The 143,266-nt window shown below is 43.9% G+C and overlaps 3 protein-coding genes, 1 long non-coding RNA gene and 2 pseudogenes across 12 annotated transcripts; 4 read left to right on the top strand and 2 right to left on the bottom strand.

Moving 5' to 3' along the window:
• Positions 1 to 26,993: 26,993 nt before the first annotated feature.
• On the top strand, positions 26,994 to 28,720 carry LOC307180797 (small ribosomal subunit protein eS4-like; annotated as a pseudogene). Its single transcript has one exon. The product of its transcript is annotated as a small ribosomal subunit protein eS4-like (transcript).
• A 3,542-nt stretch (positions 28,721 to 32,262) lies between these two features.
• Positions 32,263 to 35,238, top strand: LOC307180873 (ubiquilin-1-like; annotated as a pseudogene). Its single transcript has one exon. The product of its transcript is annotated as a ubiquilin-1-like (transcript).
• Positions 35,239 to 40,819: 5,581 nt separating this feature from the next.
• Positions 40,820 to 70,041, bottom strand: GNL3L (G protein nucleolar 3 like). Of its 3 annotated transcripts, XM_079911593.1 has the most exons (17): positions 69,822 to 70,041; positions 69,323 to 69,341; positions 67,023 to 67,091; positions 60,535 to 60,575; positions 59,597 to 59,704; positions 58,746 to 58,862; positions 57,923 to 58,006; positions 57,257 to 57,392; positions 56,231 to 56,334; positions 54,353 to 54,497; positions 52,234 to 52,321; positions 51,574 to 51,748; positions 51,345 to 51,487; positions 50,900 to 51,036; positions 49,020 to 49,147; positions 45,930 to 46,149; positions 40,820 to 44,315 (listed from the first exon to the last, which is right to left on the bottom strand). In XM_079911593.1, the coding sequence occupies exons 3-17, from the start codon at positions 67,039 to 67,041 to the stop codon at positions 44,233 to 44,235; spliced, it is 1,728 nt and encodes a 575-aa protein (XP_079767719.1). In that variant the 5' UTR covers positions 67,042 to 67,091; positions 69,323 to 69,341; positions 69,822 to 70,041; the 3' UTR covers positions 40,820 to 44,232. The 3 variants fall into 3 exon arrangements, with proteins under 3 accessions (XP_079767719.1, XP_079767718.1, XP_079767720.1); XM_079911592.1 differs by lacking the exon at positions 69,822 to 70,041 and having other exon boundaries at positions 69,323 to 69,419; XM_079911594.1 differs by lacking the exons at positions 40,820 to 44,315; positions 45,930 to 46,149; positions 49,020 to 49,147; positions 69,822 to 70,041 and adding an exon at positions 49,162 to 49,370 and having other exon boundaries at positions 69,323 to 69,419.
• A 20-nt stretch (positions 70,042 to 70,061) lies between these two features.
• On the top strand, positions 70,062 to 96,856 carry LOC307180937. Of its 3 annotated transcripts, none has more exons than XR_013825805.1 (8): positions 70,062 to 70,665; positions 79,196 to 79,327; positions 79,839 to 79,919; positions 84,651 to 84,718; positions 90,346 to 90,425; positions 91,233 to 92,381; positions 95,021 to 95,135; positions 96,616 to 96,856. It is a non-coding gene; the product is annotated as an uncharacterized lncRNA (long non-coding RNA). The 3 variants fall into 3 exon arrangements; XR_013825806.1 differs by lacking the exon at positions 96,616 to 96,856 and adding an exon at positions 95,630 to 96,435; XR_013825807.1 differs by lacking the exons at positions 95,021 to 95,135; positions 96,616 to 96,856 and having other exon boundaries at positions 91,233 to 93,504.
• Positions 96,857 to 101,561: 4,705 nt separating this feature from the next.
• FGD1 (FYVE, RhoGEF and PH domain containing 1) lies at positions 101,562 to 136,944 on the top strand. The gene is made up of 18 exons (XM_079910784.1): positions 101,562 to 102,143; positions 118,197 to 118,370; positions 118,675 to 118,852; positions 118,978 to 119,416; positions 120,702 to 120,791; positions 121,478 to 121,626; positions 123,000 to 123,156; positions 123,262 to 123,400; positions 128,640 to 128,698; positions 128,844 to 128,990; positions 129,383 to 129,475; positions 129,638 to 129,717; positions 133,350 to 133,380; positions 133,893 to 133,994; positions 134,375 to 134,500; positions 134,677 to 134,838; positions 135,876 to 136,019; positions 136,556 to 136,944. Exons 1-18 carry the CDS (start codon positions 101,837 to 101,839, stop codon positions 136,859 to 136,861), a joined length of 2,883 nt encoding a protein of 960 aa, XP_079766910.1. The 5' UTR covers positions 101,562 to 101,836; the 3' UTR covers positions 136,862 to 136,944.
• A 490-nt stretch (positions 136,945 to 137,434) lies between these two features.
• TSR2 (TSR2 ribosome maturation factor) lies at positions 137,435 to 142,717 on the bottom strand. 3 transcript variants are annotated; one of them, XM_079910781.1, is made up of 5 exons: positions 142,327 to 142,717; positions 142,073 to 142,163; positions 139,426 to 139,517; positions 138,771 to 138,869; positions 137,435 to 138,453 (listed from the first exon to the last, which is right to left on the bottom strand). In XM_079910781.1, the coding sequence occupies exons 1-5, from the start codon at positions 142,423 to 142,425 to the stop codon at positions 138,328 to 138,330; spliced, it is 507 nt and encodes a 168-aa protein (XP_079766907.1). In that variant the 5' UTR covers positions 142,426 to 142,717; the 3' UTR covers positions 137,435 to 138,327. The 3 variants fall into 3 exon arrangements, with proteins under 3 accessions (XP_079766907.1, XP_079766906.1, XP_079766908.1); XM_079910780.1 differs by having other exon boundaries at positions 137,462 to 138,453; positions 138,696 to 138,869; XM_079910782.1 differs by lacking the exon at positions 142,073 to 142,163 and having other exon boundaries at positions 137,469 to 138,453; positions 138,696 to 138,869; positions 142,327 to 142,711.
• Between the last annotated feature and the right edge of the window lie 549 nt (positions 142,718 to 143,266).

The raw sequence follows: 143,266 nt of genomic DNA, 5'->3' as shown, positions 1-143,266 counted from the left end.
CTGATGGAACATTCTATAACCATTACCGATGGATGATGGCTGTGGAGATTCTATAGCAACAGGGGAAAATTATTATGCTGTAACTAAGGACACAGGGTTATGTGTACACTCCGACTGCAACAACGTAAAAGCTGCGTAGGCTCAGGGTCTGCTGGTGAACATTTAAAATGTCTCATCTACAGGGGGAAAAAATGTCCTAAACTTAAGTAAACCATGAACATCTCTGAGGTTTTTCCTCTCTTTTTCCCCCTTTTCATTCAATCAGTCAACCATCTTAATTACGTGCCTTTTTTGTTACCGGGCCTCCCATTAGGTGCTGGAGATTCAACGAATCACCCATGATTCTTTTTCTCAGGGACATTAGGGCAGAAGAAGAAAGAGAAACAAAAATAAACCGTTTCAAAATATATAGGCCAGTCTATGCGGAACCATTTGTGGATGTGTGCAGGCACGGTCACCCCCTGGCGGCCACCCGACTGTCTTCGGTGGCTCTAACCTCCTCCTGGGCAGTGGCTTCCACCCTCGGGAGTCCAGCCCCAGCCTAGCTGCCTCCAAGACTCCTTCCTCTCCCCCGTTCTGGGGATCTCGACCTCTTAGTAGGTGCTTCAGCCTGAAGTTGGCCCGGACTGATCCCACCCTGCTACTCTCACCCGAGCTCCTCCCTCGCCCAAAGCCTCTCTCCGCTGGGATCTACAATATGATGTCATTCTCACTGGTTCGCATGCGCTCCCACCACTGGCCAATTGGTGCGCCGCTGCCGCAGGTGGGGCCGAGCTTCAGGTTCCTGAGTTCTCTCTTTTCTTTATTCCAATACTTTAAAAAGTGGCAACACCCTACTCGTAAGAAATGCAGGCAAACTCTTGGTTCTAAGAGCCGGATCCAAGAAAAGCTGCGAACCCTAAACTTCACTACTCCCTACTCTGCCTTTGTCGCACCCACTCCAGAGATAGATATCGCCCCTTTCTGACTCCTTCCACCTCCTTTCTCCAAGCGTGGGAATTGAAGCCCAGACCTGTGTGCGGCTCACACTTCTGAGATACTCTAACTGCGCCTGCGTCTGTTCGTAGCCGGCGGGGCTAGCGGGAGGCTGATGCAAGAAAGTCAGGGCGGGGCGCGTCAGATGAGATGGGAGCGGGATTGGAGAGGCCTGTTCCAGCCTTCCAAGTGGAAGTTGCCGTGGGGGCGGGGGGTGAGGGGGTGTTGGAGGGCTATTTGACAGTGTCTGTTAAAACTTTTAAGTGCGGGACTTTCATGGTGGTGTGGTGGTTAAGACTGCAGGAGGCCCGGGTTCCGTCCCTGGTCTGGGAACTAGATCCCACATGCATGCTGCAATTAAGAGTTCACACTAAGGAGCCGTTGAGCGGCAACTAAGGAGCCCCCTGCCGCAACTAAGACCAGACGCAACCAGATAAATATTTTTTTAAAAAAACTTTTAAATTCATGTATCCTATTGGCTCAGCAATCCCATTTCCATGTATACACCCAAGAGTCCTAGAGCAGTGCAACAGAATCACCTAGTGGGCCTGCTAAAACGCAGGTTGTCAAGGTTCACCCACTATCAGAGTTTCTGATTCAGTAGGTGTGGAATGGGGCCTGAGAATTTGCATTTCTAACAAGTTGTGAGTAATGCTGATGCTAACTGATTCAGTGACCACACTTCAAGAACCTTTGCTCTAAAGGGAAAAATACTTTGCAAGGACCCATGCGTGAACAAGTATAAGCCTTACTCATTTGTTTGCAATAATGAAAATTGAAAGCGTCACTAGGGGGGTGATTTTATCTGTTAAAAATGGGCTATATCTTTATAAACTGACAGGGAAAGATACTGATGATGGTGGTGGTGGTGGTGGTGATGGTGATGATTATAGTTAACATTCATTGAGTGCTTACACTGTCCTAGGCACTATACTAAGGACTTTTATAGTCATTTAATTTTACAGCAATGCTCAATGATATGGACCATGTCTAACTCACCCTATATGTCCAGTCCAGAACAGGTTCTGGGACCAAGGATCTTGTCTGTAAATTTTTGTGGCTTCATATAGTCAGACTTACCCCCTGTCTGGTGGAGGAGACAAAAATACAAGTAAAGGAAGGCTGTAGGAGCCCAGAGGAATGGATCAGGCAGAGTTTCAGGAAGAGGTAGAACCTGAAATGTGGGTAAGTGTTTGCCAAAAGGGAGGAAAAGGCTGTCTCAGACAAAATGAGTGTGTGGCAAAACATCCCATTCCCAAACCATAGGACTTCAAAGGCCAAACAACATTTCAAAACATTATGAGGTGACAACAAATGCTGGTGAGGATGTAGAGCAACATGAACTCATGCACTGCTGGTAGGAATGCAAATTGGTACAGCCACTTTGGAAGACAGTTTGGTGGTTCATGCCAAACTAAATATACTCTTACTATATGATCCAGTGAACACATTCCTTGGTATTTACCCAACGGATTTGAAAACTCATGTCCACTGACAAAGATTCTTTGCTTGACCAAACTTTAGTCAGGCTTCCCTGAACCTTCTCCCCAGTAAGGCCCATCCATGTACTTACTTCCTTGTAGAATTCAGTTCTAGCTAGAATCCTACTAGGTCAGTTTAGTGAGAATTCCCCACCCTTGATATCTGATCAAACTGCTCATCCACACTATCCCCCAGGTGATACCTGATCACCTAGCCTATCGTCAGCAAGAATCCTGTTAGGTCAGTTCAGCCAGAATTCTCCCAGACTTCATGGCTCCTGTTACTAATTTTCCATCCACCAATGCTCCCCCTCAACTTGCTCCTTAGCTATAAATCCCCAGTTTTTCTGGTTGTATTCAGAATTGAGCCCAGTTCTATACTGGAGTCTCTCTTCTGCTGTTGCAATAATTTATTGAATAAAATCTATCTTCACCACTGTAACTTCTGTCCAACTTTGGTTCTCTTTAACAGTTTTTGGTGCCGCAACTCAGATCTGGATCAGAACCACCATCAGACCCTCAACTCGGACAACCAAGCTTCCCATCTCCCACCAAAAATTTTGTCTCCAGTCTGCTTGCTCATTTGGGTGTCCACTGGTGAGTCTGACTCCAACCAAAACCCGGTGCTCCAGATAAATGTCCACTGAAACACGGTGAGGATAGACTTTGATTCTTAAGATTCTGAGTATATTCTAGAAGCCAGGTTAGAGTCCCAGACAAGCAGAGGCTAGTTAGAGTCCTAGGTTTCTCTGTTTGTAACAAGCTGGGTTAGAATCCCAGGCAAGCATCTGTTTCTAAGTTGCTGGGTTTCTCTTTCTGACCCACATTCTGGATAATTTCTTTGGATTTATCTTCTAGTTCACTAATTTACTGTTCATCAAGGTTTAATTTGCTGTCTGATCTATCCACTGACTTTCTGTTTTCAATTGTTATATTTTTTCATATATAGTAGTCCTATTTGGTTCTTTTTCAAATCTACTTGGTCATTTGTTATTATCTTCCATTCTCTGTACATATTTTCAATCTCCTGTTTTATTTCTTTAAAACTATTATAGTTTTATAATATTCTGTGTTTGAAAAATTTAATATCTTTATATGTCCTATGTTTTGTATGTAACCAATATCCTCAGACAAAGGGCTGCCACCCTGCTCTTCTCCCTTCCTCAATCAGGCCCCAATCCCTACTGGGCCATGAACTCATCGTTTTTTTCTTTGCTGGGGCCCCAATGCCTGCTGAGCTGCCAACCCATTCTTCAGCCTTCTGTGCTTGTGCCCTGACCTCCAATAGGCCACTGTTTATCTCTCATAAATATTTCTTGAAAGAATGAATAAATAAAGTGAATTAATGAATAAACAATATTCTCCTTGCTGCCTCTGCCACCCAAGTGCCAACTCCATTTCATTCTAGCTCTGCCAACAGCTCCTCTCCATCTTTGCAGCCTAGTTTAGGTCCCATCACTTCCAACCTAGGTTACTGTCCACCCCCAACCTTTATACTTCCTAACCATTCTGTCTACAAAATCAAGTCCAAATGTTAGGTCTGATCATACCCCACTCCTCTGCTATAGAATATTCAGCAGCTCACCAAGGCCCACTAGAGAAAGATGGAGCCTTCAATCATTGCATTAAACCCTTCTGAAACTGGCACTCCTGTCATCCTCCTCTACTTTTCCTATGCTCGGTTTACAGTGGTTAACACATCAAAAATAGAAGTCATCAGAAGAAAACTCCCAAAATCTCTAACCACCTTTGCCCACCTACTCCCATCTGTGCCAACACAGTCTCCCTGTAACTGTGGATAGCAGGTCACTGCTCCTATCTAAGACCAATTCTTCCACTTGGGCACCTGATCCCACTGCATCTTGCTTCATCAGAGAGAGAATTACTGCAATTCTCCCATCTCTTCTTAAATCCAGCAATATATAAAAATAGCAAAGCTCTGCAACCAAGTTAGGTTTGTGTTGGGAATACAGAGCTGGGTCAATATTTGAAAATCCATCAATGTAATCCTCCAAATTAACAGGCTTATGAGGAAAACCCACATAATCATATCGATTGATGCAGAAAATCAACTGAAAAAATTCAACACCATTCATGATTAAAAAAAAAACTCAGCAAATAGGAGTAGAGGGGGATCTCCTCAACTTGATAAAGAGCAACTATGAAAAACCTACAGCCTACATCATACTTAACAGTGAAAGACTAGATGTTTTCCCCTAAGATTAGGAACAAGATAAGGATGTTCAATCTCACTACACTTTTTCAACATCTAACTGGAAGTCCTAACTAGTGCAATAAGGCAAGAAAAGTAAACAAAAGGCATGTGTATTGGAAATAAAGAAATAACACTATACCTATCCACAGATGATATGATGGCTTATGTGAAAAAATATCACATGGAATCTACAAAAAAAAAGCTATTAAGACTGCTATGTGAGGGATACAGCAACATCAGCAAGATACAGGGCTAGGAGGTCCCAATGTTCATCACCCCCATAAACAACAAATAAATAACTACAAATCAACAAAAATAGGGATTGCATTGAATCTGTAGATCACTTTGGGTAGTATGGATATTTTAACAATTTTAATTCTTCCAACCCATGAACATGAGATATCTTTCCATTTATTTGTGTCCTTTCCAATTTCTTTCATCAATGTCTTATAGTTTTCAGTGCAAAGATCTTTCACTTCCTTGATTAAATTTATTCACAAGTATTTTATTCTTTCTCATCGTACTGTGAATGGGATTGTTTCTTTAATTTCTCTTTCTAATAGTTCATTATTGGTGTATAGAAATGAAACTTATTTTTGTAAATTGATTTTGTATCCTGCAACTTTATTGAAATTGTTTATTAATACAATAGTTTTCTAATGGAGTCTTTAAGGTTTTCTATATATAATATCATGTCATCTACAAATAGAGACAATTTTACTTCTTCCCACTCCAAAACTATGCCTTTTATTTATTTTTCTTACCTAATTGTTCTGGCTAGGGCTTCCAGTACTTTGTTGAATAAAAGGTGTAAGAATGGTAATTCTTGTCTTACTCCTGATCTGATAAAAAGTGTTCAGCTCTTCACCATTCTTTCTGGTATTAGTTGTGGGCTTGTCCTATATGGCCTTTATTATGTTGAGGTATAGTCCCTCTATAACCAGTTTGTTGAGAGTTTCTATACTAAAAGGATGTTGAATTTTGTCAAATGATTTTTCTGCATCTATTGAGAAGATCATATGACTTTTATCCTTTATTGTGTTAATGTGGTGTATCACATTTACTGATTTGTGAATGTTGAACCATCACAGCATCCCTGAAATAAATTGTGCTTGATCGTGTTGTATAATCCCTTTAATGTATTATTGAATTTGGTTGGCTAATATTTTGTTGAGGATTTTTGCATCCATGTTCATCAGGGATATTGATCTATAGCTTTTTTTCTTGTAGTGCCCTTGTCTGGATTTGATATCAAGGTAATGTTGGCTTTGTAAAATGAACTGGGAAGTGTTCTCTCATTTTCTATATTTTGGAGGAGTTTGGGAAGATTTGGTCTTAATTCTTCTTTAAATGTTTGGTAGAATTCACCCAAGAAACCATCTACTGTTGGCCTTTTCTTGTTAAGAGATTTTTTACTGTTTATTCAATTTTCTTCCTAGTAATTGCACTGTTCAGATTTTCTATTTCTTCCTGATTCAGTCATGGTAGGTTTTATGTTTCTAGTAATGTATCCATTTCTTCTAGGTTGTCTAATTTGTTAGCATATAATTGTTCATAGTAATCTCTCATGAGCCTTTGTATTTCTGTGATATCAACTGTAATTTCTCCTCTCTCATTTCTGATTTTATTTATTTGAGTCCTCTCTCGTTTTTCCTTGGTAAGTCTAACTAATGATTTTTCAGTTGTTTATCTTTTTTAGAAAAAGTAGCACTTAGTTTTATTGATCTTTTCTATTTTCTTTTTAGTCTCTGTTTCATTCTTCTCTGATCTTTGTTATTCCCTTCTTTCTGCTAACTTGGGGCTTATTTTGTTCTTCTACTTCTAATACATTGGGTGTAAAGTTAAGTGTTTATTTGAGATTTTTCTTATTTCTTTTTTTTTTTTTTTTTTTTTTTTTGCGGTACGCGGGCCTCTCACTGTTATGGCCTCTCCCGTTGCGGAGCGCAGGCTCCGACGCGCAGGCTCAGCGACCGTGGCTCACGGGCCCAGCCGCTCCGCAGCATGTGGGATCCTCCCGGACCGGGGCACGAACCCGTGTCCCCTGCATTGGTAGGCGGACTCCCAACCACTGTGCCACCAGGGAAGCCAAGATTTTTCTTATTTCTTAATGAAGGCTTTTTTCACTAGAAACTTCCCTCTTAGAACTGCTTTTGCTACATCCCATAAGTTTCAGTATGTTTTGTTTTCATTTTCATCTATCTCAAGGTATTATTTTTATTTCTCTTTTGATTTCTTCTTTAACATGTTGGATTTTCCAAAGCATGTTATTTAATCTCCACTTATTTGTGATTTTTTTCCATTTTCTTGTAAATGATTTCTAGTTTCAGATCATTGTGATCAGAAATGATACTTGATATGATTTCAATCTTCTTAAATTTATTAAGACTTGATTTGTCACCCAACATATGATCTATCCTGGATAATGTTCCGTGTGAGCTTGAGAAGAATGTGTACTCTGCTGTTCTTGCATGAAATGTTCTATATATATATGTTTGTTCCATCTGTCCTAACATGTAGATTAAATCCAATGTTTTCTTATTGACTTTCTGTCTGGATAGTCTATTGCCAAAAGCAGGGTATTGATGTCCCCTGCTTTTATTGTATTGATGTATATTTCTCTCTTCAGATCCGCTAATATTTGCTTTATATATTTAGGTGCTCCTATGCTTGGTGTATAAATATTTAAAATTGTTATACCTTCTAGATGAACTGACCCTTTTATTATTATATAATGACATTCTTTCTCTTTTTACAATCTTTGTAAAGTCTATTTTGTCTGATATAAATGTAGCTTCTCCTGCTTTCCTTTAGTTTTCATCTGATGGAATACTGTTTTCCATCTCTTCACTTTCACTTTATGTGTGTCCTTAAAGCTGTGGGGAGTCTCTTGTAGGCAACATAAACTTCATATACTTGGAACTTTCTAAAATTCTTAAATTCTTATTGATATTTCTTTCAAGATAGTCTTTTTTTTTTTTTTTTTTGGCCTCACTCTTCAGCTTCTGGGATCTTAGTTCCCTGACCAGGGATTGAACCTGGGCCCTCGGAAGTGAAAGCACAGAGTCCTAAAAACTGGACCACCAGGGAATTCCCCAGTTGGAACTTCTTTTTAAGCCATTAAGCCATTTTATGCCTTTTGACTGGAGAATTTATTCTATTTATATTTAAAGTGGTTATTCATATTATGGACTTACTGTTTCCATTTCATTCATTATTTTCAGGTTATTTTTTAATTCCTCTGTGCCTTTATTCCTTTCTTGTTCTCTTCATTTGTTATTTGATGTACTGTACTGGTATGCTTAGATTCCTTTCTATATACTGTAGGCATTTGCTTTATAGTTACCTTGAGGCTTACATAAAACATTACACTTATAACAGTCTACTTTAATCTGATAACTAACTTTTAACACGTACCAAACTCCTCCACCCCCAAATTGTATATTTTTGATGTCAAAATTCCACCTTTTTACACTGTGTATCCATTAAAAAATTATGTTACAGTTATTTTTAACACTTTGGTCTTTTAACCTTCATACTAGAGTTATATGTGATTGACCTAACAGCATTACATTAGAATATTTTTAATTTAATTATATATTTAACTTTACCAGTGAGCATTTTAGTTTCATATGTTTTCCTGTTACTAATTAGCATCTTTTTGTTTCAGCTTGAAGAACTCCTTTAATATCTCTTTTAAGGCAGATCTGGTGATGATTAAACCCTTCAGCTTTTATGTGTCTGGAAAACTTTTAATCTCTCTTTCAGTTCTGAAGGACAACTTTGTTGAGTAGAGTATTTTTGGCTGGCAGGATTTTTTTTTCTTTCAACACTTTGAATATATCATCTCACTCTCTTCTGGCCTGCAAAGGATTCTTCTGAAAAATTGGCTGATAGTCTTATGTTGGTTCCCTTCTAGGTAACAAGTTCTTCTTCTCTCGCTGCTTTTAAGATCCTCTACTTGTTTTTAACATTTGACAATTAATATGTGGATTATTATCCACATATTATATTATTATATTATCTTTTTTTTGATGATAGAGAAATGGTTTATTCTTTTTTTTTTTACAATGGTGTGTTAGTTTCTGCTTTATAACAAAGTGAATCAGTTATACATATATATATGTGTTCCCATATCTCTTCCCTCTTGCATCTCCCTCCCTCCCACCCTCCCTATCCCACCCCTCTAGGTGGTCACAAAGCACCGAGCTGATCTCCCTGTGCTATGTGGCTGCTTCCCACTAGCTATCTATTTTATATTTGGTAGTGTATATATGTCCATGCCACTCTCTCACTTTATCACAGCTTACCCTTCCCCCTCCCCATATCCTCAAGTCCATTCTTTAGTAGGTCTGTGTCTTTATTCCCATCTTACCCCTAGGTTCTTCATGACCTTTTTTTTTTTCTCTTAGATTCCATATATATGTGTTAGCATGCGGTATTTGTTTTTCTCTTTCTGACTTACTTCACTCTGTGTGACAGACTCTAGGTCAATCCACCTCACTACGAATAACTCAATTTCGTTTCTTTTTATGGCTGAGTAATATTCCATTGTATATATGTGCCACATCTTCTTTATCCATTCATCTGATGATGGACACTTAGGTTGCTTCCATCTCCTGGCTATTGTAAATAGAGCTGCAATGAACATTTTGGTACTGACTCTTTTTGAATTATGGTTTTCTCAGGGTATATGCCCAGTAGTGGGATTGCTGGGTCATATGGTAGTTCTATTTTTAGTGTTTTAAGGAACCTCCATACTGTTCTCCATAGTGGCTGTATCAATTTACATTCCCACCAACAGTGAAAGAGGGTTCCCTTTTCTGCACACCCTCTCCAGCATTTATTGTTTGTAGATTTTTTGATGATGGCCATTCTGACCAATGTGAGGTGACACCTCATTGTAGTTCTTTTTTTTAACACCTTTATTGGAGTATAATTGCTTTACAATGGTGTGTTAGTTTCTTCTCTATAACAAAGTTAATCAGCTAAACATACATACATCCCCATATCTCCTCCCTCTTGTGTCTAAGACCTGGCACTCCCAAAATACATAAATAAATAAATATCTTTTAAAAATAAAAGCAAAACTAACAAAAACAGAAAACAAAAATCAAAACAGGGACTTCCCTGGTGGCAGAGTGGTTAAGTTCTGCCTGCTGGAGCAGGGCACATGGGTTCGAGCCCTGATCCGGGAGGATCCCACATGCTGCAGAGCAGCTAGGTCCATGTGCCACAACTACTGAGCCTGTGCTCTAGAGCCTGCAAACCACAACTACTGGGCCCACGTGCCTAGAGCCCATGCTCCACAATGAGGGAAGCCACCATAGTGAGAAACCCTCACATTGCAATGAAAAGTAGCCCCTGCTCACTGCAACTAGAGAAAGCCCTTGCACAGCAACAAAGACCTAACACAGCCAAAATAAATAAATAAATAAATAGATAGATAAATAAATTTTTAAAAAATCAAAACAAAAACAGAAAGCAAACTAAGAAAAAAAGCAAAGAATACATAAAACAAACACAAAAAAACAGTGGAAAAAAGATAAAAACAAAACAAAAGAAAACAAAGAGAAAAACAAAAAAATGAAAGAACAAAATCGTAAAATAAAAATAGAAAAATAAAAAATATCTTACACAAATTTTTAAAAAAGAAAAGAAAAAAAATTTAAAAAGTAAAAGAATAACAGGAGAGCAAAACAAAAAAAAATTTCCTGGGGTCTCAGCTGTCAGTGTTCTTGCCCCCACAGTGAGGCACTGCCAACCCCCACCTCCCCAGGAGGCCCTCCAATACCTCTAGGTAGGTCTCTGGACCCACTGTGGGCACTGTGGGGGCAGTTCAGCCTCTGACCTGCCCCAACTCCTGCATGTACTTGCCCCCAAAGTCCATGGCTGCTAAAGCTAGACTGGTCTCAGTTGTGGGAGCACTCATTGTCTATTCAGATATTCCACAGATGCAGGGTTTACCAAGCTGATCATGGGGATTTAACCCACAGCTTGTGCAGCTGTACAGAGAGATTTCTGTTCCTCTCCCTTGTGCAGCTGTACAGCCCCTGGGGCTCAGCTTTGGTTTTGGTCCCACTTTTACGTGTGGGCCACCCTCAGGCATCTGTTCCAGGTGAGACGGGGTAAAAGGAACAGCTGACTGGGGCACACTTGCTTGCTCAGGGCAGGGATGGATCAGGTGGTCACAACTGGGGCACTCACACTCACTCTGATGGGATCCCCCTCTAGTGCATGCAGCTGCAGAGACCAGCAGGAAGTTGCAACAGTCTGAGGCACTCTGGTGGGCAGTTCCCGCAGAAGCAGGGGCTGGCGTGTGGGGAGAGAATCCACGATGACAGCCCAGCCCCTTGCGCACCACTCAACAATGGCACCTCGTTTCCAAGGCAGACCACGCTTCCTCCAGGAGGATTCCCAACCACAGAACCCCTCACTCCTGTCCCCTCAGGTTGTCTCCGCGCACCTGAGCTCCTCATTCCCATCCCTTCAGGCCATCTCCATGCAGCCAACAGGAGCCTTCTCCCCAGGTCCACTCTCCTAACCCCACACTTTAGCACTCAGCCCCCGCCAGCACTGGCAGATTCCCGTCTCAGGTTGGGGCACCCAGGGCTGGTTCCCTGGAGGCTTTGGTTGGGGCAGCGCTCAGGACCCCGGACCCTGCGTGGGCAGAGGAGGCCTAGGCTTGAGGTGCAGGCCAACCTTCTCAGACGGGTGCCCCTCCACTGCATGCAGAGTCAGGGGCTGGAGGGTAGGGAACAGCATTGCAATGGTGGCCCCGCCCCTTGTGCACCACTCAACAGTGGTGCCTTGTTTCTATGGTGGCCTGGGCTTCTTCCACAAACATTCCTGGTTGTGGATCTCCTTACTCCCATTCCTTCAGGCTGTCTCTTCACAGCCAACAGCTGTCCCCTCCCTGGGTCCACTCTCCGAACCCCACTTTCCAGTACCCAGCCCCCCTCCACACCAAGAGACACACAACTCAAGGTGGGGTGCACAGGGCTGCAGCAAGGACCATGTGCATAGATCTTACTCTGTCCTGCTTTCCACAGACCTGTTGCTGTGTTATCCTCTGATCTCGCAATCCCCCAAAGGTCTCTCTCTGTCCCAGCTGATTTCTCCACCATGAGGGGGCTTCTCTGAGTGCAGGAAGCTCCTCACCTTCATCTCCCTGTCAGTGGTGCTGGTCCCTTCCTGTTTCCTCTTTTCTTTTTTCTCTTTCTTTCATCTTACCCAGTTGCTGGGGGGGTTTTCTTGTCCTTTTAGGTGTCCAAGGTCTTCCACTAGTATTCAGCAGGTGGTCTGTGAGAACTGTTCCATTTGTAGATGTATTCTTGAGGTACTTGTGAGGAGAGGCGAATTCCATGTCCTCCTATTTCACCATCTTGACTCCTAGAGTCAGCAATGATTTTTTAAATATGACACCCAAAGTATAAGCAACAAGAGCAAAATGAAGCAAGTGGGTTACATCAAACTAAAAACCTTCTTCACACCAAAAAAAAAAAAATGTAAAGGCAACCTATGGAATGGGAAAGAATGTTTGCAAATTATATATCTGATAAGGGGTTAATATCCAAAAATATATAAAGAATGCATACAACTCAATAGCAACAAAAACCAACAACCCAATTTAAAAACAGGCAGAGGAAATGAATAGACATTTTTCCAAAAAAGATATACATATGACCAAAAGGTACATGAAAGGGTGCTCAACATCACTAATCATCAGTGAAATGCAAATCAAAACCACAATGAGAGGGACTTCCCTGGTGGCACAGTGGTTAAGAATCCGCCTGCCAATGCAGGGGACACGGGTTTGAACCCTGGTCCGGGAAGATCCCACATGCTGCAGAGCTACTAAGCCTGTGCGCCACAACTACTGAGCCTATGCTCTAGAGCCCATGGGCCACAACTACTGAGCCCACATGCCACAACTACTGAAGCCCATGCACCTATAGCCTGTGCTCCACAACAAGAAAAATCACTGCAATGAGAAGCCCATGCACCACAATGAAGAGTAACCCCTGTTCACCACAACTAGAGAAAGCCCACACACAGCAACAAAAACCCAATGCAGCCAAAAATAAATAAATTTACTTTTAAAAACACAATGAAATATCACCTCATACCTATTAGAACTGCTATTGTTAAAAAGACAAATGATAACAAGTGTTGGCAAAAATGTGTAGAAAACCAAACCTTTGTGCACTATTGATGGAAATGTAAATTGGTATAATCACTACATATAATAGAATGAAGTTTCCTCAAAAAATTAAAAATAGAACTCTCATATGATCCAGCAATCCCACTTTTAGGTCTATGTCCAAAGAAATGACATCACCATCTCAAGAAGATATCTGCATCCCAACGTTCATTGCAGAATTATTCACAATAACCAAGAGACTGAAACAACCTAAGTGTCCACTGATGTATGAATGGATTTTTAAAATGTGAATTTATATACATATGTGTGTATGTATACATATATAACACTCACAAATAATGGAATATTATTCAGCCATGAAAAAGAAGGAAGTCTTACCATTTGCAACAATATGGATGGACCTTGGGGGCATTTATGCTAAGTGAAATAAGTTAGACAGAAAAACACAAATACTTATGATCTCACTTATATGTAGAATCTAAAAAAGCCAATGTCATAGAAACATAGTAGAATAATGGTTGCCAAGGAATGGAGAGTGGGGGAAATGGAGACATGTTGGACAAAGGATACAAACTTCCAGTTAAGATGATTGAGTTTTGGGGATCTAATGTAGAGCAAGGTGAATATAGTTAATAATACTGTATTGAATACTTGAAAGTTGTGAAGAGAGTAAATATGAAATGTTCTCACCACAACAAAAGGCAATTATGTAACATAATGGAGGTGTTAACTAACCTTATTTGGTAACCATTTTGCAATATATACATGTATCAAATCATCATGTTGTACACCTTAAACTTAGACAATGTTACATGTCAAATATATCTCAAGATAGCTCAGGAAAAAATCAATTGTATTTCTGTGCGCTACCAAAATTCAACTGGAAAATGGAATTTTAAAAATTACCACTTATAGTAGCTCCACAAAAATGAAATATGTAAAAACCTAAAAACATGTACAGGATATGCAGGCTGAAAACTAAAAAATACTGATGAAAAGTCAAAGAACACCTAAATTAACTGAGAACCATACCATGTTCATGGATTAAAAGACTTGTGGAGGTGCAGGAAATTTTTCAGCTCTCTCCAAATTGACCTAAGGATTAAACATAATTCCAATCAAAACTCCAGTAGATTAGTTGTAGATACAGACAAACTGATTTTAAACTTTATATGGAAAGGCAAAAGAACTAGAAGAAAAGAATATTAAAAAGAAGAAATTTGGAATAATCACACTAATTCAAGACTTACTATGAAGCTATAGTAATTAAGACAATATGAAATTTGCATTGATAAAGACATAAATCAACATAAGAGTCCAGAAATAGACCCACGTGAATATAGTCATTTGATTTTTTTTTTACAAAGATACAAAGGCATCTTGATGCTGGGAGAATAGTAATTCTTTTAATGGTTTTGAGAAAATTGGGTATCCATATTTTTTAAATGAACCTCAACTTAAACTCCACACCTTATATAAATATTAAGTCAAAATGGATCATAGATCCAAATGTAAAATTACAAAACATTCAGAAGAATACAAAGGAGAAAATCTTAATGGCATTGGTATAGGCAAATAGTAGACATGACACTAGAGATACAATCCATTAAGATATAATTGATAAATTAGAATTCATTAAAATTTAAAATATTTGCTCTGATATAGTCACTGTTAAAAGAAGGAAAACGTAAACCACTGACTGGGAAATAATATTTGCAAATTACATATCCAATGACGACTTGTAGCCAGAACTCACAAAACTCAATGCTAAGAAAATAAGTGACACAATTCATATGTGGGCAAAAGACATGAGCAGACACTTCACAAAAGAGGATTATAGGATGACAGATAAGCAGATAAAAAGATGTTCACCATCATTAGCCATTAGAGAACTAAAAGCTAAAACTATGAGTACCACTACACACCTTTTACGATATCTAAAGTAAACAATTATAACAACACCAAGTGCTGGTGAGGATGGAGCAGAACTATAGTTAGCAGAACGATAACTCTCATACCTGCATAGTGGGTGGGCAAAATGGTAGAGCCACTCTGAAACACAGGTTGTCAGTTTCTTACAAATATAATTCGTATCACAAAAAAAAGGATGAAAGGAAACTTTTAGAGGTGATGGGTAAGTTTATTACCTGATCGTGGTGATCATGGGTGTATGAATATGTCCAAACTCATCAAATTGTATACATTAAATGTGTGCCCTTTTAATATCAATTATAGCTCAATAAAGCTGTAAAAAGTTAAACATAAATGTACCATAAGGACCAGCAATCCTAAACCAAGTATTTGCTCCACAAAAATAACAATTCTGTACCTGCAAAAATCTGCACACAAATGTTTGTAAAAGCTCCATTCATAATCCCCATATATTGGGAACAACCCAAATAGCCTTCAATGAGGGAATGTATAAACAAACTGTGGTATATCCATACAATGGAGTACCACTCCAGAATTAAAAGGAATAAAGCATTGTTACATGGAACAAAATTAACTAATCTCAAAGCTGAGTGAAAATAATAGCTGTTCTCAAAAGTCCTATATTCTATTCTGTGATTCCATTTATATACTGACAGAAAACAGACCAGTGGTTGTCAGGATTTAGGAATAGGGGGGAAACATGAAAACAAAGGGATAACACAGGCAGTTTAAGGGGTAATAGAACTGTTCTGTATTCTGATTGTGTTTGTTTTTAACCAATCTATACATTTGAAAATTAATAAAGGAAACCTCAACTAAAATTAAAGTTGGGAATGACTCTCATGCATGCATTATCACTGGCCATCCTTTGCATGCACTGACCTTGATTTGCATGCCCAACAGGAAGAAGCATAAGTTGCACTCCCAAACAGAAAGTACAACTACTTTAGTATCCTGAAGGAAGAATTTTCCTTGCTCAGCAACAGCCCAACCAATAAGGAATGGGTGCAGCTCAGCCAATGAGAAACCATCACCACCATGAACTCCTACTTTTCTCCAATGAACTTTTATTTAGAGCTGTCCCTCTCAACTACGCCTGCTTCCCTATAAAAGCAGCCTCTTTTCCTTTGTTCTCTGGACATGTCTGTGGTTTGACATAGATTGCATGTCTTAAAGTGCAATTAATTGCTGTTTCCCAAATAAAACCCATTTTGCTGGTAAAATAACTTCTGTTTTATTAGTTTTCAGTTAATACATGTTAAAATTCATATGACAGACAAATCTGAAATCCATGAGGTAGTATGCAAAAAATATATTTTAAGGTAAGTCTTTAAATATTGTACTTTATTATTTTACAGCAGTTTTAGGTTCACAGCAAAATTGAGAGGAAGGTACAAAGATTTCACATTCACCTCCTGTCCCCACACATGCATAGCTTCCCCCACTTTCAACATCACTCACCCGAATTGTACAGTTGTTATAATTGATTAATCTACATTGACACATTATAATCACCCAAAGTCCATAGTTTACCTTTGGGTTCACTCTTGGTGTCATACAATCTATGAGTTTGGGCAAATGTATAATGCCATGTATCTATTATTATAATATCATACAAAGTATTTTTACTTTCCTAAAAATTCTCTTTGTTCCACCTCTTCATTCCTCCCGCCACCCCAACCCCTGGCATACACTGATCTTTTTACTGTCTTCACAGTAAAAATGGAGACAAATGTTGTCTTTTCCAGAATGTCATAAAATTGGAATCATACAGTATGTAGCCTTTTCAGATTGGCTTCTTTCACTTAGCAATATGCATTTGTTTCCTCCATGTCCTTTTATGATTTGTTAGCTCATTTCTTTTTATCATTGAATAATTTCCCACTGTCTGAATGTACCACAGTTTATTTATCCATTCACTTACCAAAGGACATCTTGGTTGCTTCCAAGTTTGGATAATTATGAATAAAGCTGCTATAAACATCCATGTCCAGGTTTTTGTGTGGACAAAATTTTCAACTCCTTTTGGGTAAAACCAAGGAATGTGATTGCTGGATTATATGGTAAGAGTATGTTTAGTTTTGTAAGAAACTGCCAATCTGTGTTCCAGATTTGGTCATCCTAATAGGTGGGAAGTGGTATCTCACTGTTGTTTTAATTTGCATTTTCCTGATGACATAGAATGTAAAGCATCATTTCACATGTTTATTCACTATCTGTGTATCTTCTTTGGTAAAGTATCTGTTAAGGTTTGGGGCCCATTTTTAATCAGGTTGTATGTTTTCTTATAGGCGAGTTTTAAGAATTATTGGTATATTTAGGATAACAGTCCTTTATCAGTGGTGTTTTTGTAAATATTTTCTCTGTCTGTGGCTTGCCTCCTATTTTTCTTGGCATCTTTCGCAGAACAGAAGATTTTAATTTTAATAAAGTCTTGTTTATTATTTCTTTCATAGATCATTCCTTTAGTGTTTTATCGAAAAAGTCATCACCATACCAAGGTCATCTAGGTTTTCTACTATGTTATGTTCTAAGAGTTTTATAGGTTTACATTATACAATTCGGTCTATGATCCATGTTGAGTTGATTTTTTTTGAACTGTGTAAGGTCTGTGTCTAGATTCATTTTTATGCATGTGGATATCCAGTTTTTCCAGCACCATTTATTGAAGAGACTCTCTTTGCTCTATTTTATTGCATTTGCTCCTTTGTCAAAGATCAGTTGACTATATTTATGCAGGTCTATTTACAGACTCTCTATTCTGTTCCATTTATCTATTTGTCAGTTCTTTCCCTAATATCTCACTCTTGATGACTGTAGCTTTATTGTAGTTCTTGGAGTCAGATGATGTCAATCCTATAATTTTGTTCTCTCCTTCAATATGTGTTGGCTATCCTGGGTCTTTTAACTCTCCATATAAACTTTTTTTTTCCTTTGGCCAGTGGCTTGCAGGATCTTAGTTCCCCAACCAATATTTGAACCCCAAGTCCTAACCACTGGGCCACCAGGGAATTCCCTATAAACTTTTGAATCAGTTTGTCAATATCCATAAAAAAACGTGCTGGGGGCTTCCCTGGTGGCACAGTGGTTGAGAGTCCGCCTGCCGATGCAGGGGATGCGGGTTCATGCCCCAGTCCGGGAGGATCCCACATGCCGCAGAGTGGCTGGGCCCATGAGCCATGGCTGCTGGGACTGCACGTCCAGAGCCTGTGTTCCGCAATGGGAGAGGCCACAGCAGTGAGAGGCCCGCGTACTGGGGAAAAAAAAAAAAGTGCTGGGATTTTGATTGGGATTGCATTGAATCTATAGATCAATTTCAGAAGCACTGACATCTTGACAATATTAAATATTCCTACCCATGAACATGGACTCTCTCATCATTTATTTAGTTCTCTTTTGATTTCATTAATCAGCATTTTATAATTTTTCTCATATAGATCTTGTACATGTTTTGTTAGATTTATATCTAAATATTTAATTTTGGGGAAGCTAATGTAAATGATATTACATTTCTAATTTCAAATTCAACTTATTTGTTGCTGATATGTAGAAAAGAAATTGATTTTTGTACATTAAAATCTTATTCTGCAACCTTACTATAATCCATTATTAGTTCCAAGAGTTTTTTGTTGATTCTTTCAATTATCTACAAAGACTATCATGTTATCTGAAAACACAATTTTATTTCTTCCTTCCCAATCTGTATACATTTTGTTTCCTTTTCTTGTCTTATTGCATTAGCAAAGACTTTCAGAAATGGAATGGTGAGAGAGGAAATCTTTTCCCTGTACCTGATCATAGTGGGAAAGCTTCAAGTTTCTCACCATTAAGTAGGATGTTAGTGATAGATTTTTTCATAGATAGTCCTTATCAAGTTGATAAAGTTCCCCTCTGTTCCTAATTTACTGAGAGTTTATCAGGAATGAGTGCTGGATTTTGTCAAATGTGTTTTCTGCATCTATTGATATGAACATGTGATTTTCTTTTTTAGTTTGTTGATGTGATGGATTTCATTTATCAATTTTCAAATGTTGAACCAGCCTTGCATACCTGGAATAATTTACACATGGTTGCAGTGTATAATTCTTTTTATACCTTGCCGGATTTGATTTGCTAGTATTTTATTGAGAATTTTTGCATCTGTTAAGCCAATATTAAAAATAAAAGTTAAGATAATAGGGTTCAAAATGGCAGCATAAAAAGAGCCTGAACTTACCTCCTCCCAAGGATACAATAAATATACAGCTATATAAGGATCATTCCACCTGAAAAGAATGTGAGAATTGACTTGAGATGTGGGGGCGAGCAGTCACAGCACTATCCCACCACCTTGCTGAAACTAGGGAATGTCTGTTGTTGCAGCACACACACACACACACACACACACACACACACACACACACACACACACACACCGTCCCCTGGCTGGGGAAGGCGAGTATGACAAGTTGCAGTATTATTCCTCTCCCAGCCTAAAGCCAGCTCAACACTTCCCTGCCACCAGGCTGGGTCTTGCAAATATGAGCAGTTGCAGCATTCTCCTACACCTGGCCTAAAGCTGACACGCACTCAGACAAGGCACTCTACTGCTGTGTTGCTGAAGCCTGCAACTGTATGCAGTCATTTTCCCACTGCCTTTATGAAAAAAGGGAACAAGCCCTGCACCATACACTCTCCAGCTTCCTAGCCAAAGTTGTTGGGCATGTACAATTCACAAAAGGGACAGCACTTGATTGCCTGGCCCTGTTGACCAAGAGGGCTGGCATTCCAGAGCTCCATGGGACTGTAACAATCAGAAAGACAGTTCTCAGCAGGCCACCAACACCAGGGTACTGCACAGACAGCAGACTGAAACACAATCTCAGTCTTCCTGTGAAAAAGGCCTATTTACTTAGCCTGGAACTTCACCCTGAAGTAGAGGCTTCAGGTTTCCCACACATCTAGAGGTTAAGGAGGTGCTCCCAGGGTACATAAGCAGGGAGACACCATCCTTGCCCACCCTCTTGGCCTCACTAATGCTCAACAAGGCTCCCCAGAGTGCAACTTATATACTAGTCAGGAGCCCCAATGTTTGTAGCTGTTACCCAGAGGACACCTCCAGGTCTCCTCATCTGGAAGCCAGCAGAGAATACAATTATGGCTCCACTGGAATGTATATATCTGTGTACTTTAAAAGTACTGCCTGAGGCTCTGGCTTCCAATCAGACTGACACTGGGGTTAAATGAGATTCCTCCCCTTGGAACACTGAGAGGTCTCAGTGCATCCTCAACATCAGGGGCATATCAAGAATAAATCAGGTGGTATAGACAACTGCAAAGATTTGTGAGACAACCAAGAGCTAGGACGAGGTTGAATGAGAAGGATCATCACCTACACAAGGTCACTCCTTCAAGAATGAGAGAGGTAGCAATATTGCCTAATACATGGAAATAAACATAGAGATCAAAGCAAAGTGAGGAAACAGAAAAATATGTTAAAAATGAAAGAACGAGACAAAACCCTCAGAAATAGATCTTAATGATATGGGAATAAGTAATATAATTTATAAAGAATAAAAATGGGCTTCCCTGGTGGCACAGTGGTTGAGAATATGCCTGCCAATGCAGGGGACATGGGTTTGAACGCTGGTCCAGGAAGATCCCACATACTGTGGAGTAACTAAGACCGTGAGCCACAACTACTGAGCCTGCATTCTAGAGCCCATGCACCACAACTACTGAAGCCTGCGTGCCTAGAACCTATGTTCTGCAACAAGAGAAGCCACCACAATGAGAAACCCATGCACCACAAAGAAGAGTAACCCCTGCTCATGGCAACTAGAGAAAGCCTGTGCACAGCAATGAAGACCCAATGCAGCCAAAAATAAATAAATAATAATAATAATAAAGAAGTGGTGGCCCCTTAAAAAAAAGAATTCAGGGCTTCCCTGGTGGCGCAGTGGTTGGGTGTCCACCTGCTGATGCAGGGGACATGGGTTCATGCCCCGGTCTGGGGGGGTCCCGCATGCCGAGGAGCGGCTGGGCCTGCGGGCCATGGCTGCTGGGCCTGCGCATCCGGGACCTGTGCTCTGTGGCGGGAGGGGCCATGGCAGTGAGAAGCCCACGTACCGCAAAAAAAAAAAAAAAATCAAAGTGATGGTCATAAAGATTCTCATTGAACTTGGAGAAGAATGGATGAACACAGTGAGAACTTCAAAAAAATTTATAAAATATAAAAAAGAACCAATCAGAGGTGAAAAACACATAACTGAAATGAAAAATACACTAGAGGGAATCAATGGAAGGTTAGATAATACAGAAGAACAGACCAATGATCTGGAAGACAGGGTAGTGGAAATCATCCAATCAGAACAGCAAAAAGAAAACAGAATTCTGTGGAATGAGGATAGTTTAAGGGAACTCTGGGCAACCTCAGGCATACTAACATTTGCATTATAGGGACCTCCAGAAGGAAAAGAAAGAAAGGGGCAGAAAACTTCTTTGTAGAAATAATGGCTGAAAACTTCCCTAACCTGGGGAAAGAAACAGACATCCAAGTATGGAGAGTCCTAAACAAGATGAACCCAAAGAGATCCACACCAAGACACATTACAATTAAAATGCCAAAAGTTAAAAATAAAGAGAATTTTTAAAGCAACAAGTGTAAAACAACTAGTTACATATAAGTGAACCCCCTTAAGATTATCAGTGAATTTTTCAGGAGAAACTTTGCAGGCCAGGAAGAAGTGGCATGATACATTCAAAGTGCTGAAAGGACAAAACTTACACCAAGACTATTCTATTCAGCAAGGTTATCATTCAGAATTGAAGGAGAAATAGTTTGCCAGACAGGCAAAAACTAAACGAATTCATCACCACTAAACCAGCCTTACAAGAAATGATAAAGGGACTTCTTTAAGCAGAATGGAAGAGTCCATAAATAGAAATAAGAAAATATGCAAAAGAGAAAATCTTGGTAAAAACAAATATATAACAAAGCCACTTATAAAGCTAGCATGAAAGGTAAAAAACAAAAGTAGTAATATCAACTAAAAGTACAATAAGTAGTTGAGGGATACACAAAATAAAAAGATTTAAAATAGGCTGTCAAAAATATTAAAAGGGGGAGTAAGTTAAAATATAGTGCTTTTAGAATGCATTTGAATTTAAGCAACTATCAACTTGAAATAATCTGCTTTATATACAGATTGTTAGATATGAACCTCATGGTAACCAAAAACAAAAAACTTATAATAGATACACAAAAAATAAAGAGAAAGGAATCCAAATATAACAGTAAAGAAAATCATCAAACCACAAGGGAAGAGAACAAGAGAAATAGAAAAGAACAGAGAAGAACTGCAAAAAAAACAACCAGAAAACAATGAACAAAATGGCAAAAAGTATATACCTCTCAAAAATTAACTTAAATGTAAATGGACTAAATTATCCAACCAAAAGACATGAAGTGGCTAAATGGATTAAAAAACAAGACCCATATATATGCTGCCTACAAGACACTTACTTCAGATGAAAGGACACACACAGATTGAAAGTTAAAGAATGTAAAAAGATCTTCCATGTAAATGGAAACCAAAAGAAAGCTGGAGTAGCTATACTTATATCAGAGAAAATAGACTTTAAGACAAAGACTGCAATAATATACAAATTAGGTCATTAGATAATGATAAAGGAGTCAATCCAACAGGAGGATACACAGGCATACCTCATTTTATTGCCCTTTGTTTATTGTGCTTTACAGACATTGCATTTTTTACAAATCAAAGTTTCGTGACAACCCTGCATTGTCTGATGATGGTCAGCATTTTTTAGTACTTTTTCAAAGATATAATGCTGTTGCACACAGTAGACTACAGTGTAGTGTAAACATGACATTTATATGCACTGGAAAACCAAAAAATTCATGTGACTCACTTTATTGCAATATTCACTTTATTGAAGTGATCTGGAACCAAGCTCACAGTATTTCCAAGGTATGCCTATAATAATTTTAGATATTTATGCACCCAACATAGGAGCACCTATATACAAAGAAATATTAATAGACCTAAAGGGAGAATAAAAAGCAATACATAATTGTAGAGGGCTTTAATACCCCACTTTTATCAATGGATATATCATCCAGACAGAAAATCAACAAGGAAACATTGACCTTAAATGACAAGATGAATTTAACAAAATATACACAACATTCCATCCAAAAGAAACAGAATACACATTCTTCTCAAGAACACATGGAACATTCTCCAGGATACATCATATGTTAGTGCACAAAACCAGTCTTAATAAATTTAAGGGACTTCCCTGGTGGCATAGTGGTTAAGAATCCACCTGCCAATGCAGGGGCACGGGTTTGATCCCTGGTCCAGGAAGATCCCACATGCTGTGGAGAACCTAAGCCCATGTGCCACAACTGCTGAGCCTGCGCATCACAACTACTGAAGCCTGCATGCTCTAGAGCCCGCATGCCACAACTACTGAGCCCACGTGCCTAGAGCCCATGCTCTGCAACGAGAAGCCACTGCAATAAGAAGCCTGCGCACCAAAACAAAGAATAGCCCCCTCTCGCCACAACTAGAGAAAGCCCATACGCAGCAATGAAGACCCCACGTAGCCCAAAAAAATAGATAAATAAAATAACTTAAAAAAATAAATTTAAGAAAATTGAAATCATATCAAGCATCTTTTTGGACTATAGAAATCAATTAGAAGAAGAAAAGTGGAAAATTCACAAATAAGTGGAGATTAAACATGTTACTGAAAAACCAATGAATAAAAGAAAAATTCAATAGAGAAATAAAAAATGCCTTGAGTCAATGAAAATGGAAATACAACATACCAAAACATATGGGCTACAGCAAAAGGAGTTGCAAGAGGGAAATTCATAGAGATAAATGCCTACATCATAAAATAATAAAAAGCTCAAATAAACAACTTAACTTTATACCTCAAGGAACTAGAAAAAAGAAGAACAAATGAAGCCCAAAGTCAGTAGAAGGAAGGAAATAATAAAGATCAGAGTGGAAATAAATGAAATAGAGACTAAAAGGACAATCAAAAAAATCAATAAAATTAAGAGCTCATTCCTTGAAAAGATAAATAAAATTGACAAAATGTTAGCTGCATTCACCAAGAAAAAAAGAGCAAGTCTCAAATAAAATCAGAAATTATAGAGATGTTACAATTGATACCACAGAAATACAAAGGATAATAAGAGACTACTATGAAGAATTATATACCAACAAATTGGACAACCTATAGGAAACTGATAAATTCCTAGAAACATACAACCTACCAAGACTGATTTAGGAAGAAACAGAAAATATAAATAGACCAACCACTCCCAAAACATTAAAAGCCCTGGATTAGATGGCTTCGATGGTGAATTCTACCAAACATTTAAATAATAAATACCAATACTTCTCAAACTCTTCTAAAATATAGGAAATGGAGGGGGCAACACATCTAAATGCATTTTTTGAGACCAACATTACCTTAATCTCAAAATTAGACAAGGACACCAAGAAAAGAAAATTACAGTCCAACATTCCTGAGAGACATAGAATCAAAAATCCTCAACAAAGTATTTGCAAACAAAATTCAGCAACACAATAAAAGAATTGTAACCATAATCAAGTGGAATTTTTCCAGAGATCAGTAATGGTTCAACATCCACAAATCAAACAGTATGCCATACCACAGTAACAAAATGAGTGACAAAAATCATATGATCATCTCAAAAGACAGAAAAGACATTTGACAAATTTCAACATACATTTATGATAAAAACTCTCTCTCAACAAGGTGAGTATAGAGGGAATATATCACAACATAATAAAGGTCATAGAAGACAAGTCCATGGCTAACTTCATGCTCAGTGGTGAAAAACTGAAAGCATTTCCTCTAAGGTCAGAAACAAGACAAAGATGCCCACTCTCTTCACTTTTATTCAACATAATATTGGAAGTCCTAACCACAGCAGTCAGACAAGGAAAAGAAATAAATGGAATCAATACTGAAAATGAATAAGTAGAATTGTCACTGTTTGCAGATGAAATGATACTACATAGGGAAAATCCTAAAGACACCACCTAAAAGGGGTGGGATGAACTGGGAAACTGGGATTGACACATATACACTAATATGTATAAAATAGATAACTAATAAGAACCTGCTGTATAGCACAGGGAACTCTACTCAGTGCTCTGTGGTGACCTAAATGAGAAAGAAATCCCCAAGGAGATATATGTATACATATAGCTGATTCACTTCACTGTACAGCAGAAACTAACACAACATTGTAAAGCAACTATACCCCAATTAAAAAAAAAACACCTAAAAGTTATTAGAAATAATAAATGAATTCAGTAACGTTGCAGGATACACAATTAATACATAGAAGTCAGTTGCCTTTCTATACAATAATAATGAATTATCAGAAAGAGAAATTAATAAAACAAGCCTATTTACAACTGAATCAAAAAGAATTAAATACCTAGGAATAAACCTAACCAAGAAAGTAAAAGACTCATACTTGGAAAACGAATAGGTATTGATGAAAGAAATTGAAGATGACACAAACGGATGGAAAGATATACCATGTTCATGGATTGGAAGAATTAATATTGTTAGGCAGAACACTCTATGACATAAATCACAGCAAGATCCTTTTTGACCCACCTCCTAGAGAAATGGAAATAAAACCAAAAATAAACAAATGGGACCTAATGAAACTTCAAAGCTTTTGCACAGCAAAGGAAACCATAAACAAGACCAAAAGACAACCCTCAGAATGGGAGAAAAGATTTGCAAATGAAGCAACTGAAAAAGGATTAAGCTCCAAAATTTACAAGCAGCTCATGCAGCTCAAGCAGCTCAGTATCAAAAAAAAAACAAACAACCCAATCCAAAAATGGGCAGAAGACCTAAATAGACATTTCTCTAAAGAAGATATACAGATTTCCAACAAACACATGAAAGAATGCTCAACATCATTAATCATTAGAGAAATGCAAATCAAAACTAAAATGAGATATCATCTCACACCAGTCAGAATGGCCATCATCAAAAAATCTAGAAACAATAAATGCTGGAGAGGGTGTGGAGAAAAGGGAACACTCTTGCACTGTTGGTGGGAATGTAAATTGATACAGCCACTATGGAGAACAGTATGGAGGTTCCTTAAAACACTAAAAATAGAATTACTATACAACCCAGCAATCCCACTACTAGGCATATACCCTGAGAAAACCATAATACAAAAAGAGTCATGTACCAAAATGTTCATTGCAGCTCTATTTACAATAGCTAGGACATGGAAGCAACCTAAATGTCCATCAACAGATGAATGGATAAAGAAGACGTGGCACATATATACAATGGAATATTACTCAGCCATAAAAAGAAACGAAATTGAGTTATTTGTAGTGAGGTGGATGGACCTAGAGTCTGTCACACAGAGTGAAGTAAGTCAGAAAGAGAAAGACAAATACCATATGCTAACACATATATATTGAATCCAAAAAAAACAAAGGTCATGAAGAACCTAGGGGCAAGATGGGAATAAAGATGCAGACCTACTAGAGAGTGGACTTGAGGATATGGGGAGGGGGTAGGGTAAGCTGGGACAAAGTGAGAGAGTGGCATGGACATATATACACTACCAAACGTAAAATAGATAGCTAGTGGGAAGCAACCACATAGCACAGGGAGATCAGCTTGGTGCTTTGTGACCACCTAGAGGGGTGGTATAGGGAGGGTGGGAGGGAGGGAGATGCAAGAGGGAAGAGATATGGGGATATATGTATATGTATAACTGATTCACTTTGTTATAAAGCAGAAACGAACACACCATTGTAAAGCAATTATACTCCAATAAAGATGTTAAAAAAATAAAATAAAGATAATACACCTAATTTTCAGAGGTGAAGAAAGGATTAAATAAGATAATTCATTAAACATTTTTAGTTTTGTGACTATAAAATAAATAATCCATTAAAAAAACTTTCTGTTATAAATAAATAAAGTGGCAGAGCCCGGAGGTTGGCGGGGGGGGGGGGGGGGGAAGAATTAATATTGTTAAAATGACCATACTACCCAAGATGATCTACAGATTTGATGCAATCCTTATCAAAGTACCAATGAAATATTTCACTGAACTGGAACAAAGGATCCTACAATTTGTATGGCATCACACACAAACTAAAACCCAAGTAGCCAAAACAGTCTGAGAAAGAAGAAAATGCTGGAGGTATCATGCTCCCTGATTTCAAACTATACGAAAAAGCTACACTAATCAACAGTATGGTACTGGCACAGAAACAGACACATATATCAATGGAACAGAATAGGGAGCCCAGAAATAAACCCACATTTATATGGTTAATTAGTCTATGACAAAGGAGGCACAAATATGCAATATGAGAAAGACAGCTTCTTCAATAAATGATATAGTTGGAAAAACTATACAGCCATATGCCAAAAAAAAAAAAATCAAACTGGAGTACTTTTTCATACCATGTATAAAAGTAAACTCAAAATGGATTAAAGACTTAAATGTAACCCCTGAAACCATAAAATTCATAGAAGAATCACAGGCAATACATTCTCTGACATTAATCTTAGCAACGTGTTTTTGGATAGGTCTCCTCAGGCAAAGGAAACAATATGGGACTACATCAAAATAAAAAGCTTTTGCACGGTGAAGGAAACTATCAACAAAATGAAACGGAAATGAGAGATTTTGCAAATGATATATCCAACAAGAGGTTAATATGCAAAATATGAAAAGAACTCATACAACTCAACATCAAAAAAACAAACAACCCAAGTAAAAAATGGGCATGGGGGCTTCCCTGGTGGCGCAGTGGTTGAGAATCTGCCTGCTAATGCAGGGGACACGGGTTTGAGCCCTGGTCTGGGAGGATCCCACATGCCGTGGAGCAACTAGGACCGTGAGCCAAAACTACTGAGCCTGCGCGTCTGGAGCCTGTGCTCCGCAACAAGAGAGGCCGCGATAGTGAGAGGCCCGCACACCGCGATGAAGAGTGGCCCCCGCTTGCCACAACTAGAGAAAGCCCTCGCACAGAAACTAAGACCCAACACAGCAAAAATAAATAAATTAATTTTTAAAAAATGGGCATAGGGCTCTTTACGTGCCTAGTGCAGCCATGGCTCATGGTCCCAAGAAGCACCTGAAGCGTGTAGCAGCTCCAAAGCATTGAATGCTGGATAAACTGACTGGTGTGTTTGCTCCTCGTCCATCTACCAGTCCCCACAAGCTAAGGGAATGTCGCCCCCAATCACCTTCCTAAGGAACAGACTTAAGTATGCCCTAACAGGAGATGAAATAAAGAAGATCTGCATGCAGCGTTTCATTTGGATTGATGGCAAGGTCCGCACTGATATAACCTACTGCTGGTTTTATGGATGTCATCAGCATTGACAAGACTGGAGAGAATTTTCGTCTGATCTATGGCACCAAGAGTCGCTTTGCTGTTCATTGTATTACACTTGAGGAGGCCAAGTATAAGCTGTGTAAAGTGAGAAAGATCTTTGTGGGGACAACAGGAATCCCTCATCGGGTGACCCATGATGCTCCCACCATCCACTACCCTGATCCCCTCATCAAGATGAATGACACCATTCAAATTGATTTGGAGACTGTCAAGATTACTGATTTCATCAAATTTGACACTGGTTACCTGTGCATGGTGACTGGAGGTGCTAACCTGGGAAGAATTGGTGTAATCACTAACCGGGCGAGACATCCTGGTTCTTTAGGTGTAGTTCGTGTGAAAGATGCCAGTGGCAACAGCTTTGCCACCCGGCTCTCCAACATTTTCGTTATTGGCAAAGGCAACAAACCATGGATCTCTCTTCCTCATAGAAAGGGTATCCGCCTTACCATTGCTGAGGAGAGAAACGAGACTGGCGGCCAAACACAGCAGTGAATAAAATGAACTCTAAGTGACATGATTGGAAAAGTCTTTGTACTTAAAGATAATACCACATAAAAAAATGGGCATAGGACCTAAATTGATATTTTTCCAAAGAAGACATACATATGGCCAACAGACACATGAGAAGATGCTCAACATCACTAATCATCAGAGAAATGCAAATCAAAATCACAATGAGATACCACCTCACACATGTCAAAATGGCTATTACCAAAAAGACAACAAAATACAAGTGTTGGTGAAGATGTGGAGAAAAGTGAACACTCCAGCACTGTTGGTAGAAATACAAATTGGTGCAGCCAGTGTGGAAAACAGTATGGAAGTTCCTTGAAATTTAAAAATAGAACTGTCATATAATTCAGCAATTCCACTTCAGGGTATTTACCCAAAGAAAACAAAAATACTAATTCAAAAAGTTATGTGCACTTCATGTTTATTGCAGCATTATTTACAATAGCCAAGATAGTAAAGCAACCTAGGTGTCCATCAATGGACAAATGGATAAAGAAGATATGGTATCTCAATAATTAAAAAAGATTTTTTAATACATTGAATTGGATTGAGTTGGATGGAAATGAAAATAAATCATATCGGGCTTCCCTGGTGGTGCAGTGGTTGAGAGTCCGCCTGCCGATGCAGGGGACGCGGGTACATGCCCCTGTCCAGGAAGATCCCACATGCCGCGGAGCGGCTGGGCCCGTGAGCCATGGCTGCTGAGCCTGCGCGTCCGGAGCCTGTGCTCCACAATGGAAGACGCCACAACAGTGAGAGGCCCGCGTATCGCAAAAAGAAAATAATAAAATAAATCATATCAAAATTTGAAGAATAAAGCTAACGCAGTGCTAACATGGCTGTTTCCACATTTGTAATCAACCAGTGTAATCCATCACATCAACAGACTAAACAAGAAACATCAAATAATCATATCAATTGATACGGAAAAGTTTTTGATAAAAATTCAACATCCATTCATGATAAAAAAATAATGCTCAGAATAATAGTGATAGACAGAAATTTTCTTAATTTGACATAGAGAATGTAAAAAAGAAACTATAATGTTACACAAAATGGTGAAAGACAATGTTTTCCCCTAAGATATGGAATAAGGCAAGAATTCCACTTTCACCACTTCAACATTATACTGGAAGTTCTCACCAGTACAATGGGCAAGAAAACAAAATAAAAATCATATATACTGAAAATATAGAAATAAAACTGTCTAAATTTGCAGAAGGCAAAGTAATCTACATAGAAAATCCCAAGATATTCACATATACAAAACCTAGTACAAATAAGTGAGTTCAGCAAGGTAACAGTATACAAGAAAAACATACAGAAATCAAACATATTTCTACATGCTAGCAATGAACATGTGGAACCTAAAATTAAAAATACAATCCCTAAATTCCTATTACAATTGTTCAAAAAATTAAATAGATGTTAACCTAACAAAACACACACAATACTTGTATGCTGAAAACTACAAAACACTGAAGAAAGAAATCAAAGACTTAATTATGTGGGGACATACCATGTTTAAGCTTTAGAAAGCCTATTATAGTAAAAATGTCAATTATCTCCAATTAATACACAGGGTGAATGGAATTCCTATCAAAACCCCAATGCCCAGATTTTTTAAATATTGAAAAGAAAATTTAAAATTTTATATGAAAAGCTGGGAAATGAGATGTCCAAAGCTCCAATGTATTCCTGGGAATCAGAGTGCCACATACATATGCAGGTCTGTGTTTATGACTAAGGTTGTGTGTACACTGGGGAAATACCTGAGAAAGCCTTAGGCTCTCACCTCTGCCTGTTAATGAGGCTCTGTACTAGTAGGAAGTTAAGGTTAAGACAGAGTTGTAAACTGCCTGATGAGCTGATAAAAGCATGTCCCCAATAAAGACACAGAGCCCCTCAGAAAAGACAAGGAGTGTTACTATTTCCAGACATTTAAAGAATCTCTGTTGGGGGCTTCCCTGCTGGCACAGTGGTTAAGAATCTGCCTGCCAATGCAGGGGACATGGGTTCAAGCCCTGATCCAGGAAAATCCCACATGCCGCAGAGCAACTAAGTCCATGGGCCACAACTACTGAGCCTGCCCTCTAGAGCCCATGAGCCACAACTACTGAAGCTCGCATGCCTAGAGCCCATGCTCCGCAACAAGAGAAGCCACCACAATGAGAAGCCGAGGCACCGCAATGAAGAGTAGCCCCCACTCGCTGCAACTAGAGAAAGCCCGCGAGCAGCAACAAAGACCTAACTCAGCCAAAAATAAATAAATAAATTTATTTTTTTAAAAAACAGGAATCTCTTTTGGTCATTAGCTAACCACTTTGCTCACCAAGCAGAGACTTCAGTGGTCACAGATGACAAAGAATACAGGCTTTACAAAATTAATTCAGAAAAGACACTAAATTAAAAAAAAACAACAAAGAGCAACAAAACACAGGAAAATGAAAGAATCTGACTTCCAGAGTTGCCACATTTTATATATACATACATACACACACACATATATGTTACTGAGGTAACATTGATTTATAACATTATATAAGTTTCATGTGTACAACATTATATTTCTAATTCTGTATAGCCTACATGCTCACCACCAAAAATTTATTTTCCATCCGGCACCATACAGTTGAACCCCCTTACCCATTTTGCACTACCCCCCCGATACCACCCCCTCTGATAACCACTACTCTGTTTTCTGTATCTATGTATTTGTTTTTGTGTGGTTTGGTTTGTTCATTTATATACACATTGTATTATTGCAAATGTCCAGTTTTCAACAACAACAAAAAAATGAGGCATGCCAAAAACCAAGAAACTATGGTTCATATACAGGAAAAAAGCAATCAGTTGAAACTGTTCCTAGGGAAGCCCAGAGGGTAGACATAAAGATAAATATATTAAATCAACTGTCTTAAATATGTTCAAAGAGCTTAAGGAAGTTATGTGAATAATGTCTAAATACATAAAGAATATCAATAAAGAGATAAAAATTAAACAAAGGAACAAAATTAAAATTCTGGAGCTGTAACGTTAAATACTGAAATACAAAATTCACTAGAGGGATTCAATAGTAGATTTTGGCAGGAACAAAAAAGAATCATCAAAAAAAGATCAATTAGAGTATCCAATCTGAAGAGCAGAAAGAAAAAAGAATGAAGAAAAATGATCCAGACCTAGGAGACCTGTGGGACAGTAATAAACATATCGACATGTGCATAATGGAAGTTTAAGCAAAAGAGGAGGGAAATGGAGAAAAAGAATATTTGAAAAAATAATAGGGGCTTCCCTGGTGGCACAGTGGTTAAGAATCCACCTGCCAATGCAGGACATAGGTTTGAGCCCTGGTCCAGGAAGATCCCACATGCCGTGGAGCAACTAAGCCCATGCGCCACAACTACTGAGCCTACACTCTAGAGCCTGTGAGCCACAACTACTGAGCCCACGTGCTACAACTACTGAAGCCCATGCGCTTAGACCCTGTGCTCCACAACAAGAGAAGCCACTGCAATGAGAAGCCCACGCACCGCAATGAAGAGTAGCCTCCACTCGCCGCAACTAGAGAAAGCCCACACAGAAACGAAGATCCAACACAGCCAAAAATAAATTAAATAAATAAGTTTTTTTAAAAATAGCTAAAACTTCACAAATTTAATCAAATACATGAATCCATACATCCAAGAACCTCAAGGAACTCCAATGAGTTAAACTCAGAGATCCACACCAAGACATTATAATCACATCACTAAAAGATAAAGACAAGAAGAAAATCTTGAAAGCAATAGGAGATAAATGACTCATCATATATAAGGGGTTCTCAATAAAAATTAACAGCCGATTTCTTATCAGATACAAAGGTGATTACATGTTTAAAGTGCTGAGGGCCTGCACTGGAACCCACATCGAGCTCTGTGCCCCCTAGCCTGCCAGGGCGTCCCTGCGCCCAGTTGTCACTGAGGCAGTGTGCCCCACATTCTTTGCTGCCCCGGCCGACCAGCTCAGGTGTTGCCTGGCTCCCCTTGGCTCGCCCACTCCCTCCTGCACACCTGAGGCACTGCTGTCCCATGGCCAAGAATGGTGAAAGTCTCAGCCCCCCAAGCTCCCAGGACAGTGCCACCACTGCCAAAGGTGCCGGCCCCCCTGCCACCGCTGCCTCCACAGAACCCAACATCACAAAAGTCACCCTGAAGACCCTGAAGAAGGAGTACTTCACAGTGTCCAAGAATAGCTCCACCCCCACAGTTCAAGGAAGAAATCTCTAAATGTTTCAAATCACATACCAACCAACTTGTGTTGATATTTGCTGGAAACGTTTTAAAAGATCAAGATACTTTAAGTCAGCATGGAATTCACAATGGACTTATTGTTCACCTCGTCATCAAAACACAAAACAGACCTCAGGATCATTCAGCTCAGCAAAAACACACCAGTGGAAGCAGTGCTACCACATCATCGGCTCCTAATAGTAACTCCACATTTGGTTCTGCTGCTAGCAACCTTTTTGGTTTAGGTGGCCTTAGAGGACTTGCAGGTCTGAGTAGCTTGGGTTTGAATAGTACCAACTTCTTTGAACTACAAAGCCAGGTGCAGCAGCAACTTGTGTCCAGTCCTGAAATAATGGTCCAGATCATGGAGAATCCCTCTGTCCAGAGCATGCTTTCAAATCCTGACCTGATGAGGCAGTTAATTATGGCCAATCCACAAATGCAGCAGTTGATACAGAGAAATCCAGAAAGTAATTATATGTTGAATAATCCAGATATTATGAGACAAACATTGGAACTTGCCAAGAATCCAGCAATGATGCAGGAAATAATGAGAAACCAGGACCGAGCCTTAACCAACCTAGGAAGCATCCCAGAGGATACTACAATGCTTTATGGTGCATGTACCCAGATATTCAGGAACTAATGCTGAGTGCTGCACAAGAACAGTTTGGTGGTAATCCATTTGCTTCCTTAGTGAGCAATATATCCTCAGGTGAAGGTAGTTAACCTTCCCGTACAGAATATAGAGATCGATTACCCAAAACGTGGGCTCCACAGGCTTCTCAGAATTCATCAGCTTCTGAGGGAGGCACTCAGAAGTGCCTGGGAGGCACTAGTGGTAGTGCTGTCAGTGGCACTGCTGGGCAGAGTTCTGTGCCAAATTTGGGGCCTGGAGTAAGAGCTAGTATGTTCAACACACCAGGAATGCAGAGCTTGTTGCAACAAATAACTGAAAACTCACAACTTATGCAAAATATGTTGTCTGCCCCCTACATGAGAAGCATGATGCAGTCACTAAGCCAGAACCCTGACCTTGCTGCACAGATGCAGACTGCTGATAAGTTATTGGCAATGTCAAACCCTAGAGCAATGCAGGCCTTGTTACAGATTCAGCAGGGTTTATGTCTCTAACAATAGGAAACATCAATGAAATTAAAAGCTGGTTCTTTGAAAAGATAAACAAAATTGATAAACCTTTAGCCAGACTCATCAAGAAAAAAAAAGAGAGAGGGCTCAAATCAAAATTAGAAATGAAAAAGGAGAAATTACAACAGACACCACAGAAATACAAAGGATCATAAGAGACTACTATAAGCAACTATATGCCAATGAAATGGACAACCTAGAAGAAATGGACAAATTCTTAGAAAGGTACAATCTCCCAAGACTGAACCAGGAAGAAGTAGAAAATATGAACAGACCAATCACAAGTACTGAAATTGAAACTGATTTTAAAACTCCCAACAAACAAAAGTCCAGGACCAGATGGCTTCACAGGCAAATTCTATCAAATATTTTGAGAAGAGTTAACACCTATCTTCTGGAACTATTCCAAAAAAACTGCAGAGGAATACTCCCAAGCTCATTCTATGAGGTCGCCATCACCCTGATACCAAAACCAGACAAAGATACCACAGAAAAAGAAAATTACAGGCCAATATCACTAACGAACATTGACATAAAAATCCTCATCAAAATACTAGCAAACCGAATTCAACGATACATTAAAAGGATCAGACAACATGATCAAGTGGGATTTATCCCAGGGATGCAAGGATTTTTCAATATATGCAAATCAATCAGTGTGATACACCATATTAAAAAACCGAATACTAAAAACCATATATGATCATCTCAATAGATACAGAAAAAGATTTTGACAATATTCAACACCCATTTATGATAAAAACTCTGCAGAAAGTGGGCATAGAGAGAACACACCTCAACATAATAAAGGCCATATATGACAAAACTACAGCTAACATCATTCTCAATAGTGAAAAGCTGAAACCATTTCCACTAAGATGAGGAACAAGACAAGGATGTCCACTCTCACCACTTTTATTCAACGTAGTTTTGGAAGTTCTAGTGATGGCAATCAGAGAAGAAAAAGAAATAAAAGGAATTCAAATTGGAAAAGAAGAAGTAAAACTGTCACTGCTTGCAGATGACATGATACTATACATAGAAAATCCTAAAGATGCTATCAGAAAACTACAAGAGCTCATCAATGAATTTGGTAAAGTTGCAGGATACAAAATTAATACACAGAAATCTCTTGCATTTCTATACAATAACAGCAAAAGATCAGAAACAGAACTTAAAGAAACGATCCCATTTACCATTGCATCAAAAAGAATAAAATACCTAGGAATAAACCTACCTAAGGAGACAAAAGACCTGTACTCTGAAAACTATAAGAAGCTGATAAAAGAAATCGAAGATGACACAAACAGATGGAAAGATTGTGTTCTTGGATTGGAAGAATCAATATTGTCAAAATGACTATATTACCCAAAGCAATCTACAGATTCAGTGCAATCCCTATCAAATTACCAATGGCATTTTTCACAGAACTAGATCAAAAATCTTAAAATTTGTATGGAGACACAAAAGACCCCATATAGCCAAAGCAATCTTGATCTGAAGGAATCCTGCTCCCTGACCTCAGACTATACTACAAAGTTACAGTCATCAAAAGAGTATGGTACTGGCACAAAAATAGAAATATAGATCAATGGAACAGGATAGAAAGCCCAAAGATAAACCCACCCACCTATGGTCACCTAATCTAGGACAAAGGAGGCAAAAATATACAATGGAGAAAAGACAGCCTCTTCAATAAATGGTGCTGGGAAAACTGGACAGCTACATGTAAAAGAATGAAATTAGAACACTTCCTAACACCATACACAAAAATAAACTCAAAATGAATTAAGGACTTAAGTCTAAGACCAGATACTATAAACTCTAGAGGAAAAACATAGGCTGGACACTCTTTGACATAAATTGCAGCAATATTTTTTTGGAATCATCTCCTAGAGTAATGGAAACAAAAACGAAAATAAACAAATGAGACCTAATTAAATTTAAAAGCTTTTGCACAGCAAAGGAAACCATAAACAAAGCAAAAAGACAACATATGGAATGGGAGAAAATATTTGAAAACAATGCAACCAGCAAGGGATTAATCTTTAAAATATACAAACAGTTCATACAGCTTAATATCAAAAAAACAAGCAAACAATCCAATCAAATAATGGACAGAAAACCTAAACAGATATTTCTCAAAAAAAGACACACAGATAGCCAAGAAGCACATGAAAAGATGCTCAACATCGCTAATTATTAGAGAAAAGCAAATCAAAATCACAGTGAGGTATCACCTCACACCAGTCAGAATAGCCATCATCAAAAAGTCTACAAGCAATAAATGCTGGAGAGGGTGGAGAAAAAGGAACCCTCCTACACTCTTGGCGGGAACGTAAGTTGGTACAGCCACTATGGAGAATAGTATGGAAGTTCCTTAAAAGATTAAAAATAGAGTTACCATATGATCCTGCAATCCCACTCCTGGGCATATATCTGGTGAAAATTCTAACTCGAAAAGATACATGCACCCCTATGTAGCACTATTTACAATAACCAAGACGTAGAAGTAATGTAAATGTGTATCAACAGATGAATGGATAAAGAAGATGTGGTATATATATACAATGGAATATTACTCCACCATTAAAATAATAAAATAGGGACTTCCCTGGTGGCACAGTGGTTAAGAATCCACCTGCCAATGCAGGGGACACGGGTTCAATGCCTGGTCCGGGAAGATCCCACATACCGCAGAGCAACTAAGCCTGTGTGCCACAACTACTAAGCCTGCGCTCTAGAGCCCATGAGCCACAACTACTGAGCCCGTGTGCCACAACTACTGAAGCCCACGCACCTAAAGCCCACGCTCTGCAACAAGAGAAGCCACCACAATGAGAAGCCCGCACACTGCAATGAAGAGTAGCCCCCACTCACCACAACTAGAGAAAGCCCATGAACAGCAATGAAGACCCAATGCAGCCAAAAAAATAAATTAAATAAATAAATTTTTTAAAAAAGAATAATGCCATTTGCAGCAACATGGATGGACCTAGAGATTATTATATTAAGTGAAGTAAGTCAGTCAGAGTAAGACAAATATCATGTGATATCAGTTATCTGTGGAATCTAAAGAAATCATACAAACTTATTTATAAAACAGAAATAGATGTAGGAAACAAACTTATGGTTACCAGAGGGGATAGCGGGGCGGGGGAGATAAATTAGGAGTTTGGGATTAACATATACACAGTACTATATAAAATAGGTAAACAAGGACCTACTGTATAGCACAGGGAACTATATTGAATACCTGTAATAACCCACGATGGAACAGAATCTGAAAAAGAATATATATATATATATATGTATAACTGAATCACTTTGCCGTACACCTAAAACTAACACAACATTGTAAATTAACTGTATTTAAATTTTAAAAAAAAGAAAAGAAGGGCTTCCCTGGTGGCACAGTGGTTGAGAGTCTGCCTGCCGATGCAGGGGACACGGGTTCATGCCCCGGTCTGGGAAGATCCCACATGCTGCGGAGCGGCTGGGCCCATGAGCCATGGCCGCTGAGCCTGCGCGTCCAGAGCCTGTGCTCCGCAACGGGAGAGGCCACAACAGTGAGAGACCCGCGTACCACAAAAAAAAAAAAAAGAAAGAAAGAAAACCTTTAAAAAAATCTTGAAGATAGGAACAAATTTAAAAAGAGAACAAAAAAGAAAAATTAAAACAATCTTTATTCACAGAGAACATGATTATCTATGTAGAAAGTATAATGAAATCTAGAAAAAAGCTACTAGAACTAAGTAGGTTTAGCAAGGTTTCAGGATATAATATCTATATACAGAAACCAATTGTATATGTATATACAATTTTGGCCATGCCGTGAGGCATGTGGTATCTTAGTTCCCCAACCAGGGATTGAACCCGTGTCCTCTCTGCATTGGGAGTGCACAGTCTTAACCAATGGACTGCCAGGGAAGTCCCACAATTGTATCTTTATATACTAACAGTGAATGACTGGAAATTCACTGCTACAACTGTATTTTTATATACTAGCCGTGAATGACTGGGAATTGAAAATTTTAAAATACCATTTATAATAGCATCCAAAAATATGAAATAAGTGGGGATAAATCTGAAAAAATGTGATAGACCTGTACACTGAAAACTATAAAAAAATATTGCTGAGAAAAATTAAAGGCCTAAATAAATGGAGGAATACATCTTGTTCATGAGCCAAAGACTCAATATTGTTAAGAGGTCAATTCTTCCCCCACTTTAATCTATAGATTCAATGCAATCCCAACCAAATCCCAGCAGACTCTTTTGTAGAAATAGACAAGCTGATTCTAAAATTCATGTGGAAATTCAAAAGACCCCCAAAGAGCCAAAACAATCCTGAGAAACAACAAAATTGAAGGCCTAAGACTATCTGATCTCCCAAATTATTATACAGCTACAGTAATCAAAACAGTGTAATACTGGCATAAAGGTAGACAAATACATCAATGGAACATAACAGAGGGTCCAGAAATAAACCCACGCATATATAGACAATTGATTTTTGACAAAAGCAATGCAATGGAGAAAGGATAGCCTTCTCAACACACACTGCTAGAAAAACTGGGTAACTATATGCTAAAAAAAAAAAAAAAAGAACGTGGTGCCATACCTTGTGCCATATACAAAAATTAACTGCAAATGGCTCATGGACCTAAATGTAAAGCCTAAAACTATAAAACTCATAAAAGGGAACATAGGAGAAAACCTTTGTAATCTTATGTTAGACGAAGATTCCTTAGATATGACACCAAAAGCATATTCCATAGAAGAATAAAATAATAAATTAAACTTCATCAAAGGGAAGGGGGGATGGGATGAACTGGGGGCTTGGGATTCACATATATACACTACTATGTATAAAACAGATAACTAATGAGAACCTACTGTATAGCACAGGGAACTCTATTCAATGCTCTGCGGTGAACTAAACGGGAAGGAAATCTAAAAAAGAGTGGATATATGTATACATATAACTGATTCGCTTTGCTGTACCTCAGAAACTAACACAACATTGTAAAGAAACTATACGCCAATAAAAAAATTTTTTAAGCTTCATCAAAATTTAAAATGTCTTCTCTTCAAAAGACACTGTTTAGATAAAGAATAGAGTTGAGAAAACTGGATATCCACATGCAAAAGAATGAAGTTGGACACTTTCCTTATACCATACATAAAAACTCAAAATAGATCAAAGATCGAAATGTAAGAGCAAAAACTACAACACTCTTAGAAATAAACATAGGCAGAAAGCTTCATGACATTGGATTTGGCAATGATTTTTTGTGTATGACACCAAAAGTACAGGCGACAAAAGAAAAAACTTAACTATATCCAAATTTAAAACTATGCATTGAAGGACACAATCAACAGAATGAAAAGGCAATCCAGGAGATGGGAGTAAATATTTGCAAATCATATCTGATAAGGAGTTAATATGCAGAATATATAAAGAACTTCTACAACTCAACAATAAGAAAATTTTTTAATGGGTGAAGAAGATATACAGATGACCAATAAGCACAAGAAAAGATGCTCAACATCACTAATCATTAGGGAAATGCAAATCAAAATCACATATCACTTCACACCCTTTAGGATGATGAAAGAAAAAGAAGGAAGGGAGGGAAGGAGGGAGGAAAGGAAGGGAAAGAAAGAGAAAGGAAGGGAAGAAAAAGTGTTGGTGAGGATGTGGGGAAACCGGAATCCTAGAGCACTCTTGTTGGGAACATAAGATGGTGCAGTCTCTACAGAAAATAGTACGGCAGTTCCTCAAAAAATTAAAAATCAGTTACCATATGATCCAGCAATCCCATTCTTGGGTATATACCCTAAAGAATTAAAAGCAGGGACTCAAATAGATATTTGTTTACCCATACTTAAAGCAGCATTATTCACAATAGCCAAAAGGTAAAAGCAACCCAAGTGTCCATCAATGGGTAAATGGATAAACAAAATATGGTGTACACTACAATGGAATATTATTTAGCCTTAAAAAGGAAATTCTGCCACATGCTACAACATGTATGAACCTTGAAGACATTATGCTAAGTGAAATAAGCTAGTCACAGAAGGAGAGATACTGTATGATTCCACTTATATGAGGTACCAAGAGTAATCAAATTCAGAGGCAGAAAGTAGAATGGTGGTTGTCAGGGGCTGCGGGGAGGATGAATTAGTGTTTAGATGGTAGACTTTCAGTTATGCAAGATGAAAGGAGTTCTGAAGATGGATTGTGGTGATGGTTGCACAAATGTGAATAAATTTAATGCCACTCTATACTTAAAAATGGTTAAGATGGTAAATTTTATATGTATTTTACCACAATATTTTTTTAAATTTTAAATGTTTTAAAAGCTTTTTCAGGGGACTTCCCTGATAGTCCAGTGGTTAAGACTCTGGGCTTCCACTGCAGGGGGCACGGGTTCAATCCCTGGTTGGGGAGCTAAGATCCCGCATGCTGTGTGGCCATAAATGAAAAGCTTTTTCAGAATGAAAAAAGACACTTTTTAAAGAATGAAAAGACAAGCCACAGACTGGAGAAAAAATGTTACAAAACATACATATATCTGATAAAGAATTTTTATCCAATTATATGTAGAATTCTCAAAACTCAATAATAAAATGAGCAACCCAATACAAAATGTGCGAGAGTTGAACATTTTACCAAAGAAGATATTTGGATGGCACATGAAAATACTCTCAAATCATTAGTCAGTAGAAAAATGCAAATCAAAACTACAATGAGATACCACTACATCCTACTAGATTAGCTAATGTCAAAAAACTGACAATGCCAGCTGCTGGAAAATGTGTGGAGAATTTTCACACACTGATGGGAATGCCAAATGGTAGAGCTACTTTGAGAAAGTTTAGCAGTTTCTGAGCCTGTTAAACATATACTTACCATATATCCCAGCAAACCAACTCTAAGTATTTAAAGAAATGAAAACACAAAAAAATCCATGCAAATGTTTACAGCAGGTTTATTTGTAATCACCCAAACCTGCAAACAACCCAATGTCCCTTCAACTGGGGAATGGATAAACTAATGGTGGTACATCCATACAATGGAGTGTAACTCAGATAAGGAACTACTGATAAACCCAATAATGTAGATGAATCTCAAATGTGCTTAGTGAAAGAAGCCAGTCTCAAAAGGCTACATATTGTATAATTCCATCTATATGACATTCTCCAAAAGATAAAACTATAGGGACAAAGAACAAATCAGGGTTGCCAGGAGTTAAGAGGTAGGGAGGTTTTTACTATAAAGTAGCAGGGATGAATTTGACGGGGGAGAGCAGAGGGTAATAGAACTGTTCTATACCTTGATTGTGTTGGTTACACAACTCTATGCATTTTTCAAAGCTTATAGAACTGTACACCAGAGGTTATCTTATTCTAAGTACACCAGAGGTTATTTTATTCTATACCTATAGGCATAAAATAAGCCTACATGCTGTATGATTCTTTTTACATGACATTCACACGAAGGCAAAACTATAGGGACAGAAAAAAGATCGGGGGCTCCCAGAATCTGAGGGTGGGGGTAGGGGTTGACTACAAAGAGTTCCAAGAGTTTTGGGGGTGATGTAAACTATACCTTGATAGTGATGGTAGTTCACTACTGTATACATTTGTCCAAACTCACAGAACTTACACTATAAAGGGTGAACTTTATTGTATATAAATTATACTTAAAAAAAAAAAAGCAAGAGGGAAAAGACTCGAAAAATAGCATTGTAAAAAACTTGTGATAGGGCTTCCCTGGTGGCGCAGTGGTTAAGAATCCGCCTGCCAATGCAGGGGACACGGGTTCGAGCCCTGGTCCAGGAAGGTCCCACATGTCGCGGAGCAACTAAGCCTGTGCACCGCAACTACTGAGCCTGTGCTCTAGAGCCCGTGGGCCACAACTACTGAGCCCGCATGCCACAACTACTGAAGCCCGTACACCTGCAGCCTGTGCTCTGCAACAAGAGAAGCCACTGCAAGGAGAAGCCCACACACCACAACGAAGAGTAGCCCCCGCTCACCGCAACTAGAGAAAGCCCACACGCAGCAACAAAGACCCAACTCAGCCATAAATAAATAAATAAATAAATGATTTTTTTTAAAAAAGCAGAAAAAAAACTGTGATATGCTGTAGAAAATCTGGAATCCCAAATTCTTATCCTGACATGACTACTTTAGTTCTTCTGTTTGACTTGGGCCAAATTTTGTTCCCATGATGTTTCTTACTCAACGAGATACCTCTTATTCCTAGTATTTAGTTACCAGTATCTCTTAGGAGTATTAGAAAATATTTTTAAAGTTAAATTATGAATTGCCATATGGTTATAAAATGGCATTAGCTGTCCTGGTATGCAATTTTTCATTGTAGCACTATTATCTATCAGGAGATTTTGATAGGATAGTGTAAAGTAAGTTGGACCCCATTAAAGAGTATTTGGAGTGGCATTTTATCAAGGCCCTATTTTTTAAAGCCAAAAAAAGAGAGAATGTATTTAAAAGACTTGATAACAGAGGCTGGCACACCGTAGGTACTTAATGTTAAGGAGGCAGTACAATGCAGAGGAAAGGGACTGCATAATGTTTTTATCACACCTGGGTTCCAATCCTGGCACCACCACTTAATATGTTGTTTTGGGTACTTCCTGACAACTTTGAGCCCATTTATCTTTCATATGGGGAGACTAACCTCTTACTGGCAGAGCTGTATTGAAGGCTAAAGAAGGTAACAGGTTTTCAGGGTCTGGTTCAGTTTGTGCTCAAGCAGTATGTAATTCTCTCCTCTGGCTGCCCCAGAATGCAGAAGTGGTCTGCACTTCCCTGCCAACCATCCTGCAACCAAGGGCCTATCAGGCCATCACACGGTTCCAGTCTCAGGATTTGAATAGGGTGACAGCAAGAGAGGCAAGGCTAAGATGTGGCTGTGGATCCACAGATGATGTGGAAGTTTGGGGTGGGGGGCAAAGCCTGCAATCTAACACCCATTCCCTTCAAACATGTCCAGTCTCAGGTAGACTGCTAGGAACTGAGGTCCTATGCATAACCCAAACAACCCCTGGTAAAGTAAGATACTGTGTTTCTGTTGCCATCATTTACCCTAGTCCCTTTCTGAGGGGCCCTGACACTGCCTGGGTCTTTTTCTGATGGAGTATGCTCCCCCAGAAGAGGTGGCTAATATTTTTATGGGGTATAATGTCTTCTAGACACCAGAAAAGGAGTTTGCTGGTATACCCCTGATATAGCAGCTCTTGAGGATGCAGCCCATGAATAAATGATACCAGAACTCTTTTGAATCATGGAATTCAAATGCTGGTGCTGGGTGAGACGGGGTCACACAATGACGGGTCCCAGCCAGAGTGCTTCAGTTCAAGCAATTCCAACTCACAGTCTGCCCAGAAATGCCCCACAGCAGCAACCTACCAAGAGGTACCTTTCTTCCCCTTTGTGTAAACAGGCAGTGCTTACCACACCTCAGCACCAGCCAGGCTTGTGTGTTGTCTTCTTTCTTCTATTCTATCCCTAAACCCTTCCAGAGACTCAGAAGGCTCATCACTGTTCCCCCTACTCCTGCTGCCACCCAAGCGAGGATCTGTGGGCTTGGGTGGGAGGAAGATGTGTGACCTGCAGCCCATTGCAGGGATGGCTTGCTGCTGAGCTTTGTTGTAGACTGGTAAAGAAATCATCACCCCCACCACCACCGAGGAAGCCCCAGATCTACGAGCAGCCTAGCCTCCAGTTGCATGTTTAGCTCTCCAAGAAGGTTTTGTGAGGGGTCGGCCCTCCAACCAGCCCAACCTATAAGGTGGGGGATAAATTGTTAGCATAAGGGATCTGCTGATAATTTTTTTTTAATTTCTCTTGAAAACAGTACAGATTAAATAAGGGTATTGGGTTTGTCAGTTTCAGACACTTGGGACTTTTTTTTCCCGGAGAATGGAGGGAAGGGGGGTTGGGGGAAGGGGCTCTTTTAATTTCAGGGAGAAGCAAACCATTTCATCTGTTATTTCCACTGGAACTGATGCTTGGAGTGGGGGAAGGAGGTGAGATCAGTGGATCAGTCACCAGCACTGTCATCAGCATTGCCAGAGAGGTCAAGGGCGGACATCATGGAATCAGACAGCTTGCTGGCGAGTTTATCTGCAGATGGAGAAAAATGGGCAGTCACTTGGTGGCTGGCTTGCCAACAGGAGGCCTGCAGGAGCTAGCCTACATTTACCTTGGTCTGCACCAAACTCCCAAACTGGCTCCCTAACCGCCCCCTCCCCACCCAACACTAAACAAAACAACTGGTGAGCTAATGGCAGCCACTGCTCAGCCTCACAGGAAGACCCATTTGTCTACCTATGAAATGATCACCCCAAAATAGCTTGTATCTCAGAGTGTCAGAGTACTGAGCTTCAAGTATTTTTCTCTTCCTAGTATCAAAACAGCTGTTTTCTTTTACTGTGTTGAACTTATTAGCACTCTGCCATGACCCTCAAAGCTCTCACGGCAAAGGGGCAGGATGGCAGTAGGGGCTTTGAGCCTGAATGCTCACCTCCATCCTCCAGCCACACCTTATTGTTCCTCAGGATTCCCCTCAGACATCACCTCCTTCTGGAAGCCTTCTCTGATCACCCCTACCCCACCACGACCTCCAGGCTGGGTTAGGTTCCCGCACTGTGCTTTCTATGTCTTCACAGTGATCACTTTGTGTTGCCAATGTCTGTTTTCTCGTCTCCTCCCCACTCCCCAATAAGACCAGCAGTTCAAGAGCAATTCATCTCTGTATTCCCAGGACTCAGCGTGGAATCAGGCCAAGAGCGAATGGTTATGAACATAGTCTAGTTCAAAGAACAGGGCTCATGGGATCAGTCAAATCTAGGTTTGCATTTTGGCCCCATCAAATACCTTGAGTGTGTCACTTAATGTCTCTGGGCCCCAGTTTCCTCACTTAACAAATGAGAATAAGACTTTTGCAATGAGTTAGTGAAAATTAGTATAGCATGAAGACCTAAATGGACCAGCCATACAGCAGACCACCATTGAAATGAAGGGAGAAGTTCTTTTGTGAATTGATGGGGAAATATCTATAATATATATTGAGTGGAAAAATGATGTGGCAAAACTATATGTTCAGGAGACTAGCCTCTGTCTACAAAAAGAGAACAAAGAATATACAGATATTTGCCTGTGTACCTATCTCAGGAATGAGATACAAGAAATTAACTGGTTGCCTCTGGAGGGATGCCTGAAAGACTGCGGGATTGGAAGGAGACATTTTATTGTATATTCTTTTGTACCCTTTGTATTTTGAATATATCGCCTATTGATAAAGTAAACATATATAGCCTGAAAGCTTCTTAACACATAGAAAGCAGGTGATAAATAAATGGTGGGTATTTGATACATAAAACTAGGCCAGTGGTTCTCCAAGTGTGGTTCCCAGAGGAGCAACATCACCACTAACTGGCAACCAGTTAGAAACACAAATTCTCAGCGCCCTGCCACCCACCCACCCAAGGTCCAACTACTCAGTTAGAAACTCTGGGGGTGGGTCCCAGAAACCTGTGTTTTAATAAGCCCTCCAGGCAATTCTAATACAAGCTAAAGTTTGAGAACCACTGTGCTAGCAGGTAAGCCTCCTAACCCCTCCCTGCCCCCTAACCCTGGCCCGGGGCTGGACATATGGAGATGCTCATTCAGGAGCCCCTAATTAAGGCCTCAGGTAGGTTCTTTTTGGAGCACAGGGGTGTGGTCAAGTGCCCCTACCTGTACGCTTCTGGAGCTTCTTCTTATTCTTCAGGGCAGATGCCAGAGCCTGGCCCTGCTGCAGGGGGTCTGTCTCCATGATCCTCTGTAGCATCGGGCGGCGGTCCACTGGGCAGACATCCACTGAGCTGTTGTTCCTGGGGTGAAGGTCCACATTGCGCTTAGCCCACCCCATCTGATGACGGTTTGGATTGGTGCAATACCCAGTGAGATCTCCGATCTGGGGAAAGAAAGGACAACAGTGAGGTCTGGGCCCCCAGAGTACCTCCAAAGACTTCTGCAGAGGAGGCAAGGACAGGCTTGCATAAGAACAGGAGCCTTGGAGCCACACAGAACTAATAAGCTTCAAGTCTGGCTCCACCACAGACTAGCAGGTGCTTAGTTATCCTTTCAGCCACAATTTGCTCATCTGTCAAATAAGGGTGGACAGTAGGTAGCTTGCATGGCTTTTACAAGAATAAAATGAAAAAGCAGAATTACTTGTCAATGACAATTGGTATTCAATGATTCTTTGTTCAAGTGACCCTTCAAGGTCTTACTCAATTTAACAAATATGTTCTGACACCAATTTTGTGCCTAGCTCTGTATGGGGAAATGTTGGAGAAATGGCTCGGATGCAGTCCCACCTTCAGGAAGCAACCAGGCTAAAGAGGAAAAAACCCAACCACACCTCAAGTTAGAATGTAGTAAGTGCCCACCAAAGAAATGCAGCGTAAGTGATAGAGGCTGAGGGGATGGTGGTGGTCAACATACTTCTGCTAATGGAAGGGTCATTCCTGACTGAACACTGGAAAAGCAGAGAGCATACCTGGGCACCCAAAAGGGTGTCTATTTGGCTGTAACAGAAGGTACATGTGGTCAGTAAAAGGTAATATTGACAGGAAGCTCACTATGTGCCACGTACCTTTCTAAGCATACACATATATGTGTGTGTTATACATATACATACATATGTATATGTATACATGTACTCACACACACCTGTGTATTAACTCATTTAATCCTTGCAACAATGTCTTTGACAAACAAGGCACGTAAGGTCACACAGCTAGTAAGCAGTAGAATAAATGAGAACCCAAGCAGTCAGGATTCTGTATGTATGACTACCTGCTACACTACAGTGGGTAAAAGGCAAGGCTACCACACTGTACAACTACGGGGTTGCGGGGGTGGGAGGGGGCACCATTTACAACATAGCACTCCTAAATGGAGTTGTGCAATTGAGTGGCCCTACTCAGGGCCCTGAACCTGAGCCTAGAATTTGCAGTATGGAGTAGGGAACTACTGCTGGTCCTTGAGGAAAAATGGTATGTTCTGGGGCTTATGGGCTCAGTGAGAAATATCAGGGGATGGCCTTAAACTCACAACTTTAAACTGATTTTCCTGTAAGCACTGGGGGGACTTTCGAAACTATGTGAAGATGGGAATGGCGTGATTCCTACCACTGCCCCAATGCAGGCCTCATCATTTCTTACAGAGCTCAGGCAACCGTTTCCTTCCTGGACTTCTTACCTCCACTCTGGCTCCTTTCTTTCCAACTTGATTTTTACCCCAGCCACTGGAGTGATAGTTCTAATACATAAACTTGACCATGTTGCTTCCCTGCTTAAGAAACCCTTCCAGATATTATATAGCCATCAAAAATGAACGACAGAGGATTTCCCTGGTGGTCCAGTGGTTGAGAATCCGCCTCCCAATGCAGGGGACGTGGGTTCAATCCCTGGTCGGGGAACTGAGATCTCACATGCCGCGGGGCAACTAAGCCCACGTGCCACAACTACTTAGCCCCCGCATGCCACAACTAGAGAGAAGCCCTCGCGCTGCAACGAAGAACCCACATACCACAGTGAGGATCCCGTGTGCCACAACTAAGACCCGATGCAGCCAAATAAATAATTTTCTTTTTTAAAAATGAAGGACTGTTCTTTAAGTAATCATGTGGAACAATCTACAAGATGAATTTGTAAGTGAAATAAGCAATGTGCAGAACAATAAAAACAGCATACGACTATTTGAATTGAAATAGATCTGTTGGGACTCCCCTGGTGGCTCAGTGGTTAAGAATCCGCCTGCCAATGCAGGGGGCATGGGTTGGAGCCCTGGTCCGGGAAGATCCCACATGCCACGGAGCAACTAAGCCTGTGTGCCACAACTACTGAGCCTGCGCTCTACAGCCCGCAAGACAAATACTGAAGCCTGCACACTTAGAGCCCATGCTCCACAACAAGAGAAACCACTACAGTGAGAAGCCCATGTACTGCAACGAAGAGTAGTCCTCACTCACCACAACTAGAGAAAGCCCACACACAGCAATGAAGACCCAACACAGACATAAATTAATAAATAAATAAAATTTTTTAAAAAAGCATTGAAATAGATCTGTTATCTGCTTTTATATATATATGTGTGTATAAAGATGGAGTAGCTCTGAAAGGACACTCAGGAGGGGGCAGGGTGGCTGGGAGAGAGAAGCAGGAGAGAGATTTACTTTTACTGTATACCCTTTACCTTTCCTTTTTTTTTTTTGGCCACGCCACACAGCTTGTGGGATCTTAGTTCCCCGACCAGAGATTGAACCCAGGCCCTCAGCAGTGAAAGCGTGGAGTCCTAACCACTGGACCGCCAGGGAATATCCTACCTTTTCAATTTTATACCATGTACCTAATCAAAAAAATATCTTAAATAAACAAAATGGGAAAAAAATTTTAAACCCTTTGCCTCCCCTCCCCCACAAAACATAAACAACTTTCAGTGTTTACCTATTACCCATGGTTTAAAGTCAAACTCAAGGCCTTCAATGATCTGACACCAGATTCATCTTTCCCTGCCTCTACCCTCACTCCAGTCACCTCAGACCACTAGTGATTTCTGCAAAATAACACGCTCTCACCCTTTTGGGTCTTGGCACGCGCACTGGCTGAGCCCCTGACCACAGGTTGCTGCCCCCCTTGCCCAGAGAATTCCTCAACCTTCAACCCGCATCTCCCCAGTATTATAGGCGGACCTTGTGGGAGCCAGGTGGAAGGGACTGACCATTTCCCAGAGCCCGGGGTAGAGGAGAGTGTTGCCATGAAGAAAGAGAACAGGTACCTTATACACCGTGGTTTTATTTTCCATGGCATCTGCTATTTTCACCATAGGAGAATGGAGCCACTTGATCTCCATTTCGAGCGGGTCCATGTCACCCAACAGCTCATCAGGTTCTCCAGTGGCCAAGCCTTTAACACAATAAATACCACTGTCAGGGCCCTGGCTCCTCCCTGCTACTAGCCCCCTGGTCAGGCCTCAGTGGAAAGGATATGTGGACGCTGCCCAGGGTAGTCAGGAGGGAAGGCTCTTTTATTCCTGCTGGGAGGCCACATGACAAAGGATTCAAGATGTGGGTTTTGCAGTAGGGTACTCGCCTGCTGGGAGCTGGTCTTGGAGCCTCAGCTTCCTCATCTGGAAAATGAGAATGCCACAAGCCCTATAACAAAGGGCTGCTGTGAATTACAGCAGAGGGTACCTGAAATGCACTGGCCTGAGACACTGCTCTGTAAATGGCAGCTACTGGGATTCCCTCCCCAGGACCGGGCCTCTCTCCCTCTCTCTCTGGTGCCTTGCCTAGAGCTGGCCTCCAGTGCAAACCACAAATGTGTCCATTGCCCTGGGCCTCTAATCCCTAATCTTCAAGATTCAACACTAGGGCAACTAGGAAATTCTCACTATTAACCACTCCCTCTTCTCAATTTCCGGGACCTCTATCTTTTGCCAAAGTACATTCTCACTGCCAGAGCCCTGCTTGCCCTCACACACAGCCAGAGTCAAGCATCATCATAAAAATGTGAGCACTAATTCCTCCCAGCTACCCACTTAATAGAAAAGCAAAGTTCAGAAAAAGGGCTGACTTGCCCAAAGCCACATGGGGGTAGGCAAGCCTCTTGTCCTCATTTGTAATCCAAGCACACTAAAAGGCCCAGAGAAGGAAAGCTACTGGCCCTCAAGAGAAACAGGGTAACTAGAAGCCAGGCCAGCCAAGGCTTTCTCCACTACCCCAGAGTGTCCACAGACAGGCCCAGAGATCACCGGGTACCTTCCTTGGGTGGGATAGAGAAGAAAGGAGCCATCAACCAGAGCTGCAGATGGTAGAGTATCTGAAGAGAACAAACTTCCTACAGGAGTTTCTGAAAGTCATACCTCTATACCTCAACAAATAACCATCTTAATAACAGCTAATATTTACCAAGCATGTACTATATGCCAGGCAGTGTTTTTACATATCAAATAAGTCTTCACAACTATCTTATCAGGTGGGTGCTACTGTCCCCATTTTACAGATGACATCATTGGACATGGAGAGCTTAAGAACTTGTACAGCACCACACAACACTCAAATTTTAATCCAGGCAGTCCATTCTTTTAACCACTTAGATACTGAGTTGGGAGAATCTTCAAAACAAGGCAAGAGAGCTAGTTTGAATGCCACGTCTGCCTGTCAATGACCATGCACCATTTAGCAAATATCACCTTTCTGTGTCTCAGATGCCTCACCTGCCAATGTGGATAAAAGTAAAAATCTAGAAATGGACATGCAATGGCTGTGACAAAACCTGGAGCAAAATGAGAGAAGGGGTTTTTGAGAGGAGTATCTCAGTCCACTCCAGGCCTCAAGAGATGGGGAAAGGAACCTCACACTTCGTAAATACCTCACCATGTTCCAGGTACTTTGCTGATTTTTTTCCTATCTACCAAGAGCCCACAACCAGCTGCCTCCCTACCCCACCCCACCCCCATATTCCCATGACCCAGATTACAATTCTCCACCTTGTGGGAAAAAGACATTAAGGTTAAAGCTAGTTAAACAGTTTTCCCCAAGTCAGAGTAGAGCCAGAGCAGGGGGAGGTCAAATGTAGGACCTGTTGTCAGGTCTGTGTGGCTCTACTAGGGCAGGACCAGGTGCCAGGCAGGCCAACCTACTCGCCCTTACTTACATTCCATGGTGTCCTCATTGGCCTGCTCAGTATCCTCAATGTCGAAGACCTCAGTCATCTCCTTAACGATCTCAGCACTGAGATGGGCAGGCAGAGTGTGGGTGGAGGGTGGGAGTGTATAGAAGCTGATCTTCCCGCTGAATTGGGAGGTGGGAAGAAATTGGTGATCTCATTAAGACAACAAATGACCAATCAAAGAGAGAATGAGTTCTCAGGTCAGAAACAGTGAGGGTCAACTAGAAAACCCAGACAGTTGCTTCTGAACAAGAGGTTGAGCTGCTGGATAATCACTGGGCATAAGTTGCCAAGCAGGATGTGACCTGGTGCCTTGGACTTCCCTACCCAAGAAGTTAGGCTGCCCCGCCGCTGCAGTGAACACAGATGATCCCCTTCGTGGAGCCTGACTCCCAGCAGGCTTCACCCTTACACCTAGCCCCCTCCTCACCTCACCCAGTCAGCCAGGACAGCTTTGGCTGCCTGCTCCTGACTGTATATGCCCCCCTTCTTCTTCTTCCCCAAGCGGTGGGCCACTGCAGTCAGAAAGTGCTCAGTGGTCTGGAACCCAGAGACACCGTAATAGCTGGAAATCTGGTGAAGAGAGGAAGAAGAGAAATCATGAGGAAGAACGAAGGGCCCTTGGAGCAGGGTAGGGCATAAGCAAGAGGCCCGCGTACCTCCTCCAGGTTGCAGCGCTGAAGAATGGTCTCCACTGGGGTCACAGGATCCGCCAGCTTCTGCACATGAATGCAGTTGCACAGGATGGTGCCCACCTCCGAGTTGGGTCCTGGGACAATGCCCGGGGCATCCAGCAGCCTGATGAATTTGTCCAGGTAGACCTCCTGCATGAACCTGGGGTGGGAGAGGGGAGATATGAGGACACAGGACGGTGATAAGCCCAGATGTGCCTGGCATCCTCTAGGCTCCAAGCACCCAGTTGAGAGAAGGGGTGGGACAGATGGCACACAGGTGAAGGCGGAGAGATATGGGGTCTGATTCCAGTCTAGCCTCCACCACCAGGGACTGAGCTGCAGGACCACAGGCAAGCTTCTGACTCTCTGAGCCTGTTGCTTCACCGAGGAAGTGGAGCTGCTTATTCAGAGCCCAATCTTGCATGGTGTCGGGAGGCTTCAAGGAGCTAAGTGGGGGAAACACCCAGCTGGGTGCCTGACCCACAGCCAGGGTGTGCCAGGTAAATGAGGGCTATTAGTGAGACTCCCATGCCCAGGGAAGAATCAAAGGCTGGTCCAAGATAAGGGACAGGGGCTGAAGGCGTGGGAGTTGGGGGAATGGTAGGGTGAAGGATCTGTGAAGTGGGGGAGCAGGCAGGTGCTTACTTGGTGATCCCAGGAACGGCTCCCACACTGCACGCACGGCTGCGCTTCAGGCTATTGATCAGGCTGCTCTTCCCAACATTGGGAAGGCCTACAAAGGAGCAGCAGATGGCTCAGGGCAGGAAGGGTCCTCAAGAATATCTGGGACAGCCTGTGTGTGGGAGGCCCAGGCAGGGGCAGTGTGACCAGGCCATGGGGGAGCCAAAAACAGAGCCTGGCCTCCTGCCTTCCCATCCAAGGCTCTGACCAACCCCCTCCATGGTCTTTCTACCCCTCTCCTCCATATGTGAGCAACCTGGCTAGACGTGTCCCTCTTTCTAGATGTGGCACTCACCTCCTACCTACAAACAGCCTGGGAAAGACGCTCAAAGCAAGGCCTCTGTGACAAAATCCAGTGGAGGGTGGATACTGGGAAATGTTGTAAGACAGAATCATCCATCCTGGTATATAATTCACCTGGCAGGGGGTGGGGGGAGCTCATCTCCAGATGTCAGTCTCTGAGCAGCTTTCTGCCTGTGGTGCGTGTTTTTTTGTTTGGGCATCTGTGAGCACCTCTCAGCCTATGGATGTCCTTGTCTATTTCTTCCTCACTGGGTCTCTCATTCCCACCATTCTCTTTCTCTGTGTGCTAGAACTTACACATGTACTGCTCCCTCACAGATGTGCCTGTGTATATATCCCTCATGTATAGAAGTCTCTGTATATCTTCTGTCTCTTGGTTGTTCTCATTCTAAATACCACTGCTTTTCCCATTTGTCTTTCTCACTCCATCTTTTTCTCTATCACATCTTTCTTTGTCTGTGTATCTCTGTGTATCTAAGCACCTCTTTCTCTGCCGGTTTGTCTCACTGTATCTCATTCTGGCCATTGTCCTTTCTCTCTAATTCTCCCCACCCCACCAATTCTACCTCTTTGTAATTCCCTCTATGTCAGCTCCTCTCAGCTCTTTCTGTACATGTTCCTTCTCTCCATGGGCTTGTCTCTCTACATGTATGTCCTTCCGTACGTGTTCCACTGTGTCTCTTTTTCTCTGTGCCTCCCTAATGCCCTCTGTATCTCTATTTCTCTATATATACATATATATCCGTCTCATCATAGACGTGTATCTGTCTCTGTGACTCTGGGGCGTGACTATGTCTGAGGGTCGAGTGTATCCGGGCACGTGTCTCTCCGTGGCTCTATTTCATTGGGGAGGGGAAGCGGAGTTGGGTGAGTGTATGGGAAGAGCTTGGTCTGCATGTATTTTGCCTCTGGGTCTGTACATGTCTCCATACATGTGGATGTGTACATGTGTTTGTGGATCTGTATGTGTGCATAGGTCTGGGGGTGCATTCCTCTGTGTCTGCATCTTTGTTCCTGCCTCTATGTGTATCTCCCTCTGAATCTCTCTCTATCCCTGTGTTTGACTCACTCATTCTTTCCTTGGGTATACATGTCTGCCTCTCTACTTACATGGGAGGGTCTCTAGCCCTCTTATGTTTCTCTGCAAGTCTCTGCGCACACTTCTTTGTGATCATATCTCCCTCTCTCTGCATGCCTCTGTCATTCACATCTGTCTTCCCTTTCCACTCCCCACCAATCCCACCATTTGGCTTCTCAAATCTTCTGTGTCTACTCAGGTATGCAAATCTATACCTTTTTCTCAGTGTCCACCTTCACTTCCTCTCCCTGCGGGTCTATCTCTGCCTCTCTCAATTTCCCTGTTCCCTTCCCACCAGCCTTCCCTCAGTACCCTGGGTTCCAGGTTTGAGCCTCAGCTCTGCCTTGTCTCACCCAGGGCTGAGCCCTACAAGTCCCTTTCCCTCCTCTGAGCCCCAGTGTTCTTATCTATGAAAGGGAGGTGTTCACCCCTCCCTCCCACAGCTCTGGTAGAATGAGATGAGGCCAACTCCAAGCCCGGCCCCGCACTTTTGGTCCATGGTTCTAACACTCAAACCATGGTGGTGATCCTGAGTATGCCTTCCCACGTCCACCTATCCAAATTACAAATCACAAGACCCTTCCTGAACAGTTCCTCTCCTCCCCCCACAAAAGTAACATGAAGTTCCCAGAATCCTTTGCCCCAATGAAGCCCCTGCACAAGGAAGAAGCCTGGGTCCCATGACCTCCCCCAAGGCCTTACCCACAACGCCCACACGGATATGGGTGCGCACTTCACCCAGGCGGCAATAGTTCCCCAGAACCCTCATGAGATTTTCAGCTCCAAAGCAGGCTTTGCTCTTCAGCAGTGACTCAGAGGCTTGATCCACTGGCACACTGCAGCGATTCTGGAAAATGAGGGGTATTATAGAAGAGGCATCAGGTGGGAGATGTGGTCTCAGCTCAGATTTCCAACTTTCAGGGCCGCCTCCCTGTGATCACTGAAACCCCCAGCCTGAAGCAGAGGGCTTCTCACATAGGCCCTGAATACCTGCCATTTCCCTGCTTCCACAAGGCCTATTTTTCCACTGTCTTTGCACCTCCAGTCTTCTCTGTCCCTGCCTGTCTCTTGCCTCCCTCAGCAGGGGCAGGATAGCATCCTTGCCTCTAGGCAGGCCAGGTTTGAGTTCAGCTCTGCCTCTCACAGGCGTGTGCCTGGCAAATTCTGATTTCATTCTCTGGGCCTCAGTGAACCTCGCCTACACAGTGGGGACGTTTGCCTCCCTGTCTGTGGAGAGAAGAGATGGTGCCTGGCCCACATAAAGTCTACCTTCCCTTGATTCCTCACACAGGTCAAGGTCATTTCGGTCTCCATCTCCTTACTCCTGATGCTACCTCCTCTGCCTACAATGCCCTTTCGGCTCTTCTTCTGTCCTTACTTACCTACCACAGTACTTCAAAATAGGAATTGACTTAAATATCTATTAATAAGAAACAGATTAAGGAGCTATATCCTTGAAGTGGAACACAAATGAAAGAAAACTGTTAAAAAAGGATGCTTATCACATTTTTGCCATGAAAAAGGCCAAAAAATTATAAAGGAGATATCATGTTTCTCCCAGATGAATAAAGATTTAAATGTTTAATGATATCAAATGTTGGCAAGGGTGTAGGGAAATAAGCCCTCTCACACATTCATCTATCCCATTAGTGGGAAGATAAATTGGTACAGCCACTGAGGGGTGGGGGTGGAGGAGGTGGGGTGCTGGGGAGCAATTTGTCAGTGACTAGGAAAATGTAAAATGCAAAAAGCCTATGACCCAGCCACTCTACCTCTCAGTGCCCAACCTACACAAACACTTGCCCACTAGCCAAGACGTGTAAGAGTGCATGTTGTAGTACTGGTTATAATGATAAAAAAAAATTGGAAACTAATTTTATTTAGCATCAAAAAGGTAGAACTCTATAGAAAGATCTTCAAGGAAAAAAAAAACAAAATGCAGGATGACATATATGATACTCGTAAACACTATTTTCTCTTTATAAACACATCCACATATAATATAAAGCACAGAAAAACATCTGGAAGGATACACACCAAACTAACAATGGTGGTTACTTCTGGATATGGATAAAAGAGTTTGGAATTAGAGGTACCAGCGTAAGGATATTCAAGCTTCCATCTATACAGTTGACCCTTAAACAACACGGGTTTGAACAGCACAGGTCCATTTATACGCAAATTTTTTCACTAGTAAATACTATAGTACTACATGATTCGCAGTTGGTTGAATCTGCAGATACAGAACTGCAGATATGAAGGGCCAACTATAAGTTATACACAGATTTTCCATTGTGCAGAAGGTGGATGTCCCTAACCCCTGTTTAGTTCAAGGGTCAACTGTAATTGTTTTTATTTTTTCTACTTTATTTTTTTAAATAAATAAGTTTTATACCTGGTACAAAATTGAAAAAACAAATGTCCCCCAGGACCCAGTTTCTCTCCATCAAAGCAACAAATGTTTCTGTATACTTTAATATCTTACATTGAAAACACATTTCTATGTTAATGATATAATTAGAAAACAGTGTAGCCCCAGGCTACCCTGAAAGAGGCTAGATGTCCCTGGCCCCAGCTTACCAGGTTTTTGACCTGATGCTGGGTGCTGGCCTTAAAAGCCACAATTGGCAGCTCATTCCGAAGGTATTCCAGCCACTTCTCCACAACCTCCTTGGGGACCAGGTCTGGGGAAAATAGGAACAGAGAGGACTGGAAAGGAGAACATCACCTCGATGGCTCACTCTAAAGATGCAGCCACCCACATCCAAGACTTGGCCCACCTCCTGCCAACAGATATCTCCCTAGCACTGACAGTCCCTGTCCAGTCCCCAGGTTAGAGTTAGAAAGGACAGTCTAGTCTAGGGGACCAGTTGGCCCTCCCTGAGGAGACCTGTTTCCTCAAGGAGAATGGGTAAACAGCTCTATGGTCCTAGATGCCTTCCTTCCAGACCAGGGGGCCCAGGGTACCAGAGGCCTCCCAAAGACAGTGCTTCCCACCCCTCCCTGGATCATTCTAGGTTGGGCCAAATGTCAAGAATAACCTTGACAAAAATGGCTACCATTTATGAAGAACTGAACATGTATGTACCAAGCACTTTATCATTAATTCTCCAACAATCCTATGAGATTGGGACGATCACAGCCCATTTTACACCTAGAGAAGCAGAAGCTCTCAGGTGACATGACTTGTCCAAGATCCCAGAGAAAACAGACAGCAAAACTGGGATGAGACCCAGACCTGAGTGACTCGTGAGCCGATGTGCTCTTCTGCCCCAGTGTCCGGGTTCCAGCTTGGGAGAAAAGAGGAACTCTCCAGGGTTGGCCAGTCACAGATAAAGCTCAAAATGGCAAAAACAGGGGACTGAAAGGCAGACAGGCTTTAACTCCATTCCCAACTTCTGCTGTACTGTGTGTGTGGTGTGTGTGTGTTTAGACAAGTGACTTCACCTCTCAAATCCCTGGCTTTAAAAACTCAAACAAGAATTCCTACCTTGCACAACTGTTATGGATACCACTGAGTTGCTGGGTGTCAGGGTCTGGTCCAAGCTAGTTTTTCAACAAGTCCTGGTCCCTGCCTTGCCTTACCCAATACTGCCCAATACCCACCAATCTTGTTCAAGACCAGGACCAGCTTCTTGTTGCCTTCTGCCCGCAGGACAGTCTCCTCCATTTGGAAGCAGCGGCAGCCCAATGGGTCCCTGGCATCCAGGACTTCTAGAATCACATCAGAGTATTCCACCACCTGCAGGGCAGGGAATGAGGGATGAAGGCAGGGAAAGAACTGGGTAGCAATCAACAGGCCCATGAAAGAAGAGGTCTCCATCTTAGGAAAAACAGAAGCAGAGAGGAGACAGCACTGGATTGATGCCCTCCCTAAAGGGCCTTAAGAAATGCGCCCCCGGGACTTCCCTGGTGGTGCAGTGGTTAAGAATCTGCCTGCCAATGCAGGGGACACGGGTTCAAGCCCTGGTCCAGGAAGATCACACATGCCGCAGAGCAACTAAGCCTGAGCGCCACAACTACTGAGCCTGCACTCTAGAGCCCACAAGCCACAACTACTGAGCCCGTGTGCCACAACTACTGAAGCCCACATGCCTAGAGCCTGTGCTCTGCAATAAGAGAAGCCACCACAATGAGAAGCCCACGCACTGCAACCAAGAGCAGTCCCCGCTCGCTACAACTAGAGAAAGCCCACGCACAGCAACAAAGACCCAATGCAGTCAAAAAATAAATAAATGAATAAAGATTTTTTAAAAAAATGGGCCTCCATACCTTACGGAACTCCTTGTAATAAGCCTTCCTTGTGGCCTCATCATCCAACTGAGGAAACATATTTAATTCCTCCAAAACTTCCTCCTAAAGGGGAAAAAAGACAATGGTCCAGGGGAGGAAAGAGAGTGAGAGCTGTCTTTGGCAACCATGGGAGGCTGGGAGAGCCATGTGAGTCCCAGCCCACCAAAGAGCAGCTTGTATCAGCCAACAAAGCCAGGAACTAGAAGAAGAAAGGATAGACCCACATGGTCCATGTGTGTGCCTATTTGTAAGTGTGTGTTTGAGCACCAGCTAGAGGCCTGGGATTGCACCTGAGTGTATAAGGGAGGAATGTAAGAGGGAGGTATAAGTGAGAAAAACAATCTATGGGGAATGTGGGATGGAGGAAGCAAAATGTGTACTTTATATTAGAAAAGGAACTTTAAGTTGGAAAGTATATATTCTGTGAGATGAGACTATATGCCAGAAAGGCAGTAAGAGGTCCTAGAAAGAAGACTCTTCTCTTAACTTTCCCCTCACGTTCTCATTCCTTCTCTCCCCCTGTCCCCTAGTCCAACGCCTCCCCACTCCCAGACCCCAGTCTTTGGGTTCCAGCTTGGGAGAAAGGACCTAACCAGGGTTGTCCAGTCACAGATAAGGCTCTTCACCTCCCTCTCACCCTCCCTCCATGTCCCTACTGTTTCCCGTCCTCTCTGAACTGATTCTCTACTCCCCCTCCAACAATCTCACACCCTTCCTCTTTCCTTTTCACAGATCAATGGCAAAAGATGCTTTTGAGCAAACCCACACCAGTCCTACCCAGGGGCAAAGACTGCTCTCTTACCTTGCGCTCAAACTCCTCCTGGCGTCGCAGGACATCCTGACAATAGCTTTCAATGGTCCTGCGTCGGTGTCTCTCTTGCTCCCGGGCAGCCTGCTGCTTCTCCCTCATCTCCTCAACCTAACAAGTGAACGCACACCAGGGCTGTAGCTGACTAGGTCTGCAGTCTAAGGGAGGGATGGAAGACCAAGAGTAACAGGGAGCAGGTGACAGAGGGAGAAAACAGTGTGACATGGCACAGGTGGGAGGAGCAGGGATACAGGAAGGGAGAAGATATGACAGCAAGAGATCAGGGGTTTGAGAGAAAGAAAAAGACAAAGAGATGAAGGAAGGGAAAGTATGGCAGACACTAATACAAGGAAGATATGTGAAGCTGAGAGAGAATGTGTTCTAAGTAGCGGGAAGCACTTAAGACCAGAGAGGAAAAGAAAACAAGGTCCTGGGATGCTCCATCATTTACAGAGCAGCAAGAGACAGCAGAAAAGAAAGGACATCCAGGAGAGTGAGATGACAGGAAAGCCAAAGTGAGAGTGTTTCAAAAAAAAAATCATGGTCTCAAATGCTGAGAAGTTGAATAACATGAGGGAAGAAAGTTATCCATGAGTCTGATACCAGAGAACATGCTGGTGAGGCTGGCAGGGGTCATTCCAGTGGAGCAATGAGAACATAAACCAGACAGCCATGGACTGGGAGGTGAACAAATAGACACTAAATCAAGTATCAAGGCAACTGCCCTCTCTTCCCCTTTCCACAAACAGCCTCAACAACCCTAACAGTTCTGGCCTTTGCCTTTCAACATTTCTGTAGACCTGGCAGTCAAGCCAGGCCCTCTCTCTCCAAGGGAAAGGGCTTACCCTCTTCTTCTTTAATTCAGCCTCCCGATTGGCATGATCATTGCAGTGAACAAACTGGGGAGCGGAGGCCACTTTGGTGGCTGCTTTCTTCCCATTCTGCTTTGCAGGCTGGTCACCACACAACAGGGAAAAAATGAACAGACTTAATGAACACATGGAAATCACCCTTCCCAGCGGGTGTTAAAGCTGCTCAGAAGTGTAGTTGTTGGGGAAAAGAGGAGAGAAGCAAACAAAAAGGGCTCTGTCCCCAGAGGTCTGCCCATCTGACTAGAAAAAGACCCTTCTTCCCCTAGCCAGGCAGGGACGTGCAGCCCTTGGAACAACAGTAACAGCATCACCTAGGCACTAGAAATACCAATTATCAGATGCCAAGACAGATCTACCAAATCAGAAACTCAAGGGTAGAGCCCAGCAATCTGTGTTTTAACCAGCCCTCCAGGTGATTCTGGAGGGCTAGTTAAAGTTGGAGAACCGCTGCTCTGACCCAAGTCCTACGTGTCCACAACTTTCCCAGCAGGACCAGAAGATCCAGGAGCTGGGGCCAAAGACTGTTTGAACCTCCCTCCTCTCCATGAGCAATAGGGACTTGGGAATTAGACAGACTCAAGTCCTAGCTGTGCTACCTTGAACCTAAGAACTTTCTCACTGAGGCTCAGTTTCTTCATCTAAAAAATAGGATGATGACAATCCCTAACCAAGGTAAACCAAGCACAAAGCAGTACATGGCTTGTGGTGGGAACTTAATAAATGCTGCTGCTTCTCTGCTGAAGCCACCCAGAGAGGGAGGGAAAGCCAGATCTACTGATTCCAATGCAGTGCTCTGTTTGGAGTCACCCAATATCTACCTGGTTTTGTGGGCCTCTTCTAGGGTGGGTAACCTGTTCCTGACCTTGTCGTCAACAATGGGTATACCTTACCTGAGCGTGGAACCAACTTACCTTCTTGCAGCCTTTGGAACTTTTACCTGGCTTTTTATTTTCTAAAGAAAGAAAAAAAAGCCATCATCCACCTACCCAACATTTGTTGAACCTTAATGGAGGTCAGGCCACACTGGGAACCTAAGGAAGCCTCAGACACCATGTCTGTCTAGGCGCACAAGACAGACACGGAGCTGGCAGCAACAGTGTCAGAGGAGGTACTGGATATAAATGTTCGGGGTATTCAGTGCAAACTGAAACAATTCTTAAGGGAATCCTGTGAAGAGAGCAACTTGAAGGTGCGCTTCTGACTCCTTTCTCTCTTCCAACTTCTAGCTGGGGCAGCTCAACAATTTTGGCACCAGGCTGAGGTGGGGGGCTGGTAGCATGGGAAAGTGATCTGAGGGTTAGGGTTAGAGTTAGGGACCCTGGTTAGTCCCTGGTTAGGGACTCTGAGGAGTTCCAGCCAGCTAAGCCAGAGTAGATGCCCTCAGCACATGGGGAGAGAACTGTCCCTTCCTGCTGACCCTGCTCATGTCATTGCCTCCAAAGGGAATTGCGCTACACAGCTAAACTGCAACCTCCCTTTGATTTAAGGAGGAGAGAGTTCACCTTCTACAATCACGCCTTAACAAAGCCCAGCAACTTAAGGGGCCTCTTCCCACTTCAATGAGGAGTCCCGTCTGTCATCTCCTTCACAGCTGGCCTCTCAGAAAGAATGGCTTCCCTTAATTCTCACCATTTGCAAGGGGGCTAAAGGAATTCTTACAGGGGGAGGTTCTGGAAGGTCAGGATATATGCTACAAACAAATATAGGAGCAGCTTGAGATTATCAGAGAACAGGCTCCCCAATCACACTAGGTGGTTCACGCCAAAGCAGAGTTAATGTAGGAAACAGAGGAGTTAAATACTACTACAGGACTTCCCTGGTGGCACAGTGGTTAAGAATCTGCCTGCCAACGCAGAGGACACAGGTTCGAGCCCTGGTCTGGGAAGATCCCACATGCTGCAGAGCAACTGAGGCCGTGTGCCACAACTACTAAGCCTGTGTCCTAGAGCCCATGCTCTGCAACAAGAAGCCCCTGCAATGAGAAGCCCGTACACCACAACGAAGAGTAGCCCCCACTTGCTGCAACCAGAGAGTAGCCCCCACTTGCCGCAACCAGAGGAAAGCCCATGCGAGGCAACAAAGACGCAACACAGCCAAAAAAAAATTTTTTTAATAAATTAATTAAATAAATAAATACTACTGCAAGTTCTTAAAGAGATTCAAGAAGATACTTCAAATGAACTGTGTGAGAAAAAGATTCCCAAAATTTGATATTGAATAAAAATTCAATTGATGTAGTGAAAAACAGAACAGACAGACATCACTAATAACCAAATTAATAAGCTAGAAGGCCAAGGGAAGAGCTTGCTTAAAACAGGACAAAAATCCAAAGAAAAGTAAAAACAGGGGCTTCCCTGGTGGCGCAGTGGTTGGGAGTCCTCCTGCCGGTGTGGGGTACTCGGGTTCGGGCCCTGGTCCGGGAGGATCCCACATGCCCCGGAGCGGCTGAGCCCGCGAGCCACAACTGCTCGGCCCGCGCGCCACAACTTAAAAAAAAAAAAAATGTAAAAACAGAAAATGGAGAATGGACTCAGGAGAGCTAGTATCTAAATTAACAGGAGTTCCAGAAAGAGAAAAGATACAAATGGAGAAGCAATTATTTTTTAAAATAATAGATGAAAGTTTCCCAAGTTGAAAACAGGACTGAGGCTTCAGACTAGAAAGGCGCATGGAGCATCAAGATTAACAAAAGACATATGCCCTAGGCATACACTGATGAAATTTCTGAACTCCAAGGATAAAGAGAAAATCTTGTAAACTTCCAAACAGAAGGCATTCCCAACAAATGTGAGAGAAGCAGACAGCCTTCTCAAATCCACAATTCTGAACACTTAAGACAGAAGAATAACCATTACAAAGTACTGAGACAAGGGACCGTGTTCCAAGCTAAATTCCTATAACTGATCAATATTTCACTCTTACGTGAAGGTAAAAGACAGACATGTGCAAAGATTACCACCTGTGTTCCCTTTCTGGTAAAACTACTTGAGGAAGTATACCAGCAAAAATAAGTATAAAATCATGCTAAAGGTCTCACTTTGGAAGAGTAGGGCAAAAATAGTTATTTAACTTTGGTAAAGTGATAAAAAAAATTTAGTTATGCTTGATATAAATATGAATGCAATTACCAACGTAATTTTAAGTCCTGGTGGAGGATTTCTTTTTAACTTGTTAAACTTTTTAAAAGTAATAAGGGAATAAGAAGAAACAAACAAAAAATATAAAATAAGATGGTAAAAATCAGACCAAACATATTAGTTATCATAATGAATGTGAATGGGCCTAATTTCCCCATAACAAAAAAAAAATCAGATCCCAAGTCTCCTTTTCTTCCAAAGTACTCATGTTGCAATGAAAAGAATGTGAGGTTTGGAAGGAACCAGGTCTGGCCATTTTACTCAACAATTTCCATCGGCCTAACTTCCCTGGAAAATGAGGGCCTGCACTGGATACAGGCACACGATGAAAGAAAATACATCACTTAAAGTGGCGAAAAACGTCTGCTTCAGAGAGGAGAAGGAGAGGGGAGGAGAAGCGAGGAAGAGGGTAGGGGTGCAGTCACCACTCACAACACTGCAACACCCAGGAGCCGCTGTTACTCTTTTTTAATAGCTTCAGAGAGAAAACAGCTACCATTTTTTAGCCAGCCATACCTAGGTTCCTGTTCTGGCTCAATAACTACCTAGCTATATGACCTTGAAGAATTTCCTTAAATCTCTCTGACCACCAATATCTCCATCCACCAACTCTCATATCAATACTCAAAGGTGGATCTCTCCATTCATCCATCATCTCCCATACTCTCACCCCACTACATCCCTGTATCCCCAGCCTGGCAGTGACTCTGCCCCCATCCTCCATCTACCCCTGCATCCGACTTCCCACTATGCCCTCTGAAACTCCCACTTAGGAGATCAGCACTCCCCTAATTCTTCCATCTTTTCTTGGGAACAATTCCTCAACCTCCTGCCTTAATAGAGACTCAGCTCTCCCCTGAGGACACTGCTTCACCTGCAGGCTTGAAAGGTGGCTATTAATTTATATTAACATGAATACCTTGGAGCCAGTAGGTGCAGGAGGTATCTTGCAGACTCACCACTGCCAAACCAATTTCTCTCTCTTGTTAAAAAAGAGGGGGGAGGGGGGAATCCTACTTTTTTTTGAGACTGCTGCTATGCCTGTCACCTATGAGTCACTTTTCCTCTTTTACTGAAGCACCTAGCTCATAGCTTTTTTTTTCTTAATTATCTTTTTTTAATTTTTGGCTGCATTGGGTCTTCGTTGCTGCACGTGGGCTTTCTCTAGTTGCAGCGAGCGGAGGCTACTCTTCACTGTGGTGTACAGGCTTCTCATTGCGGTGGCTCCTCTTGTTGCAGAATACAGGCTCTAGGTGCACAGGCTTCAGTAGTTGCAGCATGTGGGCTCAGCAGTTGGGGCACGCAGGCCCTAGAGTGCACAGGCTTCGGTAGTTGTGGCACGCGGACTCTAGAGTGCAGGCTCAGTAGTTGTGGTGCACGGGCTTAGTTGCTCCGCGGCATGTGGGAATCTTCCCGGACCAGGGATTGAACCCGTGTCCCCTGCACTGGCAGGCAGATTCTTAACCACTGCGCCACCAGGGAAGTCCATAGCTTTACTTTCAACTGAACTCCTGCCATCATCAACCTGGGCAACTTTGGTGATCACTGGGCCCCTTCCAATGCTCAGGTTTCCCACTTCCTTGACATCCCCATTCCATGTAGCCACCTGCCCACGCATTGCATTGGTGACATCTATGATCATCATCTATAACTGCTTGTACTTCAGAAAGCAATCTCAGACACCCCTCTCAACTATCTTCAAGCACATTTGTTCAACCTCCTAGAGACTTCCAAAACACTGGCGCCACTCGGTTCTTTATTCAATGGCCACCCTATTTCCCTCCCTGTGCAGCTTACATTCCAGTCTGTCATTACGATGGATTACATACCTGTGCCACCAATCATTGATGGTTGTAAATCTTTTAAATGATAAAACGTACCCTCCTTTTTAATAGCCATTCAAAAACATACAACAGTTGAAACTGTATGTGAACACTCTTTCTAGGGCTTCTCAATAACCTTCCCAGATTTAATCATTATCATTACCATTTGGGTCCAAGGTATCTCTAGCCCAGGGTGCAGGGAGCTGCACCATGAAGCACCTCCCCCATCTTCCGCTGCAATCATCCTAGTTAGTCTGATCAAGACTTCAGTTGCAATTTAACAGTGAAAGTCTTTGTTTTGTGTGCACATGTAAAGTTTTTCTATTTAATTTAATGCTCACCATTTTCCCACTAATGCAGATATGTATGATTGTTCTTTAACAGGTAATACAGTCAGATGGTTCCAAAGTAAAACCATGTCAGATGTAGAAAACAAACTTATGGTCACCAGTGGGGAAAGCGGGGGAGATAAACTGGGAGATTGGGACTGACATATACACACTACTATATATAAAATAGATAACTAATAACGACCTACTGTATAGCATAGAGAACTCTACTCAATACTCTGTAATGGCCTATGTTGGAAAAGAATCTAGAAAAGAGTGGATATATGTATAAGTATAACTGATTTACTTTGCTGTACACCTGAAAGTAACACAACATTGTAAATCAACTACACTCCAATAAAAATTATGAAAAATAAATAAAAATAAAACCATGTATTCTGAGAGATCTCCCTCCCACACTTGTCCCTAGCCACTGCAGTCCCCTCACCACAAGAAACCACTTTATTAGTTTGTGATGCATCATTCAGTTTCTTTATGCAAATACAAATTTATATTCTTATTTCCCTCCATTTTCTCCCAGGGAAGGTAACATACTATGTACTCCTGTCAGCAACTTGCTTTTTTCACTTAACAAATCCTGGAGATCTTTCCATCTAACAGTTTTTCCATATAATAGTCTTTCCATATACTACTTCCTCATTTTTTTAAACTGCCAGGGTTCCTTTGTATGCATACACTCTATTTCACCAGGTAATTATTGTTTTTCATCACTATTAATAATTCTATTACCAATAAAAATTAATTAAAAAATAATACTTCTATTATTATCTTGTATTTGATATTCTTAAATAGAGTATAACTACTTTTGTTCACTTTTCTTGTGTTACGTGAAAAAATGATTATTTGCTTTTGGTATTAACATAACCAAAGTCTGATTCTTGATGAAATTTTTATGATTATATAAAGTAAGTGAATTTTTTTTCACCAAGCCCTACATAGGCAGGGCCACAATTCACACAGAATACAAGGCCACTGGGTTGCACAATTCTCATCCAGTCTATCCAGTGTGCTATCCAAATGTTATCATTTTCTGCTTGGGCCATAGCAGGATAAAGGCAGGGAAGCACAGAACCAGACCTGTCCTACTGCCTTTGCCTTCCCTCTTTTAAGGAAGAGTCCATGTATCACATTTGTCTTCTCCCTCTAGGCTGTAAGCATCATGGTGGGAGGAGGGGGGGATTGAGTTAGCACTATTAATTGAGACATTCTAGTGCCTGGCATACAGTAAGTGCCAAATAGCTATGCCTGGTCATGCTGGGCCCTTGGGACACAAAGATGAACCAGATGTCAGTGAGAAGTTAACAGTGTTGTGAAAGAGACAGACCCAATCATAGAGTCAACAGCCCTGGTTCCTGTGGGTACACAGACAAGTAGAAACCAAGGGAGGAGGTTAACAGGAGGGATTCCCAGAGGAAATGATGTATAAGTTGAAATCTATAAGTTGAAAAACAAGCAAGAGTTATCCCATTAAAGGATGAGAAGGAAAGGGAAAGAGTCCTGAAGGCAGAAAGAACAGCAATGTATCCACACTGTCTGTTTCATAGGTAAGAAAAATCCAAAGCTCAAGAGAGATCAGACAATAATTCAGTGGCAGACAGTGTATGCATCCTCTGAGGGGCTAAACTCCAAAGAGAAATGAAGGCTGAATCTTTAAAGCTAATACTTACAGACCACTTATTATGTGCCAGGCACTGTTCTAAGTGTTCTACCTATTTTAATTCATTAAATCCTCACAACAACACTGGTAGGCAAATACTATTACTGACTGGACAATTTACAAATACTGTGCGTCTGGACAATTTTTTTTTTCTTTTTTTTTGCGGTACGTGGGCCTCTCGCTGTTGTGGCCTCTCCCGTTGTGGAGTACAGGCTCCGGACGCGCAGGCTCAGCGGCCATGGCTCACGGGCCCAGCCGCTCCACAGCATGTGGGATCTTCCCGGACCGGGGCACGAACCCGTGTCCCCTGCATCGGCAGGAGGACTCTCAACCACTGCGCCACCAGGGAAGCCCCATTCTGGGAAATTTTTTAAAATACTATGAATATTCATTAAAGCTTAGGATTGGGAAGAAGTGGTAAAAGAAACTCACTGTGTCTAAGTTTCACCATGATGACTAGCTTGAAAGCAGGTAGATTCAAATCTGCAGGCTTTTTTTTTCCTGTTGGAATGAGAGAAGAACCAATTTGAAGACAGAGAGAGGAACCACAATGCTATAAGCCCCTTCTGAGCCCCCTGAAGGCAAAATAAAATGTTAAAGAACATGATAAGGAAGCCCTAACAATTAGAGGAATCTGAGAGAAGGGGTTATATTGGAGCTGGCACCTGGTATGGCTGAGTATAATTAATTATAATAATAATATTACAGGGAAGGTAGTGTCACACTACCCAATGGGAAATTAGGTCTAAACCTCTCTTCCTGGGTGGAGTCAGTGCCTCAATGCATCAGATACAGGATACCCCAGGTAAGGGACTAGAACTAAACCTCTCTAAGGGGAGAGTGGTATGCAAGGACAATCTGTTTCTACAAAGGGTATTAACTGCACCTCTTTTCCCCAAATAGGGGGTTCTCATTTACCCTGGAAGTGGGAGGAAAAGACATATCCCAGGAATCTACCCTGGGGAAAAGGGACCTCAGAATAGGGCTTTTTATCTGTATGTCTATGTGGACTGAGGTCAGTGCAAAATCTTGGGGGAGGGGGGAAAAATGTGCACCTGTATGTATGGCTGGGGTCTGTTCCTTGGTGACAGGGGGGAGGAGGGCAGGATGCCTTTTGTCACTCTACTCCAGGATACAGAGGAACTAGATAAACCGGCACAGTGGCTGTGTGCATCTCCGCTGCATGGGAGAGGAGCACAAGTCTACATCTGTAAGTTGTGCAGGGACCGGGGCTGGGGGGTACTTTGAATCACTTTATCCTAGGGAGGGCCATGAGATGGGACTGATATACCAATCTCCACTACAAGGTGACATTAGTGCCATGCTAACAAAGGGGGGAATTATGCAGCTTTGCATGAATGGGGTCTGCACCTTGCCCGCAGTGGGTTACTCTAGCCCCTTCCATGGGAGATGGGATGGGGCACGATCTGTTTATCTCGTGTACGGGTTGAAGTCAGCAGCGTGTTAATATTGAAGGAAAAGGACCTCTGGTTCTCTGCATGGGGGAGGGGGGAATGCAGCTATACATTCAATGGAACGGCCCTTACAGTAGGTGGGGGGGGGGGTTCCTGTGGGTTTTTTTCCTGGATAGGGAGAAAAAGATCTGAGCTCCTCTACCTCGGATAAGGGGGTAGCCCATATGCACGCACTATGGGGTGATCAGTGATGTCACTGCTTCTCAACATTGGAGGGCACCTCTCTGCTCCCTTGGGGTCTCTCCTTTCCTACAGTTGGTGATTCTAAATCCTTGGGGAAGGGGGGAGAGGAGGGATGATCTGTGTCTACCTAAAAAAGAGAATAAATCTGAGCCCTTCTTCCCCGGGTACCCCAGGAGAGGCAGTTCTGACTGTCTCTTCATGGGTTAAGGTCTGCTGTTGTTTGCTGCAGGGCATTTTTGGGTCAAGCCTTTACAAATTCAGTATGCCAGCACCTGGGGAGGAGGTGGTGAGATCTGATTTTCCATAATGGGGACTCACTCTAGCCTAGAAGGGGTAAATCTGCGTGCTTCTCTGTGGGATGAGACTTGTGCCTCCAAACACATAGGGAGGGGTGGTCTACCGCCTCTGCAGGAGCGGGGGCGAGACATCGGTCAATTAGTTACCCGGGGGCGAGGTAGGGAGGTCTCTAGGTCTTGACGCTAAGGGAAGGAGGCTCACTCCTCTATATATTAAAATTTCGGAGCTCCTCTATTCTGGTCGTCAGGCGGGGGTGGGGGTAAATACATCAAAGCCTCTGCCTAAGGGAAAAGGTGTGCGCTGAGGTGGATCTGTGTGCCTTAGCGCCAGTAGAAATCTGCGCCGTTCAGCCTCGTGAGGAGGGAGATGTGTCTCTTTACGGGTGGGGTCGATGTCGCCACACCTTCGGGGTGTCCACGCCTGTCTACACCGGGAAAATACGGAATGGAACCTCACTACCCTAAAAGGAGGAGGGCACTCGACGCTTCTCCACACAAGTGGGGTCTGTAACTCTCCATACAGTGTGTCCAGGGGTCTATACCTGTCCAGATGAGGTGCGTCCGTGCCCCTCTACCCCGCAAGAATGTGTTTGGGCGCATGTCCACAGGCGAGCAATCCCTGCCTCTCATCCGGGCCCTTCTACCCTGGAAGGAGCCCGACTCTTCACCTCTCTATTCCAGGGCAGAGGGCGCCTCGGGTTTCACCTGAAATAGTTGATCCTTTCGGCGCGGCCGGCTGGGTGAGCGCTCACCACGAAAAAAGAGAGTCGTGCCTTACCTCCACTTCCGGCGAAGATCTGAGAAGAGAAGACAGTACAACACTGTCAGCCCACAGACCGCGCTCGCAGCATTAGACTTCGACTTCCGGATCCCAGCCTCGCTGTGAGCGTACCCGGGGGCGGGGCTTCGGATTGACAGCTCGCTCCCTCCCGTCCCTTCCCCGGGGCCGCGCTGGCCCCGCCTCCCGGACGCTCCGTAAGGTAAGGAAATAGCCGAGCAGGGGAGGCGGCGAGGCGGCGAGGGGGGGAGGCGGGGAGGCGGCAGCGGTTCGTTGGCTGGTGTGGGCATATAACCTACTTGTAAGACAAGTTCTTGTCTGCGGGCCTCTGCCTGGCCCTAAATATGTATGTTCTCGAATCTTAGTGACCAAGTGATCGCCAAGGCCGCATCAGACAAGGGTGGGGGGGGTCGGTGCCTTTGTCTACAACGGAAGATGGCGACGGGCAGGGTGTGAGAAAATGGCCGCCAGGGTCACATGTTTTGCTGAGTATATCCACCTGAAATGACTAGGTTAGCTGCTCCCAGCAACCGTCCCGGCTTGCGGGGTCCCAGAGGAACCCTGAGGGAGTCACTCAGAGCTCTTTCTGCTGCAGCGCAGATCCACGGCCAGGCCTACAGACGGAAGAACTGGAAGCCTCTCCCACCCATTTGCCTTCTTCCCCTCCTCCTCCCTCCCTCCCTCCCTCAGGCCCCAGAGCAGAGTCCGCTGGAGGGAATGGATTTACCTCTGGAGTGGGGGCAAGTAAGAGTTTCTTCAGAAGCCATCTCAGGGAGCTCCTGACCTGGCTGGAGAATGAGGTCTCCCCCTTAAAAAAATAATTATTAGTCTGAAAATGTCTTCTTCCTGATAACTTAGTTCCAGCCACTCCTCTTCCTCTAGCCTAAACTTTGGGGTGAGGCCGAGCCCCTGTACCCCAAGGATATCAACCTCTAGCATATCCAGGAAGAAAATGACTCCCTCTGCCTACTCCTACCTCTTACGTACGAAGGACTCACTGCCCCTACATCCATGGAAGGCTTCTAAACTCTTACCCTAGAGAAACACAACTCCTCTGGACCCCAAACCAGCCCTAGCCACCTTCACCTTCCCCCCTGCATTAGCAAATTCTTCCTTTTTCTTTAAGACCTAACTCTTGTCGCTTCTATGAACTTTCCCAGCTGAAAGAGAAACTCAGAGCACCTTGTTGCATTTATCACTTAGTATTATAATCATTTATGTGGCTGTATCTCCTCAAAGGAGAGTGAACTCCCTGAGACTAGGAGCCATCTATCTTCGCGCCCTCAGCAGGACCCAGCACAAGACTGGTACAAGGCACGCTTCAGCAAATGTTTGTTAAACGGGTAAGTTTACGGGCCTACACCACAAATCAATGGGAAATGGACATTTTAGTAGATAGTGCTGGGAAATTTGGCTCACCATAACGAGAAAAATAAAACTGGATCCCTATTTATTTCCACATGAGAGGGTGGAGAATATCTTTGTGACCTAGGACTGTGGAAGGACTTTTTAAACAAAGTCCGAAATGCACAAACCATGAGGAAAAAATTTGTGATGAAGTCTTTGATAGGAATGAAAATTGGTATTACTACTTTGGAAAACAATTAAGAATAGTTAAACAATCAGAATAGTTAAAGATGGCCCTGGGACCCAGCAATTCTGTTAGAGGTGTGTGTGTGTGTGTGTGTGTGTGTGTGTGTGTGTGTGTATATGTATGTATGTTAAGTCCTAGAGAATTCTTAAACATATGCACAAGGAGGCATGTGCAAGAATATTCATTGCAAAATAAAGATAAAAGGAAAACAATCAAGAAAAGAATATTCATCACAGAACTGTTAGTAATAGAGAAAAAAACTCAACAATCTAAAAGTTCACCAAAAGGAGAATAAATAAATAGTGGTGTAGCCACACAACAGACTACTATATACAACAGTAAAAAAAAAATGAACCAGAATTGGTTATATCAATCCAGATTAATTTCAGAAACATACTGCTGTGATAAAATGCAAGTTGTGGAAGGATACATGATGTGTGAGACCATTTATATAGATTTTTTAAAACTAGAAAACAGTGCACTATGTTGTTTATCAATTACATAGCTATGTAAACAATATTTTTTAAACAAAGGAATTAAACACCAAATGCAGAATGGTGATTACCTCTGGGGAACAAAATGAGAGAAAAATACACAGGGGACTTTGACTGTCTAATATTTTATCTGGGTAATAGGTACATGGGTGTGTGCTATATTATTCTTCATACTTATTCGTATGCCTGAAGTATTTCATATTTTTTTAGAAAGACTGTGAGGATCTATAACAAAATTAATGGTGTCTAAATCTAGATCAGTGGTTCTCAAACCTGGGCTGCAGCAGAATCACTTGGGAGAGCTTGTTAAAATACCAGATGCTGGGCCCCACACCCAGAATTGTGTTTTAGTTAAGTCTGTATTGCATTTCTAACAAGTTCTCAGGTGGTGGTGGTGGTGGTGGTGGTGGTGGTGGTGGTGGTGGTGGTGGTGGTGGTGGTGGTGGTGGTGGTGATGAAGAAGAAGAAGAAGAAGAAAATGATGATGACGATGAAGCTGCTGCTGCTGCTAGTCCAGGTACCACATTTTGAGAACTGCTGACAGAGAAAATGAAATTATCAATGAATTTAGTTTTCTTCATTGTGCTTTTCTTTGTTTTCCATGTATTCAATGAGTGAGTATTACTTTAGGGAGAGGTCTTTGTTGTTTTTTAAATTCTCTTTCATCTCTACTTCCCACTCTCATTTCCTTCATGTAGGCAAGCATTTTAAAGTGTTTTATGCATATCTTTTTGTTTATATGTGTTCTTGCAAAATATGTATTGTTCTTTTACATGCATGTATTTCCCCAAAATTTTCATTTTTCCATTTTTCAAAATTCAGAACAGTTGAAAAAATAGTACAATGAAAGCCCATACACTCTTAATATTTTGCCAAATTTGTTCTACTTCTCTTTATATGTATATGTGTACATCTTCTTGCAGGCAGTATAACAGCTCACCCCTAAAAACTTCAGCACTCATCTACTAGAATAAGGACATTCTCCTGCATAACCACAATACTGTTATCACACCTAAGAAAACTTACTAATTCAATAATACCATCAAAGATACCCTATATACAAATTTTCCAATTGAGCCCAAAATGTTCTTAGACCTGCTCTGATTTTTTGATCCCAGTATCTAATTAAGGTTTGTGTATTACATTTGGTTGTTTTAGCACTTTAACCTCTTTTAATCTAAAATAGTACCCCTAGATTATTGTGTGTTTGAGATTACACCAGTACTTTTCAAGAGTCCAGGCCAGTTTGTTATAGAATATCCCACAGAATATCTGGATTCATCTGCTCTTTCCACATGAAAGGTTAAATTATTAATTATATAAACTTATTAATTATATAATTGTATATAATTATATGTAATTATGTATATTATATATATTATATATAATATATCTAATTATATCTAATTATATAATTTTATATATTAAATATATATAATTATATAATTAATTATATATAATTATATAATTATGATTATATAAATTATTAATTATATAAATTATATAAACCATTATTCAGGTTAAATAATTTCAGCAATAACAGGACATAGAGGATACCGCTTACTTCATATTGTATCTTCTCAGGAGGCACTTAATACCAGGTTGGCCCACGGTGGAGAATATTTTGTGTCTGTGCATTTTTTTTTATATCTTTATTGGATTGCTTTACAATGGTGTGTTAGTTTCTGCTTTATAACAAACTGAATCAGTTGTACATATACATATGTTCCCATATCTCTTCCCTCTTGCATCTCCCTCCCTCCCACCCTCCCTATCCCACCTCTCTAGGTGGTCAAAAAGCACCGAGCTGATCTCCCTGTGCTATGCAGCTGCTTCCCACTAGCCATCTATTTTACATTTGGTAGTGTATATATGTCCATGCCACTCTCTCGCTTTATCACAGCTTACCCTTCCCCCTCCCCATATCCTCAAGTCCATTCTCTAGTAGGCCTGTGGCTTTATTCCTGTCTTACCCCTAGGTTCTTCATGACCTTTTTTTCCTTAAATTCCATATATATGTGTTAGCATACGGTATTTGTATTTCTCTTTCTGACTTACTTCACTCTGTGTGACAGACTCTAGGTCCATCCACCTCACTACAAATACGTCAGTCTTCTTTCTTTTTATGGCTGAGTAATATTCCATTGTATATATGTGCCACATCTTCTTTATCCATTCATCCGATGATGGACACTTAGGTTGTTTCCATGTCCTGGCTATTGTAAATAGAGCTGCAATGAACATTTTGGTACATGACTCTTTCTGAATTTTGGTTTCTCAGGGTATATGCCCAGTAGTGGGATTGCTGGGTCATATGGTAGTTCTATTTGTAGTTTTTTAAGGAACCTCCATACTGTTCTCCATAGGGGCTGTACCAATTCACATTCCCACCAGCAGTGCAAGAGTGTTCTCTTTTCTCCACACCCTCTCCAGCATTTATTGTTTCTAGATTTTTTGATGATGGCCATTCTGACTGGTGTGAGATGATATTTCATTGTAGCTTTGATTTGCATTTCTCTAATGATTAATGATGTTGAGCATTCTTTCATGTGTTTGTTGGCAGTCTGTATATCTTCTTTGGAGAAATGTCTATTTAGGTCTTCTGCCCATCTTTGGATTGAGTTGTTTGTTTTTTTGTTATTGAGCTGCATGAGCTCCTTGTAAATTTTGGAGATTAATCCTTTGTCAGTTGCTTCCTTTGCAAATATTTTCTCCCATTCTGGGGGTTGTCTTTTGGTCTTGTTTATGACTTCCTTTGCTGTGCAAAAGCTTTGAAGTTTCATTAGGTCCCATTTGTTTATTTTTGTTTTTATTTCCATTTCTCTAGGAGGTGGGTCAAAAAGGATCTTGCTGTGATTCATGTCTTAGAGTCTGCCTATGTTTTCCTCTAAGAGTTTGATAGTTTCTGGCCTTACATTTAGGTCTTTAATCCATTTTGAGCTTATTTTTGTGTATGGTGTTAGAGAGTGATCTAATCTCATACTTTTAAATGTACCTGTCCAGTTTTCCCAGCACCACTTATTGAAGAGGCTGTCCTTTCTCCACTGTACATTCCTGCCTACTTTATCAAAGACAAGGTGGCCATATGTGCGTGGGTTTATCTCTGGGCTTTCTATCCTGTTCCATTGATCTATCTTTCTGTTTTTGTGCCAGTACCATACTGTCTTGATTGCTGTAGCTTTGTAGTATAGCCTGAAGTCAGGGAGCCTGATTCCACCAGCTCCGTTTTTCGTTCTCAAGATTGCTTTGGCTCTTGGGGGTCTTTTGTGTTTGCATACAAATTGTGAATTTTTTTGTTCTAGTTCTGTGAAAAATGCCAGTAGTAGTTTGATAGGGATTGCACTGAATCTGTAGATTGCTTTGGGTAGTAGAGTCATTTTCACAATGTTGATTCTTCCAATCCAAGAACATGGTATATCTCTCCATATATTTGTATCATCTTTAATTTCTTTCACCAGTGTTTTATAATTTTCTGCATACAGGTCTTTTGTCTCCTTAGGTAGGTTTATTCCTAGATATTTTATTCTTTTTGTTGCAACAGTAAATGGAAATGTTTTCTTGATTTCACTTTCAGATTTTTCATCATTAGTGTATAGGAATGTCAGAGATTTCTGTGCATTAATTTTGTATCCTGCTACTTTACCAAATTCATTGATTAGCTCTAGTAGTTTTCTGGTAGCATCTTTAGGATTCTCTATGTATAGTATCATGTCATCTGCAAACAGTGACAGCTTTACCACTTCTTTTCCGATTTGGATTCCTTTTATTTCCTTTTCTTCTCTGATTGCTGTGGCCAAAACTTCCAAAACTATGTTGAATAAGAGTGGTGAGAGTGGGCAACCTTGTCTTGTTCCTGATCTTAGTGGAAATGCTTTCAGTTTTTCACCATTGAGGACGATGTTGGCTGTGGGTTTGTCATATATGGCCTTTATTATGTTGAGGAAAGTTCCCTCTATGCCTACTTTCTCCAGGGATTTTATCATAAATGGGTGTTGAATTTTGTCAAAAGCTTTCTCTGCATCTATTGAGATGATCATATGGTTTTTCTCCTTCAATTTGTTAATATGGTGTATCATGTTGATTGATTTGCATATATTGAATCCTTGCATTCCTGGAATAAACCCCACTTCACCATGGTGTGTGATCCTTTTAATGTGCTGTTGGATTCTGTTTGCTAGTATTTTGTTGAGGATTTTTGCATCTATGTTCATCAGTGATATTGGCCTGTAGTTTTCCTTCTTGGTGACATCCTTGTCTGGTTTTCGTATCAAGGTGATGATGACCATGTAGAATGAGTTTCAGAGTGTTCCTCCCTCTGCTATATTTTGGAAGAGTTTGAGAAGGATACATGTGAGCTCTTCTCTAAATGTTTGATAGAATTCGCCTGTGAAGCCATCTGGTCCTAGGCTTTGGTTTGTTGGAAGATTTTTTTTTTAACATCTTTATTGGGGTATAATTGCTTTACAATGGCGTGTTAGTTTCTGCTTTATAACAAAGTGAATCAGTCATACATAAACATATGTTCCCATATGTCTTCCCTCTTGCATCTCCCTCCCTCCCACCCTCCCTATGTTGGAAGATTTTTAATCACAGTTTCAATTTCAGTGCTTGTGATTGGTCTGTTCATATTTTGTATTTCTTCCTGATTCAGTCTTGGCAGGTTATGCATTTCTAAGAATCTGTCCATTTCTTCCAGGTTGTCCATTTTATTGGCATAGAGTTGCTTGTAGTAATCTCTCATGATCTTTTTCATTTCTGCAGTGTCTGTTGTTACTTCTCCTTTTTCATTTCTAATTCTATTGATTTGAGTCTTCTCCCTTTTTTTCTTGATGAGTCTGGCTAATGGTTTATAAATTTTGTTTATCTTCTCAAAGAGCCAGCTTTTAGTTTTATTCATCTTTGCTATCATTTCCTTCATTTCTTTTTCATTTATTTCTGATTGGATTTTTAGGATTTCTTTCCTTCTGCTAACTTTGAGGTTTTTCTGTTCTTCTCTAATTGCTTTAGGTGCAAGGTTAGGTTGTTTATTCGAGATGTTTCCTGTTTCTTAAGGTAGGATTGTATCGCTATAAACTTCCCTCTTAGAACTGCTTTTGCTGCATCCCATAGGTTTTGGGCTGTCGTGTCTCCATTGTCGTTTGTTTTTAGGTATTTTTTTATTTCCTCTTTCATTTCTTCAGTGATCACTTCATTATTAAGTAGTGTATTGTTTAGCCTCCATGTGTTTGTATTTTTTACAGATCTTTTCCTGTAATTGATATCTAGTCTCATTGCGTTGTGGTTGGAAAAGATACTTGATACAATTTCAATTTTCTTAAGTTTACCAAGGCTTTATTTCTGACCCAAGGTATGATCTATCCTGGAGAATGTTCCTTGAGCACTTGAGAAAAATGTGTATTCTGTTGTTTTTGGATGTAATGTCCTATAAATATCAATTAAATCCATCTTGTTTAATGTATCATTTAAAGCTTGTGTTTCCTTATTTATTTTCATTTTGGATGATGTGTCCATTGGTGAAAGTGGGGTGTTAAAGTCCCCTACTATGAATGTGTTACTGTCGATTTCCCCTTTGATGGCTGTTAGTATTTGCCTTAGGTAGTGAAGTGCTCCTATGTTGGGTGCATAAATATTTACAATTGTTATATCTTCTTCTTGGATCGATCCCTTGATCATTATGTAGTGTCCTTCTTTGGCTCTTGTAATAGTCTTTATTTTAAAGTCTATTTTGTATGATATGAGAATTGCTACTCCAGCTTTCTTTTGGTTTCCATTTGCATGGAATATCTTTTTCCATCCCCTCACTTTCAGTCTGTATGTGTCTCTAGGTCTGAAGTGGGTCTCTTGTAGAGAGCATATATATGGGTCTTGTTTTTGTATCCATTCAGCCAATCTGTGTCTTTTGGTGGGAGTATTTAGTCCATTTACATTTAAGGTAATTATCGATATGTATGTTCCTATTCCCATTTTCTAAATTGTTTTTGGTTCGTTATTGTAGGTAGGTCTTTTGCTTTTCTTGTGTTTCTTGCCTAGAGAAGTTCCTTTAGCATTTGTTGTAAAGCTGGTTTGGTGGTGCTGACCTCTCTCAGCTTTTGTTTGTCTGTAAAGGTTTAATTTCTCCATCAAATCTGAATGAGATCCTTGCTGGGTAGAGTCATCTTGGTTGCAGGTTTTTCTCATCACTTTAAATATGTCCTGCCAGTCCTTTCTGGCTTGCAGAGTTTCTGCTGAAAGATCAGCTGTTAACCTTATGGGCATTCCCTTGTGTGTTATTTGTTGTTTTTCCCTTGCTGCTTTTAATATGTTTTCTTTGTATTTAATTTTTGACAGTTTGATTAATATGTGTCTTGGCGTATTTCTCCTTGGATTTATCCTGTATGGGACTCTCTGTGCTTCCTGGACTTGATTAACTATTTCCTTTCCCATATTAGGGAAGTTTCAACTATAATCTCTTCAAATATTTTCTCAGTCCCTTTCTTTTTCTCTTCTTCTTCTGGAACCCTTATAATTCGAATGTTGGTGCGTTTAATGTTGTCCCAGAGGTCTCTGAGACTGTCCTCAGTTCTTTTCATTCTTTTTTCTTTATTCTGCTCTGCAGTAGTTATTTCCACTATTTTATCTTCCAGGTCACTTATCCGTTCTTCTGCCTCAGTTATTCTGCTATTGATCCCATCTCGAGTATTTTTCATTTCATTTTTACTGTGTTGTTCATCGTTGCTTGTTTCATCTTTAGTTCTTCTAGGTCCTTGTTAAATGTTTCTTGCATTTTGTCTATTCTATTTCCAAGATTTTGGATCATCTTTACTATCATTATTCTGAATTCTTTTTCAGGTAGACTGCCTATTTCCTCTTCATTTGTTAGGTCTGGTGGGTTTTTATCTTGCTCCTTCATCTGTGGTGTGTTTTTCTGTCTTTTCATTTTGCTTATCTTACTGTGTTTGGGGTCTCATTTTTTCAGGCTGCAGGTTCGTAGTTCCCATCGTTTTTGGTGTCTGTCCCCAGTGGCTAAAGTTGGTTCAGTGGGTAGTGTAGGCTTCCTGGTGGAGGGGACTAGTTCCTGTGTTCTGGTGGATGAGGCTGGATCTTGTCTTTCTGGTGGGCAGGTCCACGTCTGGTGGTGTGTTTTGGGGTGTCTGTGGACTTACTATGATTTTAGGCAGCCTCTCTGCTAATGGGTGGGGTTGTGTTCCTGTCTTTCTAGTTGTTTGGCATAGGGTGTCCAGCACTGTAGCTTGCTGGTCATTCAGTGAAGCTGGGTGCTCATGTTGAGATGGAGATCTCTGGGAGATTTTCACCGTTCGATAATATTTGGAGCTGGGAAGTCTCTTGTGGACCAGTGTCCTGAAGTTGGCTCTCCCACCTCAGAGGTACAGCATTGACTCCTGGCTGCAGCACCAAGAGCCTTTCATCCACGTGGCTCAGAATAAAAGGGAGAAAAAGAAGAAAAGAAAGAAAGAAAGAGAGAGAGAAAGAGAGGGAGAGAGAGAAAGAAAGAAAGAAAGGAAGGAAGGAAGGAAGGAAGGAGGGAACGGAGGAAGGAAGGGGGTAAAATAAAATAAAGTAAGATAAAATAAAATAAAATAAATTTTTTAAAAAAGTAAATAAAAAAACAAAAAGAAAACAGACCGACAGAACCCCAAATGGTGAAAGCAAAGCTATACAGACAAAATCTCACACAGAAGCATACACACTCGCAAAAAGAGGAAAAGGAGAAAAATAATAAATCTTGCTCTCAAGGTCCACCTCCTCAATTTGGGATGATTTGTTGTCTATTCATATATTCCACAGATGCAGGGTACATCACGTTGCTGGTGGAGATTTAATCCGCTGCTGCTGAGGCTGCTGGGAGAGATTTTCGTTTCCTTTCTTGGTTCGCACAGCTCCTGGGGCTCAGCTTTGGAATTGGCCCCGCCTCTTCGTGTAGGTCGCTGGAGGCTGTCTGTTCTTCACTCAGACAGGACGGGGTTAAAGAAGCTACTGACGTGGGAGCTCTGGCTCACTCAGGCCGGGGGGAGGGAGGGGTACGGAGTGCGGGGTGAGCCTGCAGCAGCAAAGGCCAACGGGACGTTGCACCAGCCTGAGGCCCGCCGTGCGTTCTCCCAGGGAAGTTGGCCCTGGATCCCGGGACCCTGGCAGTGGCGGGCTGCACAGGCTCCCCAGAAGGGAGGTATGGATAGTGACCTGTGCTTGCACACAGGCTTCTTGGTGGCGGCAGCAGCAGCAGCCTTAGCTTCTCATGCCCATCTCGGGGGTCCGCGCTGTTATCCGCGGCTCGCCCCCGTCCCTGGAGCTCTTTTAAGCAGTGCTCTTAATCCCCTCTCCTCGCGCACCAGGAAACAAAGAGGGAAGAAAAAGTCTCTTGCCTCTTTGGCAGGTCCAGACTTTTCCCCGGACTCCCTCCTGGCTAACCATGTTGCACTAACCCCTTCAGGCTGTGTTCACGCCGCCAGTCCTCTCCCTGGGCTCCGACTGAAGCCAGAGCCTCAGCTCCCAGCCCCACTCGCCCCGGCAGGTGAGCAGACAAGCTTCTCGGGCTGGTGAGTTCCGGTCGGCACCTATCCTCTGTGCGGGAATCTCTCTGCTTTGCCCTCCGCACCTCTGTTGCTGTGCTCTCCTCCGTGGCTCCAAAGCTTCCCCCCTCCGCCACCTGCAGTCTCCGCCCACGAAGGGGCTTCCTAGTGTGTGGAAACCTTTCCTCCTTCACAGCTCCCTTGCACTGGTGCAGGTCCCGTCCCTGTTCTTTTGTCTCTGTTTATTCTTTTTTCTTTTGTCCTACTCAGGTATGTGGGGAGTTTCTTGCCTTTTGGGAGGTCTGAGGTCTTCTGCCAGCATTCAGTAGGTGTTCTGTAGGAGTTGTCCCACGTGTAGATGTATTTCCGGTGTATCTGTGGGGAGGAAGGTGATCTCCATGCCTTATTCTTCCCCCATCTTCCTCCGACCCCCTCACCTTTAGGTTTTAATCCATTTAGAATCCACGCTCATTTGTGGTGATAGGTAGGTATGCAATTTTATTTTTTCCACATAGTGAGCCACATTTCCCACCACCAAATACTAAACAATCCTTCCTTTTTCATTGATTTACCATGCCACCTTTGTCGTATATTATGAAACATACACACATAGGTCTGTTTCTGTTCTTGTACTAATACCACCTATTTTTTTAATATTTTGTAACGTATCTTAAATCTGATAGGGCAAGTCCCCTCCTCTTTAGTCTTCTTTTGGGTTGTCTTAACTATAACTCTGCATAAATCTTCAAAAGATTTTATCAAGCTCTTCAAAAAAACAACTGTAATTTTGATTAGAATTGCACTGAATTTATAGATTAATTTGGGAGAGTTGACACTATCAAAATATTAACTTGTCCCATCCAAGATCATGGAATATCTCCTCATTTGTTCAGTTCACCTTCTACCTGTGCTCTTTATTAAGAGTTTAAAGTTTTCTCTTTAGAATTTTTGTGTTTTTACTAATTTAATTCCTAGTGACTTTACAGTTTTAGTTACTATTCTGAATATTTTTATTTTTTGAATAGATAATATACACGCATTTTGAATAGCAAAACTATATAAAAATTATACTTTGAGAATTGTCACTCATCTTTGTCCATTCTACCCAGTTGCCACCATACACACCGCCCACAGTTACCAGTTTTATTCATTTATTTTTTTATTCTTCCAGTGTCTCTTTATGCAGATACAAACAAGTATAAATGTATATCGTATTCCATCTCCCTCTTTCTTACACAAAAGGTGACATACTATACATACAGTTATACATGTTGCTTTTTTCACGTGATACATCCTGCAGGTCCTTGCATATCAGAGCATTAGAAAGTTTCCACTACATAGAAAATCATGTAGTATGACTTGAAACTGTTGAGAGCTGAGAAACCGTTACATTATGTGGATGTGTAATAGTTTATTTAATGACTGCAATACCCTACTGATGGATGTTCAGGGTATTTTCAGTCCTTTGGTATTACAAATGGTGCCATGATGAATAGACATTTCATATGTATGCAGATATTTCTATAGGATAAATTCTAAGAATCACATTTATAACATTGGTAGATATTGCCAAAATTTCCCTCCGTAGGTGTACCATTTTGCACTTACCACCCATGTATGAGTTTATGTGTTTCACCACCACCTCGCTCAGAAAGTGTATCATTAAAGACTTTCGGATTTTTGCCAATGTGATAGGTGAGAAACAGTATCTCACTGTAGTTTTAATTGACATTTCTTTTATGATGAGTGAGGTTGAGCATCTTTTCATATGTTTAAGGGTCATTTTTGGCTTTTCCTGTGAGTTGTCTATTTATATGCTCTGTTTATGTTCTCGATTTCTACAAGCTTGTTATATAATTAGAGAAATTAGACCTTTGTGAATGATATCAGTTGTCAGTATTTTTTTCCCAGTTTGTTGTTCTTTTGACTTTGCTAATGGATATTTTCCAAGCAAATTTTACTTTATTTTTATGTAAACAAGTTTATGTTTTCTTTTATGGATTCTAGATTTTGATTTGTACTTTTGTGATAGATTGCATTAATGGCCCCAATTTTTTATGTGTCTTCACACCCTTTGGTAGTGCCCTTCCATAGTGACTGAGTTTGGCCATATAATTTACTTCAACCAACAGGATAGTAGCAAATTTGATATAAGCAGAGACTTGAGAAAGCTCTTGCATATTCTGCTTCCTCTCTTGGACCCGTGCCACTGCTGTGAGAACATACCCAGGCTAGTCTGCTGGAGGGATGTGAGAGACATATAGAAATGAGCCTGGTCCTCCCAGCCAAGGCATCCTATAGCAGCCAACCTCCAGCCAAGCCACCAACTTAGTGCAGATACATGAGCTGGCAGAGTTGAGATCAACAGAGCCTGATCCAGTGCATAGAACCTCTCAGCTGACCATAGACTCTGTCTAAGTTTGGGTATCTAAATATTCATTTTGGTTTTTTATAGAGAATTATTGTAGCAATAGTCCCCCATCATTGTTCTTCCTTTTCAGAGATATTCTGGCTGTGCTTGTTCGTTATTTTTCCATTTGATCTTTAATTCAGCTTGTCTAGTTTCAGAAAAAGAAAAAATATGGTATTTTTAATTAGCTTATACTAAATTTATAAATTAATTTTACATCTTTATGATTTTGAGTCTTCCTATTTAAGAAAATGGGGTGCCTTTCTATTTGTTTCTTCAGAGTGTTACAAATGTTTTCTCTTGAAGGATTTAGACATTTCTTGTTAAGTTTGTTTCTAGGTATTTGCTGTAGACTGAATGTTTGTGTCTGCCCCCACCCCCCGAATTTTACGTTGAAACCTAACCCCCAATGTGATAGTGTTTGGAGGTAGGACCTTTGGCAGGTGATTAGATCATGAGATTGGAGCCCTCATGACTAGGATTAGTGCCCTTATAAAAGAGACCCAAGAGAGCTCCCTTTCCACTCCTGCCATGTGAGGACACAGCAAGAAGATGGCTATCTATAAACCAGGAAGTGGGCCCTCCCCAGACATAAAATCTTTGAGTGTCTTGATCTTGGACTTCCCAGCCTCTAGAACTGTGAATAATAAATTTCGGTTGTTTATAAGCCAACCAGTCTGTGGTATTCTGTTATAGCAGCCGCAACAGACTAAGACATTATTTTGTCTTTTTTGTTGCTATGATAAATGAAGCCTTCTCTTCCATATGTCTTCTAACTGAATGATTTCTATATATTAATTTTATATCCTGCTACCTTGCTGAGTTCTCTTGTTTGTAATAGTTTTCTATTGGTTTGCTTGGGTTTTCTGGCTCTACAGTCTTATCTATAAGGAATGATAGCTTTACCTCCTCCATTCCAATTGTAATTTCTAATTTCTTTTTCTTTTCTAATCACAATGCTTTTGCTACCTCCAATATAATGTTAAATTGTAGTGGAGAGAGTAGATACCCTTGTGAGTTTAGCATATAAATGCTACTAGTGTTTCCTGGTTAAGTGAAGTGCAGGATTGCTGGATTTGGGGATGGATGGATGGATAGATAGATAGAGAAAGAGGCAGACATAATTATATTAAGGAAGAAATTTTTATAAAGAATTTTTTGTAAAGAATGGGTATTGAATTTTGTCAAATGGTTCTTTGGCATCTCTGGAAATGATGATATGATTTTTCTCCTTAGATTCAACAATATGTTAGATTGTATTAATGGATTTCCTAATATTGAATGATTTTTGCATTCTTGAAAATAAACTCCACATAGTCAGGGATTCTGTTTGCTAATATTTAGGATTTTGCATCGATATTCATAAGTGAAGATTGGTTTATATCATTTTCTTTTTCTTGTGAAATCTTTGTTAGATCTTGATATCAATGTTATACTCACTTCATAAAAAGAATATGAAGGTGTTCCTTCTTTATCTAGGATCAGGAAAATAAAAATAGCATTCAAATGATCTGCTTTTCAGTGTTAGCAGACTTCCCCTGTGAAATCATCATGGCCCAGTGCTTTGGGGGGAAAGTAGCTCTTTATAACTTTTTCTGTTTCTTCCATGGAAATTGGTCTATATGGACTTTTCTCTTTTAGAGTTTTGGTAAATTATATTTTCCTAGGATGTTTTCCATTTCTTCAAGGTCTTTAAAACGATTTGCATAGAGTTGCATGAGGAAGTCCTTCATAATGTTTAAAATGTCCTCTTGCTATGGTTATGTCCAACTTTTCATTTCCTGGTTTGTGTCTTTGTGCTTTCTCCTTTTTTTTGATTATTATTTAATGGCTTATTTATTTCTTTTTAACAGAATTGGTTAATCTATTTATTTATTAGTTCTACTGTTACCTGTTTTCTAACTCCTTTATTTGAGCTTTTCTCTTTGTTAATTCTTTCCTTCTGTTCCCCGTAAGTTTATTCTGTTTCTCTTTTCACTAACTTTCTGAGTTGGGTTCATTTAATTTTTTCCCTTGTTTTTAGTATAAGTATTTTGAGGCAATGAACTTTTCTCTGACTGCTGCTTTATCTGTACCCATAGATTCTGATATGTAATGTTTTCATTATTATTATTGTCTAGAAATTCAGCAATTTTGGTTTGAGTTTGCCCTTTGACCCAAGAATTGTTTGACAGAGAGTTTTTATATATTCAGATGGAAGATCTTTTTTACATTGATTTCTGCCTTTATCCAGTTGTGATCAGAGAACATTGTCAGTATTAGTTCTACCTTTTGGAATTTATTGAGATTTTCTTCTTGGCCTAATATTGATTTTGTTGTTTAGGTTTTCTGTATTCTTACTGGGTTTTTGTTGCTGTTGTTGTTCATTTGATCTGTCCTGGAATGAGAAAGGTGAGTTAAATTTCTCCTGTTTTTAGTTTGTTTCAATCTATTATCTATTTCTCCTTGTATCTCTTAATATTTCAGCTTTGTGAAAGTTGCTATGTTATTTGATACAAAAATACTCATAACTTTATATTTTCATTGTGAATTGTGGCCTTTTTTGTCTCAATTCTTTTTTGTAATAAGCTTTTTATTTCAGAATAATTTTAGTTTTATAGAACCCTTCATCTAGTTGCCTCTCATGTTAATATCTTATATGACTACATCTGAGAAAACTAAGAGATTAGCATTAGTACATTGCTATTAACTAAACTCCTGACTATTCAGATTTCACCAGTTTTTCCACTAATATCCTTTTTCTGTTCCAGGCTCCAAACCAGAATCCCACATTGCATTTAGTCATCATATCTCCTCCAACCTGTGGACAGTTCCTTAGTCTTTCCTTTTCATGACATTGACAGTCAATTAATGCCTTTCATTCTGACTTTCTAACTTGGCTGATAATTAAGATTACAACCTCTGCTTTCTTTATTTGCATTTGACTGGTATACCTTTGCCCTTCTTCTATTTTTAACCTCTCTGAATCTGTTTTAGTTGACTCTCTTGAATACAGTAGTTGAGTTTTGCTCAGGGATCCAATACAAAAATGTTTTTCTTTAAATAGATGAGCTAAGACCATTTATATTTATCGATACAAAAGATGTTTGGTGTTAATATTATCACATTAAGTTTTATTTTCTTTTTTAGCTATATTTTTATATATTAAATTCATGTTACTATGTAGTCTATTTTGTTTGTTTTTTATCAGTTAACACTCAATTTTTTTGTTTTATTTTTTGAATTTATGAATTTTATTTATTTTTTTATACAGCAGGTTCTTATTAGTTATCCATTTTATACATACTAGTGTATATATGTCAATCCCAATCTCCCTATTCATCACAACACCACCATGCCCCTGCCACTTTCCCGCCTTGGTGTCCATATGTTTGTTCTCTACATCTGTGTCTCTATTTCTGCCCTGCAAACTGGTTCATCTGTACCATTTTTCTACATTCCACACATATGTGTTAATATATGATATTTGTTTTTCTCTTTCTGACCTACTTCACTCTATATGACAGTCTGTAGATCCATCCACGTCTCTACAAGTGACCCAATGTTGTTCCTTTTTATGGCTCAGTAATATTCCCTTGTATATATGCACCACATCTTCTTTATCCATTCGTCTGTCGATGGGCATTTAGGTTGCTTCCATGACTTGGCTATTGTAAATAGTGCTGCAGTGAACATTGGGGTGCATGTGTCTTTTTGAATTATGCTTTTCTCTGGGTATATGCCTAGTATGCCTAGTATATATATGCTGCTGTATCATATGGTAATTCTATTTTGAGTTTTTTAAGGAACCTCCATACTGTTCTCCATACTGGCTATATCAATTTACATTCCCACAGCAGTGCAAGAGGGTTCCCTTTTCTCCACACCCTCTCCAGCATTTGTTGTTTGTAGATTTTCTGATGATGCCCATGCTAACTGGTGTGAGATGATACCTCATTGTAGTTTTGATTTGCATTTCTCTAATAATTAGTGATGTTGAGCAGCTTTTAATGTGCTTCTTGGCCATCTGTATGTCTTCTTTAGAGAAATGTCTATTCAGGTCTTCTGCCCAGTTTCGGACTGGGTTGTTTGTTTTTTTAATATTGAGCGGCATGAGCTGTTTATATATTTTGAAGATTAATCCTTTGTCCGTTGATTCGTTTGTAAATATTTTCTCCCATTCTGAGGGTTGTCTTTTCGTCTTGTTTGTAGTTTCCATTGCTTTGCAAAAGCTTTTAAGTTTCATTAGGTCCCATTTGTTTATTTTTGTTTTTATTTCCATTACTATAGGAGGTGGATCAAAAAAGATGGTGCTGTGATTTATGTCAACGAGTGTTCTTCCTATGTTTTCCTCTAACAGTTTTATAGCGTCCGGTCTTATATTTAGGCCTCTAATCCATTTTGAGTTTATTTTTGTGTATGATGTTAGGGAGCGTTCTAATTTCATTCTTTTACATGTAGCTGTCCAGTTTTCCCAGCACCACTTATTGAATAGTGGTCTTATTGAAGACTGTCTTTTCAACATTGTATATCCTTGCCTCCTTTGTCATAGATTAGTTGACCATAGGTTCATGGGTTGATCTTTGGGCTTTCTATCCTGTTCCATGGATCTATATTTCTGTTTTTGTGCCAGTACCATATTATCTTGATTACTGTAGCTTTGTAGTATGGTCTGAAGTCAAGGAGTCTGATTCCTCCAGCTCCATTGTTTTTCCTCAAGACTGCTTTGGCTAGGGCTTCCCTGGTGGCGCAGTGGTTAAGAATCCACCTGCCAATACAGGGGACATGGGTTTGAGCCCTGGTCCGGGAAGATCCCACATGCCACAGAGCAACTAAGCCCATGCACCACAACTACCGAGCCTGCGCTCTAGAGCTGCGAGCCACAACTACTGAGCCTGCGTGCTGCAACTACTGAAGCCTGCACGCCTAGAGCCCGTGCTCCGCAACAGGAGACGCCACCACAATGAGAAACCTGTGCACCGCAAGGAAGAGTAACCCCCACTTGCTACAACAGGAGAAAAGCCCGCACGCAGCAACAAAGACCCAACGCAGCCAAAAATTAAATAAATTAATTTAAAAAAAAAAGACTGCTTTGGCTATTCGGGGTCTTTTGTGTCTCCATACATATTTTAAGATTTTTTGTTCTAGTTCTGTAAAAACTGCCATTGGTAATTTGATAGGGATTGCATTGAATCTATAGAATCCTTTGGGTAGTATAGTCATTTTCACAGTATTAATTCTTCCAATCCAAGAGCATGGTATATCTCTCCATCTGTTGGTATCATCTTTAATTTCTTTCATCAGTGTCTTATAGTTTTCTGCATACAGGTCTTCTGTCTCCCTAGGTAGGTTTATTCCTAGGTATTTTATTCTTTTTGTTGCAGTGGTAAATGGGAAGTTTCCTTAATTTCGCTTTCAGATTTTTCATCATTAGTGTACAGGAATGCAAGGGATTTCTGTGCATTAATTTTGTATCCTGCAACTTTACCAGATTCATTGATTAACTCTAGTAGTTTTCTGGTGGTATCTTTATGATTCTCTATGTATATAGTATCATGTCATCTGCAAACAGTGACAGTTTTATTTCTTCTTTTCCAATTTGTATTCCTTTTATTTCTTTTTCTTCTCTGATTGCCATGGCTAGGACTTCCAAAACTATGTTGAATAATAGTGGCGAGAGTGGACATCCTTGTCTTGTTCCTGATCTTAGAGGAAATGCTTTCACTTTTTCACCATTGAGAATGATGTCTGCTGTGGGTTTGTCATATATGGCCTTTATTATGTTGAGGTATGTTCCTTCTATGCCCACTGTCTGGTGAGTTTTTACCATAAATTGGTGTTGAATTTTGTCAAAAGCTTTTTCTGCGTCTGTTGAGATGATCATATGGTTTTTTTTCTTCAATTTGTTAATATGGTGTTTCACATAGATTGATTTGCATATATTGAAGAATCCTTGCATCCCTGGGGTAAATCCCACCTGATCATGGTGTATGATCCTTTTAATGTGTTGTTGGATTCTGTTTGCTAGCTTTTTGTTGAGGATTTTTGCATCTGTATTCATCAGTGATATTGGTCTGTAATTTTTTGTTTGTTAGTGTCTTTGTCTAGTTTTGGTATCAGGGTGATGGTGGCCTCGTAGAATGAGTTTTGGAGTGTTCCTTCCTCTGCACTTTTTTTGGAAGAGTTTGAGAAGGATGGGTGTTAGCTCTTCTCTAAATGTTTGATAGACTTCTCCCGTGAAGCCATCTGGTTCTAGACTTTTGTTTGTTGGAAGATTTTTAATCACAGTTTCAATTTCATTACTTGTGATTGGTGCATTCATATTTTCTATTTCTTCCTGGTTCGGTCTTGGAAGGTTATACCTTTCTAAGAATTTCTCCATTTCTTCCAGGTTGTCCATTTTATTGGCATAGAGTTGCTTGTAGTAGTCTCTTAGGATGCTTTGTATTTCTGCAGTGTCTGTTGTAACTTCTTTTTAATTTCTAATTTTATTGATTTGAGTCCTCTCCCTTTTTTTCTTGATGAGTCTGGCTAATGGTGTATCAATTTTGTTTATCTTTTCAAAAAACCAGCTTTTAGTTTTATTGATCTTTGCTATTGTTTTCTTTGTTTTTATTTCATTTATTTCTGCTCTGTTCTTTATTATTTCTTTCCTTCTACTAACTTTGGGTTTTGTTTGTTCTTCTTTCTCTAGTTCCTTTAGGTGTGAGGTTAGGTTGTTTATTTGAGATTTTTCTTGTTTCTTGAGGTAGGCTTGTAAGGCCATAAACTTCCCTCTTAGAACTGCTTTTGCTGCATCCCATAGGTTTTGGATCGTCATGTTTTCATTGTCATTTGTTTCTAGGTATTTTTTGATTTCCTCTTTGATTTCTTCAGTGATCTCTTGGTTGTTTAGTAATGTATTATTTATCCTTCATGTGTTTGTGTTTTTTACGTTTTTTTTCCCTGTAATTCATTTCTAATCTCATAGCGTTGTGGTCAGAAAAGATGCTTGATATGATTTCAATTTTCTTATATTGACTGAGGCTTGATTCATGACCCAAGATGTGATCTATCCTGGAGAATGTTCCATGTGCACTTGAAAAGAAAGTGTAATCTGCTGTTTTTGGATGGAATGTCCTATAAATATCAATTAAATCTATCTGGTCTATTGTGTCATTTCAAGCTTGTGTTTCCTTATTAATTTTCTGTTTGGATGATCTGTCCATTGGTGTAAGTGAGGTGTTAAAGTCCCCCACTCTTATTGTGTTACTTTTGATTTCCTCTTTTAGAGCTGTTAGCAGTTGCCTTATGTATTGAGGTGCTCCTATGTTGGGTGCATATATATTTATAATTGTTATATCTTTTCCTTGGATTGATCCCTTGATCATTATGTAGTGTCCTTCCTTGTCTCTTATAACATTTTTATTTTAAAGTCTATTTTGTCTGATATGAGTATTGCTACTCCAGCTTTCTTTTGATTTCCATTTGCATGGAATATCTTTCTCCATCCCCTCACTTTCAGTCTGTATGTGTCCCTAGGTCTGATGTGGGTCTCTTGTAGACAGCATATATATGGGTCTTGTTTTTGTATCCATTCAGTTAGCCTGTGTCTTTTGGTTGGAGCATTTAATCCATTCACGTTTAAGGTAATTTTATGTATGTTCCTGTGACCATTTTCTTAATTGTTATGGGTTTGTTTTTGTAGGTCCTTTTCTTCTCTTGTGTTTCCCACTTAGAAAAGTTCCTTTAGCATTTGTTGTAGAGCTGGTTTGGTGGTGCTGAATTCTCTTAGCTTTTGCTTGTCTGTAAAGCTTTTCATTTCTCCATCGAATCTGAATGAGATTCTTGCCAGGTAGAGTAATCTTGGTTGAAGATTCTTCCCTTTCATTACGTTAAATATATAATGCCACTCCCTTCTGACTTGTAGTTTCTGCTGAGAAATCAGCTGTTAACCTTATGGGAGTTCCCTTGTATGTTATTTGTCGTTTTTCCCTTGTTGCTTTTAATTATTTTTCTTTGTCTTTAATTTTCTTCAATTTGATTACTATGTGTCTCAGCGTGTTTCTCCTTGGGTTTATCCTGCCTGGGACCATCTGCGCTTCCTGGACTTGGGTGGCTATTTCCTTTCCCATGTTAGGTAAGTTTTCGACTATAATCTCTTCAAATATTTTCTCGGTTCCTTTCTCTCTCTCTTCTCCTTCTGGGACCCCTATAATGCGAATGTTGTTGTGTTTAATGTTGTCCCAGAGGTCTCTTAGGCTGTCTCGATTTCTTTTCATTCTTTTTTCTTTATTCTGTTCCATGGCAGTGAGTTCCACCATTCTGTCTTCTAGGTCACTTATCTGTTCTTCTGCCTCATTTATTCTGCTATTGATTCCTTCTAGTGTATTTTTTATTTCAGTTATTGTATTGTTCATCTCTGTTTGTTTGTTCTTTAATTCTTCTAGGTGTTTTTTCTTTAGTTCTTCTAGGTCTTTGTTAAACATTTCTTGCATCTTCTCTCTCTTTACCTCCGTTCTTTTTCCAAGTTCCTCGATCATCTTCACTATCATTATTCTGAATTCTTTTCCTGGAAGGTTTCCTACCTCCACTTCATTTAGTTGTTTTTCTGAGGTTTTATCTTGTTCCTTCATCTGGTACATAGCCCTCTGCCTTTTCATCTTGTCTATCTTTCTGTGAATGTGGTTTTTTTCTCATTTTTTTTTAGTTGTCCTGACATTTAGAAAAGTTTATACTTTGGTCTAGTGATTAATTTTAGGTATCTTATTTTTTCTAGTTGTTTATTGCTAATGTAAAGAAATGTTATTGATTTTTATAAGTTGATTTTGTACCTGGCAACCTTGCTGAAATCTTTTTAATTCTAATAGTATGTCAGTTGAATCTGTTGGTTTTATCTCTTCTCTTCCAGTCCTTACACGTCTCATTTCTTTTTCTCCCTTTATAGTATTAAACAAGACTTCCAGTTCTATGTTAAACAGTAGTTGGTGAGGGTAAGTATCTAGTCTTATTCTTAATCTTCAAGGAAATGCATCTTAAGTTTCTCCATTTTCTGCAAAGTATGCTGTAAAATTTTGGTATGTAACCTTCACCAAGTTAAGAAATTTGCCTTCTATTCATATTTTTTAAAGAGTTTTCATCGTAAGTAGGCATGTAACATAATTTTCCTATATTAATTGAGATACTCATATGATTATTATCCCTTAGTCTATTCATGTGGTAAATTACATTGATAGATTTTTCTGAGTTTGAATGCATTCTCCTTGCATTCTTGGAATTAACTCCATTTGATTGTGATGTATTTTTTAAATACTGTTGGATTCGATTAGCTAATATTTAATTTACGATTTATGCATCTATATTCATAAGTGAAATGAGCCTATAATTTTCTTTAATTGTCCTTATCTGTTTTTAAAATCAAGACTTCAAGATTTTACTAGACAAATAAAATGAGCTAGGCAGCTTTCTCTCCTTTTCTATTTTCTGGAATAACTTGTATAAGAAGAGAAGTAACTCCTGAGAGTCCCGCACACTATACCTGTAAATCCATCTGGGCCTGGATTTGGGGGGAAGTGATGTCCTTACCTACCATTTCAGTTTCATTAATGCCTAGTGGTCTATTCACGTTCTCTACTTCCTATGCCATTTTTATCACTTTATATTTTTCTAGGAAAAAAACTTTATCTAGATGTTTTCAATTATTTCTGTCTAGTACCTAGCAGTCAGGTTTCTGGCTTGAGTACTTGGTGGTGCCTTCACAGAGAGGAGGGCACAAGAGGAGTGGCATGTCTGTTATTTGGGGGCCAGAGGAAGTTTGGCTACCTCTACACTTTCAGCAAAGCAATGGCTATATGTGATTCTCTGTTGCTTTGGATATTTGTGATTATGTATGAATGTGCACACTTCTATAAAGGTGTGTTTTTTATACATGATGCTCTGGTGTGTTTCTGTTTATATGAAAATGTCAGGCTGAAAAAGAACAATTTTTCTATGTAATTATTTTTCTGTATCTGTTTGCATGGGTCCGTGAGCTGTGATGGGGGTATTTCCATGGTTCTCTCAATGTCCCTGTGTACATCAGCATCTCTGCCAGCTGGTAATTCATTCTGTGTGCTTTTCCATGTCTTGGAGTGTCTGCAACTGTGAGGGTTCTTGATTCTATGTGTATCTATATGTCTCTGCACATGTCTGCATCTCTGAGGATGGGGGATTATGTATGCATCTCTGTGTTTTACTGTAGAAATATATGTATGCAGTGCACATGCTACGTGGCAAGTTCAGACTCTCCAAGTCTGGAAGAAACATTACAACAGGAAATGCTCTGGATTCCAGCTTCCGGATGGAATTTCACTCAGAAAAATACCCCTTCCTGGTCCTCCCAATAACTGCAGCATTCTTTGTCTTTCTTGAAGAGGCTGAGTTGAGGGGGTTTATGCTAACCTTGACCTCAGAGGCCACGTCGTTCAGGAGGATTTGGCAGAGCCATGAAATTCCACACCCTGCCACTTGCCTCTTGCCAGGCCTACTGCTTCCTCCTAAACCCTTTTATAGCTCCACATTATCTACCAGACCAATTCCAAGCTAAATTGTCCAGAGAGGCCAGAAGAAGACACAGGGAGATGAGGAGAAAGAAACAGAATAAGATTTTTATAAAAAAATAGATAAACAAAGATAGATATGGGAACAGGGGGATAGAGAAATGAGAACAAGGATATAAAGAGACAGAGACCAAGAAATAGGGCCTGAATGATAGGAACAGATAGTCAGAATGGTGATAAAGAAGCAAAGAAGTTTGGGGACAGAGAGATATACACACAGATGGAATGGGCAGGGTAGAAAAAGAGGGACTGACAGAAATGAGGCTGGAATGTAGGGAGAGAGAGAGATGGGGACAGAGACACAGATTGGGGTCAGAAAGGCAGTTACATAAAACATGAGGATAGAGACACAGAGATGATAACAGCCAGGTGGATAGAGAGAGACACAGAGATGATAACAGCCAGGTAGATAAAGAGAGTGACTGGGATTAGATAGACAAAGATAGAAACGGAGATGGTGTTGAGGAGGAAGAGGTTGATGATATAGAAGTTAATATTTTTTAATTGAAGTATAGTTGATTTACAATGTTTCAGGTGTACAGCAAAGTGATTCAATTATATATATATGTAAATATATAGGTATATAAAGTCTTTTTCATATTCTTTTCCATTATAGGTTATTACAAGATATTGAATACAGTTCCCTGTGCTATAGTAGGTCCTTGTTATTTATTTTTAGGAGCTAATATTTTTGAGCATTTCTTATATTTGAGGCATGGTTCTATAAGCTGTACATGTGTTAGTTCATTTAATGCTCTTGGTAACACTGAAGCAGGTACTGTTATCAGCCCTGTTTTACAGATGAGGACACTGAGGCACAGCAAGTCAGCAGCACAACTAGGTTTGGAATCCAAACAATCTAACACCAGAGGCCATACTCTTGACTACTCTGTCAGTGACAGAGAGATACAGACAGACAGGGATCTGGGGACAAGATGGCAAACAGATGAAACACACATAGGGACAGAAAGATGGAAACAAGAGACAGGCACATGAGGAGAGCCACCCAGCAAGAGAGATGGTAACAGAGGTAGAAAAGGGGTGATAGATGAGGAGAGACTCAAAGAGGGAAACAAGGGCAAGAAGACCAACATAGGGGTATGTGTGTGAGAGAGAAACAAAGAGAATGTAAATGTTAGTTGTGAGGGGGTGGGAGGCTGGGGTGAAGACAGAGACTGGAACAGAAAGGTGAGAATAGAAATAGAGAAAGATAGGTGGGGAACAGAGACGGATGAATGCAGCAACATAAATACAAAGATGAGAACTGGGAGACAGGCAGAGATAAGATAAATAGGTACAGAGTGTTGGAGACGGGGGTGGACAGAAAAGAGGCCAAGGAGCCAAAGGAAATTGAAAGAGAAGCAGAAAAGACAGAAATTTTGGAACACAGATTCAGAAACAGATGAGGTAGAGTAATATGGTATTATATATGTGAGGATGGAGACACAGACCAAGAGGAGAACCATAAGTTAGATGGGGACAGGATGGAGACAAGGCAACCCCCAACAGAGGCAATGGAGAGAGAGTGAGAGCAAGAGCAAGAAGGGGAGAGATTGAGAGAGAATAGGAGAGATAGGAAAGAGAAACCACCAGAGAGATGTAAACAGAAAGACAAGAGAGAGCAAAATAAGAGAGATGGGAGACATCTGAAAGGTGGTGACAGTGATGGTGAACTGGGGTGACAGTAAAAAATAAAAGAAATAGAGGCACAGAATGAAATAATTTTGATTCAACAACCACTCACAAGTCTTGGATATATCAGGGCTGGCACTGGGCTGTGTGGTACCCAATAGGCTGTGAGCTCAGGAAGGCAGGGCCTGGGCCTTTGTTATGCAATACTGTATCCTCCACCTACAGTATACTCCCAATCATGTGGAGGGCTACCATTTATTAAACATTAGGTACTGGGGACTGTGCATGCGTTTCATGGATTATGTTATTGAATCCTCACAACTCTGATGTAGTAGGTATTATTATCATCCCCAGTTTACAGATGGGGAAACTGAGACTTAGAGCAATGAGTAACTTACCCAGGGTCACACAGAGGAGCTAGGAGTGAAGCCCCAGCCTGGACCAATGGTAGAGTATGTCATGAACCAAGGATTAGGATGAACCCTGTTCTTTCTGTACACCCAAGGTGCAAAAAATCAAATTCCAGTCTGCCTGCCTCCAAGGCCTACATGTTTGACCACCATACCACACTGCTCCAGTGAAGACTCACTCACAGACTGATGGAAGACTGCTGAACCAAGGTAAGTGTGTCCTGACTCCTTACCCTCTGGAGCTCCCTCTATCTAGCGAAGGAGGATGACCTGGCTACCTCAGAGAGAGTGAGAAAAGTCCTGTGAGTGACAGGAATAAAGCCCTGTGGGAGAACCTCGGCCAGGGAAAATCAGAGAATGCTTCCTGGAGGAGAAAGTAGGTCAAAGAGGCCAAAGACAGATTTACAGAGAGGTCAGTGAAGCTTCAGGGTCCCTCATTTGTTTCTTCCAAGACCCTGCTTAACAATCAGCGAAAAATCAAAGAGTACTGAAGATGTGTACTCTTCACTCTATAAGAAAATTGAAATGCCCTGACATCTTACAGCTCATGTATGAAAGAAACTAAACAGGTTTTCCCAAATTTGACAATAGTCCTAAAACTACATTATCGTAAAGCTGAAACTTTTCTAAACTATCAATAGTAAAAAATTTCTATCAACCATGCTATTAAGAAAGACTGACTAATATTTCTATTCTCTCTACAGAAAAATGATCTTATCTCATGCTTCAGTGACAAAATAAAAGCCATCAGACATGGGAGAATTGTTCCAGGACCTTCATCTTCCCACCTGAATCTCTAAACCTCCCAGTATCTGTATTCATCTTTTGTTTCATTCCTTCCTGTTACAATGAAGGGCCTGAGGACCTCTCCTCTCTGAGGCCCAGTGCCTCAGATCCCAGCTCCTCCTTTCCCTTCCATTATTCCCTTTCTCTTCTGTGTTGCCATCCAGTCCCTCTCTATGGTCTCTGGGTCTTTCCCAGCAGCAAACAAGCATAGTCTAGTATCTCCCATCTTAGAAAAATCATTCTTTGCCCCTCCTCCTACCATCACCTTAGCTCTCTGGGCTCTGTTCCCATTCACAGCCATGTTTCACAAGGAAATCGCCTACACACCTAGCTCCACTTCAGCAGGATCGGGGGCAGTGTTTTATTCCCTCTGACCTCAGGGAGGGTCCTGTAACAATCTACCCTCCCACCAGCACTCTATCCAATTATTCCTGCTTTTTAAATTTTATTTATTTTTCATGATAATACATTATAAATTTTATAATATACATATCTGTACAGTTCGAATAAATTATAAAACAAATACCTATGTACCTGTACCCATCACCCAGCTTCAAAAACAAATCATTTCTGAATGACAAAACCCGCCATGTAGCCCTCCCCAGTCACATCTCCTTCCCCTCCCTGAGGTAACCAGTGTCATTTTTCATGCCTTGCTTTTTTGTATGGTTTTACAACATATTACTGCATCCATATATTGTATAATTTTGACTGTTGTTCAACTTTATATAAACATATTCTTTCATGACTTTTTTGAATCAGTATTAGGTTTCCTGAGTTTTATCCATGTTGATACATGTAGCTGGAGTTCATTCATTTATTTAATTATAGTATTCCATTGTATAAATATGTCTCAATTTATTCATCTTATTTTCTTGTTTCTGTTTCTTGCTGTTTCAAACAGGCTTTGGTGGGCTTCCCTGGTGGTGCAGTGATTGAGAGTTCGCCTGCTGATGCAGGGGACACGGGTTCATGCCCCAGTCTGGGAAGATCCCACATGCCGCGGAGTGGCTGGGCCCATGAGCCATGGCCGCTGGGCCTGCGCGTCCAGAGCCTGTGCTCCGCAACGGGAGAGCCCACAACAGTGAGAGGCCCACGCACCGCCAAAAAAATTAAAAATAAAAAATAAAAATAAAAAAAAAACAAACAGGCTTTGGTGAACACTCTTGTAGTGTCTCCCAGTATACACATGTGAGGATTTCTCTAGGGGAGCAATTCTCAAACTTTCTGGTCTCAGGACTTGCTTTACATTCTTAAAAATCACTGCAGACCCTAAAAAGCTTTGGTGTATGTGGGTTATACCAATTGATACTTGCTGTATTAGAAATTAAAACTGAGAAAGCTTAAATATATTAATTTTAAAATAATAAGCCAATTACATTTAACAAAAGTAACATTTTTATGAAAAATAACTATATTTTCCAAAACAAAAAGAATATAGTGAGAAGAGTGGCATTGTTTTACATTTTTGCAAATCTCTTTACTGTATGGCTTAATAGAAGACAGCTGGATTCTCATATCTGCTTCTGCATTCAATCTGATATTACATGTCATGTAGCCTCTGGAAAACTCCACTCTACGTACTTGAGAGAATGAGAGTAAAAGAAGCAAATAACATCTTTCTAGTATTATGGTTTTGGCTCCCCCACCCCCCATCCCTGCCCTCAGGATCCCCAGACCACATTGTGGGAACTACCGCTCTGGGATAGACACCTAAAATTGCTGGACCTAGAGTATGTGCATAGTTCAGCTTTACTAGAAAATGGCCAACATTTTCTAGAGTGGTTGTATCAGTTTACACTCCTACCAATGGTGTATCCATCCACTCTTCATCCATTCTGGTTTTCACCCCACCACTCCTCCAAAACTACTTATATCAAGGTCACTACCAACACCCATATTGCCGTATCCAATGGACCCTTTTCAATCCTCATTTTAGTTGACTTCTCAGCACTCTTAAAACATCCCTGACACATCGCTAGTTATGTCCCTATCTCTTTACCTCTTTTCAGTCTCTCTGCCACCTCCTACTCCTTCATTCAACCTCTAAACTTGAAATGAGAATCTCAGAGCTCAGTCATGGATCCTCTTCCTTTCTCTTTGTTCTGTCTCTGACTTCTTCTCTCGTGGTTTTTTAATGCTATCTCTATACTGCCAACTCTCATTTATATCTGAAACCAGACCTCTCTGGGATGTACAATATATACCACTATCTGCTTGACTTCTTCCTTTGGCTATTTCAAGGGCATGTAAAACTGAACTCTTGATCTTCCCCTGAAAACCTGTTCCTCTTTCTGTCTTCCTCATCTCGATGAATGACCTGGCCTCACATCACCAGGTCCCTGGGAGGTATCCTTGATTCCTCCCTCTCCCTCCCACCCGCAAGCCACCACACCAAGCCCTTTCAATTCTAAATATCTTTCAAATCTACCTCTCTTCATCTCCACCTCTGCCACCTTAGTCCACTCACCGTCATCTCTGATTGCAGTAGACTCCTAATCTTGTCCACCTCCAATCCAATCCACAACAGCCAAAGTAATCTCTTTAAACATTAACTATACCATGTCAATTCCAAGCTTAAAACCTTTCAATGTAGTGTATTTCAGCATTTGGGGGATAGGAAGTAGCTACAAAAGAGATACTATTTCATCATGATCATATATGATGCAAACTGAGACATGCTTACCCTTCCTACATAATCCTATGATACGTTCTGATATTTTCTATTTTCTCAAGTTGATTTCAGTACCTTCTGCAGTTTGACCCACATTTAAAAGCACTGCTTCAGTACCTTTTTATTGCTCATAGTATAAGATCTATTCTCCTCACCATGGCCTATAAAGCCCAACATAAGTTGGCTTCTGCCTGCCTACCTCCTCAACCTCACATCCCATACCTCTTGCCCTCAGCTCACTATGCTCCAGCCACACTGGCCTTCCTGCAGTTCCTAAGTATACCCTTTCCCTTTCTTCCCAGGGCCTTCTCACTTGCTGTGGCCTCTGCCTGGGACACTTTTGCCTCCACTCTTCATGGGCTAACTCCCATTCCTTTACTCACCTTAAGTATCAGCCTTGCCTGAATCTCAGGCTAAATTGCCCCCACCTGTTATTCTCTTTCCTATCACCCTGTTCCAACTCTTTATAGCCTTATCACAATTTGTAATTTTGTGTGTTTATGTTTTAATTATGTATTTGTTTACCTCAAGTCCTCTCCAGCGCCAGACTGAAATTCTGAGGGCCGAGTTTGTTTTCCATGATCTTTTTCATGTCTGTCTTATTCACCACTGCATAAGTAGTGCCTCATGTGGTGCCTGGCCCAAAGTGTGTGCTCAAAAGGCATTCATCAAATGAGCAGAGATCTGAAGAACAAATGAAATGGAACTGGGGAGATGTGGACAGAATTTCTTGCAGATGCAACAGCATATGCAAAGACTCCAAAGCTAGACATAAGGAACAGTCTAATAATTTCAGCTTTGACTCAAGCATGGAGTCTGGAAAGGCTGGTGGTGGTCAAATCATGAAGAGCCCAGCTTGACTTTGCCTGTTGAGGAAGGTAGTTTTCCTTTAGAGCAAGTGGGGGACTCATTGAAGGATTCTAAACGTGAGAGTGATATGATTTTGGTTTACCTTTTCAAAAGATCATACTGCCTACAGTGAAGAGACTAGATTCCAGGGAATAAGACTAAAACAGGGAGGTTGTGACAGTATTCAGGTTAGAAATGGTGCTGGCCTAGATTAGGGTAGTAGCAGCAGAAATAAAAGAGACTACGTAAATTTGGGAGATATTCAGGAGATAAAAATGACAGGACTTGGTGATTGCATGGGAGTGGAGGAGAAAGAAGAGGGGTATAGCTCAGGTTTCTGCCTTGACTAGGGTCATTCGCTAAGGTAAGGCACAAAGAAGGACAAAAAGGCTGGGAGGAGGATACCTTGAGTTGGAGAGAAGCTGAGGCTTTAGGTGTCTCCAGGGTATTCAGGTAGAGTTATCTGTCTATTAACCCGCTGAACGCATAGGTCAGGAGAAGTACCTGGACTTGTATCAATTTGGGAGTCATCAGAAAAGAAATGATAGTTGAAACCATGAGAATGAATGTAATAATCATAGGAAAGAGCAGAGAGAAGAGAGCTCAGGCCAAAACCTAAAGAGCACCAGCATTTAAGAGTTGGACAAGGAGGAGTCTGGAAAGTAAAAAGGAGTTACCAAGGAAGCAGGAGAAAACTGAGAGTGTGGTGTCATGGAAGTGGTTTAAGGAGGAGGGAGTGGTCACTAGTGCCAAATGCTACCAAGAAGTCAGGTAAGATAACCTCTGAATAGATTCTATTGGATTTAGTGACATGGGCCATGGCAGACCTTGATAAGAGAGCAGTATCAGGCAAATAGTAGAGGCAGATTGGAGTGGGTTGAAAGATAAGTGGGAAGTGGGAAAATTAAGACAGTTAAGTGTAGGCGACTCTTGAGACGTTTATAGAGGGAAGAGAGGGAGGTGGTTGGAGAGGGAGATTTTTTGGTAATTTTTAGATGGAAGAGACCTGAGTATGTTTAAATGCTGTTGGGAAGGAACAAGGGACAGATTCTGTAGGTTTGGTGGCAAGAAGGAAAGAACTTCCTTTTTGGTGACTTCTGTTTACTCTGTGAAGTAGGTGGGGTCATCTGCTGAGGGTCAGGGGACAGATGGAGAAGTTAGGGGTTTGAGGAGAAGGGAGGTTAGAAATGGCTGTTGCAGAGCATGAGAGAGAAGGCTGTCCGGGAATGCATAGTAGGGTTGTGGGTCAGCACCGAGGGCCTGGTAGAAGCTGGGGACCATGAGTTTATAGTGGCACAAATCTGTGAGGTTGAATAGTTTTCTCCAGCAGTGTTTAGTTGCCTGGGCACAGGCATGGAAAAGGCGGACAGTTGGACTGATTCAAGGTTGGAATGCTGCCAGGCAGATGCGACAATCCTGGAAACTGAGGCTATTGGCCAAAGAGTGGCGAAGTAAAGAACCATGAGGTCTGGTCTGAGCTGCGTGAAGAGTATCAAAGGCAAGTCCCCTACGAGCCAAGCCCTAGGGAAACTCTGGAACATGTGGAAAGGTTGCTGGAAAAGAGATTGAACGATGAGCAGAGGGAGGCAGAGCTGAGATGTGACAGAAAGGCAGATTTGGGGGTTTGAGCCCGTAGACTTGACTGAGCGGGACCAGGGGGAGATGGGGAGGACAGGCTGAGGGGGAATTTTTAAGAAGAAGGAGTGCCTTGAAGGCGGTCGCAGTGAGAATTGAGGCCGGCCGAAGTGAGGAGGCGTGGCCAGGCGCAAATCCCGGGCGAGGGGGCGGGGCCCGGGCAACTGGGTCCCAGCGCCGCTGTGGCTGCGGCTGCCTCAGCGACTGCTCCCGCCTCCCCACCCCCCTTCCCCGGGCTCCTTCCCGCCCGCCGCCGCGGAGACCCAGGCCAAGGCTGGGGAGGACGGCAGAGCCGGGCCCAGGCTGTGCCCCTGCCCCCGCCGCTGGAGCATCGTCGGGAGGCATTGGCTGAGGGGGAAACCCCCAGCCCGAGCGCGCGGCGCACACACGCGCCCCCCGCCACCGCCATCCTCTCCTCCCTCCCTCCCTCCCCTTCCCTCTCCTCTCCTCCCCTCCGCCCCCCAGCCTCCGCTGCGGCGGGAGGAAGAACCTTTTCCGACCAGCCAGGAGAGCCCAGATCGATTCCCATCTGGGGAGAAAGAAGAGAACACGCACTCGGAACAGACCGGCCGCTCGCCCCGGGGCTACGGAAGTGGCTCGCCTCTCACGAGAGAGCCCGCGCCAAGCGCTACCCCCCGACCCTCACCCAGCCGCTGCCGCATAGACAGCGCTCCCCAGCGGGCCCCCAGCCCCGCCGAGCCCACTCCCAGCGCGGGGCCCGGGCCGGCGATGCCTGGCACCGCAGCGGCGGTGGCCGCGGCTGCTGCTGGTACTGCCACCGCTGCCACGGCTGCTGGCCCGGGCCCGGGCCGGGGGCTCGAGTCTCCGCAGTGGGGCTGAGCCCGCAGCCCCGCCCCCCGAGCCTGAGGCCGCTGCTCCGCCGGGCGCCGGGCCTCCTCCGCCCGCGCCTACGCCCCAGGAGCTGGAGCCAAGCGGGGAGCCCGGGCCCCGCGCCCAGGCCCGGACCATGCACGGCCACCGAGCCCCGGGGGGCGCTGGGCCTTCCGAGCCCGAACACCCAACCGCGAACTCCCCCAGCGCCGCGCCACCGGCCTATGCCGACTCGGACCCTGGAGCCTCGGAGCCTGCACTGCCGGTGCCCAGGGGATCAGGCTCGGCTCTCGGAAGCCTCTTGGATCCCCAGTTTGCCGGACCCTCGGACGCCAGTCTGGGCGTCGCTCCAGGCCCCCGGGTCTTGCCCTGCGGCCCCAGTCCACAGCACCACCGGGCCCTGCGCTTCTCCTACCACCTGGAGGGCTCGCAACCCCGGCCTGGTGAGTGATCGAGAAAGCATGGGAGCCCGAGCCATGGGCCTGGGAGCGGGTTCTTGTTCTCGGGCCCTTTAAGCCCCACCTCTGGGCCGGCCCGCTCACCCCAGCCCTTCGTCTCTTCTCAACCCGCAACCCCTTCCCTCGCTCCTCGGCCTTCGTCTAATTCTTTCAACCCCGGCCCCCCCCCCTCCCGCCTCCTCTCTGTCCCCTGTGCCCCCTCAATCCTTCCGACCCTCTTCTCTTCTATCTGCTGAGGCTAATGGGAGAGGGAGCACTCTAAGAAAAAGGGGCTGGATTGCAAGGCAGTAAAAAGGGGGTTTGTTTGGGGGAATGGGAGAAAAGAACGAGTCTCCCATTTGCCAAGCGCCTACATTGTGCCAGGCACTGGGTGCTTTACATGGGTTTTCATTTCATCTTCAGGAGCCTCCTGTGAAGTAAGTATCATTAGACCCATTTTGTACGGGAGGAAACTGAGGCTCAAAGAAATTAAGTAACTTGCCCAAGGTTACACAGCTAGTATAGAGACAGGATTCCAAACCAGATCTGTTTGAGTCCAAAGTCTATGGTCTTTCTGCTTCCCAAACTGAGGTTGGAGACCATGAAAGTAAAGCCAAGCCTTCTGCTTATGTGATTTTCTCCTGTACTGTTCGGCAGCTCTGGAGTATGAGTGGAAAAAAAAAAAGAGGGATGGTGGATTGATCCAAGGTTGGGGTTTTGCCAGGTGTATGTGGCAGGAGGACAAGGGAAGGAGGGAGTAGAAGGTGCTGATGAGAGACAAAGGTGGAAGAGGTGGGCCTTGGGGGTCAAGTTGGAGGGAAGGGCTGGAGGGGCTGGTAGGTAGGGAGACAGCAGAAAGGTGGTGATGGGGGGAGGCAAAAGCCAGTTGTAGCAGAGCTGCAGAGGTGCAGGGCTTTAATAAGGTTGTTTGTGAGGCGAAGTCAGGATGCTTGAACTTGGATTTGCAGAGGTGGAGCAGCTCTAGGTCAGGCTGGGGCCACAGGCCACTGCCCGGAGAGACCTTTGCACTGCACAGAACTGAGTGTCTGAGGAGTCCAGCAGGGCCTCCCCCATCTGGGGACATCCCATGTGGACCTGAGCCCGGGAGCCATGGAGGAAGAGCAGTACCTTCCCCTGGGCAACACTTGAAGTAGCTGTTGAGCCTCTGGGACCTCCCAGGGTCCACATCCCAGGCTTCTCAGGTTTGGGGGGACTGTGGCCCAGTACCAGGTAGCATTAGTAAAGCATAAAAGTATGGGCAACATGTGCCCCTTGCTGCTCTTGTGACCTTGGGCTAGTTGTGGAACCTCTGGGAGTTCTCAGGGGCTCCCTCAGTGTGGGCTGGAGATAACCAGCTGACAACAGGCCTTTAACGCCCTGCCCTGCATGTTGCTCTTGCTGACTTTCCAAACTCCCCTTGACAGACACTGTGTGGAGCAGGTTACTCACCCACTTTACTGCAGCACCTTCTTTCAGATCCCAAAACATGCCACAAGCACTCCCACCTCAGGGCTTTTGCATCTGCTTTCCCCTCTGCCTGGCAGCTCTTCCCCCTGCTCTCTACCTGGCTTGTTTCTTATCTTTCAGGTCTCAGCTCAGATGTCACCTCCTCTGAGAGACCTTCCCTGATCACTTTAGGTAGGGGCCCTTGTGGGTCTCCATCGAAATTGCCACTGCACTTCCATCCTTGTGCTTAGTACATATGCAGTTATCTTATTCTATGTGTCTACTTATTTATTGCCTGTCTTCCTCAACTAGAATATGAGCTCCGTGAGGGCAAGGGGATTATATCTGTTTTGTTCACCGTTGTATCCCCAGCAACTAGCATAGTGCCTAGCTCAATAAATCCTTGAACAAATGCCTGAACAGATAAGAAGGGATCACATAGTAGGCCCTCAGTAACCATTGTCTAAGAGAAGGACAACTGAGCTCCTGCCCTCCAGATACTCTTGGTATGGGAGTCAGTAGCTGGGCAGCATCTAGGCCCCTGGTCTCTGGCCTCTGATCAATACACAGCAGTGATTCTTTCTATTCCATCAGTCCTTCCAAATTACAATCAAAATACCCATCCTGAACCACTCCCCTCCTCCCCCCAAAAAGCAGCACAAAGTTCCTACGATCCTTTTTCCCAATGAAGTCCCTGCCTCTCGAATTGGTAGGTGTCTTTTTCTTTCTTTCACTTCAAGTTGAGGAGTGGGAATAAGAAGGGTGTCAGGGAAGGACCTGGCCTCCCATCTAACCATTCCTAACTGACTCACTGTGGAACCCTGGGTGAGTGACTTCCCTTCTCTGAGCCTCAATTTCCTCATCTAGAGAATGCCATGAGAAGTCTATGAGATACTGGTTGCAAAGCCTGCAGAATGAAATAAAATTTAAAAAAAAATAAGAGAAAAACCTTCTGAAGAAGAGGCGGAGGAATTACTCAGGCCCTGGCAAGACAAGCGCTGGGCCATGTGATTCACAGCAGCATGGGGCGTGAGAGCCCGCCACCCCCACTGCCCAGCCAGCCCAGGGGTAGGCACAAGTGACTTGCTTCTCTCTCCACAGGACTTGCCTATAATTGGCCCAAAGAGGACAGGGTTGGTAGTTGCAGGGTGTGTGTGTGTGTGTGTGTGTGTGAGAGAGAGAGAGAGAGAGAGAGAGAGAGAGAGAGTGTCAATTAAAGGATTGAAACATTTTAGTCCACATGTTAAGATTTCCGTGTGCCTCCCCGCTTCCTCCCTCAGACTGCTGAGGCCTTTATAGAATCACCATCCTTAGGGGCAGTGGCCCATCCTGGTGGGGGGGATGGTTTTTAAAATAATATATCTTATCCATGTAAAAGCTTTGAATTGCTTCAAAGTGCTTTCTCTTTTAGTTACCCTGATTCCTAGTGGGGGGTTGGTTGATTGTTTTTATGCCCATTTCCCGGTTTGATAAAACCTAAGGCCTTATTGGGTTACTGAGATAACTAAACTCTGAGATACCAGAGAGGGCTTTGAGAGAGTCAGAAAGGAGTTCCCAAGTGTAGGTTTGCTCATAGAGATTTGGGGGAAGCCCTGCTCTCTTCCTCAGCTTTGGGAATATCTTTCCAGATGCTGATTGGGGGATAGCTTGGGACTTGACCCTAGCTCAGTCAAAGGAGTTGCACCTGGTGTTAAAGCCTTTTCGTGGGTAGTGGAAGGACTCAGCCTGTTGAGGGGGGCAGCAAGAGGGGCTGGCTCCTTCTGATTTGGAGCCTGGGCCATCATCTGACACTCTTAGAGTAAGAATTGGAGCTGGAAAGGCCCCTAGTCACCGTCTGGCCCTGGGTTTCCTATACTGGATGAACATCAGAATCCCCCTTGTTGACTTTGAAAAAATAAATGTGATTCCCAGACTCTACCTCAAAGCTCCAGGATCTTAGGGTTGCAACCCAGGAATCTATTTTGAAAGCTCCTCAGGTGATTCTGATGTATAGCCTAGAGTGGGAACCATCCTTGAGCTGGGACAGTGGAGACTCTGAGAGGCAGTTTAGCTGCGGTCCTACAGTGAGTCAGCATCATTAGGATACCACATCAGCCTCCACTCTGAGGCCCTCTCCCCAGGGCCTTGTGTGGGCCTCCCACCATAACTCCCAACCCTGAAGGGAGGCATGGGATCTAAGCTAAAGGGAGTGAGTCAACCTCTCACCCACATACGCACAAACACTGGCAGCCTCAGTTTACCCTTTATGCCTAGCTCTTATGTATGGCTGCCATTTGGCAATTTAAGCTGGAAGGCAGTTACAGTTCTGGGACTCTAGGCAGAGGAAACGCTGGCATCAGCAGCACTCAGCACAGGGCGTGGCCCAAAGGAAGGGCTCTAGAGGGGTGCCAGCAAGGTTTGCAGAGCTAGGAGGAACATAGCAGTTCAGGTAGGAAGTTCAGTGGGAGCAAAGGCACTGAGACATGAGGCATCCTCGGACAGGGGCTGGTATTGGGAGAAGTAGAGAGATAAGGCTGGTGAAGGGACTTTATCCTGAGGGCAAAGGGGAACCTTTGAAGGGGAATGATGTGCTCAGATATGGGTGTTTGAGAAATCCCCACGGCTGTATGTGGAGAGTGGATGGTAGGGGCACAAGAGTGGAGTCAGAGACCGGCAGGTAGGGGTCACAGTCATCCCAGCAAGAGGTGATAGTAGCTTGGGTTAGAGTGATGGCAGGTGAGGAAGGTAAGATCTGAGAGATATTTTGGTGCTAACATGGACAGATCTTGGTGGTGTCTTGGATGTAGAGGCCGAGGAAGAAGGAAAAGTCCAGGATGAGTCTGGGTTGTTTTCTGAAACCAACTATGGTGACCTGGTGGATGCTGGTGGGGCCACCTACTTGCAAGAGAAGGAGCAGGTTTGGGGGGAGATACTGATGTACGTTTGAAACCTGTTGCATTTGAGAGGCCTGGGGGGGCATCCGGGTGGCGAGCAGGGGCTACTCTTCGTTGTGGTGCGCGGGCTTCTCTTGCTGCAGAGCACGGGCTCTAGGGCGTGTGGGCTTCAGGAGTTGTGGCTCGCCGGCTCAGTAGTTGTGGCTCATGGACTGTAGAGTGCAGCCTCAGTAGTTGTGGCTCACGGGCTCAGTTGCTCTGCGGCATGTGGGATCTTCCTGGACCAGGGCTCGAACCCGTGTCCCCTGCATTGGCAGGTGGATTCTTAACCACTGCACCACCAGGGAAGCCCCAGTCCCATCCTTGAAGACATAGATAGTGAGGTCAGATAGTGAGGTCAGCAGAGTCACCCAAACTTTGCCTTAGAAATGTCATTTGGGGGTGGGGTGGGGGGAGGAGCAGTTTTTAAAGTATATTTGCATAAAGCTGAGACCCATTTCACATATACCCAGGGTAGTGGCTGCTGCAAAGAACGGAGGGAGTACTGAAAAGCAAATCAAACATTGGTGAAGTAAATTCCTGTGGCTCCTTCCATGTTTTCCCTGTTGAGGGCATCCTGAGAGACCATAGAGGGAGGTTGCTCATGGAAAGGAGAAGAGGGGACTCTTGACAGGAGGGAGTGGTGGGCTCTGCTGGTGATTTTTGGAGAGCAGCAGTTTGAGATTCCAGGGGAGTGTCTGGGAAAAGACCCTGATTTGGTTTCTAGTCAGCTGGGGCCTCCCAAACAAACAAAGCAAAGTGTAAAGACTGGGCAGCTGCAAAAAGGACTTCTCGAGACAGGACTAAAAGAATTGAAGTTTCCAGCTGCAGATGGTTGGCACCCCCATTCCTCGGCCCTTTCACGTGCCTCTGCCCCTAGGGGACAGCCTGGCTGGGGCTACTTGCTCCTTCAAGGGTGAGCGGCAGCTACCAGTGCTCCAGACAGATGCCAGCCATGGTATTCTGGGGACCAGTTAGCTAAATGCCTTAGGCAGATGTGGAGCTGGCCAGATGCTGGCTGGGTGGGGCTAGGACCTGTCTGGAATGAGGACAGGAAGTGCACTCTGCCATTGCCCAGCCCAGAAGTGTTAAGTGCCCTCATCTGGAGAGAGCAGACATCCTTGGAGCAGTGAGTCCAGCCTCTCCAGGCTCCAGTACCCAGTTCCTTCGACCTGGAAGGCATCACACCTCCAAAAGGTACCTCAAAACACAGAGGGCTGGAGACAAGGATGAGGGCAATAGCAGAAGGCACCTCTGCACTCCTGACTCTGCCCTTGGTTCACTGTGCCCTCAGGCTTCCCTTCCCACCTCAAGGCCTTCGTTTCCCCATTTGTAACATCAAGGACCTGTTCATCGCATTTGTCTGGCATATAGTAGGGCATCCTTAAGTACTTGGTGAGCAGATAAGGGAGAGTGCAAGAGGGGAAGAAGGAGGACATTTCTTCATTTAACAAATGTTTACTGAGTACCTACTTTGTGCTTGGCCCTGTGTGAATTGCTGGGTGGGCAACAAAAGGCAGGCTCAGTCCCTGTCCTCCTGGAGCTCCTTTCTAGCAGGGAAGACATACATGACAGGTAATTCCAAGCACAGATGCTGAAGGAACAGATGAGGAGGGGGCAGGCAGGGAAAAGAGGACACTTGAGCTGAGATCCCATGGATAAATAGTCCAGAGGTAAGGAAAAGCAGAAAAGCTGTTCAGGCCCACGAGAATGACATGTGCCAAAGCCCCAGGCAGAGGAGAGCACTTTCGAGGAACAGACAAGAGGCCTTTGTGACTGGAGGGTGGGGGTGGGTGTGGGTGTGGGGAAGTGTTTTCAGGCTGGGCCTTACTTGTCCCTAAGCTCAGGAGTTTGGAGTTTACCCCCGAGGCAAGGGGAGCCCTTCACCGGGCTACAGAAATTGAAGGGGATTGTATTTTCATAACCTGGTTGTGGTGTGGAGAATACCTTGTAGAGGGCCCTGAGGATGGGAGGAAGACCCGTTAGGAGGCTGGAGTGGGAAAAATAGTCTATGGATTCCTGCCCTCCTAAGAATTTGAGTCTGTAGGACTTGGGGTCTGGCTGGATGTGTGAGTTAAGGGAGCAGGGGGAGTCGTGGAGAAAGCCCAGCCTCTGGCTTAGGGAACTGGGTGGCTGGAGGTGCCATTCCTGGGGTGGGGAAACAGGAGGAAGAGCCACCAGGGGCTGGGATAGAGCTGGGTTTTAAGATGCACTGAGTCTGAGGAGCTTGAAAAAGGGTCAGTGCCCAGTAGGCGTCAATTGTGTCCATCTGGGCCCCAGACTAAGGACAGGAGGGTGAGGGGCACAGGTGTGTGGCTGAGGCCCAGAGAGGGAACTGAAGGCTTTTCCCGTTGCTGGAGGCTTTCAGCGCTCCGCAGCACCTCCCCGTGGCCCGTGCAGAGAAGGGGTTAAGTCAGGGAGGGAAGGCGCCTGTAGAAAGCGGGAAAGGCAGGACTGGCAGTGCTGGCCCCAAGGAGCTGAAGCTGGCATAGAAGCCCTTCTGCCTGGGCCTGCTAGGCCCTCGCTGCCGCCCACGCCGCTGCCTTCAACTTCACCTTCACCTTCTCTGCCCCCCTCTCCAGCTTCTTCCCTGCTCCCCAGGCGGGGCCTCCCAGCCTAATGCGTTCCAGGTGTAGCTGCGGCCCCCTCCCCCACCCGGGGCGCAGGGGAGGGGGCAGGGAAGGTGCTGGGCTCTTTCATTCTGCATCTCTTAGGGGCTCCAAGTCTCCAGATCTCCCTGACAGCTTCTGTCTCTGGAGAATTCCTTCAGGGATCTCTGTTTGGGCCCCATGTCCCTGTCAGGGGCAGGCAGTGGTGAGAGCCCCCCAGACCCAGCTCTGCCACTTTCTAGTTTCATGTGATCCTGAGCGAATCACCTCACCCCTCTGAGCGTCGGTTTTCTCATCTACAAAATGGGGTTAGCATCCCCACCTCCTAGGGTTGTTAGGATTAAATGCCACAGGTAGAGCAGAGCACTGGGCATGGCACATTGTAGCCATGTTCAACAAGTGGCCCTGGTCTGCTCTTTTTGTCCCCTTGCCTCTTTGGGCCTGCATCCCTCACTGTCTCTGTCTCCCTTCTGACTCGCCCCCGCCCATTTTTTCCTGTCTCCCTCTCTAGCTGTCCGATTTTCTGGGTCTCTGTAGTTTTCCTGTCTTCTTCCTCCTTGTTTTTGTCCCAGTCTCTCTCGGTCCTTTTCCGTCATGATCTTTCTGTGTTGCCAACTCTCAGTTTTGACCAGGCCTCGGTGTGGGGGCAGGGGGAGGGGGGAGGGGTGGGTGTTGGGGGCTCTGGGGTCACACACAGCAGGGGACAGAGGGGCCATCCCCTAGCGGCTTTGTCCTCAGGAGGAGGGAAATCACAGCCAGCGTGGCAGCCCCAGCACTGGGTAATTACTGCCCCCAGTGCTCCCAGCTGCAGCTCCACTCCCTTCCCTTCCTGTCCTCTGAAGTCCCCAGCCCCTCCCTGGGGGTGGAGCTACCACCCCCAGCCTTCTCTGGCCTCAGGTCCAGAGATGCTGGGAGGAGGTGGCCAGGCTCTCAACAGCAATCAAGCAACTGGAAGAGAGATGGGCTGTCTGTGCTCCCATGTGGCTGTGTGTGTGTGTGTGTGTGTGTGTGTGTGTGTGTACGTGCGCATGCGTGCACATGTGCCTGGCTGCCTCGCTGTCTTTGTCCCCATGGGTCTGTTTTGTGTATATCTTAATGTTCTTGTTTCTGTATATCCATGTGTATGTTTGAGTGTGTGTCATTATATATCCATGTGTGTCTATGTGTGTCTTTGGGTCTGTATATGTTATGTGTTCCTGTGTTATGACACCTTGGCTCTAAGCCCCTGGGGCATTTCCAGATGTTTCTGCGTGTGTGTCTCTGTATGTAGACTCTGTGTGTGTGTGTATGTGTGTGTGTGTGTGTTTCTGTGCCAGTGCCTGCCTCTGCATGGCCCCTATGTGTCTGTATCTTGGTGGTAGTGGTTGGTGGAGAAGGAGGGTGCCTGCCTGTCTTTTGGCTTTTTCTGCCCCTTCCTCCTGTTCTTACAAACCCAAGACTCTGGTCACTGTGCCCTTCAAACACACTCTTCACCTCCCCACTCCTAGTATCCACACTGTTGCTCACTTTTCTTCCCTTGCCTGCAGGACTGTGCCCAGTCTATCTACACCTGAAAAAACAACCTGGATGGCCAAACTCAAAAACCATTTCCTTTAGAAAGTTCTCTGACCTCCCCCCCACCGCCCCCAATGTGATTTCTTTCGCAATTCAGCAAACATTGACTGAGGATGTGCTCTGTGACTCTGGACACAGACACACTTGGGATCCAGTCTCAGTTCAACCACTTCTAGCTGTGTATCCTCAGGCAAGTTATTTTGTTTCTCTGTGCCTCAGTTTCCTCATCTGTAAAATGGAGCTAATAGCATACAGGGTTGTTAGGAGGATGCCCTGCAGGAAAGCATCAACAAAATGCCTGGTGCAGAGTAGGAGCTCAACAAACAGTTGAATCCTCATACCTTATATCCTCCACAAAAAACTGAACACCTTGAGTTCCAGAGAGTTCTAAAAGTTCTTGCAGTCTCCTGCTTTTTTCACCAGGCATCCTGCACAAGGCAGAAGACCAGACAGAACAAAAGGCAGATTCCAGTTCACGGAACTGCTGACAAGTATTGCATGAGCCAGCTCCCTGAGAGTGCTCAGGCCCAGAAGAGACTGGGCCCTTCCAGGGGGTAGAGGAGGGACTCCAAAGCTGCTGCCCTAGGGCCAGAGCACATCAGATAGAGCAGGAGGTAAATGGCAGAGGTGGAAGGGACCTTAAGGACCATCTAACTCAGGTATTGCAAGTTGCAAACTGGTGGCCCACAAGTTTAATTTGACTCAAAAGTTTCATGTGGCCTACTCACTGTTTTTAAAATTAGGGGATTTCACATAAAAGCCTGGATTTCTGATTCTCTTGAAATATTGGAAGACCTGAAAATGCAGGGCCCCCATTACTGCAATTAGATAGATAGACAATTAGATAGAGGGGAGAAGCTGCCATCCCTACTTTAAGTGAGACATGCGCTCTCCAGTTTACCCCTGTCTTCACCATCCCCTATTGCATTATACTGTCCCATTTTACAAAAAGGTCCTCACTTTACACAAGGGTCCACACTTCACAAAAATGTTCTTCACTTTACATAGGAGCCTCATTTTACAAAAGAGTTCCTCCGTTTTACAGAACAGTCTTGTATTTTGTCAAAGGGTCCTTCATTTACAGACATCATCCATTTTACAAAAGGGTCTTTATAGAACTCTCCTCACTTTACAGAATGTCCCTCCACTTTGAAGAAAGCGCCTCCATATTGCAGAAACTTTCCCTTTGCAGAAGGAGCCTTCTTTTTATCCAAAAGACCTTCATTTTACAGAAAGTTTCTCCAGTTTTCAAGAGGGAACATTCTAGGAAGCTCCTTACTTGCCAGAATGGCTCCCACTTTCCAAAAATGCCTTCACTCTGCAAAAGGTGCCTCCATTTTTCTGAAGAGTCCTTATGTTCATAAGACCAGTCCACTTCAAGGAAGGGATCTTCAGGCTAGCCACAGGGTTCCTATAGACAGCTCCCCCTGCATTTCTCATTCTTGACAGAGCTTTGTGTTTAAATTTTCAGAAAGAACATCTGCCAGGCCAAGCAAGTTTGGCTGCAAAGGTGGAGCAGGGCAGCTGGGCTGGACCTCACATTCAAGGGGCAGGTGGGAAGAGGTGGGGCAGCTACTCCACCTTTATCCTCTGCTTTTTTCTCAAGCTAAGGGACTCCCCTTCCCCCCCCCCAGCCCCCCCACGGAGCTGGCTGCCCAAAGGACACTTTCTTATTTGCTGTTCTTTCTTCTCCACTCCCTCTGCTCCTTTTCCCCACCCCACCCCACCCCCAGGAATTCAACTGTCCCAGGGGCCTACCTCTCAGCCTGGAGGCTGAGGGCTGCTGGGAGAACCATGCACTGGGGGTCTGGAGGCCTGAGTGCTAGGGCTGGCTTCTGCCCACAATAGCATCTCACCAGTTCCTCACAATGAGAAGCACACACATATTCTCCCCATTTTGCAGATGGGGGAAATCGGGGTCCAGAGTTGTGAAGCGATTCCCCATGTCACCAGGGCGTTAATGGCTGAGGTCCAGTCTGGGGTCCTATTAGCTGTCTTGAGATTAAGCCAAGGCTAAAGCTGGGAGAAGGGAGAGGGGGTGCTGCTGGCCAGGGATGGGGAGAGCTGGGAGCTGAAATTCTCGGAAAGAGGTAAGGGTCCAGTTCCAGTGGTAAAGTCATTGTCCTCAAACTCAGCTAGATGGTAGACCTACTCTGCCAGTAAGCTCAGAAGCACATGCTCAAGGGCACCTGCCAGGCAGGGGCATGAAGCTACCAGAAACAATTTTTGGAATGAGTTTGCTATTTCACTAACAGTAAGTTGTCATGGGAAAATTCCAAACTCTGTTATACTTCTTGACACTTATTTTGTGGTTTTGTTTGGTTTCTATATTTGAACTGAATTTGAATGGGGGATGGGGTACCATTGTCTTTTCTCTGCCATTCCGCCTCTAGTAGGAATCCCGCCCTGATCTGAGAAGCTGCCAAGGAGAGTGGGGCTGGATTCTGTGTCCATCTCTGGCTGGGTTTGCACACGTTTCTCATTGTGTTGATAGCTTTGTGTTGGGTTGCAGCCTGTGGTCTGTGGGTTTATGTATCTGTGTGCATAGTTTTGTGTCTTTGTGGATGTGTGGTTCTGTTGGCTTTCAAGTTCAAGCCACATTGCTCTGTGGGTGGGGGAGCACTATGCTCTTTCCCTTCTTTGTCTCATGGACTCCTCAAAACCAGGGAGCTGTGATTATTATCCTATTTTCCACACAAGGAAACTGAGGCTCAGTTAGATGGAGAGGCTTGCCCAGGGTCACACAGCTAGTAAGTGAGGGTGTTGGGATTTAACTGAGGTCTGTGTTACTCCTGAGCCAGATGTTCCTAGTGAGGGCTTCACAACACCTTAACCCATGCAGTCTGGTCAGTGAATGTGATCATGCCACCCTTCTTTGGAATGGTCAAGTACCACAGGTTTTTAATTATTGACTTTGTTTTTTTAATAAATAAGACCAGATTCAAGGTGATCCCTGAAATAATGTCACTGTCATAAGCATTCAGGTGCCCATTGCAGGGAAATTGGGTAGAGCCCACAGCTTGCCTGGTGCCACCTCGGAGGCCTGGCTCCACCTCATTCACTAGAATCCCTTCTTGACTAGGGCTTCTGGAGTTCACCCCCAAAAAAGTACAGTTAGATTTGAATTTCAGATGTACAACAAAAAATTTTTAGTATAGCATAATACATTTTTAGTATGCATGAGGCATGCTTATACTAAGAAATTATTCATTGCTTATCTGAAAGTCAAACATAACTGAGCATCCTGTATTTTATCTGGCCATCCTGTCCCTGGCCTCTCCCTCCCCTGAGCTTCCCAGTCCCGACAGGCTGACCCCTTTGCACTTCCTGAGCCGCACTTAGCTTTTCCTGAATGAGAGTTTCTTGTCTTTGAGATTGGGAGCTCCCTCAGGGTCAGGATCAAGATTGCCCTTCGGCCTGCTGAGGGGCCTGTCAGAGGGCGCACCCCACGCCCACAGCAGAGCCAGGGCCACACCCAGGCATCCTGGGGTGCCCAGGGCGTGTTTCCCATCAGTGACAAGAGACGCCTGGGTATGGCTGTGTGTACACACCCTGTGCCAAGCGTGTTGCATGTGGACGTGTGAGCAGCTTTGTGGTTCTCACCAGGTCTTTGCGGTTTTCTCCACCCCCACCCCAGACCAGGGATCGAACCCGTGCCCCCTGCATTGGAAGCATTTGGTGGTGTGACTTTCGTGGCGGGGAGGGAGATGCCCTTTGTGGCCTCTGTTCTAATGCCAGTGGTCAAGGGGGCAGTGCTGGTGGAAGACCTTGTCAGGTGTGTGGGTGTGAGTGTCGATGTACGTGCATGTGTAAGAGAGAATGTTGTGGATTATCAACCATAAAAAATGGACTGGAGGACTTCCCTGGTGGTCCAGTGGTTAAGACTCCACACTTCCACTGCCAGGGGCACAAGTTCCATCCCTGGTCGGGGAACTAAGATCCTACATGCGGAGCAGCTTGGCCAAAAAAATTAAATTAAATGTAAAAAAATGGACTGGAGAAAATCAATGCAGGACTTAAGGGGTGTGGGGATGGGATAGGGAAGTGGGAAGGGCTGTGATATCTAGGGGAGGGGAAGGACCTCCCTTCAGAGCTCCCTGAGGGCAGAGATAGGATTTTCAACTCCCCCAGCACAGAATCTACCAGGCTCAGAGCGGAGCTCAGAAGTATTGGGGCAACTAGACTAAGCTGAAGGAAGCCAGGGAGTTTAGCAGGGTCTTGAGGAGCCATAAAGAACCAGCTGGGAAGCTTCTATTTTCCCCATGGGCAATGGGGAGTCATGGAAGGTTCTTGCGCAGATAAGTGGCATGACCTGAGCTGGAGGTCCATCTAGCCACCCGAAGGGAGCAAGACCTGGGGCCAAGGGGGCCACTAAGGGGAAACATAGGAGGAAACAGGGAAATGTAGGCAGAGGGACAGGGAGGGGGAGCCCTGCAATAGGAGAGAGATGGATCTTGAATCTTCTTCCCTCAGTGGAGCCCTGCCTGGTTCTTGGCCAGGCCTAGGCTCCTGAACTGAAGCCCTGTTGTCATAATCTGTGGGCAGGCTTGGGGGTGTTGCTCTTATTGCCGCACTAGCTCATGACTTTCGGAAGCACTGACGCGCACCTCTGCCCCTCTAGATTCCCCTCTTTCCGAGCTTCCTCTTGGAGAGCAGGGTTAAGAAGTCCAGTCTCAGATCAGTCTGCTACAAGTCTGTCACTGACTTGCTGTGTGACCTCGGGCAAGTCACTGCCCCTCTCGCTGCCTTCATCTCTTCATTAGAAACTGGGCTGACAGTCCCTGCCCCTCTCACCTGGGAATCCAGGATGTCCCCGAATATTTGAATCCCATTCTGCATGGCTGCCTGCAAGGAGGCAGAGAGAAAGGAGGGGCAGGCCCATCTGTGCGCTCCCAGGTGAGGTGGGTGAGGAGGGAGCAGAGAGTGGGCCAGAGCAAGGCCACAGAGGGTGGCATGGTCACCCTATCCCTGGGACAAGCAGTGGAGAGAGGGAGAGGCCCCAACTAGGGGCCCCACTGCCCTGTACCGACTGGGTGGGAGGGCTTGCCCAGGGAGGCCTGCCTGCTTTGAGCTGTGGAGACAGGGCCAGGTGGGCGCCTCCAGGCCCAAGGAGGCAGACAAGGGGCACCTGGGACCCTGGCACCTATGTGTGTAACCCTGAGAGGGGTCTCTGCACGGTGGGGTGCCTGGCTTTGCTCTCTGGATCTCTGGTCCTTTCAGCTGCTCTCTGTGTCTCACTTTCTCTAGCCATATTGTCTCTCGAACTATGTCTCTGCATGTGCCGCCCTCCAGGTGATTCATCCCCCTCAACCCCAAGCCCAGGGGGAGGACAGGGCAGGACCAGGCCAGGATGTGCTGAGCAGGGCAGGGTAAGCAGCCCAGCTGAGCTGAGAGGAGTACCTTCTCCCTCCCAGCCAGGGCCCTGCCTGCTCAGGTGGAAAAGGAAGTAAGGAAACTGCACCCAAAGCCAGGTACAGAGTGAGGGTGGGGGCCTCAGCCTGTGGCCTGGGGCACCTTGTTCCTTCAGGGCTAGGAGGGGACCATGGCCTGAGGCCCCTGGGGCCTTTGCGACTGGATTGTGGCCTGGATGGAGTCAGAGACCCTGGGAAGCTGCTGGAACCCTGTGGGTTGGGCTACTCCCTTCCCTCCAGGACTGGGAGAGCTAAAATTCCCCGCTGTTCTTTCTGCCTGTGACCCGGTAGGGTATCTTTGTGTTGTAGCTGTATGTTTTTGCAACAGAGGCCGCATGTGAAACCATGACTATTTAGACCACGAGGCAAGTGTCATGTGGGTGTGTATACCTGAGCCCCTAAGACCCAGGGACTCCATGGACATGTTTGTTTCATGAGTATGACATAGTAAATTATGCCATGTGTCTGTGATTGTGTGTCTGTGTTTCTGGGTACATGCTGGCATGTGACTTCGTGCTGTTTTGCCACTGTGCAAGGTTGTGTCTGACATGGTATAATGACCCTGTGTGGCTATAGTCTTGTCAATGTGTGAACCGTTTGCAGGTGTGTGAACCTGCAACACCATATCCTGGTGTTTATGACACCCTGTGGCCCTGCAATTGTGAGGTACAGGATAAATGGCACTGTATATCTTTGTGACTCGGTGGAACCATATTTGAAGAGTATGTAAGTGGGTATATGATGGTAAGTGGTTGGGTGATTGTTGTATGAGGCTGTGTGTGAAATTGTAGATTTGTCACTGTGTGACTTGCATCTTTGTGACTGTGCATGGCCACATTTGCTGGTGCATGTGATACCGTGAGGCTGTGTGATAATATGTGAAGTTGTGACTGTGGGTCTTTGTGACTATGTGTGACCAGGCTTTCGGAAGCATGATTGCACATGATTGGATGTTTGAACTTGTGCGGCCCCAAAGTTAAGTGAAACAGTGTAAATAACCCTATGTGTCTCTGTGACTGGGTGGGCCCACTTGTGACTGGTCATGTATGAGACTGTGTGACACAGGTTAACAGACTCTCTGTGGCTGTGAGAGGCCACGTGGCTGTGGCACAGCAAAACTGGCACCATATGTGGTTGGGAGCTCTGGGGGCTCTTGGCTGCCACTCACCCTCTCGTCCTCACACCTGTTTGCCTGCATCCTTCCCTACAACAGCTTTTCATGGTTCCCTTCTGCCCACAGGATAGTCACCCAGCTCCTCAGACTGCCATGCAGGGCTTGCCCTCTCTACTCTACTCTACTCTTTCCCCTCCCCTTCTTCTCTATCATCTGAGACCCACCACAGCTCCCTGCCCATCCAGGCCACACTCCTTCCCTTAGGACATGCCATCCCTTGGTGCAGGGGGCGGGGGTTGTTCCTCACACCTCCCAGATTGAATCTTCTCTCCCCAGTGTGACCATCATCTCCCCCAGGCCCAAAGACAAAGGTAGGTAGGGAGCCCACAGTGAAAGAAGAGGGACAGTGCAAAAAGGCCTCCCTTTTCTGAATTTTTTTGCCTGTTTAAAGCTGTTCCTATGACCTGAACTCTGGGTGCTGGCTGTGTGTTTGTGTGTGTAGGTGTGGAAATAGAGGATAGTACAGATTAGTGAGAAGCTGGCATTTTAAGAAGCAAAACTTTTGTTCATGAAATATAATTTCATCATTTTTAGCTATATAAAACCATAGAAAAGGAAGTCCAGATATCCTCAGGACCTTAAGAAAAAAGGTGAAGAATGGTTTAGGCTCAGCATCTCACTGTGGCTAAATAAACAAGAGTGCAAGCATGTACACAAACCATAGGCTGCTCGTGCTCACCCCCAGCCTGGTTAAACTCCCTAATAATAATGCCTGCTGACATACAAGAAATCAATGTACTAATCACAAAGAACTCTTGTCTGTTACTGAAAACAGCCAGCCACAACCCTGGGCCTGGCTCCCCGTCTGACGGCTGGGGTAAAGGCTTCCCAGAAAGGCAGTGTGGCCAGGAAAGGGGCTCAGGAAAACCCGATATCACAGGTACCTGCTAAGACATACAGCTTCCCAGTTGGGGTAATCAGTTGCTTCACACCCAGTTTCTCCCTTTCTGCAGGGCTGCACCAGGGAAACCGTATCCTGGTTAAAAGTTTGTCCCTTGACCCTGGCCAGAGCCTTGAGCCTCATCCAGAAGGTCCCCAGCGACTTCGCTCAGACCCAGGTCCCCCCACTGAAACCCCCAGCCAGCGTCCTTCACCACTGAAGCGGGCACCGGGCCCAAAGCCACAGGGTAAGTGGGTCCAGAGAGGGGCAGAAGAATGGCCCATGAGAGGGGACACAGGAGGGGAAAGGTTGGCCAGTGGGAGAGGAGAAGGCTTGTTAGAAGGACAGGAAGCACTGTGGTCTAGGGGCAAAGGGCTGAGACCTGGGGCTAACATGTGCATACTGGCATCTCACCTCAGGCCTGCTCTGTGCCTACCTCAGGCAAAGGTACAGACTGGGGGTTTGTGGAGGGGCCTGTGGTCTGGCTATGACAGCCAACTCCAAACTCAGCCCATTGGGATCTCCCCTCTTTTTCCCATCCATCTCTCTAGTCCCCCCAAAGCCCAGCTACCTGCAGATGCCCCGGATGCCCCCACCACCTGAGCCCATCCCACCCCCGCCATCACGCCCACTGCCTGCAGACCCCCGAGTAGCCAAAGGCCTGGCCTCCAGGGCAGAGGCCAGCCTCAGTTCTGCAGCAGTATCCTCACTGATTGAGAAATTTGAAAGGTGAGTCTGGTCCCCAGGGGACCCTGTGGGGGTAGGGTGGGCCTGGGATAGAAAGGACAGTTGTAAGACAGGCCTCTCAGTCAAGCTCATACCCTGCCTTCATGTGTGTCCACCACCCACCTCAGAGAGCCTGTGATTGTTGCCTCGGATAGGCCAGCCCCTGGCCCCAGCCCAGGTCCCGCAGAGCCAGCCACGTTGCCACAGCCACCCCTGCAGCCACCAGTGCCCCAGCTCCCCGAGGGCGAGGCCTCCCGCTGCCTGTTCCTGCTGGCTCCCGGGCCCCGGGACGGCGAGAAGGTGCCCAATCGGGACAGCGGTATTGACAGCATCAGCTCACCATCCAACAGCGAGGAGACCTGCTTCATCAGTGATGATGGGCCCCCCAGCCACAGCCTCTGCCCTGGGCTCCCTGCCCTGGCCAGTGTCCCTGTTGCTTTGGCCGACCCCCACCGACCCAGCTCCCAGGAGGTCGATAGTGACCTGGAGGAGGAGGATGACGAGGAGGAGGATGAGAAGGACAGAGAAATCCCAGTGCCCCCGATGGAGAGACAAGAGTCTGTGGAGGTACTGACCCACGTTCACCGAGAGGCAGGACTGTGTGGAGAAATCAGGAGCCTGGCTTTTACACTTGATTCTTCCCCCAGCTCAGTATTTCTTGAAACAGGGCATTGTTTCCACTTGGAATGTTTGGCTTCCCTGGTCTCCTGGTACTAAATATCAGTAGCAGACCTGTACGCTGTCCCCCCATCACTGTAAATACAAAAATGACCATGGACAGTTCCAAATGCCCACTAGGAAAATTGTTCTACCCTCATCCAAGAACCACTAGCTGGACCTCAGTTTTTCCATCTTGAAGATGGGCATCATCGTTAGGGATCTTTAAAGTCCTGTTCCAACTGGAAAATCCCCAGATTCAGTAGCTATGTGACATTGGGCAAGTCTCTGCTGCCCCACCACAGCCTCAGTTTCCTTATTTGTAAAATGGAAAGTTTCACATCCAGAGAGACTTCCAGACAGCTGGCCTCCGGAGGGCCACAAGAGCTTAGAGCCCCCTAGGAACCTGAGGCTGTGGACAAAGGCTCTCAGCAGCAGGAATCCCTTTCTGTGCCCCAGCAGCCTAACACTGCTTCCAAAGGCATCCTTGCACTTAATTAGGTTGCAGCCAGAATACCTGCTCCGCCAGAACCCGGCTCAAATGTGGGGGCCGAGGTCTGAGACTCAGCAAATATGTGTCCAGTGAACAGGCAAGTGGCCCAACAGGCAATGAGTTTTATACATTTTTATACTTTTGGGTTTTCCTCACACCCCAGGTACTCAGTAAGCCTTTGCTGACAGTGAACTGAGTGGGTGAATAAATAACATTTATAGTCTATTTAATCCATAGTCTAATATGTTTTATTTATATTAAATGATTTTGTTTTCTCAATTACAAATGGACTTAGGTCCTATTATTATCTGTATATGTAGATGAAGAGACTTAAATACAGAGCATTTATACAACTTATGCAGGCTAGTAAATGTCAGAGCTAGGATTTGGACCCAGAAAGTCTGACTTTCCAGCCCACACCTTAACCACTACACTATGCTGAGTGAATAGAGGGAGCAGATGGCTGGGTGAATGAGTGACCGAATGAGGAGTGCACAGCATCAGAATTGAGGGGTGACCTTTACGAAACACGGGGGAGTTAGGGGTGAACCTGTGGGGCTTATGGGTTCAGGGATGGGAGGTAGGGTTATCTCGGGGTGGCATTAGGCTTAGAGTAGCATTTGCACTATCTGAGAATTCTGGGGGTTTTGTGAAGATTAGGGTACAGGATGATGGACCAGCAGTTGCCTCTTCTCTCTGCAGTTGACTGTGCAGCAGAAGGTGTTCCACATTGCCAATGAGCTCCTGCAAACCGAGAAAGCCTATGTTTCCAGGCTCCACCTCCTGGATCAGGTGAATGGTCCCTCAGGGGTGCCGGGGCACCAGGACCTGGTAGGCGGGTGCCAAGGAGGAAGTAATAGGACCTGAGCCCAACCCTACCATTGGGGCCAGAATCTAGAGTTTGGTAAGGCTCCCCTCTGACCTTGACCCCCATCCTATCCCTGAAGCCAACTCTGATTCATGACCCCAAGCTTGATCTTTGTATCAACCCTCATTCCTAAACCTGGGTAGGTATACCAGCCCTGACTGCAACTCTGACCCAGATCCTGAATTAACCCCTGGCCGTGAACCACACTCTGAACCTCATTCTAACCCTGGACCTATTCCTGACCCCCAAACCCACTAGAATCCCTAAGGGTAGGAATTTTTGTCTGCTTTGTTCACTGCCTGGCACACAGTAGACACTCAAAAATATTTGTTAAATGAATGGATCTAATTCCAAACTTCTCTCTGATCCTGACCCTGATCCTGACTTCTCATTGTTCCAGTGCCTACCTTCAGATCCTAACCTTGACAACCTGAAATCCAACCCCACATTATAAGCCAAACTCCATTCCCTCACTCCTCAGTCTCAAGATCAGTGCTGATCCCAAAACTCCACAGAGCTGCCCAAAGACACTGCCCTCACCTGCCAGTTGCCCCTTGCCCAGCTAAGCCCCAGGCCCCACTGGGCTGATCTCTCCTGCCCTGCCCCATAGGTGTTCTGCGCCCGGCTGCTGGAAGAAGCTCGGAACCGCAGTTCCTTCCCGGCTGACGTCGTCCATGGCATCTTCTCTAACATCTGCTCCATCTATTGCTTCCACCAGCAGTTCCTGCTGCCTGAGCTAGAGAAGCGCATGGAGGAATGGTGAGGGGCCCCAGACCTAGGCTGCCCGCCTTCCTGTCCACTTGCCTGCAGAGCCCAGGCCAGATGTGTGCACGAGAGTTCATTCCTGCCTGCCCTCTCCCCTCACCACCTTTCACAGAAAGAATCAGGCCTAAGCTCTGCTTTCTAGGCCCTCCCAATCTATAATGAAAGACAGATCAGGACTCAGAAAATTACAACAGAATAATAGCAAAGCTCTAAAGAGTATGAGGTTAGGAGCCAAACTCGCTGGGGTCAAATTCCAGTTCTGCCTCTTGCTAGCTTTATGATATTAAGCAAGTTTCTTAAATTACTCTGCTTCAGTTTCCTCAGCTGTGAAATGAGGGTAATAGTAATAGCCTACCTTGTAGGGTTATTTTAAGGATTAAATGAGTTGATACATGTAGAGAGCTTAAAACAGTACTTGGTATGTAATAAGTGCTAAATGAATGTGAGCTATTGTTTTTTTTGTTGTTTTGTTTGTTTTTGTTTGTTTTTATCAGTGCTATGATAGAGCTGAGAATGGGAGGCTGTGGGAATCCAGATAAAGGGACCAAAACTAGCCTGGGGGTTAAAGAAGGATTCAGGGAGGAGGTGAGATCTGAGCTGAGTCCTGAGGTAGAAGGGCAAGGTTCATAGGCAGTCTCCTGGCTTCCAAGCTCTCCTCTTCCAATTCATCCTTTAGCGTCTATACCACCTGCCATAATGGTCTTTCTGAACAACAATCAGACCATGTCACTTCCTGATTAAATCATCTCCATGCTCCCCACACCCACAGGATAAAGCGTGTCTGTGTGACCACAGACGGCTGGCATGAAGTCACTTCCTACATCTCCCCAACTACTATGACCCCTGAGGGCTGAACCAGGGCTGGTTCTCATGTCTCCCCCAGCAGACTGTGACCAATGAAGGCTGGGACCAGGTTTGGTCCTCTGTGTCCTCCAGTAGACTGTGACTCCTGAGGAGTGCAACCAGGCCTGGTTACTTTGCCCTCCCCTACCTGACAGTGACCCTCTCAGGGCTCAGCTAAGTGTGACTCATTTGTGTCCCCAGAATCACCCAGCACAAGGCTGGGCACAGAATCAAAAAGCAGTGTATGAAGTGGCCCTTGCAGTAAGGTCAGAGCGGGTATTCCAGGACGTGTCATCCCTTGTGCTCAAGGCAGGGCAGAGTTGGGGTGGGTGGCAGCCCAGGCTGTGGTCTCAGGTCAAACTGAGCCTTTTGGCCTACTTTGTGTATAATATAAGCAGCATTTCCAAAGGAGCAGACTGGCTGAGAGGTAGATTTCCAGGACTGAGATAAGACCGGCCTACAGGGTGGGGGCATTGTGGGGGACAAGAATCAGCAGGACCACATCAGCCCCTGTTTCCCCCTAGGGACCGCTACCCACGCATTGGAGACATCCTGCAGAAGCTGGCACCCTTCCTCAAGATGTACGGCGAGTATGTGAAGAACTTTGACCGGGCCGTGGAGCTGGTCAACACCTGGACAGAGCGCTCTACCCAGTTTAAAGTGATCATCCACGAGGTGCAGGTAAGCAGTGAAGCTGGTTGGGGCCGACTGGGGTGGACAGGTCTGCAGGGACCCAGTCAAGGGTCTTTGGCCAGACCTGAACCCTCCTGCTTCTGCCTGTCACAGAAGGAGGAAGCCTGTGGCAACCTGACCTTGCAGCACCACATGCTGGAGCCTGTGCAGCGCATCCCCCGTTATGAGCTGCTTCTCAAGGACTATCTGTTAAAGCTGCCCCATGGCTCCCCGGACAGCAAGGATGCCCAAAGTGAGTGCACACAACGGGCCCTGCCCCCCCCACCCCAAGACTTAACTCACAGGGTCAGCCTTCCATTGCCACGTAATTGAGATCTCAGAATAGGACCTCCAAACTGAAAGGCCCACCTTGAGGGTCCAGAATGAGACCCCAGGATGAACCTCCAGGTTGAGATCTCTACCTGAGTACCCAGACAGAACATTCAGGAGTCCCCCCTCAGTCTGAAGTTCCCAACTGGAACTCCAGAGTTTGAGGGGCATACCCAGAAAGATCCCCTAAAGGGAGCCATCTGTTTCCTAGGTTGAGACCCCAAGGCTGACCCCTTGACTTGTCCTCAAACGAAGTTGTCCCAAGTGCAAAATGAAACTGAGTCTAAACCCCCAGGGACTGAGCCACCAGGCTAAGAGCCCAGACTGACCCTCTCAGGCCAAGTCCTCTTTACTGAATCTCCACAGCTGAGCTCCCCAGAAAGAGGCTTGTCTCATCAAACCCCTGACTTTCCATCCTCCACATTAGAGCTTCACTCCGTATCCACCAGCCACTACCCAGAATGACCCTCCCAAAAGAACCCCCATGTCTGATCAGAACCCCACAGAATCACCTCTCCAGAACTGAGCACCTCAGACTGGACTCCATATTTTCTGCCTCCCAGATTTGGATCTCTAGGCTGAGATACCACCTCCTTAGACAAGTACTCACACACTGAACCACTAGAAAAGTGTTTCATTCTGATTTCTTCAGTATGAGACCCACTCCTCAGGGTCACACCCCAAAGAGTGCTGCCCAGAGTCTCCCCAACTTTCTCTCCCCAGACTGTTACTTCCATTCATTCCTTCATTAATATAACAGCTATTTACTGAGCACCTCGGTGTTCTGTGCATTGTCCTAGGCACATGGGACATGGAGGTGAACAAGACAGACAAGGTCCTTGATCTCAGGGAGTGTGTATTATACTCGGGGAGATAGTAGACAAAAGTCATAAATACACTGGAGAACATTAGATAGGTGCTATGTGTGATTCAGAGAATAAGAGGGTAATGTGACAGTGACTGGGGGGTCAACTTTAGATTGGGTGGCCTCTCAGAATAGAGGATATTTGAGTCAACTCTGAATAAGAAGAAGGGAGCCACGTGCTGAGTAGGGAGGAGTATGTTCCAGGCAGAGGCAACAGCAGGTGCAGAGTTCCTAAGGGGGGGTGGGGGTGGGGCAGGGGGCGGCAGCTTGCATATCTCTGGACCAACAAGAGGACCAGTGTGACATGAGCATGACCAGTGAAGGTAGAATGGTGGAAGAAATAGGGCTGGAGACAGGAGCAAGACTTTGAAGGCCAAGATGAGGAGATGGATTTTATTCTGAGTGCAGTGGGTAGCCATGGCAAGGTTTTGATTAGGATCACTTGAGGAGCCAGAAAGGGAGCCGAGAGACCAGTTAGAAGCCTTTTGCAATAATCTGAGTGGGAAAGGTTGGCTTGATGAGAATGGTAGCAGTGGAAGTAGTGAGAAATGGTTGGATTCAGAATATATTATATTTGAAAGTAGCACTGAAAGAACTAGGGTGAATGGGTGTGGGGCTTGGGAGAAAGAGTCTCAAGAATGACTTGCATGCATATTTTTGGCTGGTGGTGATGGTTCCTGAGATGAGTTTAGGACTTTGATTTGGAGTTAGATGAGCCTAGAATCCCAGGGAGAGAGATTTGGATGTCACTAGCACAGGGATAGTGTGCAAAGCCATGAGGCTGGCCATAGTCACCAAGGGATTGAGTGTAAATGGAGAAGAAAAGGGGGCCAAGGACAAAGCTGAGGGAGGTGGAATCAGCAAAGGAGACTTAGAAGGAATAGCCCTAAAGGTAGGAGGAAAACCAAGAAAATGTGGGGTCCTGGAAGCCACAAGGGTCGGGAGCAGACAGTTGTGTCCACTGCTGTGTCCACTTCCTAAACTGAGCCCCTTCCACCCCACCAGATGGGGCACTTTGCTACCAAGCCTGGACTTCTAGAAAGAGCTAGAACACTAGAAAATTTGATAGCTGAACTCTACAAACAGACCTCTGCAGACTAAGTGCCTTAGTCCTTTCCCCGAAATGAGAATCCCCACTGAGGTATCAGGATGAACTATAAAACCTAAACCTCTAGAAAAAGCCTTCCAGACTGACTACCTGGGTTGAGCCCCATAGACTGACATCTCCAACCTGAGCCCTCAGGCTGAACCCAGTTTGAGGTCCCAGTTATAGATCCCCCACACTGGTTTCCCCAAACTAACATCCCCAGACTGAGTTTCCAAAATGCTCTCCCCACCCGGGGTGCTGAGAGTGGGTTCCCAGTCACAGCCCTCGGCCTGAGGTCCCAGAGGGAGATTCCCCCAAAAGAGCTTCCCAGTCTCATCTCCTTAGCCACCATTTTATAGACAGGTATTGCCAAACTGAGCACCCTAGATTACCCCCCGCCATTTACTGTCGCTCAGACTGAGACTTCTAGCTTGACCCCAAAAGAATGACTCTCCAGATGATGATGATACCTACCTCATAGAATTGTTTTGAGGATAAATGAGATGATCCAGGTGACGCTATTAGCACAGTACCTGGCACATGGTAAAGACTCAATAAATGTTAGTTGTTTTTATTACTGAATGCCCTGACTGATGCCCTCCATACTGAATGCCCCTAAAATCAGCCCCCAGATTGAGTTCACCTAACTTAGGTTCCTGTTTTATACCAATCTCAGCCCTATCTGAGTCCCTAGAATGAACTTCAGAGCTTGAGCTTGGCCAGCTGAGCTCCCCACATTGAGCCCAAAGATGAACCCCCCAGAAAGAACTTCCCAATCCAGTTTTCTGAGCTGCTCAGTATGAAAATCTCTGAATGAGAGCCAGCCTGAGATGTGCTCACTAAGCTCCCCAGCCCAGGATCTTACGCTGACCTCTCTATTTTTTTTTACCCCTCAAGACTCAAATCCCCAGGTAGAGCCCCAGAAAGTACCTCCAGGTCTGACCCCCCACTGAATCCTGGTTCCCCAGACTGACTCCCCCACTTTCTACTTCCCAGACTGAACTCTGGAGCCTGGACCCTAGACTCCCCAAACCAGGCCAGCTGGAACTCCTGGCCTGAGCAGCCTACCCTGAGCCCAAGACTGAACTCAAACCAAGATCCCAGACTGCCAAGCCCAGACCAGGCCCACCAGAGCTTCCAGATCAAGCTCCTACACAAAGCTCCCCAAAGCGCACTCCCTAGCCTGAACCCCCAAGTGAAATCCTGGACTGAAATCCCCACACTGAATCCCCAGACAGAGCCTACACACACTGGATCCCTGTAAATGCCAGTCTGTACCTCACACAATACACTTTGATAGCAAAGCGGTCTGAGCCCAGCGGCCTCCACAGGCCTGAACTTATATGCCCACAGCTTGCCAGAGTCTTCTTCCTGTCCCCTTCCCGGGGCACTGCCTACCTCCACAACCCAGCATGCCCGTTGCCCTGGGGTAGGGGAGATGCAGAATGTGTGGGAGAAAGGGCAGCTCTGATGTCAGCTCTGCTGCCTCCCAGGCAGATAGCCTAGGGCCGGCACCTCTTCTCTCTGAGTCTCAATTTCCTCATTGGACAAACAGGGCACATAGGGTTGTTGTGACAATTGAATGATGGCATGCAAAGCATCTGTTCAGGAGCCAGGAGAGGATGGTGAGACCTTGGCCCCATCCTAGGGAGCTCCTAGTCTGCTGAGGGATGCAGATATATAAATACACAATGGATACGTAGTGTGACTGGTGGGACAGAGGGGAGCAAAGGGGAAGGTGGAAATCCAGACAGTATCCTAATCCAGCCTGGGAACTCAGGGCAGGCTTATAGGAGGAGGTGAGCTGAATTCAGAAGACTGAGTTGGCCAGGTGAAGCAAGACAGGACATGTTTAGAGAGGTGCAAGTGGAGAAAGCTGGAGAGGTCAACAGAAGCCAGATCACCAAGGGCCTTGAATGCCAGGCTAAAGGACTGGGTCTTTACCCTGAAGGCAAAGGGAAACCACTGACAGATTTGAACAGAGGAGTGACAGCAAGCTGTATGTGAGAATGCTCCCTCTGGCAGCTAGGATGGAAAAGGGCTGGGAGGTTGGAGATGCACCTGAAAGGCCTGAACTGGGTTAGGGGCCACAGATCTTGAGCACCAAGACTTGGTCATGGAGGTCATTTTCCATGGTCATTTTCCTTGGTCATTTTCCCCTAGGAAAATAACACTTGGTTTGCCAACCATGTGGACCCTCTTCAGAAGCACCTGTGCTCCTCCATTACAGGCATATTTTCTGAGTGGGAAAATACAGCACCGTGCAGACAAGAGAGGGGTGCAGTGCAGCTGGGCCTCAAGCATGGGCAAGATTTGTTAGTGTGTGGAGATGCATAGGGACTTATTTCGTTTTTTTTCTGATACCTGGTCACAATAGGAAATATGGAAATACAGGAAAGCTGAAAGAGGCAGGGAAGAAAATCACCTATGATACGAGACTCCAGAGAATAAGCGTGAGGAACATTTTGACATATTTTCTTCCTGGTGTTTTTTATACACGTATATTTGTGAAATTGAGATCATTTGGTATATACAAGTTTGTATCCTTTCCTTTTCTTAAAATGTCCTGAGCATTTCACAGATTATGAAAAACCCTACCAAAGCATCATTTGCAAAGGTTGTTTAGTATTGCATTATATGAATGCACATTTATTTAACTGGGTTGTTTCTGGTTTGACACTGTTGTAAACACCACGGCAATGAAAGTGTATTTGTACATAAAACGTGTATTTTCTTAGTATAGATTCCTATAATCAGAATTATTGAGACAAAGAATAGGATCATCTCTTTGCTTCATCTGACTTTTTTGTGATTATAAAAGTAATATGTGTTCTCTGTCAAAAATATGGAAAAAGAAGACAATAAAAATCACCCATAGTCCCATCATCCAGAGACAACTTGTTAAACATGGGTATATTTCCTTCCAGTTACATGTGTAACTATTATTGTTGTTTTTTTAATGGTAATAATAATCTTAAGCTTGTGTTTTATTGGCTGCCAGCTATTTCATGTCCTGTGATTCTGCTATTGTGGCATTAATTGAGTCAGTTTCTGATTTTAAGTGATGTTGCTATGGACATCTTTGAGGCTGGCACTTTCTGGAATGGGAAAGGTGTGGTCAGGCCAGGAGGAGGTATTCAGGGAGCAGAGAAGCTCCCAAGAGCCTTTTCTCTGCTAGCCCCCCCATCTGACCTCCCACTCTGCCCGCAGAGTCTCTGGAGCTGATAGCCACAGCAGCAGAGCACTCTAATGCTGCCATCCGCAAAATGGTGAGTGGTCCTTCTAACCCCTGCCCTTCCTTGGCCAAGCCACCTATCTCGATCTCCGTTCTGGGGTGGGGGGCTTGCGACTTGTGGACATCTGAGGGGAGGCCAGCACCCCAAACCCTGCCTTTTATTCACTGTCTCCTGCCAGGAACGAATGCACAAGCTGCTGAAGGTATATGAGCTGCTAGGGGGTGAGGAAGACATTGTCAGCCCCACTAAAGAGCTCATAAAAGAAGGCCACATCCTTAAGCTGTCAGCAAAGAATGGGACCACTCAAGACCGATACCTCATACTAGTAAGTGCCACGGGTAGGGGTGCATGCCCCCCACCCCTGCCCGCCACATTGACCTGGTACTCACTCAAGGCTATACTTCCTGCTCTCCATTCTTTCCTCTACTAACTCATTGTATTTTCACTACCTTTACTGGGAATTTTTTTTCTCTCTTCTTTACAGATAATGTAACTAAGACTTAGAGAGAAGTGACTTGCCCAAGGCCACCCAACTAGGAAGGGACTCCCATGCCTAGGCTCTTTCCTTGCAACCTTTGTGCCCAGTCTGGACTGTGTTTTCTCCACCTATTGCCTTGAGTACCTAGCAGTAAAGCTTCGGGAGTAATAACGGAAGGGAGCTGGGCCACACCCCTTGTGGGTCCTCCACACATACATCTGAAACCTTTTCCTTCCTAGTTCAACGACCGCCTCCTTTACTGTGTGCCCAGGCTGCGGCTCCTTGGCCAGAAGTTTAGCGTGCGGGCACGCATCGATGTAGATGGCATGGAGGTGAGCACCAGGAGGTGGGAAATGGGGACCTGGAGTGGGGCCTTGGTGCTGGGAGGAACAAAGACATTCTGACTTTGACCCCAAGTGTGTGCATATGTGCAGGGGGCGAGGGCCCTGTAGAGCTCAGTAGGCCTCACCAAGCCCCTTTCTCTCTCCATTCAGCTAAAGGAAAGCTCCAACCTCAATCTGCCTCGGACCTTCCTGGTGTCAGGAAAGCAGCGCTCCCTGGAGCTCCAGGCTAGGTACTTGCCCTTGCCTATATCTTCCCTCCAGCCCCCTCTTCCCTTCAGATATGCTGAGGCATTCTAGGCCTAGTGCCAGGGCAGAGGCTACCTCCCTAGAGGAGAGATTGTTCCAGAGAAAGGGTGGGTACCTTTCCCCAAAGATGCTTGCTCTTCTGATGGGTTTTGTTAGAGGAGAGGGAAGAATGAGATAGTAAACCAAACATAAATAACAACAGCACAAATAGTTTATTGCAGATTCAGAGATTTAAGAGAAATAACAACCAAATGCAATGCTTGGTCCATGATAGGAGTCTGGTTTGAGAAAAACAGCCCTAAAAGACATTTGCAAGACAATAGGGAAAATCCTAACTGTGAACTGGGCATCAGCTATCAGGGAATTATTGCTAACTTTCTCAGGTGTGATAATGGTATAGGAGGATATAGGAGAATGGCCTTGTTTTTTGTTTTTGTTTTTTCTTGCGGTACGTGGGCCTCTCACTGCTGTGGCCTCTGCCGTTGCGGAGCACAGGCTCTGGATGCGCAGGCTCAGCGGCCATGGCTTACGGGCCTAGCCGCTCTGCGGCATGTGGGATCTTCCCGGACCGGGGCACGAACCCATGTCCCCTGCATCGGCAGGCGGACTCACAACCACCGCACCACCAGGGAAGCCCCAGGGCCTTGTTTTTTGGTGATGCATGCTGATGATTTAGTATCGTGATATCTGTAACTTATTTTTAAATGATTTATCAACCAAAAAATATATACATATACACACATATCTACATATATAAATATATATTAATATATACATATATATGAAATAAATATAGCAAAATATTTTTAAAATTTGCATCTATATAGTGGGTATATATTTAATGTACTTGTGTTATCCTATCTACTTTTCTGTATGCTTGAAACTTTTCATAATAAGAAAATTTTAAATAATAACAAATTTTAAAATAATGCCTAGCTATTTAACAAAGGGGCCTTCATATCCATTCTCTACTTGAATGATTATAATAATAGTTCACATTTAATGAAGACTTGCTCTTATGCCAGGCACAGTTTTTGTTTTGTTTTGTTTTAATTTTTATTTATTTATTTATTTATGTCTGTGTTGGGTCTTCGTTGCAGTGCACGGGCTTCTCATTGCTGTGGCTTCTCTTGTTGCAGAGCACGGGCTCTAGGTGTATGGGCTCCAGTAGTTGTGGCACACGGGCTCAGTAGTTGTGGCTCACAGGCTCTAGAGAGCAGGCTCAGTAGTTGTGGCGCACGGGCTTAGTTGCTCCGCGGCATGTGGGATCTTCCCGGACCAGGGCTCGAACCTGTGTCCTCTGCATTGGCAGGCGGATTCTTAACCACTGTGCCACCAGGGAAGTCCCTGCCAGGCACAGTTTTAAGTTGATTTTAACTTAAACAATTTAAGTTTAAATTCACTAGTCAGATTCTTAAAACAATCCTTGAAGTAGCCACTGTTACCATCAACCTCACTTTACAGATGAGGAAACTGAGGCACAGAAGAGTTATGCACCTTGCCCAAGATCCCACAGCTAAAAAGAAGCAGAGCAGGAATTGGAGCTCATGCTGCCTTCTGAGGGCCCAGGTGATAGGGTATCGAGGCCATGGTCAGGGCCAGCGAGTGGATGCACATGGGTAGATTATCTGCTTCTGATAGGCTGCAAGGAATTAAGAAATGAGAGTCAGAACCCTCATTGCTGGAACTGTGTGGAGGCAGGAGAGTGAGATGAATGTGGGCTAGAGGGTGTCGTCCTGGAAGATGAGAGAAGGGAGTTAGGTTTGATGCTCTGAGAGACTGAGAGAGCATCTCAGAGGCCTGTGGCCAGGAAAGTGAGAACAAAGGCAACAACGGGCACTTCCAGGGGAGGGCAGGTGTGGGGCCCAGTCAGGCCTCAGCAGAGCCTAAGTGATAAGCCACGTGACTGGGATGAGTGTTCTGCTGGGAGGCTGGGAAGGAGGGGGCTGCAGAGGGATGCTGGGCCCAGAAGGGTGCACCGAGCAGTGTAGGGTTTCCTCCTAGTGGCAGAGGGAAGGCATGGAGCATTTGCTTTGCAGTTGCTTTTACTGCCCTTTAAAAAGTTGTTTTTAATGAAAATTTTCAAATATCCAGAGAAGTAGAAATACAACAAATACCCATATGCCCACCATTTAGACAACTGATTCTCAACTTTAGTGACACAGGAATCAGCTGAGGAGCTTTTAAAAAATACTGATGTCTGGGACCCACCCCTGGAGACTTTGGTTTAATATGTCTGGGGTATAGCCTGAACATGGGGAGTTTTAAAAGCTCCCCAGATGATTTTAACGTGTGCACCAGGGTTTAGAACCACTGACTTAGGAATCAGTATATATTTTTGCCTTCCTTCCCCAACTCTCTGGTCTGCCCTGCAGTCTCCAAGGCCTCCACCCTGGTGCAGGCCCATCAACTGCTCACTAGGAGTAGGACCAGCTTCATGGCTGACTCCTGCCTGGCCTCTTCTAATTTTTAGTTGCTCCGTGGCATGTGGGAGCCTGCCTTCTTTTTTTTTTAAATCCAAACAAATTTAATAAGTACCATATCTAATGACTTTATCAAGATCACCAGATATATGGTTGATATAAAAATTAATTATATTTCTACATACTAGCAACAATTAGAAAATAAAATTAGAAAAATAATGTTCTTTACAATCATATCAAAAGTATCAAATACCCAGAAACAAATTTAATGAAATAGTTTCAAGACCTCTACCCTGAAAGCCATAAAATTTTGCTGAGAGACATTTAAAAGGAACTAAATAACTGAGAGATTTATCATTTCACGTACTGAAATACTCAGTATTGCTAGGACTATGATGATCTCAAATTGATCTACAGCTTCAGTTCCAATCAAAATCTCAGTAGATTTTTTTGTGTGTAAAAGTTGACATACTGATTCTAAATATATATGGAAATGCAATGAACCTAGCATAGCCGGACCAATCTTGATGACAAAGTTTGAAGATTTACATTACCAGATTTCAAGACTTAGCAAAAAACTACTAAAAAGTGTTTTATGGCAGAAGGATATAAATTAGACAGACTGAACAGTCCAAAAATAGATGCATACATATATGGACACTTAAAGACAAAAGCAGTAAATACAGTTCATGAGGGAAATTATGTAGAGAAATTAGATATCTCTATGGAACAATATGAAGCAGCCATATAAACTTTGATGGATAATAACATACTATTTAAAGCTTAAACAAAAAGCAACTCACACTGATTGAGAACCTAGTGTATCAAGGATTGTGCTGGGAACTTTACAGATCACCTCAGCCCCATTTTCCTTCTGTCACAGCACTGATCCCCCTGTATTGTCCCTGTCTCCCCCTCTAGACCGTGAGCTCCTTCCTTGATGGTAGGGTCCTCTCTGAGGCCCAAGTTCCTAGCACAGGGTCTGGAGAGTATTAATAACTGTTGAATAAATAAACTCAGATAGGTTATATGACTTGCCTAAGGTCACAAGTGATAAGTGAAGGAGAAAAGGGTCAAACTCACATCTTTCCAACTCCAAAACACCTGCTCTTTACCACTACAATTGCTTTTGGTTGGCCTGCCTAACCCAACATCTTTCTTTCCCCCTGCCCCCACCACCTTCCCTACCCAAGGACTGAGGAGGAGAAGAAAGACTGGGTCCAGGTAACATCCAAGAAGGCTTTGTGGTAGGGGGCTGGAAGAGTATTAACAGGTCTTCAAGGGGGTGGTGGGCTCTCCCCTAAAATTCACATCTCACCAGAATGGGCCTGGACACCTGCCTTCCAATAAACTTTACCATCCCCTTTTCACAGATAAGCAAACTGAGGTCCAGAGGTTAAGCAGAAACTAACCAATTCTTCCTTTAGAAAGCTGGCTCCTCTGAGGGTGTAACCCCAGTGAGTTAAGCCCTGTAAAACCTTAATCCCAGATAGTAATAGCCAGGAAGGCCTTTTGTGGTTTTTCAGCCCCTGATCCCCCTCCCCCACTTCACAAATATAAGAACTGAGACCTGGATTTGGGAAGGGACTTGCCCAAGGTCATACACCTAGCAAGGGGTAGAGCTGGGCCTAGAACCCAACTTTTCTGACTCCAAGCTAGGTTATAGGAAGGTTGAAGTAAGGGTGGAAATGGGTGAGTTTTGAGGTGTTCTGACCTCTTCTTACACCTCCTCCCAGGCCATCAACTCTACCCTCCTGAAGCATGAACAGACGCTGGAGACCTTCAAACTGTTGAACTCCACAAACAGGGAAGATGAAGACACACCCCCCAACTCTCCGGTAAGAGTCCCCACCCCCTCCTCCTGCACCGGGACCCCCTCCGGGCCTCCAGGTGCCCACCTTACCTTGTGATGCTCCTCTCCCCTTCCCAGAGGGTAAAGACCAGAGAGGCAGTACATGACCTCAGAAGCACAGTCTTCTTTTGGTAGGGCCACAGAGAAATCATTGGGCAAACAATGCTCAGAAAGTAGACGTGACTGGTCGTCAGTCGCACAGTGAGGTAGAGCAGAGCCAGGACTCAAAGGCAGGTCTTCTGAATGTATCTGCTGCCTCCCAGTGATGATCCAAGCCTTGGGGCAGGGGCAGGGGCAGGGGCAAGGGCTGGATGGACTGGACTGGGGAGTAGCTGTCTCTGACCTGAGCCCTGGCCCTCTCTCCAGAATGTGGATCTTGGGAAGCGGGCACCTACGCCCATCCGGGAAAAGGAAGTCACCATGTGCATGCGCTGCCAGGAGCCCTTCAATTCCATCACCAAACGCAGGCACCACTGCAAGGCCTGCGGGCATGTGAGTGCTGGGAGGCAGGGGCAGAGCTAGGGAGGGGACAGGCTGGCAGCCCAAAGGCCCACTTCTAAATGGGCACTCTCTAAGTGGGGGGAGGCTGTGAGTCTGCTGTGGGAGTTGGTACACTGAAGGGGAAGGCCCGCTGGAATCAGGCTGTTCTTACCCACTTGCCACCCCAGGTGGTTTGTGGGAAGTGCTCTGAGTTCCGGGCCCGCCTTGTCTATGACAACAACCGCTCCAACCGTGTGTGCACTGACTGCTACGTGGCCTTGCATGGGGTGCCCGGGAGCAGCCCAGCCTGCAGCCAGCATACACCCCAGCGCCGGAGGTCCATCCTGGAGGTAAGAGCCAAGCCCCCCAACTAACCCACCCACACTGACCACATGGGCCCCAGCCACCCACGCAGTGGTGGCTGAGGCCTGGGCATCTCTGAAATCGTAGTACCGTGTGTATCCACTGAACAAGTGACCCAGGCTTGGAGTGAGTAAAATGAGTATGAGTGAATGAAAGAGTAATTTTTATTTAAGTGCTTTATTCTTCACAGTAACTTACCTATCAATGCTATTCCTATTCCTGTTTTACAAATGAGGAAACTGAGGCCCTGGGAGGTTATTTGCCCATGTTACACAGTGAGTGGCAGCTTTCTTATTACAAAGTAGGATATATGCACTGAAGAAAGTTAGACAATATAAACAAAAATACCGTATTCCTTTGACCCAGAGATTACCACCATTAATGCTTATGCTTCCTATCTTTCTAGATGCACGCACATACACACACTTTTGCTTTTTAAATTGAGGTATTTATTTTATTTAACGCTTAAAGAAAGCTAACTCTGTGCCAGGCACTCTTCTAAGCGCTTTGTATGTATTAATTCATCTAATCCTTACAACAGCCCTATATGCTCTCCTTCCAAGTCAATATATTTCCATCTAGGGCTGGGATTCTGGGACTGACTGCCTTACCCACCCACCCAACCCCTTAACCACAACGCTAGGTTGCTTCTCGCTGAGTGCAGGGAATGCATGTGATGAAAGATGAAAAAAAAGATGAAGTGTAAATGCATAAATGACTTGAGGAATAAATGGACTGATGGAAGAATGCCTGACTGGCATTTAGGTGCCCCCACTGAGAGCTACATACCCCTCCCAGCAACTCTTAGAGGCAGCAGCCATGGCCCAAATCTGGCAGACAAGCCTGGCTTTGAATCTCGACTCTGACTGAGTGACAACAGGCAAATCACTCCTGCCACCTGAGCTTCAGCATCCTCCTCTGAGACATGGAAATAGCAATGCCTATGCTGAGGGGGTGTTGAAGCCAAGAGGAGCCAGGCTAGGCCTCCTATCAACATTGATGCCCCCCATGTCTCTGGCCACAGAAACAGGCCTCAGTGGCTGCGGAGAACAGCGTCATCTGCAGCTTCCTGCACTACATGGAGAAGGGCGGGAAAGGCTGGCACAAGGCCTGGTTTGTGGTCCCTGAGAACGAACCCTTGGTGCTGTACATCTACGGAGCCCCTCAGGTGTGCATCCTACTCCTTTGGGTCCTTTCAGCCACCTGGCAAAACCAGGCTGCCCTCCTTTCACATGAGTCCTTCACCTCTCCTTGACCTTGGAGGATAGGGTGAACCTAAGGAGAAATCAGAAGCCCCCACCCTTGTGAGACAAAGACTGGCTAGAGACAAGGAGTGACTGTGGGTCAACTTATGTAGAGAAAAGTCGGTGACTTGTGGGAGGGCTAGCTTCTTGGAGGAAGCTGTAGTGGAGACAAGGCACTGCTTAATCCAATTTGGAATGGGGAAGATGCAGATGGGGGGCAACAGCCCAAAGGCTGGAAAACATTATATGCTAAAGAGACTAGCCCACCTGGTTTGGGGTGTGGAAGGAAAGAGGTATTTGAACCAGCCTGCGTTCTAGCCCCAGTTCAGACATTTTCCTGTTGCTCAGTGAAGCCACATAAGGTTCTTGAGCAAGGGAAGAAAAAGAGGGGTTTAGCAGATACAAAACCAGTGAGAAGCCCAACCCCTAGGTGACCCCTGGCTTTGTCCCTGTCCCCCAGGATGTGAAAGCCCAGCGCAGCCTGCCCCTCATTGGCTTTGAGGTGGGGCCTCCTGAGGCTGGGGAACGGCCTGACAGACGGCATGTCTTCAAGATCACCCAGAGCCACCTGAGCTGGTACTTCAGTCCTGAGACAGAGGAGCTGCAGCGGCGCTGGATGGCTGTGCTTGGCCGGGCAGGCCGTGGGGACACGTTCTGCCCAGGGCCCACACTGTCTGAGGACAGAGAGATGGAGGAGGCACCAGTGGCAGCTTCAGGAGCCACGGCAGAACCCTCTGAAGCCCCCCAGACCCGAGACAAGACCTAGAGGGTTTGTGGGTAACTGGGGCCCCCTGCCCCACACTCTAGCTGCCCATGTCCAATTGAGGGCCCCAGCCCGCTCTCTCCCAGCTCAGTCAATACTTGAACTCCCATCATGGGCACTTTCAATCCTGAATGCTGGGTCTTGGGTTTTTTAATTCATCTTTTCACAAAACCTGGGCTTTTAAAACAAATATTCCTACAGTGATGTTAAATTTTTTAAACCCTGTCCTCCAGGGAGGGTGGGAGCTGTTGCTAGACCTGCCTGAATTAGGCCATTTCCCCCTAACCCCTCAATACCCTACAGATCCTGCCTCCACCCAATTCCCCCCAAAGCACCAGAGGCAGGAGATCTGGATTCAAGTGCCAGCTCTGCCACTGACCCCATGGTCCTGGCCCACCCCTGCCCCCTCAACCAGTGTCTTCACATGTATGATGCTACATGGGGTGGTGACCTCCTGCCTCTCCCACGGCTTACAGCTTCTACCTGGCCCCAGGCTACCCAGTATTTTATCGTCCAGACCCATGGCAGGGCCACCGGGCAGGACAGGGGAACGGGGGTGGGGGGTGGGGGGCGGGGAGGACAATGAATACTCTTTGTTTTGTTTTTTAAAGAAAAATACAGTTTATTTCAGGCTTACGGAAACGTTCAGAGCGCTGCTGTGCTCCATTCGTCCGTTTGTTTGTCCAAAGTACCAGGCTGCTGGGGTGGGCCCAGAAACTGCTCCCTTGCTGAGCTCTGAAGCTCAGCTCCCAGAAGGCTGATTCCAAGACTACTCACAGGTCAAGCCACAAATTAAACAATAAGGTATTATTTATTGAGGTCTTAAGCCTCATCCCTGGACTTCAATGGGATGAGGAGTTTGAAAAGAGGTTGAAGGAGACAGAAAACAAAGCCCCAGGTCCCCCGAGCTCACTGCCTAGACAAGGTCTTAGACATCCTGAAGGAGCCCAGGGCTGGACACTGGGCTGCAGGAAGGAAGCATTCCTGGGAGGTTCCAATTTCTGGGCAGGGGCATACAGCTGCTCTGTGTGGGGGCAGGGGGAAGCGAGGGAGAGGTACCACAGCTACTTCCGTTCACATCATCAACTAACCATGAGCAAGCTCATCTTAACATTCCTTACCCAGCGGGAATACTGGTTCTCCTGTTGGTCCTCTCCCTTCACACATCCACCTGTCTACTACCAGCCACCGTTTAGCTTTTCCTCTAGTCACGCCCATACCCACTCATCCCTCCCTCTTCACACTGACTGCACCCAAGTGGCACTTTGCTGGGAAACCAGGCCTCATCACTCAGACCACCCCAAGACCAAAGACCCTTGGGCTCTTCTTCCCTGGAAGGAGCTGGACAGGGGAATGGGAGAGGGTGGAGATGGGGTAACCAGTCCAGAGGTCCATGACCCTCCAAAAAACCCCTACAAACAAGCCCCAAACAACTAGCAAACAAGGACCCAGACTATTTCCAGCCCCACTCATTTCTTTCTCCGGACAATGGTCCAGCCATCCTCCACTATCTCCTCTTCCTTAATAGTCTGGGAGTCTGGACCAGGCTGGGGGCAGACCCCATCTGTAGCTGCCCCATCATTCGTAGCTGCGACCTGGAGGAGAAATACAAGAGAGAGCTAAATACAACACCTCCCAACTGTGGCCAATGGAAACCCAGGCTCTCCCAGCTTTGCCAGGACTGGCTGTGTGACCTTAGGAAAGTTTCCTGCCCTCTCTGGATAATACAACCACCACCACCATCACCACCACCCCCATCACTTCCCTGTGAAACTAGCTGATCTTCCAGAAGACTGAAAATATCTGCATCTCCACACCCAAGAGGCACCCCCTTCACCTCCATCTCCTCCACGCTGTTTGCATCATCATCCTCATCAGTCTCTCTGGCTGTCGTCAGTGCGGTGGCTCTGACCTTGCACTTTCTTTGGGTGATGAGAGAAGCCATCTCCTTCAGAGCAGCCCTATCACCCCTCTGGAAGTGGTGGAACATGGTCTGTAGCTGCTGGCTCACCTACCAAGAAAACATTCAACCAGCTTGGATTTTCTAGAGAACCTACAATATAACCAGCCCGTGTTTGCAGCAAGAGTGGGGAGGGGTCTGGAACTTTCCAGAAGAGAATGGGTCTCTTTCCTCTCCAAGGAGTTCACTAATGAAGCAACCACATATGAAGGGCTCAGTAAGGGTCTGAAGCATTGAAGGAGGGCCTCCTAGCAGGGAAGGCACTAGAACTGGGTTTGAAAGGTGGAAGATGTAAAAAGGGAAGGCAATCCCAGCGGGGGCAGTTATGTTAACCAGAGCAGGGGTGGAAATGTACCTGGCCTGATGTGTCCTTGAGATGGGGGTGACGAACAGACCTAGCTGAGAATGATGTATAGAGAGAAATAGAAGAGGCAAGATTTGAAAAGCCTGGGAAGACTAGACTCAGGCAATAGGGAGTCATAGAACGTTCTTGCACAGGACTCAAGAAAAGAATGGTTACAGCCAAGAGCATTGGTCTAAAACAGACAGCTAGGGAGAAGAAAGGCTGCAGGCAGGGAGACAGCAGTTGTATCCACGATATGCTCACCTGGGGCAGACTCCCATCCTCCACAACCGTATCAAACTCGTTTGTCATTAGCTCCCCGAGGAAGTCCTCCACCTCATCTAGCTCCAAGTCAGCTGAGTAGGAAAGGATAGGGTCCTCTGATCAAAGACCAGCCAACTTCATCACCCCTGCCCACTACCCTTCAATACCTACTTAGTGGATCCACATCTGGTTGGTGGGTAAAGGTTCAGTGAGCCTTTTATTTGCTAAAGTGCTCTACTTTCCAGGTTTTAACATGATTTTTAAAAAGAAAAAACCAAACACTAAATAAAATACCTAATTTCGAATCTCCTGCATTCTACTAAGCCCTCTATTCCTGCAGCATTCCATCCACACTCGCCATCTTTCATCTGGCCTATTTTAACCGGCCTCCTCTCTATGTGACCTTGAGCATGTGACTCATCTCCAAGCCTCAGTTTTCTCATCTGCAAAGTGATGTTTAATAGTAACCTCCTTGAAGGTCTGTTATGAGAAGTCACCCAAACAATGCCTAGCACAGGGGAGACCCATAATCCATGTTCACTTCCATCACTCAAGGGCTGAAGTTTTTGAAATGTAGAGACTCTTCCCAGCTGTTGTTCCACCGACACAGGAGGCCATAGACCAATGGCATAGGTAAGAAGAAATGGATGTAAGTACTTGCCACAATGAAATCATCACAGCCTTGACCTAACATCCTATCGTGTTACTTTGGCTAAGACTCTTGGCTTCAGTTACCTTATAGGCCCATGCTCTACTTTTTCTGAATTAGAGAATAACTCAAGAAAGTCTTCCACAAAGCTCCTTGCTCTCTCTTCCCTCTGGGAGAGCTCATTCACCCCCTTGGCTTTCCCTAACACTCTAATATCCCCCAAATCTGTCTCCAACCCAGACTACTCTCCACCTGTTTCACAGGTGCCTCAGACCCTCCATATCCAAAGCCAGATTCATCATCTTACCCTGTAAACCTACTTCTCATTCCCCAGCGTTCTTCTATACCATGAAAGGCACCTAAGCCACCCAGCGACTCAAACCTGAAACCTGCCCCCCTTCCCCTCCCCCTCTACAGCCAAACAATTTCCTTAGGGCCACGCCTTCTTGTCCATGACTATTGCCAGTGCCCTAGTTCAGGCCTCATCATTTTCTAGACAGAAACAGCTTCCTCATCAGTCTTTCCCTCTCCAGTCCATGCTCCACACTGACTACTTTCTAGCCAGAAAACCCCATCGTTTTAGATCCCGCTCATGAATTTTTAATCACCTACTGCAGTGTTTCATGTTCTGCTTCTGAGAAATAACTATCCTGCTGGGTTTTAAGGGAAGCTATTCACAGAAAACTAATGGGAACCAAAGGTAAACAGCTTTCTTTTTGGTGATTCTTAACCTTATCCAAGCCTTTAATATGTTAATGATTACTGTGACTCTTAAGTAACAAACTGAAGAAAAGAGCTTTTCTTATATAATTTGACTGGAGAAGGTTTTTCTTCGCTGAACATCTAACAGAACTAGTCTTCCAACGCATGCATTTTGGCAAACACTAGCTTAAAGGACAAAAATCAAAGGCCCATAAGACCTTCCGTGTCTCACCCCTTTCCAGGGTCCTCTCCAACCCCCATTCTCCACCACTCCTCCCTTCCACACACCCACAAGCACACACACACCGTTACTCTAACACTGAGCTCCCCGCCACTTTCCAAATATAACACATAATCTCCTCATACCACAGGACTTATTTTTGAGTGCTACTCTCTCTGCCTCCCCCACCTAGTTAACTCCTTCTCATCCCTTAAGATTCAGCCCAATCACCACCACCCCCTAACGATCTCCAAAAGACGCCTCCTTCCCAGTCTCACATTACCCAAGCACCGAGCTCCTCTTTACTAGAACACCTATCACCCTATGTGTAAACGCCTATTTACTTATCTGGATCCCTCACTAGATGGTAAACTTGAGAGAAAGAACACTGCCTAATGTCATCTTCAAGACTAAAAAACTATATGGAAAATTCTGTAAAAATCATACTTTGCAAAAGACTCCCTGCAGGGCCCCTTATTCTTAACGACCTTCAAGACACACCAAAGATGTAGATCTCTGCTGTCCACAAAAGTCAAATGTGGTTACTGAGCACTTAAAGTGTGGCTAGACCAAAAACATGAGATGTGCTAAAACTGAAAAATACCCACCAGATTTTGAAAACGTAATGCTAAAAAAAAATGTAAAACATCTCATTAATAATGTTTTATACTGACTACATGTCGAAGTATTTTGGATATGTTGAGTTAAATAATATTAATTTCATCTGCTTCTTTTTACTTTATTCAAGTGGCTGCTGAAAAATTTTAAATTACATGATGCGACTAGCATTGTATTTCTATTGCACTGCGCTGGTGGATACTTTTATATCCATTTTACAAATTATGAAACTGAGTCTCAGGGGAGTAAACCGACTTGTCCAGCCTGATACTCTGAGTCAATGGCACGGCCCGTAAGGCATTCGAACTCAGGATTCTGACTCCAAAGCCTGCATTCATTCCACCTCGCCCTCAGGTACCAACCGACAATTGCTCAAGAGGAAGTGCCGACTCACTAGGATCGGCCTCCTCCTTCCCACGCCCCACAGAGACACGTCCTAGCGCCTCACATTCACTCACCATTGCGGAAGAAGTACTCCTCCACTGCACCCCCCAGCCACTCAGCCTTCTCCTGGCTGTGCACACCCCCGAAGCCGTTCTCCACAGCGATCTGCGAACACAGGCCCAAGCCCACCACGTCAGCCCGGGAGCCGGACTACGGGGGCGCAGGAGGCCGCTGCTTACACCGCCCAACCAAGCCTCCGGCGGCTCGCCGGACCAACTCCTGTTGTGCCCCGGTCTTTAACCTTTGTCCCAGCCTTGGCCCCGCTCACCTGCAAGGCGGGCCAGGCCTCCAGCGCCGCGCGGACAGCAACCCCGAAGAGCGCTCGCAAATCTTCAGCAGCGCCCGCCATCATCCGGCCGCGGAGCATGTGACGTCCAGGCGGGCCAATACCAGCGCAGCACCGCCCAGGCAGAAGGAGTCGGAAGCCGAGCCTGAGAACGCAGATTCGCCTTTCCGCAGACCTGGCAGCAAGACTAGAGCAATAGAAAAGTCTGTCGAGCAATCGATGACACCACCGCGTCACTCACACGTAATAAATCTAAGGAAGCCAGGAGGGGAGGGCGGCTGAGGCCATGAGTTCCGGACCCATGGGTACTACGCAGAAAAGATGTGGGGAACTTATTAAAGATGCACGTTTCAGGCCCTAGGACAGAAGCAACCTCACGTAGCATTGCCTAAAAATCTGCATTTAATAATGCATCCTAACATCTTATAGAACACTCCACCCAATAACAGCAGAATACACATTTTTCTGAAGTGCACGTGGAGCATTTTCCAGGACAGACTATATATTAAGTCTAAAGCAGGCCTCAATAGATTTAAAAGGATTGAAATCATACAAAGTACATTCTCTGACCACAATGGAGTGAAATTAGAAGTCAATAACGGAAAGACATTTGTGAAATTCACAAATATGTGGATATTAACACACTTCTAAATAACAAATGGGTCAAAGAAAAAAATCACAAGAGAAATAAGACATCTTGAAATGACTTGAAAGCTAAAGCACAGCACACCAAACTTTATGAGGTGCAGCCAAAGCAATGCTTAAATGGAATTTTATAGCTGTAAACGTCCCTATTAAAAAAGAAGAAAGATCTTAAATGAATAACCTGAACTTCCCCCTTAGGAAACTAGAAAAAGAAGAACAGAGTAATCCCAAAGCAAGCAGAGGAAGGAAATAATAAAAATTGGAGAGGAAATAAATG

This window comes from Stenella coeruleoalba, assembly GCF_951394435.1.
Source record: "Stenella coeruleoalba genome assembly, chromosome: X".
Lineage (NCBI taxonomy): Eukaryota > Metazoa > Chordata > Mammalia > Artiodactyla > Delphinidae > Stenella > Stenella coeruleoalba.
This window is presented reverse-complemented; position numbering and strand designations above follow the sequence as displayed.

What these genes read in the sequence shown, in the direction of transcription:
- GNL3L (XM_079911593.1), bottom strand. An exon ending in GTTCCAAAGGCTGCAAGAAG is followed by an intron (nt 59,705 to 60,534) that starts GTAAGTTGGTTC and finishes TGTGGTGACCAG; the next exon opens with CCTGCAAAGCAGAATGGGAA. An exon ending in ATAAAACCACGGTGTATAAG is followed by an intron (nt 46,150 to 49,019) that starts GTACCTGTTCTC and finishes TTCTTTCCCCAG; the next exon opens with ATCGGAGATCTCACTGGGTA.
- TSR2 (XM_079910780.1), bottom strand. Translation starts at nt 142,425, where the DNA reads ATGCTCCGCGGCCGGATGATGGCGGGCGCTGCTGAAGATTTGCGAGCG. An exon ending in AGGCCTGGCCCGCCTTGCAG is followed by an intron (nt 142,164 to 142,326) that starts GTGAGCGGGGCC and finishes CTGTGTTCGCAG; the next exon opens with ATCGCTGTGGAGAACGGCTT. An exon ending in GGAGTACTTCTTCCGCAATG is followed by an intron (nt 139,518 to 142,072) that starts GTGAGTGAATGT and finishes TTTCCTACTCAG; the next exon opens with CTGACTTGGAGCTAGATGAG.
- FGD1 (XM_079910784.1), top strand. Translation starts at nt 101,837, where the DNA reads ATGCACGGCCACCGAGCCCCGGGGGGCGCTGGGCCTTCCGAGCCCGAA. An exon ending in TCGATGTAGATGGCATGGAG is followed by an intron (nt 129,476 to 129,637) that starts GTGAGCACCAGG and finishes CTCTCCATTCAG; the next exon opens with CTAAAGGAAAGCTCCAACCT. An exon ending in ACACACCCCCCAACTCTCCG is followed by an intron (nt 133,995 to 134,374) that starts GTAAGAGTCCCC and finishes CCCTCTCTCCAG; the next exon opens with AATGTGGATCTTGGGAAGCG.